The sequence below is a fragment of the Strongylocentrotus purpuratus genome, unplaced genomic scaffold (genome assembly GCF_000002235.5).
Source record: "Strongylocentrotus purpuratus isolate Spur 01 unplaced genomic scaffold, Spur_5.0 spur5_scaffold_8, whole genome shotgun sequence".
Classification (NCBI taxonomy): domain Eukaryota; kingdom Metazoa; phylum Echinodermata; class Echinoidea; order Camarodonta; family Strongylocentrotidae; genus Strongylocentrotus; species Strongylocentrotus purpuratus.
The window spans coordinates 28,696,940-28,840,746 of record NW_022145614.1 but is presented as its reverse complement, the minus strand read 5'-3'; the positions used below and the strand labels follow the sequence as shown (position 1 = coordinate 28,840,746).

At 38.2% G+C, this 143,807-nt stretch overlaps 10 protein-coding genes and 1 long non-coding RNA gene across 13 annotated transcripts in view; 8 read left to right on the top strand and 3 right to left on the bottom strand.

Moving 5' to 3' along the window:
• LOC592305 (UDP-glucuronosyltransferase 1-2-like) overlaps positions 1-4,932 on the top strand; it is a 7,025-nt gene extending 2,093 nt beyond the window's left edge. The window contains exons 2-6 of the mRNA XM_030975819.1: positions 1-209; positions 810-866; positions 1,551-1,713; positions 3,380-3,599; positions 4,557-4,932. The exon at positions 1-209 is cut by the window's left edge and continues 726 nt beyond it. Coding sequence (XP_030831679.1) covers positions 1-209; positions 810-866; positions 1,551-1,713; positions 3,380-3,599; positions 4,557-4,830 — 923 coding nt within the window. The 3' untranslated portion in view covers positions 4,831-4,932. The remainder of the gene's footprint in view (positions 210-809; positions 867-1,550; positions 1,714-3,379; positions 3,600-4,556) is intronic.
• An 8,244-nt stretch (positions 4,933-13,176) lies between these two features.
• On the top strand, positions 13,177-19,230 carry LOC105444861 (UDP-glucuronosyltransferase 1-2-like). The gene is made up of 6 exons (XM_030975098.1): positions 13,177-13,255; positions 14,574-15,508; positions 16,073-16,129; positions 16,817-16,979; positions 17,704-17,923; positions 18,856-19,230. The coding sequence occupies exons 2-6, from the start codon at positions 14,645-14,647 to the stop codon at positions 19,127-19,129; spliced, it is 1,578 nt and encodes a 525-aa protein (XP_030830958.1). The 5' UTR covers positions 13,177-13,255; positions 14,574-14,644; the 3' UTR covers positions 19,130-19,230.
• Positions 19,231-29,744: 10,514 nt separating this feature from the next.
• LOC578573 (UDP-glucuronosyltransferase 1-2) lies at positions 29,745-37,469 on the top strand. Its single transcript, XM_030976072.1, has 6 exons — positions 29,745-29,776; positions 30,857-31,760; positions 32,561-32,617; positions 34,699-34,861; positions 35,639-35,858; positions 36,349-37,469. Exons 2-6 carry the CDS (start codon positions 30,906-30,908, stop codon positions 36,620-36,622), a joined length of 1,569 nt encoding a protein of 522 aa, XP_030831932.1. The 5' UTR covers positions 29,745-29,776; positions 30,857-30,905; the 3' UTR covers positions 36,623-37,469.
• Positions 37,470-38,760: 1,291 nt separating this feature from the next.
• On the top strand, positions 38,761-48,216 carry LOC578628 (UDP-glucuronosyltransferase 1-8). Its single transcript, XM_011679572.2, has 6 exons — positions 38,761-38,989; positions 41,795-42,725; positions 43,427-43,483; positions 44,056-44,224; positions 45,202-45,421; positions 46,113-48,216. The coding sequence occupies exons 2-6, from the start codon at positions 41,865-41,867 to the stop codon at positions 46,384-46,386; spliced, it is 1,581 nt and encodes a 526-aa protein (XP_011677874.2). The 5' UTR covers positions 38,761-38,989; positions 41,795-41,864; the 3' UTR covers positions 46,387-48,216.
• A 2,099-nt stretch (positions 48,217-50,315) lies between these two features.
• Positions 50,316-63,132, top strand: LOC582989 (UDP-glucuronosyltransferase 2A1). The gene is made up of 10 exons (XM_030976145.1): positions 50,316-51,257; positions 52,896-52,952; positions 53,449-53,614; positions 54,558-54,777; positions 56,254-56,446; positions 59,273-60,160; positions 60,624-60,680; positions 61,212-61,377; positions 62,020-62,239; positions 62,811-63,132. The coding sequence occupies exons 1-10, from the start codon at positions 50,391-50,393 to the stop codon at positions 63,082-63,084; spliced, it is 3,108 nt and encodes a 1,035-aa protein (XP_030832005.1). The 5' UTR covers positions 50,316-50,390; the 3' UTR covers positions 63,085-63,132.
• A 2,302-nt stretch (positions 63,133-65,434) lies between these two features.
• Positions 65,435-72,004, top strand: LOC593427 (UDP-glucuronosyltransferase 1-6). 2 transcript variants are annotated; one of them, XM_792900.5, is made up of 6 exons: positions 65,435-65,552; positions 68,075-69,037; positions 69,716-69,772; positions 70,224-70,389; positions 70,680-70,899; positions 71,653-72,004. In XM_792900.5, the coding sequence occupies exons 2-6, from the start codon at positions 68,171-68,173 to the stop codon at positions 71,924-71,926; spliced, it is 1,584 nt and encodes a 527-aa protein (XP_797993.4). In that variant the 5' UTR covers positions 65,435-65,552; positions 68,075-68,170; the 3' UTR covers positions 71,927-72,004. The 2 variants fall into 2 exon arrangements, with proteins under 2 accessions (XP_797993.4, XP_030830997.1); XM_030975137.1 differs by having other exon boundaries at positions 65,454-65,552; positions 68,129-69,037.
• Positions 72,005-72,301: 297 nt separating this feature from the next.
• LOC589187 (UDP-glucuronosyltransferase 2C1) lies at positions 72,302-97,869 on the bottom strand. 2 transcript variants are annotated; one of them, XM_030975136.1, is made up of 5 exons: positions 95,427-97,869; positions 82,120-82,176; positions 76,252-76,417; positions 75,049-75,268; positions 72,302-74,150 (listed from the first exon to the last, which is right to left on the bottom strand). In XM_030975136.1, the coding sequence occupies exons 1-5, from the start codon at positions 96,318-96,320 to the stop codon at positions 73,871-73,873; spliced, it is 1,617 nt and encodes a 538-aa protein (XP_030830996.1). In that variant the 5' UTR covers positions 96,321-97,869; the 3' UTR covers positions 72,302-73,870. The 2 variants fall into 2 exon arrangements, with proteins under 2 accessions (XP_030830996.1, XP_030830995.1); XM_030975135.1 differs by lacking the exon at positions 95,427-97,869 and adding an exon at positions 82,525-84,243.
• LOC115920159 lies at positions 77,679-81,866 on the bottom strand. The gene is made up of 2 exons (XR_004062212.1): positions 81,420-81,866; positions 77,679-80,113 (listed from the first exon to the last, which is right to left on the bottom strand). It is a non-coding gene; the product is annotated as an uncharacterized LOC115920159 (long non-coding RNA).
• Positions 97,870-99,617: 1,748 nt separating the features above from the next.
• LOC588517 (regulator of microtubule dynamics protein 1) lies at positions 99,618-108,349 on the top strand. The gene is made up of 9 exons (XM_030975322.1): positions 99,618-99,785; positions 101,468-101,585; positions 103,043-103,329; positions 104,249-104,338; positions 105,015-105,070; positions 105,450-105,537; positions 106,114-106,144; positions 106,910-107,043; positions 107,757-108,349. Exons 1-9 carry the CDS (start codon positions 99,684-99,686, stop codon positions 107,802-107,804), a joined length of 954 nt encoding a protein of 317 aa, XP_030831182.1. The 5' UTR covers positions 99,618-99,683; the 3' UTR covers positions 107,805-108,349.
• Positions 108,350-112,110: 3,761 nt separating this feature from the next.
• LOC588540 (origin recognition complex subunit 6) lies at positions 112,111-119,267 on the bottom strand. The gene is made up of 7 exons (XM_030975321.1): positions 118,818-119,267; positions 116,985-117,108; positions 116,014-116,177; positions 115,058-115,159; positions 113,660-113,772; positions 113,178-113,246; positions 112,111-112,711 (listed from the first exon to the last, which is right to left on the bottom strand). The coding sequence occupies exons 1-7, from the start codon at positions 118,880-118,882 to the stop codon at positions 112,593-112,595; spliced, it is 756 nt and encodes a 251-aa protein (XP_030831181.1). The 5' UTR covers positions 118,883-119,267; the 3' UTR covers positions 112,111-112,592.
• A 9,739-nt stretch (positions 119,268-129,006) lies between these two features.
• LOC105444897 (regulator of microtubule dynamics protein 1-like) lies at positions 129,007-142,470 on the top strand. The gene is made up of 8 exons (XM_030975413.1): positions 129,007-129,538; positions 133,030-133,304; positions 134,516-134,605; positions 136,270-136,325; positions 139,417-139,504; positions 140,257-140,287; positions 140,464-140,597; positions 142,065-142,470. Exons 1-8 carry the CDS (start codon positions 129,436-129,438, stop codon positions 142,101-142,103), a joined length of 816 nt encoding a protein of 271 aa, XP_030831273.1. The 5' UTR covers positions 129,007-129,435; the 3' UTR covers positions 142,104-142,470.
• The last annotated feature ends 1,337 nt before the right edge of the window (positions 142,471-143,807 follow it).

Sequence of the window (143,807 nt, the reverse complement as noted above, 5' to 3'; positions counted from 1 at the left end):
GCTTTTCGCATTGGGTACACTTCGGGGCTTTGGAAAAGATAAAAGACAAGTATGGTATCGCGCCAGATCGAAGCATCGCAGATCTTATAGGTGGAGCAGAGTTGTGGCTGTGCATGACGACCTTCGCATTTGATTTCTCTCACCCTATTGCACCGAATTGGGTGGCTATCGGAAATATCGCCGATATTCCAGCGAAGCCATTGAACAAGGTAAATGAAGTAAAATTGATAATGATAACAGTAATAATGATATTAACAACAAAAACTACAACAATAATATTAATAACAATACAAAAAAAATGATATATTCAATACAAAATTGATAATTACAATTATATTGATTACAATAAAAATATAAATAATACTAATAATGAAATTATTATAATAATAATCATTATTATTATAATCATTGGGTTTTATTTGCCCAGGGTAGCCACAACGAATTGTCAATATTGCTCTTCCTGCAGCTCCTGCAATTGTAACCACAATAATGCCAGGTATACCCGCGTACACGTCTTGCATGTGGAGTGGTAGATGTGGACTAATGTCTTTCCATCAGCCGTCAGCGCTGGTTGTGATCGAACCATTTTCAAGTTCCGATATTCGAGCAACCGCCACTTCATATTCGGGTAGCAAGATGGCTGAATATCTATTTCGTGGGCTGTCGGTGTAATCCAATGTCCCCATGGTAATGATTATACTTTCTGATCAACAGAAAGCTCCCAAACCATCATTTTATAAAGATTTTCTTTTCTTTCTCTATATGCAGGATAGCTTTAGCATTACCTCATTTGTTTTCTTTTATTGAAGGAATACGAAGCCTTTGTTGAGGGGTCGGGGGAACACGGCTTCATCATATTGGCATTGGTAAGATGATGTGAATATTAAAGATAACAATATTGTGATGTTCTTGTAATATCGACGTTTCTGGTAATGCATTAATATATTTATGCATCCTCCTCTCAAAGTGCCAAATAACGAATATGCTGCCTGTTTTGTATCTCAATAATAACAATAATAATTATAGCATGTCTTTTTTTTACCCAGGGTAGCCTCAGTATTAATACAGTTCTTCCTAAGGGCTCTGCAATTATAATTTACCCCTGCTTTAGTCGAGCTACCATGAAATTGCCAGAATGCAGATTGCAGTTGGTGCTAGGTCGGACAAAGTTTTAATATTTATCTGACCTAGCAAAAACTAATTATGTAAACTGCATTTTGACAAACATCCACTTGTACAAGTGACTATAATACTTCGTCACTAAGAAAGCATAACATTTGTGTAAATTAATAATGTAAATAATAAAGTGAGCCGTTTTAAATATCAAGAGTTCCACTTTTTGTTCATTGTCAATGCCTCTCCCTTTAATTGAGCTTTGGTAATATCCAAATAGAAGTTCACACCCAAGGTCTCTCCCTCATCGCAAATCATATATGGCTAATATTCAGGTATGGAACTTGATAAAGACGGGCATTAAACAAAAATCATTTACTAGTAATCTGTTAGAAATACAAACATACCGTGATTAATTATCTGTTTTCAAAACTCAGGGTAATAATTACGGTGAGCTTCCGAAACACATGGCAGAGGCCTTTGCGAGAGTCTTCAGTGATCTTCCACAGAGAGTCATCTGGCGGCATACTGGAACACGCCCTCGTTACCTTGGTAACAACACCATGCTGGTAGACTGGATGCCACAAAATGACCTACTTGGTATGTCCGGCTAGATTCCCTTTTTATAGACTATGCATGCTACACAAAATGTTACTTGTGTGTAAGTGTGCGTAAGGTGGGTGGCTGTGTATGAGTGGGTATATGTGTTGGAGGGAGGGTTAAGGGATTTGGGGGCGGTGATCAGAATCTCAGTTGCTGCTATATTCTAACATGAATACCCTTTGCAACTTATAACACAAGCTATAAAAGAAGCATTCACATGAACTGCACGTTTAGAAAATGGTGTAGGCCTATTAACATGGACCCATGTTATTAATATCAAGAAAGATGAAAGAGTTTTTCCCTGACTGTGCTCTGTACTTGTAATTTTCCATTTAACCCATGGCAGTGCTGGTTCCTTATCTCCTTTTAGTGACTTCTTAAAGTGGACATTCAAAGAAAATCACAAATATGTCAACTAATGTATCACTAGAAACTGGTAAGCTAAAAGATGACCATCGTAGAAGTATTAGGTCAACTACATATCGGGTGATTTATAAACATACAAATAAAACCACCTCCATAGCATCTGGGATATACGCGAGATTCGTCAGAAAAATAACGATGTTTTAATGACGTCACATAATGCACCAATACAGCCCAAGCAGACGACATCCCATAAAAAATGAACATAATTACAAAGCAATTATTTTTCAAAGTATAATGAGTTTAGTGTATATAAATCTATTGGCATTTCAAACCATTCAAAAGGGGATATGGAACCGATTCTGATAACTAAAATCTTTTGTTTGTAAATACACAGGATAGGAGTTAATTAATAATCAAAGAAACCAGACTTTCAAATTGAAAAACCCCCGGAATGATATCAAGGAAGGCATTTGTTCCCTCTTGAAACGCCGAACATACGGCGGTGTGTGCAGCTGAAAATACAATGGCGTCTTATTTTGTCTACAAGCGACAGATTCCTTTTCATGTATCGCTGCAATTGTCATCAAAATAAAACCATGCACGGGGTTTAGGGTGAGGCAATAGATTTATACATTTAGCCTGACGGTAGTGAAGTAAGAGAAAGAACTCAAGAGAAGATGAAAAAACAGGCAATGAAAATGTATGAGATGTTATGGGACATCGTCTGCTTGTGCAAATCATGTCCATCCTGTGATGTCACACATCTCAACAGCGTTCGGAGAGCTCTTCAGGTGCTATGCCGGGGCTGTATTTAAGCGTTTTGTAATTTATAATAATCATTACTTCGAATGTTTCCAAGCATTGAATTTTGATCACCTTGTCGAATCAAAGTTTCAACTTTGCAATGATGAAAATAAAGTTAGTCTTTTAAAATCAATAAATATCTATATACTTTAAAGTATCTTTGGATCAAGAATTCTTGGAATTACAGATAGTACGTGAGCGGAATGAGCAAACATCACATTACCGGTGCAGTACGTGTTATTATACGTTGATTATACGTAATCATTAAAGTCTCTCATTTGGCAACGTATAGTGTAATTTTATAATCACTTTTTTTTGAATGAATTTGATTTCTTTTGGTTGAATTTAGTAATTTTCGTTAACATTGATTTATTCTATATACATTTTTATTTCGTAGGAGTTCAAAATAAGGATTACTGGTGCCAATTTAAATAGAAAAGAGTGATTTACATAGATATTTAAAATACTGTAAAATGCTATGGTTAAAAAACAGGTCACCCCAAAGCCCGACTACTGATATACCACGGCGGTCTGACAGGTATTTTCGAAGCGATCTACCATGCCGTCCCCATGGTCGTCATGCCAATATTTGGTGATCAAGATTCCAACGCCGTCAAGGTCGAGGCTAAAGGCATGGGAAGAATTCTCCAGAAAGACCCCATCTCGTACGAGACCGTGATGGAAGCGGTCATCGATGTGCTGGAAAATCCCCGGTAATATATATTATAATCATAACAATGATAATTTATCATTTACTAACCAAAGTGCTAACAGTATTATCATTATTACCCGGTTATTGGATAACGTTCCTATTCTGCGCATTACAGTGCACATTCTCCATTCCCAGGGGAGCATTCCAGCTATAGTCGCCTTTTTACGAGCGCGCACATGCTAATCCAATCACAACGTTCTCATTATACCCATTTAACACCTGGATGGAGAGAATCAGTGTAGAACAAATGCCTTGATCAAGGACACAAGTGCCGTGCCGCACCGGGGTTCGAACCCACGACCTTTGGATTTCGATACGAGTGATTATACCACTCGACTACTACACCTCGAATATGACAACTATTGTATTGCTTAACATGTTGTTGTTTAATAGTATTGTCTTGTGTCACAATTTAACACACTTTGTTTTCAGAAATTACACTTAAGAATTTTAATAGCTGGTTGGAATATGCCTAACTACATAAATGATGATGATGACGCAGATTTAATAAACTGCGACATACAAGCCGCATCCGGCCCGAGGCTAGTTGATGCTGCCACCAGGGACAATTCAAAACAGACAAACAAACATAAACAAACAAAATAACATTGTGCGTTTGTTTTTGTTTGTTACATTAAATGGTTGTAAAAAAATGGCCTGCTTGTACGATGAAAAAGAAAGCATTGGGGGTCATATAAAAATCTTCAATATGATTAACTGGTACTAAAAGTAATTCATCATAATTGCATGTACTAATTAAAAGGAACTCCTGGTTCATATGCCTTTGACTATGGAAGTGTTCCTCGCTCCTTTGATGAACCTATTTTATTACTGATATTCAGTACATATATTTTCTTAATCATGTCATATTAATTTAAAATCTCTGTTTTTAAAGGCTATCGCTGTTTGAAACTCAAGATCGTTTCCCATATCATACTTTCGACCTTTAAATTTCCAGCTACAGGGAAAACGTCCGCAGATCTTCAAGAATCTACAGAGACACCCAGGCTCACCCGGATGAAACAATTGTCTACTGGGTGGAACACATCCTCAAATTTGGAGGGTCACACCTGAGATCTAGAGCCTTGGAACTCAGCTTCATCCAGCTTCATTCGATCGACGTTCTCGCTTTCATCATCGGAATCATAGGTGCCATCGTTTTCCTTCTCTATACTTGTTTTAAGCGATGTCTATCATGTTGCTTGAAAAGTAGAAAATCCAAAGTAGAATGATTTTTTTCCGATTTAATTGTTTCTTTTACATGCCTGCTTACGACCAATCAACATAAAATAAAATTGTTTACCCGCGTGTGAAGAAGAAGAATATGAAGAAGAAGATGATGAAGAAGAAGAAGATGATGATGATGAAGAAGAATCAAGAGAAGAAGAAGAAGAAGAAGAATCAAAAGAAGAAGAAGAAGAAGAAGAAGAAGATGATGATGAAGAAGAAGATGATAAATACCCAACAAACTTATTTTAGACTGTTACGCATGCTATACGTGTCAGGCGTACGCATTTCCAGTCATGATGACAGTAATTTCTAACACATTGTGTAAGGTGCCCTCTATATAGCAAACAATACCTAAGCGGTGACCGTTGGTCCCCCATGGTCCCCTTTTTCTTATGTTCATTGAGAGCTGATTTGATGAGATAATCACCTGTCAGTGACCATGCAGCGGGGTTTAATCCCTCCTGGTCAAACTAGTGCAGATAGGCTTTAAATCTTGGGTGACATTATTATTGCAAATGTTGTGGTTCTTACTAGTTTGGCTCAATAACCTTTGATTCAGAGCCCTAAAACTATTCCAGAAGCAGGAGCTGAAAAAGGCATAAGTTTGATGCCAGGAATTGAAAAAGAAAAAGAAAAAGAAAAGCTTCAAAAAATTAAATTGGCAAAACAGTGAGACCTTCAATATCTTTGTTTTTCGATTAAAATTTGCCATTTTTAACCTTTCGACAATATTTTCGCTCATGTATACTTTTTCAGAAACATTACATCTTATTTAAACAATGTAGCAATAAAACAAAAATATCATTAATTTGAAGAACAGAATATGATCAACGCAGCCATAAAATCAAATCCTGTCCTGAAAAGGTTAATACAGCCAGAGGGGTGGAAATCAACCATAATTTCCCTAAATCATAGTGAAATCCGCATCAAAGTAGCGGTTTGAATCACAAATGTTAAAGTGGATTCCAATAAAGAGTGGACTTTCCAAAAGTGGACTTTCCAAGACTGTACAACCATTTAGAGTACCGTAGTAGTTGATAATGAATAAACTTTTGTGTGAAGTATAATTTTTGTATTCATTATTTTGGGATCGCACGAAGTCCACAGTTGCTTTGTTTTCTACAATTATCCGCCGAACTTGTCGATACGACAATTGAATTGTAAACTATAGCCCCCTAAAAGAAAAACAAAGTTATAAAGAAGAAGAAAAGAAGAATTTGGAGAAGAAAGAAAAAATGAAAGAAACGAGCTTTCTTTCCACTCATTTTTTCAAATTCTCGACTGCCAATTTTTATTAATATACTTCCAATAGTATCAATCTATCATTTCAGTACAGTGTATGCTATAATATCGGGCCTATCGCATAGATTTTTATGTGATTTATCAGGCGAGTCAGAAATATTTTTGAAATAACGTTGCCGGTCACTGAATTTGTTTGCAAAATCTAAAAACTAAATATCAAATAAGCGCTCCCTCTTGTGCGGATCTACTTTTTGTACCTGTTGGTTATAATGTTGTATCATCAACCCATGAACTGTATACTTATGTGTATTGAAAAGTACAGAGTGTCCTATACAGTTAGTATATATATGCAATTTACATAATTATACTTAAGCCTTGTTGGTCATCACTTTCATATTCCCTTGAGTGTAAGCAATGGCGTAACTACATCTACGGAAAGAGTAACATGCACATCCATCCATCGTATTGAAACCAAAAAGGTTTGAAAGATTAAAGGGACTTGGTAACTTTGTTCAGATGAGAGAAAATAGTGCTAAGGTAGTGACATCAATGCTAGATGTAAAATTAAAGACAATCTGAAAGTTTGAGTGAAAACGGACCATTATTAATGATATTAATTGGAAAAAACTGATCTGATCGTTATCTTAATTCGCCTAACTATATGATTATAATTTAATTACATTTTAGGTGAATGTAAGTCATCACAACGCAGTGAATTAGCTCTTTATACCATTCCAGACATTTAAGTGTTGACAGATTTTCTAAAGCCTGTCTTTTATATCTTATTTTCAAGAAAAAACGGTTGGGAAAATTAAAAAATGGTTGGGAGAATTTACTGTTAGAGTGTGTTGCACAGTGACGCTTTCAAAGCAAACCATAAATATCTTTGTGGTTTGAGAATTTTCTCAGGATTGTTTGCCTGTTAGAGGATAAGTACAGTACAAGGAATATAATAAGTAATATTTCATACAAAAATTATAGCTTTTTCATCAACCTTCAACAATGTTACCGAGTCACTTTAAATAGCGGATGAAAGACAGAGAGTTAGAGGGAGAGAGATAAAGAGAGAGAGAAAGAGAGAGAGACAGATAGAGAAATAGAGAGAAAGAGAGAGAGAGATCAGTAGAGAATTAGAAAGAGACAGACAGACAGACAAAAAGGAAAATGAAAAGGAGAAATGAACGATAAATATCCATATCATGCTTTAAACAAGTTCGGTTGCCCTATGATGCATGGGCCCTCGATATCATTGTTGGTCAAACAGCTTGTGAGCGTCAAGTAACGCCCGGCTGGAATGCTCCCCAGGGAGTGGAGATTGTGCACACAGTGTGTGCGGGCAAGCACTGAATCCAATGACCGGGGTAATAGTATATTTGTAAAGCGCTTAGAGACATATTAAGCGCTATATAAACAATTAAATATTATTATTATTATTATCCGAACCTAGTGCAACGCCATAGCTCATAATAACACTGACTGATATAAAAATATGAATAAATGGAATCATAGATAATTCAGTTTTCTTCATGAAATTGTGATTTGTCTATTATTCATTAGCATGGTAAGAGATGTCTACAATGAAGAATTATTCAATGATTTAATTATATATGTTTGTACATTCAGCATGTTCATAACGATTACGCCTTTTTCTTCATTTTCTCTTTTATATTCTTCTTCTTCTCTTCCTCCTCCGCCTTCTCCTCCTTCCACTAATCCTCCTACATACTACATCTATTACAATACTTAGAAAGATGGATTCTGTAGACCCATTTTTTTTTTTTTTTATAAAACTCGGTTGTTTTTGTCTCGCCCACGTTATGGAGCAAGACATAGCCGTCACCATTTCCGTGTCGTCGTAGTTGTCGTAACCCACCATGCTGTACTCGAAATAAATTTCTATAGCTTTCAGATAGGATCACTAAATTCATACCACAGGTACATCTCTTATAGCCACAGGTTAGCTTAGAAAGTGGGTCAAATTTGACCAAGGTCAAATGTCAAAGGGTCATGAACTTGAACTTTAATTTTATCGGTTTTGGATAAGAATAAGTTTAATACAGTATCAAAAGTGTTATTTTTTCCAGGGATAAAGTCTATGCAACATTAACATTATTACCGAGTGTAAACGGCCTGAACCAATATTCACACCCTGAGCTGCTGGAAGCCTGAAAAGGCACGATTCCATATATGCGTATTGTGTTCTGACCTTCATCGCAAGATGCAGGCGAGACAACGCTTGGTGTTTGACTTTACTACGTCGTATGAACGAGTTTTTATTCACACACGTTTACGTTGCTTCTGAAATACGCATATGGTTTTAAAGTATACTTATGCTTCTAAAATACGCATATGCTTTTACAGTATACATATGCTTCTACAATACGCACATGCTTTTACAGTATACATATGCTTTTAATTTATACATATAAGGTTTTAACAGACATTATGCTAGTGCAATATATAGTATGCTTTTGCAACAATCATAAACTTTCTCAACTTTTTGCATAATATGCACTTATTTGTTTCTATTAAAGGTAGTACCTTTAACAGCCAACCTCAAATTCTGTAGAACTTTGCAGGAATTATGAATATGTCATGTATGTCCTATCTGTGAAATTTAAACGTTATCAGTGTCCTCATATTCAAATTATGCAAGGAAACCTGTTTACTTGCTAGACTTCACTGTCAGACACTATTGAGTGACTGACTGGCTTTTTTTCTTCTTTGGTAATGACATACATGAAAAGAGTTGTAAAGGGTACATGAGCATTTGTCTACATCAATAACCCACTTCTTGTGATGGCCAAGATTAAACTGATTGAATCTTTGCGCAGCGTAAAACGTATGACCATTCGGTACAATTGTCTGAAAATCAAGACTATTACTTTTGGGCTCTATAGCCCTAAAGTCGATTTGTCAACTAATAGTCGTTATTTTTCCCACTTGAAGACATTTTCAAGCCCCACTTTTTTTAGGGAAGTTCTAAATTAGTATTATCTTTCAAATGCAGTTGGAATTTAACTTTTTCATTTTTTTGACCTGCAAATGGGACATAGTACCTTTAAGTTACCATAAAATAGAGAAATTTATATGGAAGATTTTGTAAATACGGATACGGTTTTTATTCAAGATAGAGAAGTACAATATCTTAACGTCAAAAAGCCATACGAAAAGGGTATTAAATTAAACCTAAACACCATTATCTAAAAAGTAAATTTATGGAAAATTGTGTCTTCGTATTTGCATATAAGAAAGGAGAAGTAGAAAAAGAAAGGGGGGATGCAATGTATTACTTATTCCTATCCTACGCAAATTAAATCAAATACAAAATATAATACTATAACTTCAATCTAGTTTTGTTTTCAAGCATCATAACAGACATCGCTTGCAACATGAAAAGAAAAATAAGGCAAGGACAACAGTACTATGATCCCGCCGATGAAGGTTAGAACGTCGATCGAATGAAGCTGGATGTAGGTGCAGCTCCAAGGCTCTAGATCTCAGGTATGAGTTTCTTACCCTCCAAATTTGAGGATGTGATTTTCCAAGAAGACAACAGTTTCATCCGGTTTAAATTCGTGTGTTTGTAGATTTTATGAAGATCTGTGGACGATTTCTCTGTAGCTGAAATTCAAGACGCCAAAGGTCATCGGTATATTTCGAGCTTTAAACAATGTGATGTGTTTAATTAGTAAAAAGTAAGGATCTATTTCCCTTTCGTTATCATCCTTTCGAGCAGGGGCGGCCGAGCGACTTCCAAAGTGGGGGGGGGGGGGGAGGGGCACCAACGAAAGGGGCACTTTCTGGGAAAAGGGCACCTTCAAAGGGAAATTTCATAGCGGAAATATACAAACAATTTTAGACCCCTACATCTTAAATTTTCAGATGATTTCAATATTCGTTTCTCTGTATACATCATACAAGATATTGCCTAAGCATCATAATTGTGCAGTTGAGTGTAATGGTCTGAAAATTCATTGTTCATTACAAGCCGATCGCCTGTCTGGTTATCAAGATATTTATGATTGGAAATCGAAATTTCATTTTTTATTTTCCTAACGGTTTTGATAACACTAAAGTCTATTGGGGGAAATGAGTATGGTAAAACCGGTCACTCAATGATTTTTGCTTTTTTGAGGCACTTCATGATCATTTTGAATCGCAATTTGTTTAGGGCTTCAATCTTCCACGATATCGCAGACACTGCTAACACGTAGGGCCATGCATCTCAGATTCAACATTGTTAAATGATGCCTTTAAGGTTTGTGAGGTCGCCGGGCGAAAAATTACATCTTATAAAGAGGGAAAACCCCAATTCTGATGGGGTTATAAGCACATTCTCATAACGGCATAACGAAAAGACCTTTGATAAGTAACATAACTTTGTCATCTATAAATGCGACCGAGCGTAGCGAGCGAGCTTTGGGGGAAATTATTCTTAGTCGCTAGTAATTGGGGGCACGTTTAATAATGAGAGAAAAAGGAGACAGTTTTCGAAAAGGATAAGACACTTATTAGAAAAGAAAAGGAGCACGTACGTGTCAAAGTACCAAGGGTAATTATCAAAGGAGAAAATGGGGCACTTCTTACACCTTGCGGGGCTCGTGCTCCACCCTTTCAAATCATATACAAACGTAAATAAAGAGTATGGGATATCATGGTGAAGTTCGGTGAAGTTCAGTGATGTTTATTCGTTATATAAATGAAAAACGGAAACCCCTACATTGCACAGAAGATAACACAAAAGCATCATAACTACAATGATCTGTATAAAATCATGCAAGTCATCAACCTTTTGATAGTAATCGGATTTTTGTAGACAAATGTAGTTTTCATTAAAGTTCAGTTTTATATATTGAAATACAATTAATAGACCAAGAAATAAATACATAGTAAATAAGAAAACCATGTATAGATTTCAAATAGTCTTGACTCTGTTTAATTGTATACATAACATAAGAAAATGCAATAAATTATCAATAACTCATTGCATTTTGCCCCGACCCCCCAAAAAATCGTCTATTTGGGCATGCATTGAACCATAATGCATGGCCCTACAAAGGATTTTTTTCCTGTTGGGGTCCGGGGGGAAAATGCAATGAATTATTGATAATTTATTGCATTTTCGTTGTTGTTTTGTATTTGTGGGGGCGGCTACGTACCCTAACCCCCGCTGCGTACAGTCATGATTCAGTGGCTAAGCAATGGCCTCGTTACTGTGATGCCCCAGAATAAAAACCGTGTCGATCAGCTATATTAGTGCCCTTTTGTGAAGCATTAATCCTCATTACTGTCAGTTATGACTTAAAGACGTAGTTCCCCTAGTTGATTAGCATAGTAGCACATACATGCTTTAGCAGTCACGCAAAACAAACACTCGCAAATTATTATTTAATAACATCTGAGAATGTATACTATTATTTAGATCTATTAGGAATAAATCATTGTCAAAATCATTCCGTAAATAATTGGGGGAAAAAATAATTATTCCGCCTTTATGACAAACAGTGTATGTTCAATTATCTCTACTTACCTGTATAAATGGTGCAACACAAACAGGCTACATTGACGGCTTCAATTAAACATGGTGCGTGGTGAAACAACCAGCTTTGCTTAGAGCACATGGACGAATGTCCGTTATATAAAATGCCCGTGAGGGCCATGCCTGACATACTCCACGTCCTGAAGGGCTACTTTTCTTGCATGAATGCAAATCCCTCTGGACAAAATATGATAATCAATATCAGTAAAAAAAAACAATAAAACATACATGAGAAAATGTCATAATTTCATTATGATACACCTAACATTACCTACGAACAATTTATGGATAGGTAATCAAGGGATTACTTTGTCCTTAGAGTAGGTACACCAAACCCACGTGACCATTAAAGATATTGGGTTTTTGGTCTGACACATATGTATAAATGAAACACACCCAAAGTGCTGTAAGCAGGGGCGGCGATTTCTTTTCATGACCGGGGGGGGGGGGGGGAGGGGAGAAAAAAATCCGAATCATCACCGCTCTTACATGTTATAGCAGGCCCCGCGGAACGTTTTTCGAAGTGGGAGGGGGTGGGGGCTAAAGTATTTACGATCAGATAGGGCAAAGCAAGTGGGGCGTAAATCGGCGTGGGGTCCTGGGGCAAAGCCCCGGCGGGGGTCAGGTTTTTAGGCATTTAATAAGGGTCAGATTAGCATATTTTGATACCTTATTTGTGACACTTGCATGCAGGTCACAAATCGGAGTGGGGTGAAGCCCCCAGAAGCTCAGCGCTTTTAGGCATTAAATTACGATCAGATGATTATCCAGGGGCCGCCTTAGAGCCCTTGGTGGGGTGTAGGGGGCGGAGTCCCCGGAAGCTCAGGGTTTTAGGCCTTTGAACATGGTTAGATGAGCTTCCAGTGGCCCGCTTAGGACCCTGGTGGGGTCCAGGGGCGGAGCCCACGGAAACTCAGGTGTTTTAGGCATTTAATTATGGTCAGCTGAGCAACCAGGGGGCCTTAGGGCCCTTGGTGGGGCTAAGAGGGCAAAGCCCCCGGAAGCTCAGAGAAAATCATGCCATTTCAGCAACATTTGTAAATTAGTCACTGGTATCGAATTAGAAATAAACCACGTTCGAATTTTATCGGAGGGGGGGGGGGGGGACTGCCCCAAGCCCGAGTGAGTGAGCATAGTGAACGAGAGGGGTGAAGGTGACGAAAGTGACTACTCCCTCACAGGTTTTGTTGTATTACAAAATTAAATTCCTTAGAAAAACTTTAGTATGAAAAGAAACAATATACTTTTTTCACACTTTACTTTCTACAATATTTACATTTTAAAGGATATTATGCGAGGGAGCATAGCTCCCTAGCCAGAAGATTTTTACATTTTTATGTCTAAACGCTGCACTCTTGGATCCTCCAAAGCCTAATAGTGTGTTGCAGTCTTTAGTCAGTATTTTGCTGTACATTATTTGTTTGCACTTTTTCAAATTTTCCGGGGGGGACGATCCCCCCTACAAAAATCGAGGGGGGGGGATATGTCCCCCCATCCCCCCGGGATCGCCGCCCCTGGCTGTAAGGTGTTCTTAAATAAAAAACTAAGTTTTGAAAAGGTCAAAACGAGTTTGGTCTCTACACAGTAAACAGTTACATATTAGCGATTCGTCCAGACATCTACTTTAGTTGGTGGACTTTGCGGTAAGTTTTAGCAATTGTATTCATCTCATTTTAACTTGATGTACATTATTATCTGAATATTGGATAGTAATAATTTGCAAATAGTCCAACAAAGAATTCAATTACACTGTGGCCATATTTAGTAAACCTCTACAACTATATGATAATTGTCTACAACCTATATACACCCGGCCTTAACTTTCCGCTCGGAAGAGGCTTCATGCAATCACAATCTGTACCACACAGTCCTATTGGTCGGAATTGTTTAAAGACCAAAGGTCAATGTTACAGCAAATACTTCATTGCCATTGCCATTGCCTTTATTTCCATTGCGGTTATTCAAAGTTATCCACACGTGCATTGAGTATAGAGTAGTGGTTTCACTTTATGTATATCTTAGAACGATTTCTGCGTGGATGCGCTTCACGAATATCTTTTATTTACCCTCTCGAGAAGAAAATTATTTTATCTGTGTTCAACAGTTATAGAATGTTCCTTCGGGTGCATAAATGAAGAACGATTACATAACTTTCATGAGCGGGCTTATCAAGTTTTCGTCCCGGTTGGTTAATTTTACATTTTTGGTACAAATAATTAATGATACTGGCTTCTTGCACATGCCATGGAGATTATTTTGTCGACAACGGCACAAAATCATGCAATCGGTGGAAGGGGGGGGGGGGGTAGGACCGTGAAGCCCTGTTTATGACGTCATACGAGATTTGCCTACATTTTAAAAATAATTCTTTCATACATCCCCCTTCTTGTATGGTAAATGATATTCGATTTGCCGCAATCCACCGGTGTCATTGAATATTCGACCCCCTCCATCAGAGCCGGCGTTCGCATGGCCCTTGAGTGGGTTGGGGAAGGATGGGGGGGGGGGGGGGTATATCAGCGGATCCAACATTGTATCTACATAAGCGGGACTGTGTAGATATATTACGCCCCCCCCCCCTTGCCACTGATTGTCGAGGATTCCAACTCCTTTCCTCATTTTGTCGATACGAAGACGTTTATATTTATAATCAAATGAGAAAAAAAGGTCACAGTTTGGATAACAATCAAGTACCAAAAATACAGAAGATTAAACAAATAGGATGAATGCAAAGTCAAAAATTTTACGAGGGAACCTTGTTCACCTCGATCAAGAACTGTTCACGTTGGAAAAATATGTCAAAATGGTGATCGTGCAGGGCAGTGTACTAACTTGTGGTGCTTGGTTAGACCAAGAATTAGCCTCCTTAATTGTTATGCCCATTGATTCGGACTACGCAAGAAAAGAAAATTCTGTTAAAATGTAAGATTAAACATTCACTTTGATTATTTCCTTTGACAGACATTTGCAGGATTTGACCCACTGTCGACAAAGGGGCATCAATACCGGAGCAGCATCAAGCCTCTGAAGTGATGAAACTCTTTCCGAGTCTCGTGCTGTTGACCCTAACGGTCATCGCCATCCAGGTCATGCCTTTGACCAATGGTGCAAATATCCTCGTAACTGTCTTAATCCAGAAGGCCAGTAGCCATGCCAAAAGTATGTCCGCCATTTCAGGAGCGTTGACCCGACGCGGTCACAATGTCACCATCCTCACCTGCTCCGCCGTAGGAACAAAAGGGTTCAAGAGGGACACCTACAACAGCGCCCTCCAGTACAAATTCGAGCATTCTCCAGAATTTCACGCCACCGAAGAAATGATAATGGAGATGTCGTTTGAGAAGAGTCATTTGAATAAAGTGATAGGTTTGGGTAAAATCTTTTATTTGTTGAGGCAAGCTTGCGAAAATCTCTTTGAAGACTCTGCGACGTTGGCTCTGCTCAAGGAATCTCACTTTGACATCCTTATCGGTGATGTCTTTGACGGATGTGATGCGATCCTCAGTAGTTACCTAGGAATACCGTACATTGCCTTGACAACATCAATGAGATATCCGTTCTTCCACGAGCACCTATACGGAATTCCATCGCCATCATCGTACGTACCCTTGGGTACCTTCCCTTTATCAGACAGGATGACGTTTCCGGAGCGTGTTGCCAGCTTCATAGAGCATAACTTTGTCCTGAGCTTTTCGCATTGGGTACACTTCGGGGCTTTGGAAAAGATAAAAGACAAGTATGGTATCGCGCCAGATCGAAGCATCGCAGATCTTATAGGTGGAGCAGAGTTGTGGCTGTGCATGACGACCTTCGCATTTGATTTCTCTCACCCTATCGCACCGAATTGGGTGGCTATCGGAAATATCGCCGATATTCCAGCGAAGCCATTGAACAAGGTAAATGAAATAAAATTGATAATGATAACAGTAATAATGATATTAACAACAAAAACTACAACAATAATAATAATAACAATACAAAAAAATGATATATTCAATACAAAATTGATAATTACAATTATATTGATTACAATAAAAATATAAATAATACTAATAATGAAATTTTTATAATATTATAATCATTGGGTTTTATTTTCCCAGGGTAGCCACATCAGTGTCAATATTGCTCTTCCTGCAGCTCCTTCAATGCCAGGTATACCCGCGTACACTTGCATGTGGAGTGGTAAATGTGGATTAATGTCTTTCCATCAGCCGTCAGCGCTGGTTGTGATTCGAACCATTTTTAAGTTCCGATATTCGAGCAACCGCCACTTCATATTCGGATAGCAAGGTGGCTGAATATCTATTTAGTGGGCTGTCGGTGTAATCTAATGTCCCCATGGTAATGAATACTTTCAGATCAACAGAAAGCCCCCAAATCATCATTTTATAAAGATTCTTTTTCTTTCTCTATATGCAGGATAGCTTTAGCATTACCTCATTTGTTTTCTTTTCTTGAAGGAATACGAAGCCTTTGTTGAGGGGTCGGGGGAACACGGCTTCATCATATTGGCATTGGTAAGATGATGTGAAGATTAAATATAACAATATTTTGATGTTCTTGTAATATCGACGTTTCTTGTAATGCATTCATATTTATGCATCCTCCTCTCAAAGTGCCCAGTAACGAATATGCTGCCTGTTTTGTATCTCAATAATAACAATAATAATTATAGTATGTCTTATTTACCCAGGGTAGCCTCAGTATTGATACAGTTCTTCCTAAGGGCTCTGCAATCATAATTTACCCCTGCTTCGAGTCGAGCTACCATGAAATTGCCAGAATGCAGATTGCAGTTGGTGCTAGTTCGGACAAACTTTAATATTTATTTTACCTAGCAAAAACTAATTATGTAAACTGCATTTTGACAAACATCCGCTTTTACAAGTGACTATAATACTTCGTCACTAAGAAAGCATAACATTAATTTGTGTAAATTAATAATGTAAAGAGTAAAGTGAGCCGTATAAAATATCAAGAGTGTCAATTTTCGTTCATTGTCAATGCCTCTCCCTTTTAATTGAGCTTGAGTAATATTTGAATTGAAGTTCAGACCCAAGGTCTCTCCCTCATCGCAAATGTATATGGCTAATATTCAGGTATGGGATTTGATAAAGATGGAAATTAAAAAAAATAAATCATTTACTAGTAACCTGTAAGAAATACAAACATACCGTGATTAATTATCTGTTTTCAAAACTCAGGGTAATAATTACGGTGAGCTTCCGAAACACATGGCAGAGGCCTTCGCGAGAGTCTTCAGTGATCTTCCACAGAGAGTCATCTGGCGGAATACTGGAACACGCCCTCGTTACCTGGGTAACAACACCATGCTGGTAGACTGGATGCCACAAAATGACCTACTTGGTATGTCCGGCTAGATTCCCTTTTTATAGACTATGCATACTACACAAAATGTTACTTGTGTTTAGAGTGAGGCAATTGATTATACATTTAGCGTGACGGTAGTGAAGTAAGAGAAAGAACTCAAGAGAAGATGAAAAAACAGGCAATGAAAATATGTGAGATGTCATGGGACATCGTCTGCTTGTGCAAATCATGTCCATCCTGTGATGTCACACATCTCAGCAGCGTTCGGGGAGCTCTTCAGCTGTTATGCCGGGGTTGTATTTAAGCGTTTTGTAATTTATATTAATCATTACTTCGAATGTTTCCAAGCATTGAATTTTGATAACCTTGTCGAATCAAAGTTTCAACTTCGCAATAATGAAAATAAAGTTAGTTTTTAAAATCAATGAAATCTTCTTTAAAGTATCTTTTGATCTAGAATTCTTGGAATTACAGATAGTACGTGAGCGGAATGAGCAAACATATTACCGGTGCAGTACACTTTGCCGTTCATGAATAATAACACGTTGATTATACGTAAACATTAAAGTCTCTCATTTGGCAACGTAGTGGAAATTTTATAATCACTTTTTGTAAATGAATTTGATTTCTTTTGGTTGAATTTAGTAATTTTCATTAACATTGATTTATTCCATATACATTTTTATTTCGTAGGAGTTGAAATAAAGGATTACTGGTGCCAATATAAAATACTGTAAAATGCTATTGTTAAAAAAAACAGGTCACCCCAAAGCCCGACTACTGATATATCACGGCGGTCTGACAGGTATTTTCGAAGCGATCTACCATGCCGTCCCCATGGTCGTCATGCCAATATTTGGTGATCAAGATTCCAACGCCGTCAAGGTCGAGGCTAAAGGCATGGGAAGAATTCTCCAGAAAGACCCCATCTCGTACGAGACCGTGATGGAAGCGGTCATCGATGTGCTGGAAAATCCCCGGTAATATATATTATAATCATAACAAAGATAATTTATCATTTACTAACCAAAGTGCTTACAGTATTATCATTATTACCCGGTTATTGGATAACGTTCCTATTCTGCGCATTACAGTGCACATTCTCCACTCCCAGGGGAGCATTCCAGCTAAAGTCGCCTGTTTAAGAGCGCGCACAACGTTCTCATCATAGCCATTTAACACCTGGATGGAGTGTAGATAAAATGCATTGATCAAGGACATAAGTGCCGTGCCGGGATTCGAATTCACGACCCTTGGATTTCCATACAAGTGATTATACCACTCGCCTACTACACCTCGAATATGACAAGGATTTTATTGCTTAAATATTGTTGTTTAGTATTATTGTCTTGTGTCACTATTTTACACCCTTTGTTTTCAAAAATTACACTTAAGAATTTTAATAGCTGGTTGGAATATGCCTAACTACATAGATGATGATGATGACGCAGATTTAATAAACTGCGACATACAGGCCGCATTCGGCCCGAGGCTAGTTGATGCTGTCACCAGGGAAACATTCAAAACAGACAAACAACATAAACAAACAAACAAACAAAATAACGTTGTGCGTTTGTTTTTGTTTGTTACATTAAATGGTTGTAAAAATTGCCTGCTCGTACGATGAAAAAGTCAGCATTGGGGGTCATATAACAATCTTCAATATGATTAACTGGTAATTAAAGTAATTCATCATAATTGCATGTACTAATTAAAAGGAACTCATGGTTCATATGCCTTTGACTATGAAAGTGTTTCGCACTCCTTGGATGAACCTATTTTATTACTGATATTCAGTACATATATTTTCAGAATCATGTCATATTAATTTAAAAACTCTGTTTTTTATAGGCTATGGCTGTTTGAAAATCAAGATCATTTCCCATATCATACTCTCGCTTTAAATTTCCAGCTACAGGGAAAACGTCCGCAGATCTTCAAGAATCTACAGAGACACCCAGGCTCACCCGGATGAAACTATGGTCTACTGGGTGGAACACATCCTCAAATTTGGAGGGTCACACCTGAGATCTAGAGCCTTGGAACTCAGCTTCATCCAGCTTCATTCGATCGACGTTCTCGCTTTAATCGTCGGGATTATAGCTGGCATCGTTTTCATTCTCTATACTTGTTCTAAGCGATGTCTATCATGTTGCTTGAAAAGTAGAAAATCCAAAGTAGAATGATTTTTTCCGATTGTTTCTTTTACATGCTTGCTTTACGACAAATCCAAATAAAATTGTTTACCGTGTGAAGAAGAAAAAGATGAAGAAGAAGAAGCAAAAGAAGTAGAAGAAGATGATGAAGAAGAATCAAGAGAAGAAGGAGAATAAGAATCAAAAGAAGAAAAAGCAAAATAAGAATAGTAATAATAATAATGAGATGATGATGATGAAGAAGATGATAAACACCCAACAAACTTATTCTAGCCTGTTACGCATGCTACGTGTCAGGCGTACGCATTTTCAGTCATGATGACAATAATTTCTAACAAATTGTGTAAGGTGCGGATATAATTCTCTTAAATCTTGGATGACAATTCGTCCCTATTTTCACGAAGTGACGGTAGTGAGAAAAAATCGTCACGCAAAGTGAATGCTATTTTTTTTCACTACCGTCACTTCGTGAAAACAGCGACGAATTATTGAAAATTTTGTAGTTTGTACTTGTTTGGCTCAATAACCTTTGATTTAGAGCCCTAAAAATATAATTCTCTTAAATCTTGGGTGACAATTATTGTCGTTTGTATTAGTTTGGCTCAATAACCTTTGATTCAGAGCCCAAAAATATGCCAGAAGCAGGAGCTGAAAAAGGCATAAGTTTTGATGCCAGGAATTTAAAGAGAAAAAGAAAAAGAAAAGCTTTAAAAAAAATTAAAACAAATTCGATTCTCGCTCATTTATATTGTTTTTAGAGACATTACATCTTATTTCAACAATGTAGCAATAACATTAAATGCCACTTTGATCAATGCAGCCCTAAAACAAAATTCTGTCCTGAAAAGGACAATACAGCTACAGGGGTGGAAATCCACTCTTTTGCGTTGGTCATATTATAGACCACTTCGGTGTTTTTTTCGTGAGTTGAATCAACCCCAAATCATAGTGAAATTCACATCAAAGTAGCGGTTGCAATCACACATTTGTAAATGGACTCCATTATTTCTAATAAAGAGTGGACTTTCAATACTGTACAATCATTTAGAGTACCGAAGTAGGAGATAATGAATAAACTTTTGTCTCAAGTATAATTTTTGTATTCATTATTTTGGGGATCAGACAAAGTCCACAGTTGCTTTGTTTTCTACAATTATTCGCCGAACTTGTCAATACTTCAATTGAAGAGTAAAGTATGGGGGAACTGTCGTACTGCTGAGAGGAAGAAAAAGAAATGGAGAAGAGATAAGGATGAAAAGAAACGAGCTTACTTTCCACTCCTTTTTTCACATTCTCAACTGCCAATTTTTACTAATACTTTCAATAGTATCAATCTATCATTTCGGTACAGTGTATGCTATACTATCGGGCCTATAGCATAGGTTTTCAAATAATTTATCAGGCGAGCCAGAAATATCTTTAAAATTACGTTGCAGGCCACTGAGTATTTTTGCGAAATATAAAAACTAAAAATCAATGTGGTCCTCCCTCTCTCTCTCTCTCTCTCTCTTTCTCTTTCTCCCTCTCTCTCTCTCTCTTTCTTTCTCCCTCTCTCTCTCTCTCTCTCTTTCTCTATAAAACAAACCCCGGACACAACCACACGCACACAAAACAATAATCCAAGAGAATCCATGCACCCTAAGGTGAAAACAGCACTTTTCTACAGATTTCTGGTGCCCGATGCGTCCCCATTGTATCATTACTTTACTTGCTCTTCCTAAATGAGCACTGCATTGGTTGTTCCCTCTTTATTTTGATTGGAAAAGTCTATACTGTTACAACGTTACGTCGCATTACAACCCTTTTCATGACCCTATTCTAAAACCAATTCATTTCAATACAATCAAGGTTTATTAAAACATGACTAGCAGTCATAAACTGAATTATGCATGCGTGTACAGTGCAAGTAAAGTACAACATAAAAATACAAGTTGCAACGATAAGAAAACATATAAAATTGAATGTAAAAGATACATAATTTTAATAGATAAATTGTATCAACACGAGCTTATAAAGGACTGTTGTTGATACAAAGTGTGACGTCCATGTGTAAATTGGCTGACCTTCGGGCTTGAGTTCTGATATGTCTGATTTGATCAGCTCCTGGAGGTTAGCAAACTTTTATGTTATACAGACATTTACTTAGGCCTATATGTCATTTTCTGAAATGAAATAGATACATGGGATAAGGACCTTTATGTACGAATCGTGGCCAAACGTACTGCACGTTTGCCGCGTGTGGACGGTGTGGGTGCGTGTGTGTGTATGTGTGTGTGTGTGTGTGACTAGTGTATGTCTAGTTAATTTTGGTATAAACATCAAAGAAGCTTATCTATCCTTCGAAATATAGAAAGGATTTAACATCTAAATAGCTTCGAATCCATTTATTTATTAAAGTGTCAATTCGCCATGACATTTTATCAATCTATTTCTTTAAAATTTTTACATCTCTATAACCGCTACTAAAGCGTGTAGAGGATTATCATAGTAGTAATAAATGATAGTAATGATACTGATTGTAATAATGACAATATGATGATGATGATGGTGATTATTACACTGATAACAATTATTAGAATGATACTGATAATACTAATATCAACAAATCAAAACAATAATATATGTGGCGCTCCTTCATGGTGTTTCAGGGCCCCATGCTTCCATTTTGTATATAATTGGTCTACTGCAAACTTAAGATATTTTCTCTATTATTTTGTATGAAAACGTTACTAGGATATTGTGCATTAATTCAGGATTACACATTATAATGCTTTTCCTTGAAAGTTCGTAATTCCTCAATTTTCATAATTCGGAATGTACCGATTAGGGCTATCTACACCAGTCAGCTCATTTCCCCCCAAATTAGCACATAGTCCAAAAGAGCCTTATCGCGTAAGTTCATTATTCCTATGGCTCGTTTCTCTAATAAATAAAAGTTCATAGGTTCCTAATCTTCGGATAATTGAACCGAGATAACAAAAATATCAAACAAGCTGTAAACTATAATGAAGCATTGTGACCTACAATTTAATGTCATTGTGTCTGTAGCCGGCAGTATGCCATTCTTTTATCGGTAAGAGCTTTATGTGTTTGACTTTTAAAATTTTCCACAAACCTTGATATAGATGGATGCTGGTAGGGAAACATTTTAAACTAAAATCAGTCTGCTTTTGGTTTCTTTTCGTTATTAGCAGCATGATAAATCTCGTTTGCAACGCTAAATGGAAATGAAGACGATACAATGGGTTTAAGAACAAGTTTTTTTTTAAAGAAAGAAATCCGGCATGTATAGCCACAGTTCTGCTCTAGCTAGAAGATCTAACGTTCCTCCGTAGAGCGATATAGGGTGTAATTACGCGATGATATTTTATTTTATTACTACTACTACTACTCCTACTACTATTACTAATACCCCCGATGGCGTAGTGTGGCCCCATGCATTAGCGGGGGGAGGGGCACACTAGTCTTTAAATATATAATATTCCACATACTAAGAATCTTGCTCTACAATTGGTCAAAAGTAAACCATGTGATGAAAGATAGTTCGCCCATCATAAGTTAATGGGAGAAGAAAAGTTCGTTACACTGTATCTACACATTATGGGAAGGGGAAGGGGCAGTTATAAGAAGGAAAATGAGCATTCATTAGAAAGTAAAAGGGGCATGTGTCCAATAAAAGTTGTAGTTTTAGAGGTGAAAGCGACACTCATCAGAAATGAAAAGAGCAATTATCAAAAGGGGGAAGGGGCACTTGTCAGAGTAAAACGGATTATCTCAGATTTGAATATTGAGGGGATTATCGCAGGTGGTGGGGGCATTTATCTGAAGTGAAAAGGAGTAACTTCTCGTACCTGAAAAGGGTCATTTACCAGAAATGAAAAGGGGCATGTCTGAGAAGGGGAAGGGGCTCTTTTTAAATGGGGGCATTTATCATTAGGAAAGTGGGCACATCTGAAAATATAAGGTGGGCTTACCTGAGTTTAAAAGGGGGTAGTTATGAAGGGGCACTTATTGTAAAAAGGATCACTTGTCATAGTAAAAGGGGCACCATTCAGATTTGAATGGGGAATTATCAAAAGTGAAAAGGGGCACTTACTAAAGATTAAAAGGGAACTTTTGAGAATGGTGAATGGACACTTATTGCAAAGGAAAATGGGAACTTGTCGAAGGAAAAGGGGCACGTGTCCAAATAAAAGGGAAACTTTTACAATGATAGGAGCACTTGTCAAAGTAAAAGAGGCCCTGTCCTATGTAAAAAGAGGCACTGCTTACAAAGTTAAAGGGGCACTTTTCCTATGTAAAAAGGGACACTTTTGGGGTACTCGAAAAAATGTGGGAGCACTGTGCCCCCCTGCACCCCGGAAAGGCCGCCTTTGGTCTGCATTCCCTCTGAGGCTAACAACATATCTCCGCCACTGGTAGTAGGTCTCAACTTCTCAGCTCACGCAATGCATCGGGTGCGAAAAGGGTAAAAGGTCGTGAGTGAACAAATACGGTGTATTTATGTTTAGTCCCACATTATCATGGATGAGAAGCGCGCCCGTTAGGAATACAACAGAAAGTTGGTTTGAACAGTACCAAGAGTTCGTGCAACATCATGAAACAAGTACACTACGGAGGCTATGTGTAAATGTAAGTTAAACCGTAGGTCTACTTTGATCATCTTCTCTGCTTGCGTCTAAACACATTACGTCATAATAGGGCGTAATGACCCCATAATGGGGCTTTCATACGCCATAATAAAAAGAAATTAATAATTGTTAGCGGAATTCAGCCACCTTAGAATTGACAATATTTCATTATGATTTAGAAATAATTCGAATTAAGATACGATTAATCTGCATGCAATATTAAGCTCGTGAGGCTTTTTTTTGGGGGGGGGGGGGTGGGGGTTGAATTAAATGATAAAACCTTCAACAAATTTGTCTTTTAAATCATTTATTTTAGGGGGAGCGTTTTTTATTCTGTTCAAAAATATTGACCCCGACGAACTAAACTAAGCTCACCATATGCAAACAAAGCTAGTTGCCAGCCGTCGCCATGTTAACAAAAACATATATTCCTAAATAAATAGAACTAACCATTTCACGCGACCGTTTTCACTAACAGTATAGAGAGTATGGTTTAATATATAGACATAATATCTCTATCACGCGAAATAGTTCTTTAGTCATATCACATCGCAAATTCGTTTTCCCGCCTTCTACGACAGCGGTACGTCACTGTAAGTTTGTGAACCCATTTATCTTATATTGGAGTTTAAAAATTATTTTACTGGACATGTTTCTTTATAACTGAGAAGAGTACCCAGAAGGAATCTACCTTCGGAGACGGGTACGCTTTTCGTTAGCATATAACCAGGGCTCAAATTAATTTTTTGTCCACGGGGGCTCTTCCCCCCAAAACAGAGCCCCCGTGAGCCTTCTCACGGGGGCTCTTTTAGTACTGACGGGGGCTCTTTTTTATACAAATATCCATTGAATTGGTACCTATGATACTCCTCAATTATTTGCTATTTCATCATTATCACTTTAATCAGCATTTTCCCTCTTAAAAATTTACAAGCTACATAGCTGTTACTGACTTTCATTCCGTGATGACATTCTCTCGATTTTTTTCCCGTTCTGCACATTATTTCCTCCTCATTATTCGGAGCAACCTTTACATTATTTCTTTACTGAGCCGCGTAGCGGCGATGCGATTTTGTGTGTGTGCTATTTTGGACAGGCGCGGATCCTGTGTATAATATATACGCATACAACACTGATCTTTATGATGTCTTTAACGTGACATAGCTTCTTCTCACCTTGCAAACGAGAAAGAAAACAAGGTCATTAAAAGGGATTAAGCGACAAATAATGATTGTGATTCAAATTGATGCGAATATTTGTTTGAATAAGCACTGCTATTCACCTGAATCTTCTTTGTAAAAACAACTTTTACAAATCTCAGCCATGCTTACTGAGTTGAGACGTTCCATTCAATGTAAAATACTCATTAAAGAATACACTTCTCCTAATCTGAAAGTGATCTCACAACACAGTGGCAGATTTGCATGGCTGAGATTTGTAAAGGTCGTTTTTACAAAGAAGATTCTGGTGAAAAGCATTGCTTATTCAAAAAAATCCTTGCACAATTTGAATCACAATGATTATAGTCGCATGATCCTTTTATTAAATAACCTTGTTTTCTTTTTTGTTTGCAGGGGGAGAAGAAGCTATGTCACGTTAAGAAATCATAAAGATCAGTTGTATTATGTGTATATACATATGATACCAGAACAAAATGTTGATTATCAGAATGACATTTTGGAATACCTCTTTACAAATACCACATTGTCTTTAGCCCGTATTAGTATTAGTATGAGCCAATATAAAGCTATTATTCTTTATTCAGTTCAGTATAATGCTTTTCCTCAAAAATAGTTTCGCTGTTTTGTTAGGGTTGAGATGCTAAGAAATGGTTTCAAATGTACATTACACAAACCCTGAACCATTGCAAAATGATGGTGGTTCTCTCTCCCTCTCTCTCTTTATTTTAATCATGCATTATCAACTACATATAAAGCAGCAACCAAAAACTTAGGGTTATCTGAGATAGGTGAAAGTAAGAGTTAAAAAGAAAGTCATGCTAAAACGGCGCTTCACCTCCCCCCCCCCCCCTGAAAAAAATATAATAGATTAGTGGTCCTCCTGTCCAGCATCCCCCTCCCGCTTTAATATTTACCGGCCGGCTGAGTCGGCGCAAATATGTTCCCATGTTCCCACCCCCCCCCCCCCCGCTCATTCGCCGATTGCCGGCTGGCTGATTCGCCACTAAATATTTTCTCAAGATTTGCCCCCCCCCCCCCCCCCGGCCTCTTGCCGCCGGCTGGTTCGCCCCTGATTTTGGACCCCCGTAAGTGATGTTTTCCTGGCATTTACTTACATGACAAGCATCGTCCACGAGCCGCATAGCGGCGAGGCGATTTTTGTTGTTGTTGCTATTTTTAACCCCCGTATTGTTTTCCTGGCATCTACGTTTTTCTATGCACATCACATTTTCACTTGGCAGCCCAAGGGGGCCGGGGGGGGGGGGGGGGGAGGAGGGGAGGAGGGGGTTATGCGTGTTACCAAAATGTCCGGTAAAGGGGTACTTTTCGTGCGACAAAGTCCGGCCCGAGAATTGTAAAAAAAAAGGGGTGTTTTAACTTTTCACCCGGAGATTTCTTTAAAAAGGGGGTGTTTTTTCTTTTTTTTCTCTCATCTCTTTGGACTCCTGAGAAATTATTCCGAATTTAGGTGGGTACATTGAGCATTTTTCATGAATAAGGGGGTTTCCAAGCAAGGCAGGAAAAGCCCGCGAAAAGCCCGCGAAAGGGGGTTCGGAAACGTTGGCAGTCCTCAGATAGGGGGTGCTTTCAAAAAGAGGGAACAAGCATAATGCGAACCCTAAATAATACTGAGTGGGGGGCCGGGTTTCTGCCCTTTCGCGATCGCCTCCAGCTCCAGCAGCTGACATGGCGCGGCAGCGTGCACACGTGCCGTTACTAAAGGCGCAGTAGGCCTATAACCACTGCTGACGGCGGCACTGCACTGCGAGCTGAATCGGTAATAATAGGCCTACTCATAGAACGGGAAATCTTGCACGCTAATCTAAGTTCTATTTCATTGGTTTAAGGTTTGAAAATTGAAACTCAATATTGTGTTAAAGTTATAACAGAAAAGATAATCTTTATTTTATAATTCTACGGGGGCGATTTTTAATTTTGCAATCGCCCCCGTGAGCAACCTGACGGGGGCGATTATGTAGCTCAACGGGGGCGAATCGCCCACCGCCCCCGTGTATTTTGAGCGCTGCATATAACATTGTAATTCGATCATGATGTGTTTCTACAAAAGCGCGAACGTGGGAAAGTCTGGAAAAGTCCTGAACTTGACTTTATTTGAAATCCTGTAGAAACCCACCGAATGATAATGATCGTGTGGATGAATAAATGATATAGTGGGGAACCAGCTCCTGTGCATATGATGGAAAACTTAGCGATAGACTAAAGCCTTTACTTACGAAGTATTATATACCATTTCTAGAACATACTTTGTTCAATAGTCCAGACTATGCCATTCTTGTTGAAGTATGTGAACGAATCTTTTGGCTAATAAATAATTGCTTCTTAATAACAATTCAAACGGAAATGTATTTTATAGTTAAAAGAAAATGGGCATCGATCAGATTTTAAAGGGGCATTTATCGGAGGTGAAGGGGCACTTATCTGAAGTGAAAAGGAGTAACTTCTCGTACCTAAAAAGGGTAATTTACCAGAGAAAGGGCACTTATGAGAAGGGGAAGGGGTTCTTTTTTAATAAGGCACTTATCATTAGGAAAAGTGGCACTTATTCGAAAGGAAAAAGGGCACATGCGAAAATATAAGGTGCGCTTATGCGAGTTAAAATAGGGTTAGTTATTCAAAGGGGAAGGGGCACTTCTTACAAAGGAAATTGGGCACTTGTCGAAGTAAAAGGGGCACGTGTTTTTGTTATTTTACAATGCCATTGATTTCATCAATTTGCTTTCTCTTATTCTTCTTCTGCCTCTTCTTCCACTTCTTTTTCGTCTTGCTCTTCTTACTCTTTCTTCCCTTCTTCACCTTCTCCTACTTATCACTATTATATTATTCTCTTTACTCTCTATTTCTATTTTTCGTTTCTTCTCAAATTCACTCTCCTTGTACGTCTCTAGAATCTCATACTATACTACTCCGTTTTCGCCTCATATAATACCTTTTAAATCCAGACCTACTATATTGTGTTACTCAATACGGAAGCCTATTCACATACAAGCTATGCTTTTTATTTAGGCTCCCCACATTTTACATTGTTCTACCCAGCCTGTTAAATATACATATTTCTAAATTTCGTACTTATTATCCGTACTTTATATTTGATTTGAAATCTCTAATTTTTTTATTTTGTTTTCTTGTGTGAAATCTATTCTTGTAATAATATACGCCTGTATAAAAAAAAAAAAAGAATATAAACTGTTTTTCTATGTAAAATGTGGAATAAATAAAACTTCAAAAAAACTTCAGAATAAAAGGGGCACTGTGCCCCCTTGCCCCCCCCCGGAGGGCCGCCTCTGAGTAAAATATACAGAACAACAACAGCAACAGCCAACAGCTTCTTCCATTTTGCAAAGCCATTTTCAGCCCATATGCTAGCTTTGACCATGATGACTTCCTTCTTTCAAGGATCCGAAAGTGCATGTGTTCCCCGCCCCCCACCCCCACTCAGGTTTCGAAAAGACCGCATGCGTGTTGCCAAAATGTCCGGTAAAGGGGTACTTTTCGTGCGACAAAATTCGGCCCGAGAATTGTAAAAAAGGGGTGTATTTGACTTTTCACCCGGAGATTTCTTTAAAAAGGGGGTGTTTTTTCTTTTTTCTCTCATCTCTTTGGACTTATTCCGAATTTAGGGGGGTACATTGAGCATTTTTCCTGAATTAGGGGGGTCTCCAAGGCAGGAAAAGCCCGCGAAAATCCCGCGAAAAGGGTGTTCGGAAATGTTGGCAGTCCTCAGATAGGGGGTGCTTTCAAAAAGAGGGAACGAGCATATGCGTACCCTAATTAACACTGAGTGGGGGGCGGGGCGGGATGTGTTCATTTAAAAATGTTTTTACCATTAAAAATTGTTAATTTTTCACGTTTTTTCCTCTTAAATATGCAAGGCCTCGGCCCTATCTGCCCCTTCAGCCACCTGGATCCGTCACGGCGACGTCCTCTATTTAAAAACAATATTAGCTAGTCCTTCCCGTAACCCCCTCGTTAAACCAGGTACACATCTCCGCCAAACCCACCAACGGACAGCGATAGCAATATCATATCATTTATAACACGCCTTTTCATAGATACAAAGCGCATAAAACAGAAACACTGGCAAAGAAAGAAAGAGAATATTATTACCCAAAGCTTACATTTATTACAAACAAAGAGGAATATTAAGAGAATTTTTTTTGAGAAAGGTTTCGTTTTCAGATCTTGAAAGCTGTGAGAGTATGTCAATTCTTTAATACAGGAGATGAGGAGATCCAGGTTTTTTTTTGGGGGGGGGGGGGGGAGGGGCAATAACAGAGTGGTTCATCGTATTTCGTTTCTCTCACTGCTCACACAATCCATTTCATAACGCTATACGAGGACTACAATAGAGTTGATATCTCAACCCCTATTCAAAGTTCAAATTTTGATTCTCAAACAAATAAGCAAATACACATGTATTGTGACCAGTCTATAATGTCTATATGACTGTATGCGAAACCGTAAAGGGTTGCATTGCAGGTAGGCCTACATGTATATACATCTAACGTCTTTTGTACACGATTGCTTCGACGATTCTTTCGTATGGTCACAATGCGCTGTGCGTTCTTTAGTTCTATCCCATCTTTATTATTGTAATGGGCTTCTCTCAACCATTCCCTCGACTCAATCGGATCGTATGCAACAGCTACAAAATTGGCAGCTCAATTGATATATCAGGTTTCTAGGGACCATCCATCTCAGCCACTATTGAGCTCATTACACTGGCTTCCTTTGAAACAAGAATAATTTTTAAATTACTCTTGTTTGTCTACAAAATACTCAATAATCAAGCTCCATTTAGATACATGTTTGTATTTATATAGGCCTACACCTACCAGGGCATAGAGGTAAGCAAGTGATTCTCTCCGTCTCACATATTCAGTTACTCGCACATTAGCTGATGATCTGCGTCAAAATACTGGAATGATCTACCACTTAGAATTAGTCTTCATCAGTATATCACCTTCAGAAAGGCCTTGAAAACACATCATTTTTGCAGTTTGTAGTTGTAAGATTGTTTTTCTTATTACATGCATTTATGTAATTGTAAGCTAATTCACTGTAAGCGCTTTGTGCCTGATGGGAAAAGCGCGGTATAAGTAATAATTATGATGATAATAATAATAATACTAATAATAGTATCGCAGACAAAGCTCTGAATTTCTTAAGCAATACATCGGATGCGAAAAGGGCGAAAAGTCACAAATACAGTGTATTTATGTTTAGACGCAGGATTATCATGGACAAGAAGTGGACTCGTTGGGTTCGATAGAAAGTCGATTTGAACAGCACAAGGGGTGCGTGCAACATCATAAACACGACAATTGACAATATTTCATTATGATTTAGAAATAATTAGATAGGATTCATCAGCGTGCAAAAGGCTCGTGAGACATTCTCTTTTTTTTTAGTTGAAGTAAATGATCATGCCCTAAACAAATTACTCTTTTAAAACATTTTTTTTAGGTGGAGCATTTTTTTTCCTGTCCATATCGATTTGGAAATTCAACAATCCCATCGCGTCTAACCCACAAAAGATTAACCTCGACGAACTGAAATAAGTTCATCATAGTTACTATGCAAACAAAGCTAGTTGCCAGCCATCGCCATGTAAACACAATATATTTCCTGTTCCTAACTCTATATAACTACCCATTTCATGCGACCGTTTCCTTTACAGTCTATAGAGAGGATGGTTTAATATAGACATGCTATCTTTATCACGCGCAATAGTTCGTTACATAGTCATATCACACATTCGTTTTCCCGGCTTCTACCACAGCGACACGTCACTGTAAGTTAGTAAACCCATACTTTATCTCATATTGAAGTTCAAATAATATTGGCTACTAAATAATTGCTTCTTAACGACAAATAAAAAGGAAATTATTATATTCAAAATTTCCATTCACATTTCCAATTTGCAGTGACTAGGGCTTCGACTCGCTTCTCAAGCGAAATTCAACCTTTGACACGATGAGACGTTTTCTGTGTTTCGTTTTGTCCTCCATGATCTTCGCCATCGATGTCATACCTTTGACTAGTGGTGCCGATATTCTTGTCTCCGTGTTAAGTCCGATGCCAAGTAGCCATGCCAAAGGTATATCGGCCATCACAGGAGCACTGACCCGTCGCGGCCACAATGTGACAATCCTCACCAGCTCTTCTGCAGGAACAAAAGGCTTCCAGAGGAACACCTACAACAGGGCTGTCCAGTACAAGTTCGTCGATACCCCAGGTGCCAAGGACCCACTTTCTGTTGAAGCTCTGTTCGATAGTAGACTGGTAAAGCAATTTACACAAGTAGTGAATGAACTCGCGGTGTTCAGACGTAGCTGCCAGTGCTTTTTCGAAGACACTGCAGCGCTCTCTCTGCTCGAGAAATCTCACTTTGATATCATCATCGCGGACGCATTTGATGGGTGTGACGCGATACTTAGTAGCTACCTCGAGATACCGTACATTGCGGTGACGACTGGAGTGAGATATCCTTTCTTCCACGAGCGTTTGTATGGAATCCCGTTCCCGTCATCTTACGTTCCCATGGGTTTGCTATCTCTGTCAGACAGGATGGCTTTTCTCGTGCGCGTTGCCAGCTTCATGGAGCATCACGTCATCATGAGCAGTCTCGAATGGATCCACTTCGGGGCTTTAAACGAGGTTAAAGACAAACATGGTATCGCTCCAGGACGAAGCATCCCGGATCTGATAGGTGGAGCAGAGTTGTGGTTGTGCATGACGAATTTTGCTTTGGATTTCCCTCGCCCTACCGCTCCTAATTGGGTGGCTATTGGAAACATCGCGGACACCCCTGCGAAGCCATTGCAGAAGGTAATTATGGCATGAATAAATGGAATGTGGAAACCGTGTCAAGTTGAAGCGTTTGAGCGTGTTGCTGTTTGTGATACTGAAATTAAAAAAATAATATTGTTAAACTCTTTAATTAATTATTGAAAGAGTGAGAGGAAGGACAAAGAGATTATGGATGAAGCTTGTCGCTATGAAAGCTCCTTATAGGTTACTCATTAATCTAAAAATGAATGTCATATGACTATTGTAGGACAATTATCTCCTGTACTGCTACCCCCGGACAACCTCGAGAATCAATAACCGTGCATGACTCCTTTGTATTAGTTTTCAAGTTTCAAGTTTATTTTATTTCACAAAAATAACATAATTGAACATAATGAACAATGGTAATTATTATAAATAAACATACAATATAGAAAGCATAATGTACATGATAATAGTTATTACAGAGAATACAATCATATAAATCAATCAATAAAGTGGGGGATCTACTACAAAAGCAAAGCTTGTATTATGTAGGTCCTGGTTCATAGGTTTGTGTATGAATAAGGGTATTTGAATTAACATATTTACAAAAGCATATATGATTACACGAGGGTTATCTTGACAGTGACCATTTACGTTTAATTGTTAACATTTACGTCAAGTACCATCACTGTTCGTGTTTTACGATGGTATTTCAATGAAATGTAGGGTCTCGTAACCCAATATTTCGTAAATCAGATAGACAAATGTTTTCATATAGCTTTTAATCAGACACGTTATTATTTTGTGAATACTCTCTATCTTATTTCGCTATATCATATTCTCTTTTATCGCAGGACTACGCAAGCTTCATTGAGGGGTCGGGTGAACATGGTTTCATCATATTTTCATTGGTTAGTAGATTTTCTTGCTACTGTACATTAGATTAGTATATGTATATATACAACATGAATTCCACATTGACTTTGTTGGTCTACGGCTGTCATACAACCTACAGCAGATTACTCTTATGATCTCCGGCGGAGAATGTCATGGGGAAATGTTTTATTCAAATTATCTTTGTTTGTAGAGGGATTTTAATTTCTGAATAATTTAGGATGTTCAGACCCGTATTCGGACACCTACCCCCTGGACGTCCACCCCGGATAACCACCCCCAGTCAACTACCCCCTAGGTCAATTACCCCCGGATATCTACCCCCTGGACAACTACCCCCGGAAAACTACCCCCTAGGATAGTTGTCCGGAGGCAACCACCCTCTAGGACGACTACCCTCCAGGACAAATCTCACCGGATAACTACCCCCAGACAACGACCCCCCAGACAATTCCCCCCGGACAACTATCCTAGGGGTAGTTGTCTGGGGGTTAGTTGTCCAGTGGATAGATTTCCGGGGTTAGTTTTCCTATTGGGTAGTTGTCCGGGGTTACTTGTCCGGGAGTACTTTTCCTAGGGGGTAGTTTGTTGAGTATAGTTGTCCGGGGGTAGTTGTCACAGGGGGTAGTCGTCCTAGTGGGTGGTTGTCCTAGGGGGTAGTTGACTGGGCGTGGTTATCCGGGGGTAGATGTCCAGGGGATAGGTTTCCTAGAAGCGTTTGGACCACCGACATGTAGATTTTCTATTGCCGAGTTGCCTATAGGACGCCTACGGAAGCGTTAAAGTGCCATTCTACTTGACGACATGACGAGATATTTCATCTTGTCAAGTCGACTTAATATCCATATCATGTCGACATGTAAAGATATTTAACCTACCATGTCGACTTATCAACTTTTATTAGTCGACATGGCGAAATAAATTATCTTGCCAAGTCGACTTCACAAAAAGTTCATGTCGTCATGGCGACATAAGTTATCTTACCAAGTCGACTTCTAAAAAAATACATGTCGTCATGGCGACATATATTATCTTACCAAGTCGACTACCCAAAAAGTAATGTCGACATGGCGAAATAAATTATCTTGCAAAGTCGACTTCACAAAAAAGTTCATCTCGTAATAGCGACATAAATTATCTCACCAAGTCGACTTCCCAAAAAGTATATGTCGTCATGGCGAGATATGTAGTGTGACGACTATTTCATGCAGCGCGCGTATATGGCAAGCCCTTTGTGTAAAAACCAGATAAACTCTGTTTTTCTCAGATAAACTCTGTTTTTCTCAGATAAACTCAGTTTATCAACAGTTAAACACAGTTTATCAGAAAATAATAATAATAATAATAATACATTACATTTATAATGCGCTTAATACAATGTTTCTAAGTTGATAAACTGAGTTTTTCTGATAAACTCAGTTTATCAACTGATAAACTCTGTTTATCTGTTGATTAACTGAGTTTATCATTGATAAACACAGTTTTTCTGATAAATTGAGTTTATCTGAGAAAAACTGAGTTTATCTGAGAAAAACAGAGTTCATCTGGTTTTTACACAAAGGGCTTGCCATATACGCGCGCTGCATGAAATAGTCGTCACACTACATATCTCGCCATGACGACATATACTTTTTGGGAAGTCGACTTGGTGAGATAATTTATGTCGCTATTACGAGATGAAATTTGTTGTGAAGTCGACTTGGCAAGATAATTTATGTCGCCATGTCGACATTACTTTTTGGGTAGTCGACTTGGTAAGATAATATATGTCGCCATGACCACATGAATTTTTTGTGAAGTCGACTTGGCAAGATAATTTATTTCGCCATGTCGACTAATAAAAGTTGATAAGTCGACATGGTAGGTTAAATATCTTTACATGTCGACATGATATGGATATTAAGTCGACTTGACAAGATGAAATATCTCGTCATGTCGTCAAGTAGAATGGCACTTTAACGCTTCCGTAGACGCCTATAATTATGTGAAAGAATATATTCACACTTTGTTATGTCACAGAACACAATCCATGTAAAACAGTAACTAACTGCATAAAGGAGAAAATAACAAAGTTATATTTGTATGAAAATATATGTAGGGCATCCAAGTTACTGAGCTACCTAAAGAGATGGCAGAGGCCTTTGCAAGAGTCTTAAGTGAGCTACCACAAAGAGTCATCTGGCGGTATACTGGGACACGCCCTCGTTACCTTGGTAACAACACAATGCTGGTAGACTGGATGCCACAAAATGATCTACTTGGTACGTCCGGCTTTATTTCATACCTTCTTTGCTGGCAGTTACGCACAAGCTGAACGGATCTAGATGTTTTAGTTAGATGCATCCTCCCGTACATGATAACAATAATAATATCGGATATTTATATAGCGCACATATCCACCATGCAAGGTGCTCAAGGCGCTCCAATATTACCCGGCTCTGCTAGGCTGCCGATTTCGATGCTCACAGCATTTTAAGGAATTCCTTCCTACCAGTATCTATTTAACACCTGGGTGGAAAGTGGTAATTTAGATTAATGTCTTGCCAAAGGACACCATAGTGCCGCGGCGGGACTCGAACCGCGGACCCATGCTCCACAGTTCGACGACGTATCCACTAGACCACATCACGTCAACGTAGGGGGACACGATTGCAAAGACTTTCGAGAAACCACCACAAGGGCGATTTGAATATCCTAGGGTATTGTCTATAGAAATGATGTTCAGATTCCGCAGTAGGTCGTTGTAATGTCCGCAAATTTCAAAGGATGACATCATGGCTCAAGCTGAAACTGCGTTAGGTTGGTTTATTGTTTTTTAAAGTCTCGCGATCGTGTTAATATGGACTTTTAGATTTGCACGACGAGAACGTGGACTGCGACGTGTGGCATCTTTTTGAGGCAATGTGGCGTCCTTTTAAGGCACTGCCGGGCATGCACTTCCAGTGCCTTAAAAGGACGTCACATTACCTCAAAAGGGTGTCACACGTGGCAGTCCACGTTCTCGTCGTGCAAATCTAAAAGTCCCTATTGTCATACAGGTCACCCGAAAGCCCGACTCTTCATAACCCATGGGGGTCTCAACGGCATCACCGAGGCAGTCTACTACGCCGTCCCCATGGTAGTCATGCCGATCTTTGCTGAGCAGCATTCAAACGCTGTTAAGGTCGAGGTCAAAGGAATGGGAAGACGGCTTCAGAAGAACTCAATATCTTATGATTCGGTCAAGATGGCGGTTATGGACGTTCTTCTCAATCAAAGGTAATGGTAATAATTATGTAAAATTAAAACCATCTGATTATATCTTATCCCTTGTTTAGGATCCCTTATTCTTTCCAATGGTCTCTTAGTGTAAAAAGTACTTCACCATTTTCGGTGATTTTACACAAACTTTGACTTTAATTATGTATATAGTCCTATTAGAAAATAAAGATGGTCAAATTTCACCGGTTATCCGGTCAAGTTGCACATTGTTTCTGAAGCATTTGGTTCTTTGGGCCTTCGGTCAACTGGCATACCCTCAGATGCAGTGATGAGTAATTTTACTATGCGAGTTTAATGTGATATGCAAAAACTTTACAGAGTGTGAGCACATCATCTAAGAGTCCTTGTATTGGAACTCCTTTAAGACGTGAATGAAACTGATATGAAAAGAACTTTCCTGCTTTCTCTATATAACACTGGTTCTGTCAGTGAAAAACTGCTTGATCTTCTCTTTTATCCACTAAATTTGTTTTCCTTTAATCTCCAGCTACAGAGAAAATGTCCAGCGAATCTCAGGAATCTACAGAGATATCCAGTCCAAACCGGATGAAACTGTGGTCTACTGGGTGGAACACATTCTCGAATTTGGTGGGTCACACCTGAGATCTAGAGCCTTGGAACTCAGCTTCATCCAGCTTCATTCGATCGACGTTCTCGCTTTCATCGTCGGGATCATAGCTGTCATCGTTTTCCTTCTCTGTGCTTGTTGTAAACGGTGTATATCATGCTGCTCGAAAAGCAAGAAAACAAAACTTGAGTGATATTATGAATTTGACCATAATTATTTCTGTGCCATTATGGCTAGCTAAACAAATTCCTCTGCGAAGTAGAAATGTAAACTTTGCTGTTGATTACGGAAGTTTGCCATATACATGCAAAGAAAATGCATATAAACAATCATTCCTTTTAAAGACTCCAATGGATAATAATAGTGTTGAGATCTGAATGTGCAAATTCGAGAATAAATTCAACATAAATGTGAACAAAGTGAAGAGAACTTGTGAAGATTAATTACGTAGTCATTTTACACTAACGAGATTTTGTAAAGGCATAGGTAAGCACTTTAGGGTGGACTGCATAACATGTATGCATTATGTTAAGTATATCGAGTTATGATAATGACCTGAGCCCCGATGCTCAAAACTTACCATTGATGGTTACTACCATGGAAACCTTGCTTTTGAGAGGCTGTTGAGCCCTGTAAACATGGTAGTTGCCAATTTGCCATTAACGACATACAAAATTACCATCAATGGTAAGTTTTGAGCAACGGGGCCCAGGTCATTAAAATAGGGAGATTCGGACACGACAACATGATTTAGCATTAGGAGATCTACCGAGAGAGAATTTACAGTTTTAAAACTTTATACTCTTTATAGAATAAGAGAAATAATCACCATCAACCCGATATTCATGCTTTCAATTTGACCTGGAAGTCAAACATTTCGGATGAAAGTTTGGGGTTGCTATAACTTTTCACTGAATAGAGAGAGATAAAAGCTCTCATTTTCACAACATATTTCCCATGTTCATAGGCAAATTCCCGGAAGCTTTCGAAAAAGGACATCTCTCCGATTTTGATACATGAAAAATGACGTTCTTTGATAATTTTTTTTTTTTTTAAATAAAAAGATCACACACCAAAAAAATATCATTTTTTTTACTTAAAATTGTTAATTAATCTTAAATCCGTTGAAGTATCTAAATGTAGATAATTTGATTTTCTTTCATATGAAAACATTTATGGTGATTCAAGGTTTTCTTATTTACAAAATACTATTTTTCGTAAAACGGGACACTTTTTGGGACGCCCCCTACGATTTAGGGGTGACAACTACAAATAAAAAAAACAACACTGAAATATTGTGTATTATGAAACAATCTCTCGACTAAACAAGGTGTCCTTAGTTTGTGTGGTAGTAGCAGGCAAACGTACCCCTCTTTTCTTACTTTGACCCTCCGCTTATTATACAGGCGGAAGTCAAACAAATCTCTGACAAACAACAATTTTAAAGAATAAAGAACAACAACAGCAGCAACAGTAAACATATCCTTCCACTTTGCAAAGCCATTTTCAGCCCCATATCCTATATGACCATAATGACTTCCTTCTTTCAACGATCCGAAAGTGCATGTGTTGACCGACTTCGTTTGTCATTTACAAATGTTTTTACCATTGAAATTCAATAAAATTCAATTGTTAATTTTCACGATTTTTCCCATAATTTGCAGGGCTGCAGCCCCTCGGCCCCCTGGATCCGTCATGGTGACGGCCTCTGTTTTTGTGATTAAATGTTATTATCTAGTCCTCCCCACAACCCCCTCGATTAACCGGATACACCTCTCCATCAAACCTACCAACGGATAGCGATAACAATATCATTTCATTAATAAAGCGCCTTTTTCAAAGTGCATAAAAACAGAAACGCTTACAAAGAAGGAAAAAAGAACATTATCATTCGAAGTTTACATTTATTACAAACAAAGAGAAAGATGAAGAGAAATTTATTAGAAAAGATGTGTATTCAGACACTCCTTGAAAACTGTGAGAGAATGGCAGTTCTTTAATACAGGGGGGTATTCATATTTTGATCCTCTCGGCTCACGCAATCCATTTGATATACCGTAACCCGACACGAGGAGTACAATAGAGTTGATATCTCAACCCCCTAAACAATTTCGTGGCCTCGTGGAGTTAAAAGTTCAAATATTGATTATTAAATAAATATGTATTGCGACCAGTTTAATGTCTATAGCTGAACAGGGTTGCTTGCACGCACATGTACATCAAACGTCTTTTGTACACGATTGTTTGGAGGGTTTTGCAATATGAATGGCAGAGCACAATTCAGCGTCAAGGGGGGGGGGGGGGGGAGGTGAGGGCAGTATTATTGTGTATCCCACGCGCCATTAATAATTGATTGGTCCCTCTCACGCAATACATCGGATTTGAAAAGTGCAAAAGGTCGATGTTGTATGAGTGGACAAAGATTGTGGTTTTAGTCCCATGTATGGACGAGAAGCGCACCCGTTAGGAGTACAAAGCAAGTTGATTTAACCCACAGCACCAAGGCCAAGGGTACATGCAACATCATGAAACAAGTACACCACGAAGGCTTCGTGTAAATGTAAGTTAAATCGTACTACTAGGTCTCCTTTGATTATCTTTGTTGCTTGGGTCTAAACCCATGTTATTCTTTACATCATACTGAAAACGATTGCAAAGATTTTAACGAGATCAACTCGACTGCAATTCCAATGTCGTATTGCAGGCATTTTGCATACAAAACTCATATTTGGACTTTGGAGTGTGTGTTACATGTAATTTGTATGTTTTACGCATTTCGAACGGTGACGTATATATATATATATATACATACATATTTATATTTATATAGCGCCATTTATACATAAACATGCTCAGAGCGCATATTGGAAGTGCTTTAGGTTGCCTTCGAAGGTCTTTTAGGCCAAATAAAAAAATAACGTGTTTCTGGTCCGGACATTTTTTTTGTAAATGAGGAGGCAGGTCATTACTATTTACTATTTTGCCTTTTTTTCCCCCCAAGATGACTGCCATGCTAATTTATAGCTGGCCGAGTCTCTTTATTCACAGATATTGCGTTAAGCGAGTATAACTGATGCAATGTATGACAAAATAAATGATTTGCATTACCTTAGAAGCTATTTAAACAAAATGTTACACACAAAGCACTAGTTTCCAGGGGCGGCGATCCCGGGGGGGGGGACGTCCCCCCTCAATTTTATTGCCCCCTTCAAAATTTGAAAAAGTGCCCCAAAAATGTATAGCAAATACTGACCAAAGACCAAGAGTGCAGCGTTTAGACAAATAAAAACGCAAAAATCTTCTCACTCGGTAGCTACGATCCCTTGCATAATATCCTTCAAAATTTACAAGTAAATACCCAGAAAATTGAAGTGTGAAAAAAGTATATTGCTTGTTGTTATACTATTATTTTGCTAAGGAATGTAATTTTCTAATACAACAAAACTTGTGAGGGGTTAGTCACTTCCGTCACCTTTACTCCTCTCATTCACTATGCTCCCTCACACTTGCGTACTGATGGGGAGGGGGGGGGGGGGGCTTTGGGAGCAGTTCCCCCAAAATGAAATTCAATCGTGGTTTATTTCTAATTCGATACCAGTGATTTACAAATGATGTTGAAATGACATGATTTTCCCTGAGCTTCCGGGGGCTCTGCCTCCTGGACCCCACCAATATTCCTTAGGTGGCCCCTGGATGCTCATCTGACCGTAATTAAATGCCTAAAACGCCTGAGCCTCCAGGGGCTCTGTCCCTGGACCCCACCAAGGGCCCTAATGCGGCCCCTGGATGCTCATCTGATCGTGATTTAATGCATGAAACCCCTGGCTTCTGGGGGCTCTGCCCCTGGACCCCACTCCCATAAGTGACCCGCATGCCAGTGTCACAAATAAGGTAAAAAGATATGCTCATCTGACCGTAATTAAAGCCTAAAACCCCTATCCTTCATGAGGCTCCGCCCCTTGACACCGCCGGGGCTTTGTCCCTGAACCCCACGCCAATGTACGCTACACTTTGCTTTGCGCTACCTGATCGCTACTAGTTTAGCCCCCCCCCCACCCCCACTTTGAAAAACGTTCCCAGGGCCAGCGTAAAATTTAAGAGTGGTGGTGATGTAGATTTTTTTTCTGCCCCCCTGTTTTTGTTCATTATGCCACTGCTCCCTCGTCCCTCGCATTTCGTCTCCCCCCCCCAGTCATGAAAAGAAATCGCCGCCCCTGCCAGTTACATACCATATTCTCTTCCAAATGGAATCACACAAATTGTTTTTTATAACAGTTTTGAGAGAAAATTAAAGAAATTCCACCTATTTTCTGATTTGTTAATCTTAAGCTGTAATTTTTGTTTCCAAAATTTGTTTATGGTTGTCTAAGCTTTCTCTTTTAAAATATTATTCTATGTGTTATTACATCTATTAATTTATTTTTTGGGGGGGGGGGGGGGGGGGGGGGGGGGGGGGGGTTACATATTCATGTAAGTAAATGTTTAAATATATTGCACTCATGATTTGCATCCGTGATGTATTTTTGATTTGTATTGAGTATATGCTTTTACTGGAAATAAATAAAATTGAAACTGATTTGATTTGAAATTGATTTAAAATTAATTTGAATTTATTTCCGTATAAAAAGAAGTACAATTACATAATATGTACACATACTTTAGGAGATAAACGGCTACATGTCCATCCGCCAGTGGCGGATCCGGAGGGGGGGGGGGGCCGGGCACGTGATTTTTACCTTTTTTGGGGGTTGAGCCCCCCCACTACCCCATCCCCCCCCCCCCCCACTGAGCGATTTTTCGACCGGCGCGATTTTCTAATTTTCGGGAGCAAAAAAGAAAAAAATAAAAATAAAAAATAGAGCTCACACCCCCCCCCCCCCCCCACCCCCGCTGAGCGACTTTTCGGCCAGCGCGATTTAAACATTTTTGGGAGCAAAAAAAAAAAAAAAGTTGGGCCCTCTCCCCTAAGAAATCCTGGATCATGCATGGTGGCGCTGTTCCCCCGAGGGGTTCCGGAAGAAATTCACTACACACAAATTATTAATTAAACGAAGAGACATATATTACAATTTAATTTAAACTACAAAAAGTAACACCCTTAGTACACCCTTAACATGAATTAAAACAACACCCTAAATTTACACAAAACACCCTAAAGTAGGCAAGCATCGGCAAAGAAAAAGAACAAGAAACCATCGGCTTTATATAAAACTTGGAATTAATTCATTTAGACTTGAACTTCAACTATGCATTGTTTATACTTATTGTAGATCAACATTACTTATGAATAGAAGTATTGGTACATTATAAATGAAAAGTACATCTTAATCACATGTTATTCACGACTGTTTTGTTTTACATACAGACTTTGGATTTGACGTAATTCCAACAAGAAGTGGTGGTGTCTTTTGAAGCGGAGATCAAGTTCTGACGTCATGGTAATTTTTAAGAGTTTTGTGTTGTCCTTGATGGTAATCACCATCGATGTCATAATTGTTACCAATGGGGCCGATATCCTTGTAGCTCTGTTCATGCCAGCGGCTTCTAGCCACACCAAAAGCATGTCCGCCATCGCAGGAGCGCTGACCAGACGCGGCCACAACGTGACAGTCCTCACCAGCTCATTCGCAGAAACAAAAGGTTTTCAGAGGAACACCTACACCAGTGCCGTTCATTACAAGTTCAACGATGTCCCACAGGCCCTGGCCACTGAAAAAGTAATACTGAAGCTCGCATTTGAGACAAGCGTAATTGATAAACTGACGGCACTCGGGAAAGCGTTTTCCTTAATGAGAAGCAGCTGTGAGAGCTTTTTTGAGGACTATGAAATGCTCGCTCTGCTTAAAAAATCGAGGTTTGATATTATCATCGGTGACTCGTTTGATGCTTGTGACGCTTTGCTCAGTAATTTTCTTGGGGTACCAAACATTGCAGTGACGACCTCGGCAAGGTATCCATTCTTTAATGAACACCTGTATGGAATTCCATCCCCGTCTTCGTACGTTCCTTTTGGCCTCTTCCCCCTATCAGACAGAATGTCCTTTTTCGAGAGAATTTCTAGCTTCCTCGAACATCATGTTGCTATTAATCTCATGGGGATGATTCATTTCAGGGCTTTAAACAAGGTTAAAGACAAGCATGGTATCGCTCCAGGTCGAAGCATCCCAGATCTTATAGGTGGAGCAGAGTTGTGGATGAGCATGTCGCACTTAGCCTTTGACTACCCTCACCCCACCGCTCCTAATTGGGTGGCTATCGGAAGTATTGCCGATGCTCCAGCGAAGCCATTGGAAAAGGTAAATATTACAGAACGGATTCAAAGTAGAGATTCATGAAAATTACAAGTATGATCAATAGAAACCAGTAGCTTGCGGATGACAATCGTTATAGGTTTTTTTTTTAAAAGTCTACTGCGTATCGGAAAAGTAAGGCACCTCTAAGGATTACACGAGCGCTCCGCCAGAAAATGTAGCGATGTTTGATGACGTCACATTAGGACAAAAGAAAATCATCAACTTCTTTGACCATGTTGAATGAAACGTTTAGATTTCTACAAAACTTTGGTGGCATTCATCCCCGCACTGCCACTGGTGAAGGTGTTGACGAAACATTGACAGTACTGAGAGTTTCTCGTATGAGATCCAACTTGTAAGGATAATTGCGGTATATTCAGTTGTTATTAAGAATGAAAGCACCAATATGGCCCTCACACATCAGCAGCAGACAGTTGATTTTCAAAGCTTCGATATTCTTATTATATCAGCAATGCAATTAATTATGATGTTATTGCAATTGGGAAAGAAACACAAAAAAAAAGTCTTTTGAACAACATTCGTCTTCAATTTCAATTAACAAAAAAATCATTTGACGTTCACATAAATGTGCATTTTCATTATGGTCATAAAATCAAGTTTCTCATTACATATGTTTTTAAATGTTTTTTAATGGCATCTATTCTGCCCTCCCTGTATCTTTTTTCTCTCTCTTTTTACTGAAGGAATTCAAAGCGTTTGTTGATGGATCGGGTGAACATGGCTTCATCGTATTCTCACTGGTAAGAACCGACGGTTGATTTGGTTGATTAGAATCTGACTGTCTGGCCATACAAAATACATTTTAAAGAGACCATTTTACTTTTGCCTTAAATTCCTGGTCTCTCACATTGTAGTTCGGTGCGAGACCATTAACAGGCACATGAGAGCCACTATACTGACTGGGTCCTCATATCTTTTTTAAAAATTATTTTAGTGGGGGTGATTTTTCAGTGCATATATTCTCTGGTAGAAAAGGTCCTCATATTTTGGGGTGCCCTTTTGATAGCTCCTGTAGCATGCACCCCCGGTACAGAACTCTGGCTCCCAGGTCCATGTCAACTAGCTCATTTGTAGAAATAATATATGCCAAAGCTGATGTATTTTCCTGAGTCTTCGAAGAGTTATGGCGAGCTTAGTCGTTGTCGAATCAAGGAGGAACGAGGTGTTCCTTGGTCGAACTTATTTAGCGTCCGTACTGACATGGCCAAGTGTGACAACTGATTAATATTTCAGAAGAAAAAAAATAATTGATATTTATAGTCGCCAAAGAAGCCGATGTGCTGATACAAGTGTATTTATATTTTAACCTCAGGGTACATACTTTACAGAGCTTCCTAAGGAAGAAATGGCAGAGGCCTTTGCGAGAGTCTTCAGTGAGCTTCCACAGAGAGTCATCTGGCGGTATACTGGGCCACATCCTCGTCACCTTGGTAACAACACCATGATTGTCGACTCCTGGTTGCCACAAAGTGACCTTGTTGGTATGTAGAGTTTTCTAGTATTCTTTTATTGTTATGTTAATGATTTATCTCACACAGTCAAGTTCAGAACCCCCAAATTGTATTCTCTTTAGTTATTCAAAGCAAGTTAATTATGAATCGGTTTTATCTCTTCCAAACGTAAAGTGAATGATATAGGCCCCCTAACACGAAGAGTTGCAGTCTATTGCCAATTTTAAGCAAGAATTGTGATTGTCTGCCTTTTGAACAACATATGCAGGCAACGATGATATTGATTGGCCATTGCAATTTTGCGGTAGATTGCAACTGTTTTTGTATCGGTGCCCTGCAAGTCCTCATTTGGGGTTTATATAATATTTTGATTAACATTCTTTTATCAGAGACATTGCCGTATCGCTCCTGCGGTCAATCAAATAAGAAATATTCTCCGTCATGGCTGTGGATATGATAATTTTTAAGTCTATTCCAGTACAACTATCCCTAGACAACCACTCTTGGACGTCAATGGGACATACCTGTAGATCCATCTACCCACGAGATCTACAATGTTGGTCACATAAACCCTCAACAGAAAAGGGCCTACATGATAGATATGTTTACCACAGCTAGACAAACCCCCCTAAGTCAATAGACGGGTTTACTAACATATTCAACTTTAACTCATAATTTTTAATCAAAGGTTGTTCTTGAAAACCTGAAATCTTGCCCGAGGCCTGTCGACATAACAACAAGTAATGTGTGCAGAATGGATTCCAAGTATTGTAGTTCATTCATTAATAACAGGTTAATGGAATAACTCGTCACTATAGGTCCCCAGAAAAGAAACATCCATATTTTTGAATATGTTAGTAAACCGGTCTAATCCAAAGATATCTTACCCCAGTCTTCAGAGGAATTCCACCAAGAGAGTTGTTTAGGAGTGACTTGCCGAAAGGGGCAGTCGTCCTAAGGTAAATGTCAAGATACACTATTATGTACTTTCATCGTGCCATTTTCAGGTCACCCGAAAGCCCGACTTCTGATCTATCATGGAGGACTTGCAGGAGTCATGGAAGCCATTTACCATGCCGTTCCCATGGTGATAATGCCGATTTTTGGCGAGCAGGAATCAAACGCCCTCAGAGTCGAGGTCAGGGGAATGGGAAAACGGCTTCAGAAGGACTCTCTATCGTACGAGATAATTAAGGCGGCGGTGACTGAAGTGATGGACAATCCAAGGTAACCCATTTAGTCCAGTTAAAAAAAGCGAATTTTAGAAGGGTAACCCAAAAATAATTTCAAAAGAATTTATTCCACTGCAGTGCTCCTCAAAATATATCCTCTAATAAACATTGAATACATATGAGAATGATTGTACTGTGTTCACTGACCTTAAAAATATTACTTTAAGTATATGTACTATTAAAGAACTTTTAACCATGGGGGAGGGGGGGGGGGCAAGTAGAGTTATCATATCATAAATGGTAGCCTGTATCCTACTGAATGTGTTAAAGGGCAAGTCCATTCCCAAAATAACTTACTTTAATTCAATAGAAGCAGAAGGAAATTAATGGCATTAAAATACATAAAGCAATTGATAAATAGTGAAGACATGACGTCACAAACTGATAACCAGATTGGCAATTTGTGTAGTGATTTCCATTGTTCCAGAGTTTTTCATACTTTTTCAAAAATTCATAACTTCCTTATTAGTTATCCGATTTTACTCAAATTTGTTTTGCTATGTTTCTCATGTTTTTATGCATCTATTAAAGCAAATTATTTTTGGAGTGGACTTAGTCTTTAAACATGGCACTTTACGTAAATCAAACTTATATGCTAAAATCCACCATCGGCAACAAGGTTAAACTTTCAATTATAATCGTCCGAAGCATGACAAATATTTATTTTTGGCGTCTTATATACCCAGTTACTCAGAAAATATCCGAAGGTCTTCGAGACTTTATGCAGACAGGCAGACTGAAACAGATGAAACCGTTGTCTTCTGGGTGGAACACATCCTCAAATTTGGAGGGTCACACTTGAGATCTAGAGCCTTGGAACTCAGCTTCATCCAGCTTCATTCGATCGACGTTCTCGCTTTCATCGTTGGGATCGCACTCGTCATCGTTTTACTTATGTATGCTTGTTGTAAACGATGTTTATCTTGCTGCTCGAAAAAAAGGAAATCAAAAGTAGAATAAATGTGTAGGTGTTATCTTTTTCTATATGCCCGTATGTGACAGACTTTAAACGGACGAAATACTTCAGCTGGCAGTATTGCAGAAAATATTGTAGCGGGTTAGCAAAAATGGTCTTTTCCCTAATTTTAGCACTGTAAACAAAACATAATGGTCTGTGGACGGGACTACTATATTTCACAGTTTCACGGAAGACACAGTTGGTGATTTAATCTTTCAAACAGTGGTAACATCACTCATGTAAATCCTAACCAATGCCCTAGAAGACAATAATTATTCTGCTAGTTTCCTCAGTAAATTACCTTTAAAATAGAAATCATTTATAATTGGGATACATCCATACTAATTATTTTCTGAGTGTTAATTCATGAAAACGTACATGTATTATGTAGTAAGATTCGAAAGTTGACTTTGTATGAATATTCATACCCGCGTAAGTTTAATAACCAATCAGCATGTTTTATATGCTTCACGTAATTAGACTACGCAGCCCCTGAGGGTATAAATGGGAGTGTCGAGCTGTCAATCTTACTCAGTTTCCACTCTCATTGGATTACCGATTTGACACCACGCCTCCGCATTGTTATCTACCCAGTTGTCTCAAATTTATAAGGTGAATTACCACAGACTTCAGTAAAAACATGAAGTTTGGGATAGAGAGGCTTTGGCCATTTGTCACGTGATGTCACCAGTGCCTTAAAATATGAGGCATTCTTTAGATTAAGATTAAGATTAAGATTTACAATGTAGGTTAAATTTAACTCTTAGTTTATTTATAGTGACACGACAATTTAAACTTGTTTAATATTTTATACCTGTACATACATGTAGATACCTAGTTAATGTATCTGTATATAGAGGACAACGGCAGTCAGTCCTTTACCTAATTTAGCAATGCCTTTGCTCCTATATGTAAATATAATTTAAGTAGTTGATCTAAAAACAATGTTGTGAATCACAAACTCTCTCTCCCCTCTCTTTCTCTCTTGACACTCAGGATTTGTACAGTTAGAAACCTTGAATAAATGATTACTTAAGAGTTTATTACAGCTAATAACAATGTGTGACAATTATCGATAGTGGACAGTCAAATGTAGGTTTAGCACTGAATTACAGACACCAAGGAACGAATTCTTAGATAAACCGGTTGTCTTTGGATTGAAGTGCGTTTAAAACTGATTAAATAATTCTGGAAGTTAGCGATAAGTATAGGAATTGAGAATTCGTAGATCTCATCGTAGAGACCTTGGTATTAAAATTCACATGGGTAGCCGACAAAGTGAGCTAGCATTTTAGACTATGGGTGGATAGACCCTTTAGTAAAAGAACCGTTGAGCAATGACTACGAAGGTATAGGTTATGCTGTTGACAATAAGAAGATAGGCATTTGAATATTTGGACTCAAACTTTGAATGGAGTGATTATTGGATGGCTGCTGGTCAGCCTGGATTGATCGTAAGTTGAAGAGGCTATGTGGTGTTTTGCCCGGAATAGAATCAATTTCTTATGTTTTTCGTAGAAAAGAAATGGTACAATTTGGAGTAGAATTCAGTTGCTAGAGATCTAATATTGTTACATCTTAAACCTGTCCCTAGAACTGTTTACATAATACAGCATACAATCCATACTTAAGCTAGCATCACTTAGGTAAATTATTTGTTGTTGGGAAAAAGTGACACTGCATCTGTCTGTAATGTACATTTAAACTCTTGTACTATTTGCATTGTATACATACTTGAATGTAATAACGTTGACATGAATTAGGCACGAAAGCCTCACTGTTAGTTGAAATCTATTAATAAAGTGTTACTTGTTGTTATTTGTTCACCTGAACAATTTAGGCCGACAGATTCGTTCTTACAGTAATACATGTCTGGTTACATATTAGTTACAGTAGTTAAGTGTGAATGGTGATTGGTACGTTTACATCTTCTTTAGATAGCGCAATTGAGAACTTCGAGAACGAAATCATTGTCTGGTTCTATTCAGACACTTATCCATGTCATTGTGCCTTTAGATTGCTCGCTACCCTATAGGAGGAATATGACAGAGGACATGAGAGAAAGCGCCCCAAGTTAAAAGTGGAAATAATGTGTTTGATTGACTGCGTGTACAGGACACGAAAGTGCTCTGTCACATGTTTTCAGTATGTCGTGCAGATCGTTAGAGAATTTGAACTGTACAAGTCCAGTACGAATCTTAGGATTAAATCATGTTTACAGAGTACTGATAGAGAATAATTCAGATCTTAAGATGATGATTTAACTCACCTCAATGGAGAAATACTAGCTATTTGAAGTGATGAACGGAGTGGAGATGAGCCAGGCTGCTCGTGGCATTGATTGAATCGAGCGCAAATGTATACGAGAGCCCAGGGTTCAGGTCAAAGTTTGACCATCGAGTGCGTTGTGTTGTGTTGAATTTAAAGAGGTGCGTATGAGCCAATGAGAAGGCTGTGATTTGTGAATAATTACGTCATTTAATTATCGTTTATTGTGTGATCTAGCAGGTCTGGTACGGTATTTTATCCCTTTACACCGTTCAGTTGTAAAGAGAAGAGAATCTAGCGCTCTTAATTAAGACTAGATGGTAGCAGCTTACCGTGTTGAGAATATTTACTTGATTTTGGTGGCAAAGTGATATGCGACCCCCTTTCTCTCTCTGAAATTACACCCCCTCTTCCTCTCGTACCCCCTTCCATCCACATCTCCTCCCTCTTATATTTATTCTTCCTCTTCGGTTATCAACCACCCTTAATCCCCCTATTCTGCCACAATATCTAGAAAGCGCGATTGGGAGAATGGTAAAAAATATGGCGTAATTATTGTATCTGCTTTGGGTGCGTTGATATCAGATAAGGAAGAATAAATATAAGAGGGAGGAGATGTGGATGGAAGGGGTACGAGAGGAAGAGGGGGTGTAATTTCAGCGATAGAAAGGGGGTCGCATATCATTATGAGTTTGATTGTGATTTTGTTTTTAACGAAATCTACATTTTATTTCCTTCGTCTTACCTTTAAAAAAATGATTTACATCGGTTTATTCATTTCTAGCTATATTTTAATGCTCATATCAAATACAAAAATTACTGGAATAAGATTGCTAATACTTTCAAGCAGTCAACTAGGGGCAATTACAACAGCTCAGCGCATTATGCATTGAAATATGCAAACATCTGCATATGATTGCTAAAAGCTATACAGTGGGTCACTACAATTGCCCTCGAGTTGATTTCCTGAATGGTTGTTGTTATTTATCGTGTTTATGTTATTATCATCCCCAATCAGGGCCGACAGGAAGAGCAGTTTTCATATTGATGTGGGTACCGTGGGTAATTGATTTACAAGAGTTAACGTGGCTCTATCTGTTGTAATACTAATTAGAATAAGAAGAATAAAAATAATAATATTCTGGGTTTATATACTGCTTAATACGAAGACGATGTCTCTGAGCGCTTTTACAAGTATTATTACCCGAGTCATTGGATTCGGGTTGCCCGCACACAATGTATGCACATTCTCCACTCCCTAGGCAGCATTTAAGCCAGCCGCCATGTTACTGTTATTTGTAATATTGACCATTTCGTAGTTAGCACATGGGTCAAATGACCCCAAATATCCACAGATCTTTTACTCAATCATGGAGAAGTCCCACTTTGTGTATTTTGGAATAATCAATGCCAATGTGATGTATGTGCTTCATGAAAAGCTTTTGTTTGCCCTCTTGTATCATAAGAATGTACCATAGGTGCACACATGAATACTAATTACATACCATGAGCAGGTATTCCTGTCGGTGGGTCTTACAATTTTATCAGAAATGACCTTTATCTGCTCATGCGCAGATAGTATTTACGAAAAGGCTTAGAGAGACAGAGACAAAGAGAGAGGGGGGGGGGGCGGACGCTTGGTACAGGCAATATCAATGTTGTGGAGGATGAGTAAGGTTACAGTGTTCAGTTTATCATAGGAGTTTGACTGGGAGGCACCGATGGCAACATTGTCATCATGATGAAGCTTTGGGAGAGTTTAACGGTTATACTTGTCGTCATCGACGTCCTATCTACGGCAAGGGGTGCTAACATTGTCGTAACACTACTCATACCGGCGCCAAGTAGCCATGTAAATGGTTTATCAGCCATAGCAGGAGCCCTAACTAGACGCGGCCACAATGTCACCATCGTCACAAGTTCCTCTGAAGGAACAAAAGGGTTCCAGGCAGACACCTACAACAGGTCCATCCAGTACAAGTTCGAGTATCCTCAAGAACTGCCACCGATGGAGGAACTTGACAGAGAGTTTCTTGATCTTGCGTTTGAGTCAAGCCTGACGAAACAAGCTGAAGTGATTGGGATGATTTTCACTGTGCTGCGGCATGGTTGTCGGTGTCTCTTTGAAGACTCTGCGACGTTGGCTCTGCTCAAGGAATCTAACTTCGACATCCTCATCGGGGATGCCTTTGACGGATGTGATGCGATGCTAAGTAGTTACCTAGGAATACCCAACATTGCGGTGACGACCGCAGAGAGATATCCTTTATTCAACGAACGCGTGTATGGTATCCCCTTCCCGTCATCATACGTGCCCTTTGGTATTCTTCCTCTGTCAAACAGGATGTCCTTTGCCGAGCGCATAGCCAGCTTCTTTGAACACCACATTGTTGTAAATGTAATAGGATGGACCCATTTCAGAGCTTTGGACCCGGTTAAAATCAAACATGGTATCGCTCCGGGACAAAGCATTCCTGATCTTCAAGCTCGGGCGGAGTTGTGGCTGTGCATGACGAATCCTGCCTTTGATTTTGCTCACCCTATCGCCCCCAACTGGGTGGCCATTGGGAATATTGGAGACACCCCTGCCAAGCCACTACACGAGGTAATTCATGTTATATTGAAATTCATATTTTGTATATACATGTAAGTTTGGCTTGTTTAGATAGCACTACCAGTAACCCGATCAAGTCCCCCATTCAACTACCCCCTTGGAAAACTACCCCGGAAAACTACCTAGAAAAACTGTACCCCCTAGGATAAACATTCCCGAGGACTATTACCCCTGGTTAACTCTCCCTGTGTAATTATTGGGGGTAATTGTCGTGGAAGTGGAGTGGACATTTTCCTAAGGGGTTCAGTTTAATTATTTATTTTATTTTTGCACGGCACCACTTCAGCAAATGTTTGTTCTTCCGCAGGTCCTTTTTATTTCGTGGGGGTTTGTGACGAGCAAAAATAATAACGTGCCTTTTTATATGATTACTACGATACATCCAAAGTAAACCAGTAGTTGCTATTAAAACTATGACACTATTGTTCGAAAATAGACATATTAAATATTGTCATTCTCTATTCACATTCTCTTCCAACGTTAATGTTACAAGAGGCTTGACTAGAAACAAGATTCAGAAGATATAACCACTCCCCCTGCCACTTATTTATATGAATATAATAATCCATGGTTTAAAGAAATACTCCGTAATTCGGGTCTGAGAACCCCCCCCCCCCCCTATTATCAAACTCGTATTAAAATAAGTGTCATGTTTAGCAATGTCTACTTTTTAAATGCCTGAATATCATTTGAAGCAGAGTTTTATGAAAAATAATTTTTTTTCACTCGGTCTACACACATCCCCTGATATATTATACTTACTAAGTCTGCCCCCACTTGCCTTTTTGTTCTATCTCTGACACACACACACACTCTCTCTCTCTCTCTCTCTCTCTCTCTTTCTCTCTATCTGACTCTCTATATTTTTCTCCGTAATAATCCTCTTTCCTCATCCTGTTTTTCTCTTTCTTGAACGCTAATAAACCAAATTTATTCCCAAAAATTCACATAGTGATACTTTTGCTATCATCAGAGGGCGTCCCTGTAAGCTTTTGGTCATAGCCGTCGATGCCACAGCTAGCACATACACCGTATAACTAATCCCGAGTTTGCCTGGCTATATGTGTATAATCGGGTCTATTGATAGTTATTCTTGATTTTGGGGTATTTTAAACACCTAATTCCACCATTTGGATTCCTTGGATTCTTTTTACATGACTGTTATTAAGTGCATTTCCACGATACTAAAACAGTTAAAATATTATCTGTTGCGATTGATGGGAGGCCATTTTCTGTAAAATGACTGTACTTAAAGGCCATTTCTATCATGTAATCAAATTTAATTCAAAAATCTGTGTAAAGGGCCTCGTTACAAATTATTTTATTCACCTGTTACAAGTTAGGTAGGACAATTTATATTATCTGTCCTACCCAGCAACATTTAATGTATGCAATTAGTATTCTGACTAGGGGAATGAAGTAATTTGCAACGATGCTCGGCGAACTTTTTCTTATGACGGTCTCCAATGTGCACTAACGTATATAACCGAATTTAATTAGTCTGAGGCCCTAGCTCTAACAGCCCTAAGAAGATAGTGGCGAATACTTTCAGATCAAACCTCTTATAAAACAATCACTTAATTTTCTTTGTGATAACATCCTCCTTTTCCATCCCATCTTCCCCTTTAGGATTATGAAAACTTCATTCAGGGATCAGGTGAACATGGTTTCATTGTTTTCTCACTGGTAAGTAGTTTGTCTTTCTAATTTCATTATATTTAAAATATTTATCAGTTGCTTATATGCGCCATTAAGTGGGAAATATGGTGCTACATTCTTGGAATATCGTTTCACATTTATAGTAGGGAATATTTGCATTTGCATGGTACAAAAGTATGTAGTATGATTTTCACTTTTAATTTGAATGCCATTTCCTTCGACATGTTAAAGTTTGTGAATAAGCATTGGACAGTCAGACCCTATCGTATGGATTTCTTCTTTTCTTTGGTGGGTGTATAGGAATGGTTCAATTAAATTTACATTTAAAAAAAAATCAAGAATGTGCCCGAATGTGGATAAGTCGACAGAAACAAAGGTTAACAAAAAAAAAAAAAAAAAAACGTGTATCGCACACACATCTTTCCATCGTCATCCGCAAATGCACTAAAAGAATACTTTGTTTTTTTATGAAACATTAAGGAACATTATTTTCTACGGCTTTCTCTTTCCGATTGAATGCTAGGGTTCTCATTTTTCGGAGTTTCCTAAACCAGAGATGGCCGAAGCCTTTGCGAGAGTATTCAGTGAGCTCCCACAGAGAGTCATCTGGCGGTATACAGGGACACGCCCTCGTTACCTTGGTAACAACACCATGCTGGTAAACTGGATGCCACAAAATGACCTTGTCGGTATGTGTTTACATTAATTGTCTAATCTGTTTGTTTTAAGTCATTGTTTAATTTAACTCTTCGACCTTTACGCTCCAACTTCCAAGTAGGAATATAAGATAACGAGGCCTATGCTCCGGTGACAATTGTTCGGTTGTCCATTTCTTAACCGAATCATGAAATTCATCAACTGGTTTCCATTGAGGCCGTGTGAAACATTGAAAACTCATACAGCTAATACAGCCCACCAAACAGTGACAACTGGTTTCCATTGAGGCCGTGTGAAACATTGAAAACTCATACACAAACCAGTTGTCACTGTTTGGTGGGCTGTATTTTTTAACAGTATGTAAAAAAGCATAAGTAAAAATTAATCATCAAAAGTGATCTATCCAATGTCTACAATAAAATAATGACCGTCCAAGTGATTTGATCTTGAGCTAACAGCTTCTCTGTACCTATATACTACTCTGCATTCTGCAACGCTATCATCTAAAAAACTCTTCTTCCTTTCGACTTGTTTCCATTCATACGACCTTTCATGACTCTGATCAGCATCGTCTAGTCGGTAACCTAACCTAGAACCCAATCGCAATCCAAGAATGTCGGGTTTCCTTTAGTCAATCCTTACGGTATATACATTTTTCAATATCGTGCAATAATGATTGTATACAACATAATTATTATTATAGGCATTTCTATGGCGCCGTCTATCTAGAAATTCTATTCCGAGGCGCACTCATTATTACCCGTCTTTAGCCTAGCAGCCATTACAGCGCTCCAGCATTTCAAAGAATTAATTCCTGCCAGGTCCCCATTTACCTCAACTATGTCGAGTGTGGCAAATGAAGATAAATGTCTTGCCAAAGGAGTTCATTAGTGCCGTGTCGGGGATCGAACCACGACCTTTAAATTTCAAGTCAAGTGCTTTAAACCACTCGACTACGACACTTCTAAATTACAGGTCACTCTAAAGCCCGATTGCTTATATACCATGGTGGTGTTAAGGGGGTCCTGGAAGCCATCTACCATGCCGTCCCCATGGTCGTCATGCCGATCTTTGCTGAGCAGGAATCGAACGCTGTCAAGGTCGAGGTCAGAGGGATGGGAAGACGGCTTCAGAAGGACTCAATATCTTATCAGACAGTCAAAATGGCGGTGACTGAAGTGCTAATAAATCCAAGGTAATTTATGCCATTGCTTATTACGATGTCCCGTATCTCTATCGTCTTTGTACATCCCATTCTCTAAGGTGTTATTTCATTAATCTGAGCGCTGACTGCGGTATACTGTACATCACAGCGATTTTTGCCGAGGACCTGGCCATTTCGCTGATTCTTAATATACTTTCGATGGGACGGAATTTCGTATGTGCACGAACTATTTTACAACATCAGCAAACAGATATTTTTCTCCATTGCAACCGCCGCGTAAGTGCCTTTAAGATTGTTGACTCTCTTACGAGACGCCCCGGGTTCGATCGTTCCTCGGTGCTTTCTTCCTTTGACATATTGTTTTCTTGTGTCCCTCAATCCCTAGGTGTATTAAATGCGTCCATGACAATTAATGTTGGTGTTATAATCGTGATAATAATTGCCGGGCCTATGGAAGAACAGTATTGATACCGTTAAGACTATCATTGGTAAATAAGACCCAACTTTTCATAACCCTTTATTGAGATTTAATATATTTCATTCGTCATATAAAAACATACATGATTATAACATTGATATTTACAGATAATCAAAGAACATACAAATAACATAAGAAAAGATAAACATAATATATATATATATATATATATATATATATATATATATATATATACGAATGAGGAACCAGCAAGAAAGAACAATTAAGTCTTGTGTGGTAATAAAATACTATTTACAAAAAAGAAATTGTTTGTATCTCTTTTAAATGTATTCAGAGTTGGGCTTGCTTTAACATTAGGAGGTAACTCATTCCATAAAATTGGTCCTTTAAAGAAAATTGAATTTTTAGAGACAGACGTTTTGATAAGTGGTATATGAAAATAAGATGATTGTCTAGTTATAAATGAATATATTTCAGAATTCAAAATAAATTTGTTTGATAGACTAGGAGGAATAATACCTTTATGACATAAAAACATAAAAATATTATAGTCATTCAATTCAAATACATTAAAACATTTAAAACGGACAAAAATAGGTTTTGTATGGGCAAGATAATGGGATCCTGAGATAATACGTATTGCCTTCTTTTGTAATTTATATAATCTATTCATACAATAATCATTTGAATTTGCCCAAACAATATTGCAATCATTTAATTGTGATAAAAACAATGCATTGTATATCATTAATAAAATCTTATAAGGGAAATGTTCTAATTTGTATAAAATACCAACTACTTTCGACAGTTTATTACAAATTGCTTCAATATGAACGTGCCATGACATTTTATAATCAATTTGAATTCCTAAAAATGTCAATGAATTACAACGCTGTACAACAGTTCCATTAATCTCTACTTCAATATCATCAGTTCCAATGTTTTTGTTTATAGTAATGATTACAGCACAACATAGATATGGATTTAATGAATCCTTCATCGACTCAATAGCTCTGCTAATAAGCTATTTTTCATAACCTCGATATTTCTGTGTCTTTAATTTCCAGCTACAGAGCAAATGTCACGCGAATATCAAGAATCTACAGAGATATCCAGTTCAAACCGGATGATGTTGTTGTCTACTGGGTCGAACACATCCTCAAATTTGGAGGGTCACACTTGAGATCTAAAGCCTTGGAGCTCAGCTTCATCCAGCTTCATTCGATCGACGTTCTCGCTTTCATCGTCGGGATCTTAGCTGTGATTGTTTTCCTTCTCTATTCATGTTGTAAACGTTGTCTGTCCTGGGGCTTCAAAAGTAGAAAAAATCAAAAGTAGAATGATTTTTCCGATTGTATCTTTTTCATGTCTGCTTATACGACCAATCCAAAAATATTAGTTTACACGTGAAGAAGAAGAAGAAGAAGAAGAAGTGGAAAATGCTGCGTGAAAAAAAATAGCAAAAGCTGAACATTTTTTAGATGATATATTTTTATGAACGTGTGTGTGAGAGAGAGAGAGAGAGAGAGAGAGAGAGGGGGGGGGGGAATGAGCAGACGGTTGTCATCAAATTTTCGAATACCCCGTCAAGGGTACAATAATGATACTTGTCTGAAGTGGTTATATAATTTATCTTCGTATTTTTTAAATTCATTTTTAACTAGACCACTTTGGAATAGCGCTCAAAACGTCATAAATGTTTGATTTTTTCGCGACAAGGCTTTAACGAAATAAAGATTTTTTTTTTAATTCCTATTTTGCTGACATAAAATTGTGACTAGGGTTTTCACCCCCCCCCCCCCTCCTTCCTCCCTGTCGGTTCGTTCTGTGCTCTTATCAAAAGTTCGTCTGTTCAATGTGCAACCAAATGTCTATGGTCCAACAATTGATAGTGAACATAAACAAAATGATAATGAGGTCAAAAGGTCAATGCTGAGATATTGTAAAGCTCCGGAACTAAAATGTTTCCGGTGACGATTAAATTATGATTAAGGGTTGCCATGAATTCAATGTGAATTAATAATCATGTAAAGATATATAGACATCCCAAACCATTTGTAAAGAATAAAAAATGACAATCCTTAAAGATAGTTTGTGAATATGATATGCTTCTTTTGAGTTGTTATATAATTTTTAAATTGTTATCTCAAGTGCCTTTTGCCGGGGGCGGGGGGGGGGGGTACTCACATATTAAGTCATACGGGGATGTGCCGCTCAGGCCCGCTCTAATGATTCGCTTTTTCACACAAAAATCCCTGACCTGGGTCCCATTTTTTACCATAATATCACTAAACATGAGTACTTTTTTCCCAAATTTCCCATATTTTATCAAGGCTTGAGCGACAAACCCCTGTCCAAACCAAATCTGAGTACCCCCCCCCCCCAGGGGCCTTCTGAAAACTTAAAAATTACACTATTAAGCAAAATATATCAGTAAACTTTTACCCGATCACTTTCAATGATATATTTTCATACATAATAATGCAAAAGTAATCGAAATCGTTGGATACTAATCATGCGCTTATATAGGTTTTCGTTTTTTTAAAGTAAAGGATTATTGTATATTTTCTGATTATTTGCTCCCAGCTGACAAGAGGTTATGTGTTCTCAATATAATATGCTGCTCTGTTTAAAAAAATTGACAACTTTTTTATTTTTAGCAACAAGGTCTCGTCGTGAACCTGTGTCGAGTAGTTACTATCGTTTGCAAATTGGATATAACCAGACTCTTTTGAGCTAGAACTACCTTATTAAATGCATGCAAAGCATTAAAGGCCCAAAGTGATTATGGTGAGATGATCAAAAATGTATTTATTCTCAATTTTTCGGCAAATATGAATGGTACAGGATGCATGTATAATCATTCATTTTCCCAAACTTCCATCACATTAGAAAATAATAATAATTACGAGACAAAGCTTCTACATAATGTAATCAATCATTATGTCTTTTCAGTTTGATATCAATGACGTGTCGGCTCAGATCATTGGCCCTAAACCAACAAAAAAAATATGGGATTTTGACATCAGATGTCATATCTCTTGTTAGAGTTAATAGTCGCATGAGAGCAGGCAGTTACAATCGGCCGAAACACCCTCCGTACCCCCATTGAAAAATAAAGGAAAAAGAAGAGAGAGAAGAGGAAACAAAAGAAAAAGTATACAAGCTCCTGGCATTCACCCAACAGAGGTGGGTCAACATTTGATTGTTTGCTAATGGCACAGACTCATGATATCATAATTATTTTCGAACGTTGTAGTTCGATCTCGATCTGTGTAGACCTCGCGTATAGCTCGTTTTTGCACGTGCACTTCTACGCGAACTCTTCGACAAGTTGGATCACTGTTACTGTTGGCATTCGTCCAATGAGTAAGTATATGATCTACCGTACGTTGGTATCAATCATTCTTTCGTATAACAAAAAAGTGGATGTATTTATTAATGAATTAAAAGTAGTTATTGTCTGTGCTGTTAAGTGTAGTAATATATAAATGATATGTATAAGTTCTAAAATGTATAGTGCAAGCTAGAATACCTAGTTAGAGGCGGCTTAGAGGTTGGATAGGGAGGTTTAATTCGCATCATTAGTAGGCCTATGGTGTACAAAAGTTAATAGAGGACACCAGGGCACTGGGAGCGATTTCTGTGTCTCCGGGGGTGCCGGGGGTTAACGTTTTACATCGCCGCGCCGGTGGCGGATCCAGGTTTCTCTATCCCTGTAAGGGGGAGGGGTCTATCCGAAATTCTCTCAAGGAAAGATGAACCCTTAGTACTTTTCACTGTAGGTAATCGCGATATTCTTCCTTGGACGACACATTACGATAAATACATAAACATTCAAATCGCTTCTTATATTTCAGGTTAGGTCACAAACGTAGAGAAGTCCTATCTCTCTTCGAACAAAGACACCCTGGTACAAAAAAGATGTGGGCACATTGGTTTTACTTCATGTAAAACATTGATGGAGATAATTTTATATCTGTGGATCAAACGTCAACTGAATGTTTCCTAGCTTTGAATACCGCTCTCAGAGAGAATAGCATCAGTAGATAAATTAAGAGGCGAAATTCCTTCATCGTACCGGAGAAACTCGACAACTTTCTCATGATGAAGCTCTTCTTGGTTTCACTTTCTCTATTTATCATCATCGGTGCCGTTCCTGCGGCTATGGGAGCTAAGATCCTCGTAACCGTTACCATGCCCATGGCCGGTAGCCATGCCAAAGCTTTGAGCGCCATTGCAGGGGCGCTGCAACGACGTGGCCATGACATCACCATCCTCACCAGTAATTTTGTCGGAACGAAAGGGTTCCAGAAGGATGAATACAGCAGGTCCGTCCAGTACAACTACGAGTTACCTCCTGACTTAATGCTACCAACGGAGGAACCTGAAAAATATTTCTCAGATCTTGCGTTTGAAGCTGATTTGAAACAGAAACTGAAAGTCTTTGGGATAATTTTCCATTTGATGCGATCTGGCTGTGTGAGTCTTTTCGAGGACTCTGCGACGCTCGCTAAGCTGAAGGAAGCCGACTTTGATATCCTCATCGGGGATGCCTTTGACGGATGTGAAGCGATGCTCAGTAGTTACCTGGGGATACCGCACATTGCGGTAACGACTGGGACGAAATATCCGCTATTTCACGAACACACCTTTGGTATCCCAGCCCCGTCATCATACGTTCCCTTCGATTTGTTTCCATTTACTGACAAGATGTCCTTCCTCGAGCGTGTTGCAAGCTTCTTCGAGCATCACTTCATCGGGAAATTATTTGCATGGCCCCACTTTAGTGCCTTGAACAAGGTGAAAGACAAGCATGGTATCGCACCGGGTAAAAGCATTCCGGAGCTACAGGCTGCAGCAAAGCTGTGGTTTGGCATGACGAGCTCCGCCTTTAATTTTCCTCGACCTACAGTTCCTAATTATGTAGGACTAGGAGGTCTGACAGACGCCCCCGCAAAGAATCTACCAAAAGTAAGTCGGACCCTCTCACACCATCACTCACACACACACACACACACACACACACACACCGCCCCACACATTCATGCACACGCACCCTTACCTTATCACAGGCCATGAAACTTTTCTTTGTTCATAATCTCGGTCCTCCTTTTCTTGATTAGACGAATCGCGACAATAGTTGATGATTGATTGACGATGATAACATTTTCAATTACAATTAATGATGGGAGGGGGGGGGGGGAATTAGTTATTCAACAACAATAGAAATTTGCCAGTAAATATTTGGTTATGTTGTTTTGATAATCATTATCTGTCAAGCAATAATTAAATATTCATGATCAAAGTACGGAGTCGGAGTGTCCCATCAATATATGATATCATTATTATGTCGTTTGGTGATAGCTTCAAGTATTCCCTTTATCTCATCTTCTTCAATATTCCACTTTCTCTTTCTCTTCTCATTTAATCACAGGAATACGCAGAATTCGTTGAAGGATCGGGAGAACACGGTTTCATCTTGTTTTCATTGGTGAGTGGTAACAGAGCTGTCAAAACTAGTAAAATGTTGCATGTACCAATATCAGTAAATTTCCTTATGTTTGAAATGGAAGCATTCGTAAGGACTTGATGGCTGATTTAAATCAACTACACATAATTGACACTTTTCATTTACCTATAGTAGGCCTCAGACTGGTGCACACCATTGGCACCCCTCCCCCATCTCCCCCCCCCCCCTCCTCCACGACTGGACCCACACTGAGCCACTGGGGTAAGAACGTATTAAACATGACCAACTTATAGTCTGCAAGAAGAGACTCTAATTTGACACTTTACCACAACTTCTAAAGCCTTGATCAGATCCTAGCACTGTCAGTATCTGGATGTGAAAAATAAGACAGAGCATAATTATGCAGTATGCTATTAGCCTAGTCTCAAAGTGCAGACAGCTTTACGCAAAAAGATGGACTTGGGTTTGTGTCTGCAAACTAAGCAAACTATTGGGTATGGAATTTGGTGAAATTTTATCATTTATTTACATGTATTTTCAACAATCATGCAGGGTACACATTTCAGTGAGTTTCCTAACCCAGAAACGGCAGAGGCCTTTGCGAGAGTCTTCAGTGAGCTTCCACAGAGAGTCATCTGGCGGTATACCGGGCCACGCCCTCGTTCCCTTGGTAACAACACCATGTTGGTAGACTGGATGCCACAAAATGACCTACTAGGTATGTTATTGGACTAAAATTGTGGTGTAGTGACTTGCTCATCTCTTCTTCTTACATGTGTTTGAACGATAACATGAACGTTTTCTATGAAATATCTTAAATGTTGCTAAATCAGCCCATCGTTTGATAAGAAAAGCAAGTTTACATGGGTTGTCACATTCATAATTAATGTATTTTAAAAGGAACTCTCCTGTGATGGCAGCTATGATCTTTGAGTTAATCTATCACTGCTAGAATGGTATTGACATTATCATTAACTTAAATCGACACTTTTCCCTTTCTAAAAGTAACTCAAGGATTTTTTATGTTTTTGTTTTTGTTTTGTTGCATAAGTTTTAAATCTGTCCACTATAGTTCAATGAAATAGTTGTCATTCAACAAAATCGTTTTAATACATAATGTCACGTTCTCTTTTTGAAATTTAGTTGTTATCAAACTTTAATATGTCAAATTACATATTCATAGGATTGTTTCATGTTTATTGTATTTTAAAATACTGTAAACACTTGACAATGTTAGTTTTCGGACTTTTGCAATGCCTTTTTTGGTACTAAAACCAAAAACTGAATTGAATTGAAAAACACAAACGATTTCACCATGTGAAAATATCTGATAACACTTTGAATATTTGATATTTAACAGGTCACCCAAAAGCCCGACTGCTCATCTACCACGGCGGTCTAGCTGGCGTCTACGAAGCCATCAACCACGCCGTCCCTATGGTCATCATGCCAATCTTCGCCGAACAACCGAACAACGGCGCCAGGGTCAAGGCTAAAGGCATGGGCACACTTCTCGAGAAGGACTCCATCACGTACGAGACCGTGAAGGAAGCGGTCGTCGATGTCCTCGAAAATCCGAGGTAACGATGATGTCATTGCTGTTTATTATTAATTTGTTGTAGTGTATCGATTTTGGGGAATACCCTAAATCAAATTTCATGTAATTAAGAGAGAAAGAAAGAAAAGGAAAAGAAACACCGGCGGTGCTGCGCTACCTCTGCGCTCACCTGGTTTGAAAATTTGGGTGTGTATATGTGCGTGTGTGTTTTACTGTGATGTGAATTCTAAATTACTCTTTTCGAATATCAACATGAAATTCCAATATATAGATTTCGAAGTTTAAAAAAGTACTTATAAAAGGCCCTCGTCTTTCCCGAATGCGTTAATTGAAGGGCAGAAGATTGGAGGAGGTGGAGGAGGAGGAGGAGGGGGAGGGGCGGGTGGATGACATCCCATTCCGAATCTCTGAGGAACACGAGGTGAATTTCTTTCCTTTTTTATTTTCGAAATCGTCGACGTTATTTTTCATACGAAGATATAATCGGGATTACGTTTTTTTCTCGTAATATTGATGTAAGCGAACGTATTGAGATGTCTCTATAATTATGGTGCACACTCTTTTTTCTAAATTTGATCCTTTTTCTTTTTCAGCTGCTTAGAGAATGTCAAACGGTATTCGGCTATCTATAAGGATAGACAGAGTGAGCCGGAAGAAACGGTGGTCTTCTGGGTGGAACACATCCTCAAATTTGGAGGGTCACACCTTAGAACTAGAGCCTTGGAACTCAGCTTCATCCAGCTTCATTCGATCGACGTTCTCGCTTTCATCCTCGGGATCGCACTCGTCATCGTTTTACTTCTCTATTCATGTTGTAAGCGATGTTTCCAATGTTGTCTAAAAAGCAAGAAAACCAAAGTAGAATAAATTTTTTTCTTCTTCATTTTACAAGTCTAAATAACCACTGAAATATGTAGTTTTTTTTTTTAACGTCCTTTTCCCTCTGAATCAGAATATGTGCCCCTTAGATGCATAGAATACAAAATTGCAAGGGAAAAATAGAATAAATCTGGATTCAAGTAAGACTCGAGTGTATGCATTGCTCTCTACGGCATGCCCCCGTTCTCAATATATAAGCTAAGCTTTAGGTCATTTTCTGTACGTTGACTGTTCTTAATTGATTATCTTGTATTAATATGTAAATCATGGAAATCATATGTACTGTATCATGTTTATATTGAAACAGAGTATCAAATGAAATAAAATGAAATAATAAAGAATACATAATACATAGTGTGGAACTGATTAAAGAGGAGAAATTTGTTCATATTTGAGGACGCCTTTAATTTCGTAATATGTTAACAGAATGATGTAGAAAATGTACTGTTCAATTAAGTTCAATTAGAACAATGTATATAACGCTGCTACAATATAAATATAATCTACTGCGTTGTGATGAAAACAAAACTACTAACAGTGCTACTTTACACACACAGTAAAACATTATTCAAAAGCTCCTGAAAACAACCGCGTCTTTAACAAAACTTTGAAGACAGCAACAGATGAGTCTTTTCTTATGTATCGTGGTAGGTTATTCCAAAGCTTTGGAGCAGCTCCCACTATGAATATGACGGACAAAGAAAGAGGACAAAATAAACAGTTCCTCAGGTAGACAAAGGAACATCCCTTCACTGCTATTATGTAAAAAATGTGTAGAACAGGTGAATATGCATGATGTGACACCTGTTCTACACATTTTTACATAATAGCAGTGAAGGGATGTTCCTTTGTCTACATGAGGAACTGTATATTTTGTCCGCTTTCTTTGTCCGTCATGTTCATAGTGTCCAAGCGTTACTTTTGTTTTTAGGAGAGATAGCTTTAGAAGTAGCTTGTCTTGTGTACTTGTGTGTAATGTGCATATGGATGGATGTAAAATATAATAATTCCGACAAATAATTTGGGGCTTAACCAATTATGCAGGTTTTACAAGGCACATGCAATCGAAACAAAATGGCCCGAATTCACAAAGGAGGTTTGTCAACAAACCTACGTCTAGGTGTATGTGCGTCATATGACGCGTTTCGATGCGTTTCAGACCAAGGTTCACCTAGGTTTATGTGCATCACAAGGCGCGTTTCGATGCGTTTCAGACCAAGTTTCAGACAAACCTTGGTTTGAAACGCATCGAAACGCGACATACAGGGTGTATGACGCACAGTAACCTAGGTTTGTCGACAATCCTCCTTTGTGAATTCGGGCCAATAAGTTTGATACATTAATCACTGACTATTCTAAATTATATAGTAATTAGCGGTTCGATTCTTTGAGCGTGAATTTGTTGCTGTCGTTGTCTCAGCCGATGGATTTACCTTGAATGTAAAAATTACAAAAGAGAACTATGGATATGATAAATGTTCCCCTGGTCATTCACCCCTCGGCCAATTCCCCCCCCCCCCCCCCCTCCGGAAAATTACCCCCTTAGACAATGAGGCAATTACCCCCCCCCCCCCTCCCGAAAAAAATGTGCTTTTATTAAAACCATCTTATTACCAGGGTAGACTTCCTTATTAATGAATAGGGGGTAATTTCCCGGGGGGTAAATGTCATAGGGGTAGTTTTCAGGGGGGGGGGTATTCTCCTCGAGGGGGTAATTGTCCACGAGGGTGTAGTTTTGCAGGGGGGGGGGGGGGCTTGTCGTTGGGGGTTAATTTTCTAGGAGTAATTTTCCGGGGGATGATTGTCCAGGGGGTAATTGTCCTGATACGTTAGTTAAACTTGCTTAGGGGAACCCTAAACTTTGAGAAAAGGCGAGAAAAAGCGCGGAAAACGCGAATAGAGTGTGATTTTGACCTATGGATAAAACTTGTTGAGAGCCTGGGTTTTGGAAACGTGTGGTCACGCGTGTATACAGTAATATACTCTGACTGGCACCTATGGGAACCTGAATGCCACCAATGCGAAGAAAACAGGGATATGCCAAAATGATTTGAGTAGGCCTAAGGATTGGGATAACTTCTGTTCAAATGACCCTTTTTTTAGAAAATAATGCCATAGTTATAACAATATTTTTTTTCTCCTAGTTGTCAGGAAAATTGTCAGGAGACCCGCATCATCTCTGTTTCGAATAATCCTGGATCCACCTCGGTATTTCACCGAACTTATACCCCGCCCCCTTCGGTGCCTTTGCGTGAAAAGTTCGTTTGCTCGTCTCGTTGACTGCATCCATTCATATCAGGTATGCATGAATAAGCGAGATCAAAGTGCCATTGTCATATTTATTGATCGGCACCGAAGTTCCAATAAGTGATTCCATAGTACAGTTCGGTCAACGCGTGTACGGTATTCACGTTTATCAAGAAATAACACAGGTTTACGTGTGGACAAAAACGGAGGTAATGTCTGAGCAAATAATTATGCATTTTGTGCTTTGAATTCTCACTTCCAGTGTAGACGTAAGTTTGATAAATCATAGATATCTTACTATTTAGGTATCATCTTCTTATCCCGTATAAAACGACCATTAATCCGAGCTATCTCTCTCTTTACCGCAATTATGTTTAATTATGCCTCCGAGTCGATCACACCTCTAAACCAACTTCATACCAATACCAAACAAACCGATTCGTTCCGGGGGGGGGTCGATTTATATATATATATTTTTCTGTTAGATCTGTTGCTGGTCTGTTGTCGGTCTCGTTCGTACGTGTGACGAAGTGGTGAATACGTAATTCTAACTGCGATCGGGTCATAGGATCCAACACGTTTATTATTAGAGTTAATAGTCTGAATAAGGACTGGGGGGGGGGGGGGTTGCAATGGAGGGGGTGTGAATCTCCTGCGCTTCTTCTGTAGCCACCAGTTTCAGAAATGAGTCAAAGATGAGACAATCATAGGTTGTAGATACAAAATTGAGATAAAGTATATTGGATTTGTACAGGTATTTCTTGATGAGTTAAAGGGGGTGTAGCATGGCAAATACTGGTTATCGCCATCTATGATTTCTTTTGGACAACTCTGCACATGAACGGATACACATGTATGTAACGGCCAGCGCGCTAGCGTTCGCGAAACAGACCGAAGTTCCCCTTACGCTTCGGTTTCGCGTATGTTGCACGCACATAAATACTGCGGTCGCGTCGTCCGTGTAGGCCACGGATGGCCAACCTTTTAAAGCTCGCGGGCCACAGCTAACGATTGGCATAACTTGGCGGGCCGTAGCTAGTCCCCCCCCCCTCCCTCACACACACACTCATGCAATACGTGTACACACCTGAAATTCTGCAAAAACAAACAAGCAAACAACAAGATCAGTGAGAAAAACAAATCAGGCTTATATTTAGTGTGATTTCTGTGGCTTGCACTTTTCTACTATGTTGTTAACCTCCATTACATACTCTGGTGAAAATGAGGTAAAGTGGTCCACCTTTCTCTTCTATGAAGAAATACTTTAGAGACCAATCTGATTTAAAGTTTCTGCCTTCATCAGAAACTCTCCTTTTCTTCGCAGGTCTCGAGGTCGTTGCCATGTTGGTTGTTATTTCAATCAAAATCAAGGACACAGCAGAAAGAATATCCTAAATGTATTACTTGTACACTGTACATCTTGAACGCGGTGTAGAGGGAAGGGGACTGACTATAAAGTTTACGATTAAGATTCATGAGAAAATTGTACGGCGGGAGAAAAGAGTTGTATGTCATATTAAACGGAAATTACAAACTGAAATTTACACGGCGAGTGATATTAATGCGGGTATTAATGTCATTAATACAATACAGGCGCGTACGCAGGATTTTTTCAAGGGGGGGGTTTTAACATTTATAAATCGGTCCGAAAATTTCGCAACGACTCAGCCAGCCGCTGAATAAGCGGGGGGGGGGGGGGGGGGGGGGGGTAAGAGGACACATTTTTTTTTTTTTTGGTCCCAAAAAAATCGCAACGACTCAGCCGACCGCTGAATAAGCGGGGGGGGGGGGGGGGGGGGGGGGGGGGGTAAGAGGACACTTTTTTTTTTTTTTTTGGTCTCGAAATTTGGAAATTTGACATTTTGCTCCGTTGGGGGGGGGTAAGGTCACCTTTTTTAGGTCGGCCATGGGAATAATTTTTTTTTTTTTTTTTTTTTTTTAATAATTAAAAAAAAAAAAAAAAAAAAAAAAAAAAAAATCCAAAAGGGGGGGGTTTTAGGTTTTTTTTAGGGGGGTTTACACACAAAAAATTTCCAAAGGGGGGGGGTTTAACCCCCCAAACCCCCCCCCCCCCCCCTGCGTACGCGCCTGATACAATATAATGAGAGGGAATTTGAGGAGTCAGTGTATCACAACAGTTGTTACTGCGTGCAGGAATTAGAAACTGAAATTTACACGGCGAGTGATATTAATGCGGGTATTAATGTCGTTAATATAATGTAATGAGAGGGAATTTGAGGAGTCAATGTATCACCAAGTAACGAGTCAATGCGTTGTGAAAGATGAAATCAAATTATGGAAATATTAGAGATAGCTGCGTGTAAATGTTTTACCCTACTTCATCGCTGCTATATGTGGCTGCATTTCATTTATGAAGTATTTTTTCACTGCTCCACGGGCCGCACCAGAAGAGCTCGCGGGCCGCGGGTTGGCCACCCGTGGTGTAGGCTGAGTCAGGCAACGCGAAAGACACGTAGTCTCGCCATGCTACACCCCTTTTCATGTAAAGACGTTCCCATGCAGTTGCGTAAATGAATTCAATATTATCTATTTCATGATCAACCGTTCTTTTAAACCCCTTTGTACTTTCTGGTTACATTATATCATAGGACAGCTCTAAACCTCGCCGAAATGAACCCAGTCACGGGTCAGATATGAACATGATTGGTGTTACTTCATGCAAAACGTTGTTGGAGGCTAAATTCCAAGAATGACATTTTTTCACTTTCAGGTCTAAACGTACACTTTGAGTATTTCCCGACTCTGAATACTACTCTCGGCTAAGATTTAGAGCGGTCCGCCATCACCGTGGTAGGAGATCTTTGGCATGATGAAGATGTTCGGGAGTTTCCTAGCCTTCGTCATCGTCGTCGATGCTATTTCTTCGGCCAATGGTGCCAACATCATCATATCCCTGCTCGTACCCGGAGAGAGTAGCCATGCCAAAGGAATGTCCGCCATAGGAGGAGCGTTAACCAGACGCGGTCACAACGTGACAATCCTGACCAGCTCCACGGTAGGGACAAAGGGATTCCAGAAGGACGATTACAACAAGGCAGTCCAGTACAAATTCCAGTTACCACCGGACATGCCTGACATGGAAACACTTGAAAAAGATTTTATTAATCTTGCTTTCGAGTCTGATCTGAAGAAGAAAGTAAAGGTCATGGGGATGATTTTTTCCGTGATGCGGATCGGGTGCCAGAGTCTGTTAGATGACTCTGCGACGCTCACCCTTCTCAAAGAATCCACCTTTGACATCCTCATCGGGGACTCATTTGATGGATGTGATGCACTGCTTAGTAGTTACCTCGGTATCCCTTTCATTGCCGTCACCACTGGGACGCGGTACCCCTTGTTCAACGAACATACCTACGGTGTACCAACCCCGTCGTCCTACGTGCCTTTCGGTTTCTTTCCTTTCTCTGACAAGATGTCCTTTTGCGAGCGAGTTGGAAGCTTCCTTGAACACCACCTGATCGCGAAATTACTAGGATGGTCCCACTTTGGCGCTTTGAATGAGGTGAAGGATAAGCATGGTATCGCTCCAGGTCGAAGCATTCCAGATCTCTTAGGAGAAGCAGAGTTGTGGATGTGCATGACGAGTTTCGCATTTGATTTTCCCCGACCTACCACACCGAATTGGATTGAGCTGAAGGGTCTCACAGACATTCCCGTGAAGCCTCTTCCGCAGGTAAAAGTAATTCCACGTCCACGTGCACATAATTATACTTTCTCTCTTTTTGTTGTTTTGTTTACTTCTTCTCTCTCTCTCTCTTACTATCTCTTTCTCCCTTTCTCTCTCTCTCTCTCTCTCTTTCTCTCTGTCTCTCTTTCTCTCTCACACACAAACACCATCTAACACATTCCTTACTTTCTTGGTGCTAGTGAGAGTTTGTTCATTATCGTGATTACACTTTTAATTATGATTTTGAAAGTAATCATATCGATGGTAAAGATCTTGACCAAGTGGCCTATACCCAGATAAACGGAGGTGGGATGGTTAGCAATGGGCAATATGTATTTTCTTGAAGATCTTCCACCCATGGCAAGTCTCGCGACAATTAAAACAATATTATTTTGTTCTGGGCTTTGAAACGGAGGTGTCTGAGGATATGCTAGCTCTACCATAAGCTTGATACACCTTGTATAATGATGATTATAGGTATTGACGATCAACATACCCTTTTCTTAATAGAGTGAATCCAGAAATTGTTTATCCATGGACGTTATAGTAATACCATACTTTCAGATACAACCTTTTAAAAGTCAATGTTAGAGATTATGGTGAAAACTCTTTAGTATGTTTTCTGCCATATTCGTTTATCTGCTTCCCCCCCTCACATTTTTGTGCCCCCTTTTCTTGCCACAGGACTATGCAGACTTCGTTGATGGATCGGGCGATCATGGTTTCATCGTATTTTCATTGGTAAGCAGCTGTCTTTGAAATGTTTTTGTCTTTGTCAAGATGTTAGGAATTATAAGTCAATTATCATGATCTTTCAGTACTAACTATATATTTTGGGTGACTTTTTCATGAAAATACACCCCGGTAAATAGCACATATAGGCCAATAGTTTACCGCAGCTATATTCATTTGGCCGATGGTAATGCTGTCGTCTTCAATGTGAGCCTTCCATTTCAAAGAACGTACCAGTAAGGCTAAAAAGTGTTTGATCGACCTTAAGCACAATGTGTAATTTCGAAAGTGGAGTACAATCACCGGAAACTGTAGGTTCCTAGATATAAGTCAATTTTAAAGAACATACTATGGCAATTAAATAACAAACTATAACAAATCGTTTTATTTAAAAGAGGATGTAAATCACTTTATATCACATTTTATAGTGATTACTGATGACTTTTTTCTTCAAACTCAGGGTACACACTTTAGCGAGCTTCCAAAACCAGGGATGGCAGAGGCCTTTGCAAGAGTCTTCAGTGAGCTTCCACAGAGAGTCATCTGGCGCTATACTGGGCCACGCCCTCGTTACCTTGGTAACAACACCATGCTGGTAAAATGGATGCCACAAAATGACCTACTAGGTAAGTACGTTTGTCTTTGTAGAACTTTAGTTATAATCAGTCATTCAAACACCCTGTCCCGATACCTGTAGTAGCTCTTTGGTTCTGGTAGCACTGTACTATTGTTATGGTTGTGTGAAGAAGAACAGAACATTTTGAATAAATCCTGTATTCTAAAATGCATGACATTCTACAAATCTGGACTCGGGGTGATGAATAAGGCATAGAGTCTGTATTATATCTTTGTTTTGTAACAAGATCTGTACGTATAGCTTTAATCAATCTTAATCAATAACTATGAATTTCAACAGGTCACCCGAAAGCCCGGCTCCTCATCTACCACGGCGGCCTCGCGGGCATTTACGAAGCCATCAGCCACGCCGTCCCTATGGTCATCATGCCAATCTTCGCCGATCAACCCTCAAACGCGGTCAGGGTCGAGGCTAAAGGAATGGGGAGAGTGATTGAGAAAGACTCCATCACGTACGAGACCGTGAAGGAAGCTGTGGTCGATGTCCTTGAAAATCCCAGGTAAAAATAAGTTGCGTGACTAAAATATGGTCCGTGAGACTGTATCGTATCCATGATCGTATCCTACTATCTGTCATGTTTTGAATTGCGCAGATCCTTGAAATACTTTGGTCTCTTTGCCAATCCGCCGGGATTGAGAGGTCCACCCTTCCCAGGGGCCCCACTCGCAAGCATAGCTTTTTGGGGTCTTAATTGGGATCATGTTTTTTGTCATGATTGCTATGTCTGGTGTTTTGTTTTATAAGCTGAACTGAACGATTATAATTGCACATAATTATAGATCTGTTGAATTTGAATGATTTCCGCCATTCTTCAAGCAGAACGCACAGATTTTTGAGATATTAAAGGCTCGTTTTGAAGTCGACAGACTGATTGAATAGACAGATTGATGAGTCTGTTCACTTGATTAAAAAAATAATGACAAGAATTGTATGTTCAGTGATTTCATCCCATCCAGTCCCCCCCCCCCCCCTAGGAGCACAAAACTAAAGAAGAGACGCCTTGTTATGACCACCTGAAACCACGTTGACCAAAATGTGTGTACAGATGGCCCTAGGCAACCTGTGATTTGAACGCCATCTTGGTTCATTATTACGCAATGTTTTCTGTTGAACTGCAATGAGCATTTATAATTATGTTCTACGATGTATTTTATTGTAATTTCAGCGAAGGTGGTGTCATTTTTGTTTATACAGTCCCGCTCGATGGGTCTCATCCGATATAATTTGGGCTTTTCGCGATCTATTTTTTCAGCTACTTAGAAAATATCCGACGATATTCAGGAATCTACAGGGATTCCATAACCAAACCGGATGATGTTGTTGGCTTCTGGGTGGAACACATCCTCAAATTTGGAGGGTCACACTTGAGATCTAGAGCCTTGGAACTCAGCTTCATCCAGCTTCATTCGATCGACGTTCTCGCTTTCATCGTCGGGATCATAGCTGTCATCGTTTTCCTTCTCTATACGTGTTGTAAGCGATGTCTATCATGTTGCTTAAAAAGCAAGAAAACGAAAATAGAATAATTATCGATCTTATTTACTGGGTGTAAAGCCACACATATGTTTAAATTATTGAAATTTCTCCCAGGAAGCATTACATTTATAAAAAGAAAATAGAATAGTTACATAATTTTGTATATTTTCTATTCCTGAATGACTGTTGAAATGTATTTTTTTAAAATCTATCGTTCAGTATATCCAGATTCGTTTAATGTAAAATAATTGCATCGAGATAAAAACAAGGTAGATCTTAATTTAATTTTTTAGGAGAGATTAAAAGTAATATCCTTGGAATTCAAAACGTACGAAAGATGGTACAAGGTACAACCTGTACATTTTTTGAACAGTAATATGAGGGAAATATGGAGAAAAAAAAACAAGAGACATGACGATCAAATATACTATATTTTCATATGAATTTATTCATTTTTACAATTATAAGAAATTATTCATGCACATTTGTGAAGAAAAGCGAAAAAATGTAAGAAAACCACAGGAGTCAATCACATTTAATTTGAAACCCCAATTTTCAGCTTTCCATTTTCTCTTAGTCTAAATGTAATTGAATATTTGGGGGGCAAAATAAGATTTTATATATATTCAAACAAAATATGTTCAATAATGTTGTGTATTTAAAATAATTTACTTATAACACTGCACAGTAATTGCGTTCATAAAATGATAGATTGAAACTGAAATATAAAAACATCATTATTACTTCACCTTGTACTTTCATTTTGTCTGTATTTAAAAAAAAGGTCTTTAATGACATCAAGAAAGCAGTAACGATTCTCGACGTATAGTCATTATGCTTCCGATAAAATGTACAAAAAGTTGTAAAAACTATTGCTGAATCTTACATGATTTTAAATTGTACTTGGCAATTAAAATGGAGTTTTAATCAGTGCATTTATGGGAACTACGTGGTATTTCAAAATGCAAAGCATCTACACAGAAACGTCTTGTTATATACAGTACTTCACTCAAATACATGGATTCGCATTGCACAAATAATGGCAAAGGAATTAAATTGTTCATGGTTTATGTCTGATAAGATTTACCTAATGAATGCTCTTTCGAATGCGGATAATTGCAAACAATTACAAATGATTTAAATAATTTTTTATATATTCCAAAATTTGAATTGTTTGAAGGACGTTTGGAAGAACAGAAAGCTCATAAAAAGGACATAACTTTCTTCAGTATTATTGTCATGATTGCAGTTATTTCAAGGATTAATCGTTCTGAGAGGTTTCTAGCTGTACATGCATTATGGTTTGACACTTCAAGGAAATGGTAATATTTCTTTAAATGATTGTTCCTGAATATTTGAAGTGGTCCCAATGTTTCTATTTGCTTTTCTTGTAGTAGGGTCACTGAGAAGAAAATACAAACTTGCCAGAAATCCACGTTGAAATTCATTTAAAAAGAGGAGGTACTTTGAACCTCTGTTGGTGAATTCAAAGAAGAATTACTTCACGAGATGTTCATAACATTGACATTATATATAATTCAGCAATCATAATTTTACTTTTATGAACATTTGTATTTTAAAAAAAAATCATCAAGTTCATTGAATGTAAATCCAATGAATGCAACATGTGCTCCTGTTATATTTTGTATGGAAAAGTTAATAAAGGCACATGTATAAAAATATGACTACACTATCCGTGAAAATTACCATTGCACCTGATATTTTGTTTCAATTGATCAACCAATATCAATAATTTACGAGGACGTGGAGACTTTACAGATACACTGCACCTAAATTCTTCCCTACTATTATAACTCAACCCATGTCAACATCGAATTAAATATTTACAATCTCATGTTCCATATTCTGCCAAAATATTGATTAATTAAATTTCTTTTTAATACTGAACCGTGTTCAGTAATTTTTTAAAAATAAATCAACATTTAAGACGAATATATTCTTGGGAGTGGGGTCCACTGGTTACACAAATAATTTTAATCTGACTTTGGTTTCCTAGTTCCCCTTCCACAACAGCACCGATAGCAAGTTCGAAGTATGAGGTAATTGACGTATAGGATGACGAGGCATATTACGATGAAGAAGGCTAGAACATCGAATGAATTTAGGACGAAGAAATTTAGATCGCGACCTCGTAATCGTAGATGGTCGCCTCCGAATTTGAGCACGTGCTCGATCCAGAAGACTGCGGTGTCTAGCGGGCTAGCGATGGTGTCATGGTGGATAGAGCCGTAGTGTTCGACGTTGGTTTTATACCTAGGACGAAAATGGAAATATGTAGAGATTACTTTTTCTTTTGGAGAAATAAAGATCTTATTTGCTTAACTCTGTTTCGTTACATTTTCTTTAACATTTCCTTCTACGAATGATAACAGAGCAAGGTTCGAAAATGAGATGATCCTTATACAAAAACAAAAAAACAAAGGAATTACTGTTTGAGCCAAAAGAAGGGAAAATAAGAAAATTTGCAGAGAGAGAGAGACAGGGGGGGGGGGGGTGGATCCGCCCCTGGTCTTCCTGTATTCAAACTAAAGGAGTAAATGGGTATGTGGAACTATACAAGTGCAGAATGGATAAAAGCTAGAATAGTGAAGGTGACAATTTGGGCAATGAAGAGGAATGGAATAGCGCCAGCTCGATATGTTTGAATGGAATTTCAATAATATATTCATTTCGGATGTGACTGGTGGTAGGTATAATCTCAATGTTTCATAATGCACAGTGTTCAGGGGCCCGTACAATTTCTTGAAGGGGACGTTGATTGACGTTTTACAACAATCTTTTTTGGCAGAGCAAGAATAATTGTCAAAACAACCCCTACCCCTAACAAAATGGGGAAAAAAACCCAACTTGCATCACATTTAAAGAAAGTAGAATACTCATAGATTGAAATCATTCGGGTCATTTTTTTATATTTTAAGTTCTATATCCGAGGGGGACACACTTCTATTCTGTCCCATGGTCTTAACCTTACGATTTCCTGCAATGGGGTATGAACCTTTATCCTTTCCTACTTCGTCATAGGTTTCTTTCACCTCAAGAGGTGGAAATAGAGACATTGTAGAGAAATACAGTGTAGACCGATTTGTTTTTAAATTTCTGTACGAAATATAGAACCTCGTAATTTGTGTTTCTCGTAGAAACCAGTCCTTACTTAGGATTGTTGATGACTTCTTCTATGGCATTCTTGATAGTCTCGTGGGTCAACTTGGCCCTGTCCAAGACCACGCCCATGCCTTTCTTGGTGACACGAGCCCCCATTGCAGGCTGGTCAGCGAAGATTGGTAGCAGGACCATGGGGACCTTGTGGTAGAGAGCCTCGTAGACTCCGTTGATACCGCCGTGGTAGATCAGGAGTCGTGTCTGCGGATGACCTGGTCGTGATATGTGAAAATAACCATTATTAACCACCATACTATGCACAGTTGTAAAATAATAAAAAGTTCAACCAGTGGCGGATCCATTGAGGGGGGGGGGGGGTGGCATGCCCCAACAAAGCCCATTCCGAAATGTCCTAAGCACACAATAAGCAACAACAAAAAAACACAACACATGTGCCTCCTAATATTATTGTGCCCTTCCTGCAGGAACTATAGACCCCCAAAAGGCACCCCCAAAAAAATAAACCGTTGTTCTGAAGAAAACACGTTTGCATAATTCATGACGATTCATACATGATCAGGCTAATGACATCTTGGTTAAATAATGCCTGGATTTAGAAGGAAACGGTGATTACTTTCATAAGCCCACTGAGTGATTATCACATCTGCATGAATCGTTTTTTCCCGTTGAAGTATCACAAGCTTTTAAACCAATACATCATTTTCAAGACAAAGGTACAATATTATTTTCACGACCATTATTGATTATTAATTTTTAGTTTTGCATCTTGCTTGAAACACTCTTTCTATTTTATAACCATACAGTGAATGGCAAGTAATAGTCTATCTCCAATTATACTGAAACGAGAATGTTACAAGCCTCATCAACTCCATCATAACTGCCTTTTCCAGAATTCACCATAGCTCAGTCGGTAGAGCAGTGGTCTCGTAATCCGGTGACCCGGGTTCGAAACCAAGGCGATGCGCCAGTGCCCTTTGGTAAGGCATTAATCTTCATTACCTGGTCCCTCGGAGAGGACCTAAATCCGTCGGCCGTCTAGTTGCTTACTTACAAGCATTTATGCTTTCTTAGCAGTCAGGTAAAATAACAACCACCACCACCAATTCAATCATAAATGGGAGTGGTCGGTCTTCTATTTGAACAGAAACAATATCTATGAATTCGATCATAATGAAGCCCTGTACATACAATGCGACTCCATGTCAATCGTCGATTTTTTGTGTGTAAATATTACCTAATAGATCATTTTGCGGCAACCATTCCATGACACGTGTGTTGTCTCCAAGGTTACGAGGCTTCGGTCCAACATATCGCCAAAGAACCCGTTGTGGAAGCTCGCTGAAAACCTTGGCAAAAAGTTCGTTGAGTTCATCATCCATCAGTGACGTCACCATGGAGCCCTGAAAGACAAAGTACAGGGAAGGCAAATAATTTCTTGGTGTTTGTTATCTTCGATTTGGGAGTGCTAAATGGATTGCAATGAACGTTGAATTAATATTTGTAAGACATTGTAGAGCAAGTGCGATGAGGGCCCAACCGAGGTGAAGAGCGGTGCTATACAAGATTCATGCAAAACATAATACAATGAAATTGCAATGTTATTTATAATTTAATATAAGTATATTACAGAAAATATACAATAAAACAAGACAAATATAATAGTAATAGCAGGAGAAAAGAGGAAACTAGCTAACTACAAGAAGCTATCATCATCATCATCATCATTAAATTAAAATGGCTTAATAAAAAGGTAGATGCTGATGATAGTATAATACAAACTACACTAAGCCATGCGAGAGTCACGAAGACACCAAAAATGATTATTTGATTTACAAAATTACGTCTTCAAAAATTCAGTTTCAGGCTGCAACATCTTAAACGGTTGATTGACATATTGTATTTCCATTTTCCAGATACCTACACTGTTAAAAATTTCACTGTAGAAATTACAGTAAATTACTGGCAACTTTGTTGCACAGTAAATTACTGTAACTTTGACATTACAGTAACTTCCTGTAAGTTTTTCAACAGTAACTTGCTGTAAGACATTAAAATACTGTAAGCTTACTGTAAAGAAATTTTCATGTATAAGGTTACAGTATTTATTGTAAGTTCTTCTTACAGTTAATTAATGTAATTTTATTCACAGTAATTTAAATGTATTTACAGTTATGTACTGTAAGTTTTTCTCTACAGTAAATTAATGTTATTTCTCTCATTTACATTAAGTTAATGTAATAAGTACAGCTTTTCTACTGTGACTTTAGCAGTATCATCCTGTTAATTTTGTATCTATTTCTCTCATTTACATTAAGTTAATGTTATAAGTACAGCTTTTCTACTGTGACTTTAGCAGTATCATCCTGTTAATTTTGTATCTATTTCTCTCATTTACATTAAGTTAATGTAATAAGTACAGTATTCTACTGTGACATTAGCAGTATCATCCTGTTATTTTGTTATCTATTTCTCTCATTTACATTAAGTTAATGTATTAAGTACAGTATTCTACTGTGACATTAGCAGTATCATCCTGTTATTTTTTTTAATCTATTTCTCTCATTTACATTAAGTTAATGTAATAAGTACAGTATTCTAACTTGACATTAGCAGCATCATCCTGTTAATTTGAGGAAAAAACAAGCTTTCTGAACACAAAAATCATTATTAAAGTCTTTATTGGGTAATCAACGCTCCATAAAACAAGTTTCTCAAATAGTGTAACATTATGAAAATGCTTGCAAAGAAACTATCAAGTAAAACATTAAAACAAGTAAAACCACTAAAAACTGCAAAAGTTCAAGTACTCAAGAATCTACAGACCCATAGTCATCCTTCCAGTATCTCAAAAATTCTTGAAAAAATTGTTTAGATTATACCAATTCTGAAATACACATAACTTGCTTAATCCCAACCAATATGGCTTTAAAAAAAATCATTCACCCGACCTAGCATTAATTTAATTATACGACAGAATAACACATGCAATTGTGCAGACATAGCGGCTTTAAGGCATTGATATGCTAAATCACAACGTATGGCTTAGGGGCACTGCACTTTCTTGGGTCAAAAATTATTTGTCGAACAGACAACAATATGTTCACTTTAAAATTCTGAATTGTAAAAAACTATTGTAAAGAATTATCTTCAATTGTAAACAAGACATATTTTATACACTTTTATCTTCCTTTAAAGCCACTATTAAACGACAACTACTATCAGAATACAATCAATGAAAAGTCTCCATATACCTGGCAGAATCAAGGAAAACTCTCTATACCTGGTAGAATCTCTCCAAAAGACATTACTCACTTTATTTTTGTTTAATTTATCTTTTGAACTAATACCCCATTTAATTTGAGTTGCTCTGTTATATTAAACTTGTAATCTTTAATACGTGTTTCATATTCTTCTGTATTCTTGTCTCATTTACATGCCAATTCTGCACAGAAACTTGTTTCAACTTCATGAGCTGTCATTCAATTGATTGATTGATTGATTTATTGACGGTAAAAGCCCTATTCAGCTACTCGGCTGGTTTACAAAGGGGCTGTGCAAAATAACAAAAACCGTAAAACATACTTGACAATAAGAAAATATACATGATATACAGAAATTAATGAAATAGAATTACCAATGTGCACAATGAACAAAGAAAATAGAAAATATGATCAATTTGTGTACATGTAAAATGAAAACATAAAATTATGAAATTCGTTTAGCTACAATATTGCTACGTATTAAATATGATAAAAAAACATATTACCATATAACGTAACATATATCGTAATAAAATATAAGTTACTTAAAAAAAATATATTATTATATAACTTGAAATATGTCGAAATAAAATATAGGTTACTTAAATATAGGCCTAATATTTGGCAAATTCATTTATTTCATGACTTATTAAATTTATTAAAATAAAGGTGTATTGCATGTACAGACTAAAATATATGAAAATTCACTAAGGTAAAATAATGCTAAATTGCAAGTAATGTAAAACATATTTTGGAAAACAGTAAGTAAACAATCAAGCAATGCTTATGATGACAAGGCTGCACACATGCCAGGCTCACAGAATACACGTACTAATGCTTTGTCTAGGAAGTTCAATGACCGCTAGACACAATTTATTAAAAAAGTTTGGGCTCCCTGTAGTTGGTCTCTTTGCATCAAGGCTAAACACACGGCTTCCTTAATACCACGAAGTCACGTGACTTTTTTAACCTCCCTCACTAACAAAATATTTGATTTCAAATTTCAATTTTCACTTGTGATGTTTCATATTAAGTTCAATTGAAATGCATATTAAAGGTACATGATCCCTTTTGCAAGCATAACATTTGCAAATGTCTAAAAAGGGCAAAAAGACACAAATAAAATTTTAAGAAAGTGTGTGAAAGTAAAGGGTTCAGATACTCAATGTAAGTGGGATTTTTTTTAATTGATAATTTTGAAATTGATGTAGTATGTAGGCGCCCCTGTAATTTGTTCTGAATGTTAGTCTGTACTAAGATACACTTCTTATAATTATACAGAACATGTTATAAATTTTGCAAGAAATGACATTTCCAGTATATATATCTTAAGGCGTATTCAGACTGACTGGAAGTTCGAGAATACCAGGTACTCTTGATATATGTGACGCAAAAGACGACCTCACTGAAAAACGTTTTTTGCAATTGGCAAAAGGACAGCGTATTTCAACTCCGTGTTTGATATGAACTCTAAGATGAGAAAGTATGTCATGGATTTCCTCACATTTTACAGCACAGAGTGGACAATTCCAGGTAGAAACGCAGAAAAACTGGGCATCTTTTTTTCTTGAAAATGGTTGATGATCCCTATGCACATGGGTTTTGAAGGATGAATAATTTCTGAATGTTCGATTGCAGCCAGGAACACCACACGGGAAATCGAAATTCACCACATTTCTATGGACTGAAAAGTGTTCAGAAAACCGCTTCAATGATCCAGAAGAATGATTACATAGCTTACAAACGTACATGGGTATATGATGTCCATGTAGAGCATCCGTCTGATTAGTGTTTCAGCATGCACACTGTGTGACTTCAGCAGTAATCCATGGCATACTGCAAGAAAGAAGAGCGGAAAACAATACCTTTAATATGCATACGTACACATAACTTTTTATGTACAGCATTGACAGATTAAAAGTTATTTAAATGATAAATGAATAATAAAAAAAAAGATAAAGGACAAAAAATACAAAAGAAAATCGAAAGAAAAACATAAATTCATCAAATATAACCAGTTGTCACGAGCCTCCTGATGATGACTGTATGCGAAACCTTCAGCAAAAAAACATTTGATTTCACGGCTATGAATGTTACTACATAAGTGAAATTAACATTCATTTGCGGTAAATGAAACTACAATAGATTTCTGTAAAACAAATTTACAATCCTTAAAGACAAAAATTACTGTAATTTACTGTTAGTATTTGAAGAACCTACGGTAACAGCAATTTACTCTAAGAAATGCAGTGATTTACTGTAGGAAAGTTTACAGGCAGATACTTTGAGTAAAAATTGATGGTAACTTACTGTAGATATAACCTACAGTTACTGTAAATTAAAATTACAGTGAATTACAGTAGACAAGTACTCAAAATTAATATGAAATAAAATTACTGTACTTTACTGTAAACTAGCAGTAAGTTACTGTAAATTACAGTAATTTTACAGTAATTACTCAGTAATTTTACAGTAACTTACTGCCAGTTACGGAATGGCCTATTTGGTTGCTATGACAACGCTGCGACCTTCAAAAAAGTAAATTACAGTAATTTTACAGTAAATTACAGTAATTTTAAAGTAACTTACTGTAAATTACTAAGTAACAGTAAAATACTAAGTAATTTTACAGTAACTTACTGTAATTTTATTTCATATTTTAACTTTTAAGTAAAATTACACTATGCAGCAGGATTGCCAGTACTTTGCTGTAATTTCTTCAGTAACGTGCTGTAGACTACACTACATGAGCTTAGACTTGTGCGTATTCAACTGATCACGCAGTGTGCTCATGATGGACTGATGCTGTAGTCGATCGTAGTGTGTGCGGTGTCCTATAAGTTATAAGTCTTGATGGTCTTGACGTTAGACATTTCCAATTTAACGTGAGCATGCATATCCATGTGCAATGGCATCGCATTGACAGTGACACTGTACGCTGGTACTGCAGTACAGTGTCATGTGCTGCACTAACACTACCGACTCTGTCCCACACACCACAGCACAGCACGTACAGTACACATATACCGTAGACGGAACAATTACAAACACAATCCCTATACTTTCCACAGTCTGACAATTCTTCACTTCAGCGGGATACAAATCAAATCATGACTCTGATAATTGGCAATCTGTAACTTACCTCGGATCCCCTTGGAATTGACTTATTGGTCATCAATATCCCAGCTCGAGGATCAGGACCAGGAACAGAACAGATTCAGATTCGTTGCTCAGGATCAGGCCGGCCAGCTCAGCTATATATCTCAGCTCAAATCTTTGCAGAAAATTAAAAATGGCGGCGCGGCGTGGCGGGCTAGCGCGGGAGCCAATCACGTGCAACGCATACGCGCATATGCAGCCGATCCGCCTAATGCGCATGTGCGCTGTATCCCACAATGCTTTTTGCACGCTCCTTTACACTAGCTTACTGTAGATATTTGTTCCCATGCTCTACGACACTGATGTTTACAGCAATATACTGTACAGCAACGTACTTATACAGTTAATTATCGTAAAATCGTTATTACAACATATTACTGTTGTAAATCACAGTATTTTACTGCATGAGTTACAGCAAATTTTTACAGTGTAGAATTCATCAATTTACAAAAACAAAAGGGATTATGAAATTATAATGTTCGCCTAGATATGACTTGGTGAAGGTGCGTTTGTGCGTGAGTATGTATGTGTGTATGTGTGTGTGTGTGTAGGCAGGGTGGGTGTACGCCTATGATGATATACAAAAAACACTCTTTAGCCATTTCCCATGACTGTTCGACGATTGATTAAACAGTGACTAAGGTATCCCTTGCCATATACCAAAAACGGCTGACAGAACTTACCAAACTGAAGATGATGACTCCATGTTTTCCAGCACCTTGGACAAAGTTCTCCAAGTCCTGTGAGGAGAAAAACAAAGTTGAAAAGGTATATTAATCAACGAATGAAATTAATAGGAAGTTACAGATGTGTAGGACACTTTATTTTTGTATCGTACCTGTTGCAACGGCAATAAATTCACTTTCAGGCAATGGTATACTGTGCTTATCTCTTTGGAGAGGCCTGCACTTATTAATGGGTAAGATATAATAATATTGTACCATTTTACTGTGGATCATCATTATCCTAAACTCATTTTACTCTTGGACGGCAATAATCAAGGTGTGAGTGAGCATGCGCATCTGGAATGGAACAAACTTTGAGATGAATGTTGCAGATGTGTAGGACAATTTATCTCTGTATCGTACCTGAGGAATGGGTTTAGGCTCGTACCGCAGCAATCCTCCGACAGGTATCCAACCAGGGCCAGTTGGTCTGGGAAAGTCCAGACTGAAATCAATATGAGCCAGCCACAATTCGGACCCACTCGTCAATTCATCAAAAGCCTTATCTACAGAAATGTTATACTTCATCTGGATGTCCCTAAACATCGAGTGCGCGTACAGCTTTAGACAAGGTCCAATCACATGGCGAAATAAAAGATTTGAAGTTCTTTGCAGAAAGGACATATCATCTGTGAATGACTTTGAGAGGGAGAAGGGCACATACGAGGAAGGTATTGGGATGGAGACGGTGTCCTCGTCAAAGAGCGTCTGCCGAATTGATGACGTCATAGTGACGTAAGGTATGTTCAGGCTCTCGGCCACCAAGAAGTCACAGGGGTTCATGGCGATGTGGATCATAAGATCAAACTTAGAATGTTGCAGTTGCTCGACGATGCTTTGATTTCCGAAGAAACCAGTGCAACTTGTCGTGAAGAACTTCAAATAACCATTGACGATCGACAACGGTCTTAGGGGATTCCATCCTGATTCATCATCGGGTACGCCTACTCCAAGGGCAGTCCGCATCATCTCCGCTTTCAACTCGTCAACGTCGGACTGTTCGAAAGCGACATCGTAAACGACAGCGTGGTCGAATGCTCCCTCAAAACCTTTGATACCTTTGTTTGACGGAACCAGGATGGTGATAGAATGTCCTCTCTCAAGAAGACCCTTGGATACGACGGCCATTTGACTCGTCCGACTGTGCATGCTAGTCGGGTCGGTCATGCTCACCAGTATGTTATGGCGTCTCCCATTTTGCTTATTGTCATGCCGCGAAGAAAGCACTACTGTCAAGATCATACAAATGACAATAAGTATCAATGTTATTCGACGCTGTAAAGACAAGCACGCCATCGTGCAAAAACAAAATGATGTTACCAGGCACAAACGCATGTGGGCAATGCCATAGACGAACGTGCATACGGATCAGCCTAGTGCTGGCTATTATCCAGTAAACATGCTAAGTTACTCCATTCTCGTTCAAAACACATAATACTTTGCTCACGTGTATTTGTGTAGCTTATCTGATACATATTCCAGCTATTGAATTGTGCCTCTGATGATCCGATATAAACTTCTTTGCTATTTACATGTCTACGAGCTTAGGTCAACAATTTTTAAACCGACACTTCTACACGAATTTTTCCGCTTCATTTCCTTCCTGCATGATCAGATACTAGACAAACAATATCTAATTGATGACCCCGTGAACTTTACTCAGTCGGTGCACTATACTGTCTGAGTAAACAACAAGCGGTACAACGTTCATATTTGTCTGCCCCAAAATATTAATACTTCTGTGTAATATCGTTTTGCGTATTTGTGTTCTTCAATATAATTATGTGATACACGGTTTTGATATTTTCTTTGAGTAACAGGCTAATGTGAAATTGAATATTAACAACCGACTACCTGTTAAAATTATGATGTGTATATTTTAAACGAAGAGGAGCGATGGCTCAGTGGTAGAGTGGTGATCTCGAACCGGGTTCGAAATCAAGTCGAAACGCTAGTGCATTTGGTAAGGCATTAATCATAATTACCAAGTCCCCTGGAGATGACTTAAAGGACTCACTTACAAACATATAGATGCTTTCTTAGCAGTCAGGTAAAAAAAAAAAAAAAAAAAACAGATTTGAAGCAAACATTATCATTGATGTAAAACAAAAAGTTGATTGGGAAATCATTGAATGAATAAGACGTGAACCAAAGGAAATAACATACTGTTACGGTAAAGTAACCAGAACATACAAACACAGTAAGTATGTCAAAGCTTTGCCATATTATTACAATATCAAAATGAAATTAAAAAGAAAATTAACAATCGAAAATAAAAGTACAAATTCAACGCAAAGGGGTTACGAATTCTCCTGCATGACGAAACTAAGACTTTTCCCAATGTCTACAATAATGACATTAAAAAAAAGAAAGAATAACGATATACATTTATCATAGTATAGGGCTTTTATACATGTTTCAAACACATGGCTGCCAGGCAACCCAAACCCATTGGCTTAGCATGAGATTTATTTATCCTACTGTACAGTGTAGTAATCCTTTTACCCTTGTTGAGGTAATCAAAAGCATCAGAAAAATGACAAATAAATATTTTTTTTTTTTCCTGTTCATTTATTTAAAGATAAACTTTAGTACTGGTAATACGATTGCATTGTGAAAGAAAAGGTGTGGAAAGGATCAGAAACAGTTGATCATGTAGCATGTAAGTATTGGTGTGCACTGCAAAGTTCTGGAGTCATCAAAATCATAATAAATTTGACCGAGTCTTGGTAAAGTAACAAGCACTCACATAGAAAGCTATATATGGGACAACACACATGGTGTCGGGGCTAGTACTACCTTGATTTCCTTGTCTTTCTATGCTCATTACTCAGCCAGTATACATTTTCTTCCAAAATTGTTTGGCACATGTCATTTATTTGTAATCTTGAACATTCAGTGTAAGTTTCGTTTGATTCTGTGAGAATTAATTTTTTTTTTTTTTACCAGTACTGGAGTTTATCTTTAATTTCATATTTATTCAAGCATATACATATTTACATTCAAACAAACAAAATTCGAGTTAATCATCAATTACCCCGTATTGTATTGTAAGAGAATGAAATACACGATAAAATAATGTAAATAATGATATGAATAAATAAAATATTAAAAGAATAGAGGAACATTAGAAGAAATATTTGAGGACTATCAACCAATTATTGAATGTACAGTTTTGAATGATACATGTGTATGAGGCCACTGCAACATCGCTATTTATAGCAGCCAGGGAGGGGGGGCGTTTTCCGCATTTGCTATTGTCATTAAAGATAAAGACCAGTATTGGAAACGCCCCAATTTCAAAAAATGAAATGGAAGCTCTCATTTCCAATCATGTGAAAGAATATGTTTTGACTAATACATGATGATAAAAAATTTGCCGGGAAACCGCCTACTAATTCATATATTTGGTAAATTTGTTTCTCTCATGGTCTGTGAGAGATATAGGGTAGTCCCATATACATCTTTCTGTGTATAGTGCTTGTAACTTTACGAAGAATGGGCCAAATTTCTTATCATTTTGTTGATTCCAGAACCTTGCAGATGCTAGATGCTAGATGATCAACCTTTTCTGATCGATTCCACAACGTTTCTTCCACAATGCAATCGCATGACCATAACTGGTCTTTACCTTTAAACTACCCTCGATTCCTGGAAATTATTGAAATAAAAAATGAGTCGCTGTCCTGGCAGTCTCGTTGAACTTGTGGCGACCCAGGCAACAAAGAAAATAATGTGGGAACTGAGAAAGTGTTTAGAGTGGTGCTACACAGTATGGACCAACTCTTTTTTTTCTTGAACCTCTTAAATGGGGACGGTGGGAATATTTTATGAAGGGGATACGACAGAACAGAGAAGGGTACCTTTAAACGGTTTGGATATGCAATGACAACGTCACATCTCCTCTCCCATAATTTTGATACATTCTATCCAAATTGCATCTTTATATAAATACAACAGAATGTTAAGTACCGTTCATTTGAAACTTGTTTGCAGGCCTTTACAATAAAGAAATGTGAAAAAGGCCCTAATTAAAAAAAAAAAAAAAATCAGTTATTGCGATTGTAAGTGAACTGATTTATCGATTAAAAACACACATTCATACAGTAGCCTCATAAGGCTGAAACGAATTGAATTTACTATTTTGTGTTTTAGTTCATTAAAATACAATAGAATGAAAATGTAAATGAATTAATGCCAACGTGGTATTTCTTTTTAAAGCATTAATGTAACTCTATCTGATTCACCTATTCAAATAAGGGCCTGCAATTCATATGATGGAATACATGATAATTCCGTCAAGCCAACATGATAAGAGAGATAGCCCGATCTCGAAAATTCAATTACTTAACCCAGTTGGAGCGGAAATAGTAAACTGTCTCTGACCTACATTGATGCAAACCAATTCTATTCACTGATAAAAGTTCCTTTTCCAAAATGTCGTGTTTCAATAGGATGCAATCTGAAATCCAGTTCGACAGAGCATTTCCTAAACCTACTTTAATGTGACCTACTTTTTGTCTCTGTCGCCAGCAGGCCCTTTCACTATGAACATGACCTACAAATAAAGAGGACAAAATATACAGTTCCTCATTCTACCCTCAACAATTGCTGTGGTAGACAAAGGGACATCCCTTCATTGCTATTATGTAAACATGTGTAGAACAGGTGAATATGCATGTGACACCTGTGCTACACATTTTTACATAATAGCAGTGAAGGGATGTTCCTTTGTCTACCACAGCAATTCAGTGTTGAGGGTAGAACGAGGAACTGTATATTTGTCCTCTTTTTTTGTCCGTCATGTTCATAGTGTTTTCGTCCTTATTTTCCCTCAAGGTATTTCTTGTTCACCTCATACACCTAATAAGATACAATGGCGTCCATTGTTCATTTGTTTAAAAAAAGACCTGAAAGAATACAACAACTTAACCCATTTAGCGCAGAAATCCATGTCATCACAACTTTTCCATGACCTTTATTGATATCACACTGCTTAATTCACATATCAAAAAAACCTTTCCCTCCTTTCCCTCACAGTTTTGCACCCGCTTCAGCTAATCCCCCGCCTCCACGCACTCACCCCCTCTCGGCTGTATTTCACATTCAACTCGATGTAAGTAATGAAAAACATCTACACTTCCTTGTGTTGACAGCTCTCATGTGAAAAAACACAAAGACCTGACCCAGTTAACATAATAGGAATCTATTTCCATGACCCACATTCAAATAACCCTAGGATCCCTTTTCTGATGTTCTTATGTTCACTGAAGGACGCTCCCCCGAATTTCCACGGAGTTATTTCTCACTCACATTTACAAAATAATGAAACAGACATTTTACTCAGTTAAAGGAGAAATTCATGTCCAAGAATTTTCCCCCGACCCACATTAAAGGGACTTGGTAACATTGTTCAGAGGAGAGATAGTGGTGCTAAGGTAGTGACTTCAATGCTAGATGTACAATTAAAGATAATCTGAAAATTTTAGTGAAAACATTCGTCAACTTTCAACACCAAGTCACTTTAACGAAACCCTCCACAAAAAACGACAAAGCCATTCACCATGTTTGCCACCAAGTTATTATGTCTCGTTTTTTTTTATCTTGTTCAACATAATGAAACATCATTTGTGTGAAAAGCTCACATGGGGAAAGGCAAAATTATAGTAAGTGAGCAGCTTTTTTGGTGTTCCGTTTTAGGTACATAATATTGTTCTCTTGCAAGAAAAATAGATACCATTCGTCAGGCGCGTACGCAGGATTTTTTCAAGGGGGGGGGGGGGGGGTTTAACATTTTTAAATCGGGCCAAAAATTTCGCATCGACACAGCTAGCCGCTGAATAAGCGGGGGGGGGGGGGGGGGGGGGGGGGGGTAAGAGGACACTTTTTTTTTTTTTTTGGTCTCGAAAATTTGACATTTTGCTCCGTTGGGGGGGGGGGGTAAGGTCACCTTTTTTAGGTCAGCCATGACAATATTTTTTTTTTTTTTTTTTTATTATTATTAAAAAAAAAATTAAAAAAAGAGACAAAAAAAACCCAAGGGGGGGGGGGGGGGTTTAGGGGGGTTTATACACATAAAAATACCAAAGGGGGGGTTAACCCCAAACACCCCCCCCCCCTGCGTACGCGCCTGCCATTCGTTTGTGTTCATTAAGCTCATGTGATAACACAATGATTCACCTTACAGATGTAAAGGACTGATTAGTTGGAACAAAATCCTCTGCCAGCAACATAATATTTCCCTGACCTATATTTATTGTAACCATATTCAAGCTGTAACATTAATTTAATGACCTTTTTTAAGCACACCTACCACCCTTCCCGCCCCGCTCCCTCTCCTTGAAGTCATGTCCAGATCATCTTCTACAAGTAAAAAATAATGAAACACAATGAGAAATACCTCTGTGTTATCACCTCATATATCAATTTTGTAAAGTTTTTACAGAATGCCAAGTCAACAGAGAATTTCCCTGACCCAATTTGATGTAACCCTTCAAAGTAATCCCTCTTCTTGTTTTTGTCTCGCTCACGATTCTAAAAACGAATGACAAATCAGACCGTTCATGTGTCTTTAGGCAAACTTCCAGGTAGTCATATAAACGGATCAGGTTACCCTGTAACCCAGAAACATTTGTAGGTTACGCAACTTAAGATATGTCTCGCAATAAATTATTATTTCAACGAGGCTGCATCATTCCACTAGCATCACAATAAAAACTGACTCGCTTACTTCTTCCATATCATTATTAGCAGTGGCGTACACTGTTCGTCCATCCATTGAAGGGGGTACATTTTACCGATGGGCGGGGGAGGGGGGGCGCACCAGTCTTACTCGGAAAAAGAAATGCAAATTAACAATTAAGGCTCCTGATTAGGGGGAGGGTGCGGGAGTTGGTCTATGCGTTTTCTTTTCAAGACCATTTCCCCTTTTCATTCCTCTTTCTCTCTTTCTCTCTTTTTCTTAGTTTTTTTTTTTTTTTTTTTCATCACTCGATTGGGAGGGGGTGCGAGGCTATAGCTACGTCACTGTAAATTGGCATTAATGTAATGCTCATACTGGAGAATCACTATTATATCGTATTTTTGTCCTAATCTGGCAATATTGTAGCTAAACATGATGGTGGCATGACGATTTGCCCCGCTCACATTCTATACTTTACTTTTCTTATTACCTGCCTTTCTTCAAAACTTCACAATGTTCATATTGATAAAAAGGAGAAAGGCGTTTATGAATAACAAAGAAATGGAGGAATTTTCATCTCCAATGTTTTTAATAGCTACTGGATAAATAGATTATTCCTATTAAATCACGTTGGGAATTTTTTTAATTTTTTTTAAAATACAATGTTCGTTTTCTGTATTGAATGTAATAGGATAATTTCTACATATTATTTTGCCTCTTCCAGTCATTTCCTATTTATTTTTCTTCTTAGCATCTTACAAGAGCATCCTCATTTTAATCAGTGGCGTATTCACCATTGTTTAGAGACGGGCCCATCATAGATAAAAACACTAGTTTAAAGTAACCTGTCTAAATATCGGGAAGCTGCCCATGGGGCTGGGGTACTCCGCCTACTACCTTTTCAAAGGGGATTCCACTGCCGTTTACTCAATCTCATGGTACGCCATACTGATAACCACCTGTGTGCTGCATAAGTAATTTTGAAAAATTAGCAGAGGAAAACATATGACATTTTCAAAGTCATTATCTTACTTTCTGTTCTATGCGTTCTTGTCCAATTACATGCCCTACAAAATGAAGTTGTTTTTATTATTATAAGGGATCTTTGGTACAAAGTCTTGTCAACTCGTCCCAATTTGATATTCGGTCAGTTTTCCTCTCAAGAGATATATTTCGGCAGTTTTAATTCGGCTGTCCATGGATTTATTCAATGTTCAGTTCTTGCAGCCATATATTACATCAGGCAATACAGCATTCTCAATACCTGAATTTTAGTAGCTAATTCTTGAGTTTCTGATTATGGACACATTTATTTTCCTTTGGGGGGGGGGTGTTATGGTGGGTAGCAAACTAAAATCATCACACTTTAAATCATTGTCAACACACATTCTCGCATATCGCAAAATGAGAGGCAAGAGGGAAAAACGGAGAGAAAAAAAGAAAACACTCTCGGAACCTTTCGCACCTAACACGCACCTTTTTTGATGAACTTATGTATTCTTAAGAAAAAATGTTTCTCTTTTGCGATCAGCAGGAGACAGAGGCGTATCCAGACACTTCTTTTTCATACAAACAGGGGAGGTGATGGTGGGGTAGAATATACCCGATCAGAAGTAGCCCTGTGTAGTGTAGAGACAGGCGGTATCTTTTAGTATTGATTTTTCGTTATGGAGGCCTTCAAACAGGGGGCAGTCCCCCACTCCATCTTATTTTTATTTTTTTCCTAGAGGAGTCTTGTCGGATCCTTGATTTCAAAAGTAAGCTGTCCTTGTGGAAACTCTACCTCGTCCAATACACAGTGGAATTATTAAAAGGGGTAGGGCTTCCTTGGGTCATACATGCGGTAACAAAGAGGGTACCAACAAAAATCTATGACTGACTGACTAGACGGAATTTTCCTTTCTCCGCAATCACTGCTGCTCGTGGCACTAAATGACAAACTAGGGGTACCTTTCTCGAGGTTATTGCTATTTTCGAAGACGTGCTGCGGAAATACTAAAATTAGTTTTTCAGTCTCAGATTCTGAATTTGAGTCGTGAAATTTAATTTCAAAATGCCATGTTGGGGTTTATACCCGAGTCACACCGACGAGACCGTCACCAGACCGACAAGAGACCGAATAAAAATACTGCATTACCCCTATGTATGCCCCCCAAAAAGAAACACCAGTCGGTTTGGAGTTTGTCTTGAGTTGGTTTGGCGGTGTGGCTGAGGTATGAAGGGTTATTTTCAATTCTCAATTCACCATAGGCCTATGATCATAATTTGACGGCATATAGGTGAAAAAAAGAAATCGATGGAGAGTCAAGTTTGAGGGGACGAAGGTGTATTGGTTTACCTGTGTCGTACCCATGTTGTAAAGAATCAGGAGAAGGAAAGATAATTCTATATAAAAAATTAAAAAACATCAGGTAAAGGTTACCCCCTTCACCATGTTCACCGGCTAGTCTAAGTGGGAATTTTGCTTAATTGGTGAATCCTTCATTGTGCAATGAGGAAATTATGAGGAGACGAGCCGGGTATGCAATTTTCACTAAATTTCTAGTATACCAAACACGAGTGTATGGGCCTGGTGTAGGATTACGTTTTCTCTCACTTTGCCTACTTTGGGGCAAGAACTGAACGTTAGATTTTAAAATGGTTACGGTAACATCCATGTTGATAATATACAAAGATTGTCGATCACTTGTTGCACTATAGCTTCGCAAAATGAACCAAACTAAATATTGAGGACTTTCGATATAGGGCTACCGTGCCCGGCCCCCCCACTCAGAGGTCGGAATGACCGCATGCGTGTTGCCAAAATGTCCGGTAAAGGGGTACTTTTCGTGCGACAAAGTCCGGCCCGAGAATTGTAAAAAAAAGGGGTGTATTTGACTTTTCACCCGGAGATTTCTTTAAAAAGGGGGTGTTTTTCTTTTTTTCTCTCATCTCTTTGGACTCCTGAGAAATTATTCTGAATTTAGGGGGGTACATTGAGCATTTTTCCTGATTTAGGGGGGTCTCCAAGGCAGGAAAAGCACGCGAAAAGCCCGCGAAAGGGGGGTTCGGAAATGTTGGCAGTCCTCAGATAGGGGGTGCTTTCTAAAAAAGGGTACGAGCATATGCGTACCCTAAATAACACTGAGTGGGGGGCCGGGCTACCGTGCTGACGTCTTTATCTATAGCGGCAAACCCCCACAAACCCAAACAAAAAACGCCTATGAAATTATTTTTAGTGATTCACTGTCCCAGTGCACTTTCGTTAACTGGGTAAAAACATCGTCATATATTTTCAGTCGCCCTTCTCCTCCCCTTTTCCCTCGTTCGATTTTTTTGTTTTACTTTTTACCATTCGATGCACCAAAAAACATGTGCGCTTCTACTTGACTTCGAACCCTACACGTTTTGGGTCTGGAAAAATGTTAAAACATGGGACTTTCCGAGAAAATATCTAACCCAATTATTAACCCCCTTGTCCCGGTTCCTCTTTCTGCAACTCAAGCAATAAGCACATGAACTTCTATTTTAAGAAGCTCCAAAATTTGGCTAAGTAGGGTTGAGCATCATCAACACGATTGTTACACGGGTTTAGCCGGCTACTTCGGCAGACTACCTGGAAACTTAAAGCCATCAATATTCGGACAGCGGCTAGATGTAATCATCGTAATATTTTCATATCATGTCTTTTATACAGATGCTTAAAAACAAGATATATAGACTGATAAAAACTACATAAAGAGTATAGATCACCATCACTCGCAAAAAAAAAATATACATTTACTTGCTCACTAAAACTTAATGTTTGGAAAGTTGTTACCCGGGTAATTTTTAATTCGTTGCTGAACTGTGTTCTTCTTTTTAAATACTACACTGTATCAATGTTTACATGGGCTACCTAATTCCCCACAGGTCTCTAGGCAGACTAGGCCTGTTTAGGTGAGCCTCGCAAAACATTTAATTGTAGAACAAAACTTGATTTACCCCTCAATACTATACGTATTATTAATAGTTTTATGTAATTATGCACTTTCTATGCCATCAGATTTATATATGTACATGTATATATATTCTTAATATATTTTTAAATCATGATTTGTGAAATAAAGACGACATAAAACGAAACATGTAAGGAAATCAATTGCTTTTCCACAGGCGATTAACAGAAATAGCATCCCCTGGGACTCAGGGTACTTCGTGCTTTTTTAAAACGCATTCCTTCCCAAATAGGAATATAATGTCCATGCTGAGACTCTCTCCGAACAGTTATGAATGTAATATATTTCTAATTATATTCAATAATACATCCCATGGCGAGGACTTACAGCAAATGCCAAAGTCTGTTATTAGTATATAAGAATCATCTCATCTCCTTGAGGTTTTATCAAAGAATTCATATCGCTGAAATGTCAATATTTTCCAGCCTCTCACCTCTTAAATGAAGAAGTCACAAAAGTCGACAACCGAAATTGGTCGCCATATTGCATACTGCATGCTTTTCTTGAATTCCTTGTTGCTGTTGGTGTATAGTTTTTAATGTTATGATATTGTTATGTTAACAGCGTTTTCGTGTCTTGCTCGCTTTTTTCTCCCATCGCTTAATTTGTTTTATTATCTATACTATTTATTACCTTTTTACGTCTTTTCTTATTCTGTTTCTGTAACCCTTTTTTCTATATTCCACTCGGTGTTGTAATTTCTTATATTCACCAAGTCATTTGGTCAATGGAATATTTCTAGGTGAAGGGAACGGAAACAAAATGGCGACAAATTCACTGATAGAAAAACACAATTTGTTAACAATCAACAAATAACAAAGAGTCTCAGGACAAAAAAAATACAGGACAAAAAAAGGGCAAATTAAAAAAAATTGACCTAATAACATTTTAGTGTGCCACCTCTGCTCCCAAGTGTATAAATTTGTTAAAATAAATTTTTTCCTGTCATTCGGGTGCCAGTTTCATGATGGTGTCTGGAGATATAACTAGTAATAGAACATGAAGTACATTCAAAATCAAGCGGTTCATATTGAAATACCATATGAGATGTTTTTCCTATGTGGTTATTACCCAACCGGCTTGTACCAATACAAATTTTAATGATACAAAACAGATGATTGAATATGATTTATTCATATCCTCTGGAAAACAGATGGAATAATATGCATGGGAGGAATATTTCACATACATTTTGTTTTTGGTATGCCGATTGTACTGAGATCTAGAAATAAATCATGACTATTCGGGTCAAAAGTTTGAACATGTGCAAACTATACAGTTTATGGAGAAGAATATTTGGTTAGACATTTGACATGCTTAAGATAGTATACTTCATGACAGATGCATCGATAGGGGAGGGGTTGGGTGCACCCCTAAAAAACATTTTAAAATTTAGAAGAAGAACAAATAAGGTTTTTCGGCAGATTGAAAAAATTGATGACCTTTCGGCAAAATAATCTGACGAACAGTTTAATTTTGCTTTTATTTCTCTTTTGATTTTTTGAAGGGGGAGGATTAGGCTAAAATGTTGGCAATTTTGTTTATTCATCCCTTCACCCTCCCATTCAAAGTTCTCTAGTAATGCCCCTGCACGGAGGAATGAATTAAAACGCATTTCTCCTGTGCTTGTGTGGTAAATATGGACTTAACTCCAAACTAAATAAATCATCAATTGTTGTAAAAAGTGCAAATACTAAATTATATTATTTTTTGTTATATACCAGGGATGATGTATTTTAACTTAAGGAATGAATGAAATGTTATGGTATGTTGTTATTATGAGACTGAGTGCATATGAAAAGAAAATACAAAAGGAGCACTGACGGGAATTGTAGAACATAATGGTACACGATGTTGCTTTCCGTGTTATCCTCATAACAAAATATTTAGAAGAAAAAAGCATATTCATATATTTGTGATATTGTATTACAATTTTGAAGATGCTCTAGATTGAAAAATTTAGCTTAAATGTATTATTCGATATTTTTGCATGGTCTTGAAAAAGCAGTTGAGTTAACAATTAAAAAATTGTGAGAACCCCTTCCCCCTAACGCCAAACCATGTTTTTCCAATGTTTAGAAAATTGAAACATTATGCTGATTTCCAGTAAGAATAAGACATTTAATTAAATTAACAACATGTACGAGCAACGCTATAGAAATCAATAAATTAATAATGGGAGTTATTTGAATAGTTCCATCTCGTCTTACAAACCAATACTCACAAACTATAACCTTACCTGCCAAAAAAACATTTTTGATTGATATTTCAATAACTGTTTTTCACAAAGTTTAGTAGTAGGATGACCTGTGGCAGAATTCAAGTTTTATGCATCGATGATTTTAGGTAATTTCTCTCTTTCACTAATGAGACAGATTTCGATTAGACCCACCAATGCTATGCGTTCTAGAGGGGGCTTGAGGGCCCAAGTCCCCCAAATAAATAAAATTTAAGACCCCTTTAATTTTTATGATAAATTTAAACGAGGCACATTATAGAAAATGAAAGCAAGTACCCCCACTGAATTAAAGCTCCCCCAAAATTTTCTTATATAACACCACTTGAAACTGAAATGTATTTCTTAAAAATTAAAAATGTTTATTTACCTGTGGCAGTGGTGATGCTTGTTTTGCTAGGAGGCCACCTACTGGTATCCAGGCAGGGGCTGTTGGCCGCGGGAAATCCAGCGCGAAATTGGTATGCGCCAACCAAAGCTTGGCCTTGCTAGAGATACGATCAATGGACAAATGTGTGGAGATGCCGTGTTCCTTCTGAATCGCTACGAAGGGTTTGGACCAGACATAGAGGACATACTTGACAAAGACGAAGCGATAAAAAGCGTTGTAGGTGCGCTGAAAGAAAGTCATCTCATCCGTTAAGGCTTCCATGAGAGGGAAAGGGACGTAGGAATTTGGGGCCGGTATCCCAAGGGTGAATTCATTGAAGGCTTCGTAACGGAACGTGGCCGTGAACGCGATGAAGCTGATGTTCAGGTATTCTGCCAAGAGAGCATCGCAAGGGCAGAAGGGAATACCGACAATTGCATCATAGGATTGGTCCTTGAGACGTTGCAGATGCGACGGATCATCAAAGAGACTCCTGCAACCGGTGGAGATGACGCTGAAGTACTCTCCCGCAACAGGAAGCACCTCAGCGTAGTCCAGAACGGATCTTTTCTTGAAGGACACCCTGGTGAATTTATCCTGTAGAGAATCCGTATCGTCTATGGTGTAGGGAATCTTGTAGATCAAGGTATCATTAAAGGCAGACTCTTTGAATCCATAGGTGCCTTTGTTCGAACTTGATAGAACCGTTATATGGTGACCCTGGTTTACCAGACCCTGAGAGATTGTTGCGAGACTGAAGCTATGACTCTTCGTGCTCATGGCATTCGTCAAGGAAATGATAATCCTGGCACCTGAACAAATGCCATTACTTTGAAGAAAGAGACATAAACCAAGGACACAGCTGAACGATGATATCCACAATTTAGTCTGCATGATGTTAGATTATGTGCAGATGGACGAGTAAAATAAATTGGAAAATTAAACTTCTTCTCTCAAAACGTAGCTTGAATTTTGTTCGCGATGAATATAACTGTTCTGTACAGAATACTAGGGCCTGCAATTGGGATATTTGATCAAGAAATACAATGCGACATAATGTTCCTCCACAGTATGACAGGCCCTGTATATAAGCTCGAGCTTGGGGGTGTATGGATCGACAGCCTCCAAAATACTCCTGGTTGAATTTTAACTAGGACTCGCTCATCCGAAGTAGAAGAGATCGGTAAGTTGTCGAAAGTTTTAAAAGCCTTGGTATTAAACACTCCAAAATAAAATAATATTCTTAAAAATCTAGTAAACGACTATGTAAACTAGTCTGAAGATTCTAGATTGCCTTTCGTACGAATATAGGTCTCGTATACGCTATACGCTGTCGTTATCTATTCCAATGACTATTCAGTTCTATTCAATTCAGATCAACTCGGTTCACAAAGAAAACAGTTTACAAAGCCAAGGAAGAAGAAGACATATAACCACCGAGCAAACATCACATCATGAAAATGAAATACATCGACAAGAGTCGCGTTCTTGATGGGAGCAAACCTCGAAGACGTTTATCACGGTAGAAGTGGCGACGGCGAATCAATTTCATCCAATCAGAAAGATCCTCTTCTCTTTTGCTCTGGCCATCTAAACAGACACTGTACTAATGGTTCGAATTGAAAACAGGGTATATCAATTGTACAGCATCGCTGACGTTTGTACCATTAATGTGATTTTGTGTTCAGGAGACCGGATTCTTCTGATTTAATCAAACCCGACGCCCCGGATCTCAACTTGTTTTTGACAAAAGAAATTGGCCTCGTGAAATAAGCCACTGGTCATTATTCTTATGGGCAGGTGAAATCCCCCATAGGCTTTACACGCAATGGACCGCTACGTGTAAAGAATATTAGCAGTGACTATAATAATACCGAAAAGGCAAACGAGACCTCGGATAAAATCGCTTTTGTTAAAATCGACCTATATAGTACAAAAGAACTTAGACTGGCCGAGGTTTACAGTATAATTCGGGTCCATGAGTTTAATATGATCACATATATTCCAAGCTAGTCACCGCATAATAACATACTATGCGGCTTACATTATAGAAGTTGCACCTCTGAAGAAAAAAAGCAGCTCAGATGAGATTTACACACTGCTCCGAGCGAAATATTCCGGGATACGTTTTCTCTGTGATAAAGGCATGCAATCCTGCTTGATCCAATCCAACCCGCGGTTATAACAAATATCATGAAATGTCGAGGGGCGTTGCGAATCAGTGGCGTCGCACATGTAGCTACGAATATGATTACCACGTACAACCTAATATCACTCACTGCTAATCAAGAACTCGTAGGGCAAACACGTTCAGAGCACTCCATTTGTCATCACATGAAATTATAATGATAGATGTTCACCCAAAATAGACACAATCATACTGAGCATTATAGTGGGGCAAACATTAACCACTGTTAACTATTCAGAGAAAAGGGACACTCTTGTATGCGTGCTCAGTGTTCTGTATCTTGTTTGAATGACATATAATTTTTTTCTCCTTTTCTTTTCTTTTTTCATTGACTAAAGTTCGTGTGAGGTAATCCTTGGGGAGGTATGGAACACAGCTAGGGCCAACCTTTGTATGGAAGTAGCGACGAGGCATGCCGCTAAGTGGGAGTTTCCCGTTAAAAATACGAGGTTTGTTACGATTATTTACTAAATTCTTTCAGGTGACGTTGCCATTGTGTCTATGCAAATAGATGGAAATCTGAAGCCAAGGTCTAGTAGATTGCTGAGGACAACGTCCAGGAAATATAGGTTAAAAAACAGGCACAGACAGATTTATTTCTGCATTTATTAACATAATAAAAATGAAATATATATATATATACAAAGAACATTTTTTCAATAAAATTTGAATAAGAAAACAATGAGTTATTAAGTTATATAATCATAATATATATATAGAGGTGAAAATAATTTAACTATATTATTATAACAACAATAAATAAATGCAGAGTTCAACCATCATAATCGGGGAGCTTGAGTTGATGGTGGTCTGGGAGGGGGAGTGGGGAAGCTACATGGTGCCAAAAAGGCGTTGTCTATAAAATATTCAGATCTTCACCTAAATGCGTAATTTTAATTGTAAAAGGAAATATAAAACAATAATAATAATTGAAGCCGTGTTATGAGGGTCAACTAGGTGTGCAGTTATTATAGGAAGGAGAATGGATGCTTCTTAAAAGTAATACAAGGGGAGACTTATTAGAAAAAGGGAAATAATTTATAAGAAGGGGAAAGGAGTCCACTTATCCAGAAGCGGGTCCAGGATTTCTTAGGGGGAGTGAGGCCCATATTTGAAATCAATTTGAAAATCGTGCTGGCCGATATTTCGCTCAGTGTGTGTGTGTGTGGGGGGGGGGGGTGGGGGAAGTAGTGAGCACTAACATTTTTTACTTTTTTTAAAGTTTTTTTTTTGGCCAAAGAAAGGGGGGGGGGTAAAGGCCCGCTCGGCCCCCTAGATCCGGGCCTACACTTATCAGAAAGGAAAACGGGTATGTCTCAATAAAACAAAGGGTCATCAGAGGTGAATATTAGGGGGATTAATAAGAAGGGGAAAGTGTCACAGGAATTAAAAGGGGCACTTGTCAGAGTACAAGGGGCGCCTATCAGATATATAGGGGCATAGAAAGAGGAATGAGTACCTATCTGAAAGAAAAAGGGCAATTATGTGAAGTCAAAGAGGACGTTTTTCCTACGTAGAAAGGGGCACTTTGGGCGAACTTGAAAAAGTGCCATAAGTGGGGGCGCCCGGGCCGCCTCGATGTGGGATTCACTAAAAAATGATGCATATGATTCACAAATAAAATAAGTGAATGATACAAGTAAATTAAATATTTTCACGTGAAAAATAGACTTACAATGTCTCGTTGAGTGTAATCAAAACTACATAAAATTAAACAAACAAATTTATATTATAGCGTCTTCTTGATGGGCAAGAGATTAAAACTGAGGCTGAGACGCATCTCTAGTTTTTTCTTTTCTTTCCTATATTTTGTGAGCGAGAATGTTGAATATAAGATGATAGGCGCGTTTCGAAGCCTCCTCCACAGTACCCAACCCCCAAAATAGCTTCCATGCAACAACAAAAAAACAACAAATAGACCTACCCCAAAAATCTTTTAAAAACATTGAAAATTATAACATGTGTAATTACGTGCGACCTCTAGCGCAATCTAGCTGCTATACGATCCCGTCGATACTTACACCGTGTATTATCGTCCAGCTATCTGCAGTCTGCTAGCCCGAATTGCCATGGCTGCAAGATTAGGATTACGAAGATATTTTTTGCTTTTTGGACAAAGTCAGATACTCAGGTACCAAGGTAGAGTGAGACAACTGCAAAACTCGTGGAAGGTAATATACGAGAAAGAATGGGTTGCTGTATTTTGACAAACAAATAGTTTGGTTTTACAGACAGACAGTGTGACTGTGACAGTGTGAGTCAATTGGATTGTATGTGTGTGATATGGGAATGACGCACCGCTCGTGTTGGTGATCGGTGTTTACTTGTCTTGTCATTGCACTGTAACATTTGGAGATACAGCTGCCAAGATGGTATATAAGAGTCAAATTAAGAAGAAGATAGGAACAAACTGGGCAGGCTGCAATTTAATGTCACTTTATGATATTTCAAGAAGAGAAGAGGAAAAGGTATTTGCTCAACCAAGGATGCACATACAGTAGACTAGAACTTTCTGCAGTTATTATTATGAGACCACTGCTCAAATTAGTATTGAGCTATCGCTCACATTTCAAAGGTAGAATTTGTTAATACAGTCAAAATTGATTAGTAACTTTTATCATGAAAATTCCTTACGTTGTAATAGAAGTAAGTTATGGAATGACCTAGACAATGATATGAAACTAAGTAAAACTGTTGATAAATATTAAAAAACTTTTGAAAAATGAAATGTTCATGCATTATAAAAAACACGCCCAATTAAATAATGAATAATTTGCTCCACATGTTTTGTAATGTTTTGTAATACTGTAAAGCACCAGCTAGGGGCGCCTAAGGACGCAGTGTCGCTTGACGCCATGTTCTATGTGCGTTCATGGCTGGTGCTTTATAATCTTTTTCTTGTATTTATATTTGTTCTCCCTTTAATAAGATTGTTTTTGTTAATTTCTCTAATTTTTCAGTATATTTGTCATCAGTAGTGTACTAGTGTATGTCAAAGTTGGTGCCCAAACCACAAGTCTGTATTCAAACTTCTTTAGGGGCTCCTAACCCCATATTTGTTTAAATATTTCATAGAATTATTGTTTATGTCAGTTATGGTTGAAATAAATTGAATTGAATTGAATTGAACCTGTATACAATAACTGCCTGCTGATAAAAACCACATTTATTTTTGAAAAGTGTTTCTCATTACATTAAAGGTAACTCAACATAAAGGCCCCTTTTCTTTGTATGGGTTTGACCATAAGTCAATACTAATGGGGCGTTGCAATCAATTGCAAATCCCCTAAGCCAAGCGTAAGTCTTGCGATTAATTGCAAATTTGCAATTGATCGCAACTCAACTTTCTTGTAAATACACAACATTTATTAGGCGCTTAATACGGGTGTCTCTAAGCCAACCATTGTCTGACTAAAAAATTATTTACCAAAACTTATAATAAACACACAAACTATAAATATGTTCTTTATTCAATAAATCATGCATATATATGAATAAAAATAAGAATGAGATCAAACATACATAAGGTCAAACATAGGATCGAACAAACAAGAAATAAGATGGTAACACCCCATTAGTAAGAGAGAGAGAGAGAGAGAGAGAGAGGGGGGAAATAAAAGCTAGATCTAGTTAACTTAATTTTATTGTCAAAACTTTAATCCTAACTAAATCCTAGAAAATTTAGGAGACTAGTGGGGCGTTGCAAGAAAGTTGAGTCGCAGTCGATTGCAAATATCAGTTGCAAATTTTGCTCTTGCAACGCCCCATTAGTCTTTCAGTTTAATGGCAAATATTTGATTCATAGTCAAGTTTACTAATTGCCTAAATCACATTGTGCTATCATTGTTACCAGGTATCAAGATTGTGGCAGGTGTGTGCCAGCCATTCTTCCAAGCTGAAACTAGGATCGTTTTTCTCAACGTCTCTGGCTGCATCTCGAGGATTCAGTCTCTGGTCTAGTGAACCAAAAGGTAGGAATTTAAGTAAGGTAGTTGGTGACGATCATCAGGGCTATTGCACTATTGTACAACACTTGCTCCTTCATTGATTGCCTTGTCAGTTGTGCTGATTTTCCTACACTGGGTTATTTCCAAACTTCCAGCTTGGACACAAATCCAACATTATAATTAACCCAAACCCTCACTCTAAATCTTAATGTAACATCAAAATGCAACCCTAAACCTAATCGTCTATTTTCAGACGAACTTAGCCTGAATCAATTTTCACCAGATAGAGCAAGTATGGGATTACCCTTCCCCTTCTGATGAACTGACATCACATCAAAGGAGTGACATTATTGGCTCACAGATATCATAGAGGCTTGTCTGAAGAAAATCACTCACTGAGTCCAAATAGATGGTAGCATAATGGTTGAGGTGTGACCTATAACTATTTCAATGCATTTCCCTCGAAATGAAATGAATGAATTTTTATTGTTCTGGTGGGACCAGCCTTTGAAAAGGGAGATCACACAACATTAGCTTTAAAAAATGGGTAATGAAAGCTTGAGACAAATGGGTCAAATATTGAGGTTAAAAACATTTGAAATTTGAGAGCTTTAACCCTAATAAGGCCGGGGGGGGGGGGGGGGGGGGGGCCCATTAAGGCCCCCCCTCCACAATTTTTCTGATTGCTTGGAAACGCATATGGATGGCGCCCCATCGCTCGCTGACTTTTTTCTTTCGAGTCTTGCCCATCTTTTAAAATAATTTTTTTGAAAATCGGACCTACGGTTACAAAGTCTCGTGACCTTTTGTCTTCGCATGTCAGCCCGAAAATCGCTCATTTTTGTGATTTGTGTACAAAACATATATGGAAAAGTCATTTTTCCTAAAAACAGATCATACATGGGTTATTGGGTCTTGTTTACAGTTTAGGTGGTTGTTTTGGGAGTCAAAATAGTTTAATTGTAGTAAGAAATGAAATACATAAGTTAAAAAAACAATGAAATACATAAGTTAAAAAAACAATGAAATACATAAGAAATTATCAAAACAAGGGATAACATAAGAAATAAGCTGGCTTTTCCAATTTTTCTTTGTCGTATTATTATTTAGAATGGTCTAATGAATGTATGTAGTGAAAAAGAATGCTTAAATATGAATAATATATGATTTATGGGTAAAAATGTGATTTGAATGACTTTATTTGCATAAATTACCATAAATATGCAAATGAGTGAATCTTTCAAAAAATTGAAATTATCATATTATTCTGTACACTTCACTTGACATGCGTGCAAATTTTCGCGGCAATCGGCCGCTAAGATTTTGAGATTTTGAGCATTATGAATATTTCCAGCAACTTGTATTAGAAGTATGTATTAGAAGCAACATCAAGTCCCTCAGTGCAATCTGTACCTTATACTGACTCAACATGAACATGGGTCATCATAATCAGATGCTCAAATTGTTCACACTATTATTAGAGTCGGTGCCAGCTGTCAAGCAAGTCCCTGTCTCTCCCGACGTCGCAGCAATGGATGAAGCGGATCGACTGTACGATGCCAACAAGTCTACTGAGCTGTACGACCATCTAGTACGCTTCAAGGACACTACCAACGATGAGCTTCTTTGGCGCCTTGCCCGGGCCTGCCGCTGTGTGGCTCAGCTATCCTGCACCAGCAAGGAGGACAAGAAGAGACTGACCTACGAATCGCTGGACTTCGCTCAGAGGGCCTTGAAGGCAAACGACAAGAACTTTGCTAGCCATAAGGTGACAAATAGAATGATGATGATGATGATGATGATGATGATGATGATGATGATGATGATGATGATGGCGATGATGATGATGATGGCGATGATGATGATGATGATGATGATGAAGATGATGGTGATGATGATGATGATGATGATGATGATGGTGGTGGTGGTGGTGATGATGATGATGATGATGAGGATGATGATGATGGCGATGATGATGATGATGATGATGATGGTGGTGATGATGATGATGATGATGATGATGATGAGGATGATGATGATGATGATGGCGATGATGATGAAGATGATGATGATGATGGCGATGATGATGGCGATGATGATGATGATGATGAGGATGATGATGATGACTAGAACTGCAATGGCATTGGAACGATTTGCATGCATTGATGTCCATGTGATGTACCTATGATGAAATTGCATCTCTTGGACTATCTAGAGCAATGCTTCTCAAAGCCTGGACCATGGTCCGCATCCTGACAGCAGGGCATGCCACTCTGGGCCGCCCTGGACAGAGCTTTCAGTTCCCTTATTTTAACGAAAATCCAGAATTTGAGAATTAAAGATTATAAAGGAATGGTAAGAAATACTGAAAAAGTGAAAATTTTCTCTCTCTTTTGTCATTTATTTAGCTTTAAAAACTGGGGGTCCAGGTGGGGCCAAATCAGTCCCCACCCCCCCCCCCCCCCTTGGCAGCCTTTAAACAAATTGAGAAAGGGTGAGAGAAAAATAATAATTGTCACCAGAGCATGTGTATGTCGGAGCACCCAAAGAGGCAAACGCTGATTGTACAAGGGTTGAAAGCAGAGATTCCATGCCATATAACAACGTGGTTGGTGTTCAGTGATACATACATAAAGACTTGTAAACCCTTATATCCTCCATCTAATGATCTCTTCACTCTTCCACAGTGGACTGCTATTTGCTTGAGTGAAGTGGGCGACTATGAGGGAATGAAGCAGAAGATTCTAAATGCATTCGTCATCAAGGAGCACTTCTTGGTAAGATACAGTTTTCTGACCTGCCTACATCTCGATGCCTTCAATCAAATTTGATATCCTATTTTGCTATTGTACATTTTTATACATGACTGCCCAACATACAATTTAATAAAATTAAAGTTATCATATGAGGTACATTCCAATTTCATATGTGCCTGTAATTCTGATAATCACCTACATTTGTTAAACCACTTCTTGATTTTACAGGTTCTTAAGCTAAGCCCTTATAGTAAAATAATTCTTGATGTGAAACTCTGATTTTTAACTACCAGGTAATGATATTATGATAATAACCTTGAGAGGCTAGTGAATGTATTGACACTTCCTAGTCCTACAAGTATGTAGTATTTGGTAGTGTCCAAGCTATGTCATCCCGTACGTTAAAGACCACATATACGATTTTAGTATATCTAGAAATTGAGCCCTTCCAAAGTTTTGATCAGACCAAACTAGAGTGAAGTAAATTTACATGTACCGGTATATATTTTGATCAATTTATATTTGTAACTCTAGAGTACCTGTATGCTTGCTAAGAATGGGACATCAACTGACCAAATACCTAGGACTTTCTTGGGTTACCAAGTATGCTTTTGTTGTGAATGTTGGTGTATTGGAATATACAGGAAGAGGTTACACAACATGCTAATACAGGTTTTCTCTTTGTGATCTTTTACAGCAAGCCATTGAATTGAACCCCAAGGATGCAACATCTGTACATTTGCTTGGTCTGTGGTAAGTATTGTAATCCTAAAGGTGACCCAACATTTGCACTTGGGATAGTGGCTCCATGATGAATTTCATCAAAGATGTAGGTTTAGGGGTAGAGACAAGTTGCAACAGGATTTTAGGTCAGGTTTAGGGTTAGGGTTGTAACAGGCTTTTAGATCATGTTGAGGGTCAGGGTAAAGGCTTGGGATAATGTTGGGTTCAGGGTTGGAGTTAAGAATAGGGCAGAAAATCGACGAGGAGCAATTCAAATAAATTGATATAAATGTGTCTAAAGATGTTGTAATTCCGTGCAAGATTGGATTGCAGTCAGTGAGTAAGATCCTATAATGTACAGAGGGCTCAACTTTACTAGATTAATGATATTTATTTACTTTTTTTTAAGGTATTTCACATTTGCTGATATGGCATGGTACCAGAGGAAAATAGCTGCCACCATCTTTGCCTCACCTCCTTCGGGAACATATGAAGAGGTATTTCAATTATTTTATTTCATTTAGCATGATTTTGATGTATTTATATATTTTACGTAACTGCTAGTAAAGAAAGCAAGGATAAAGTTTGGAGGTTTGCAACCAGAGGCTGAATGGCTTTGACCCTATTCCGCCCTATTTGACCCTTGACATGTTGACCCAAACCCCCTTCTCTACGGAGCAATAGCCCACTTTACACACTGCCCCTAGAGTCACCATTTAACATCCTACCCGAGAGGCGGGATGTCTTCCACTGCAACCTGCCCAAAACTATGGGATAGGGAATGGCCACATTGACACACAACTAAGGCTTTAGTTGTCTGCCTGGTTGGATTTGAACCCACGATCTTTGGTTTCAAAGGCAGACACTTTTAGCGACTGAGCCAACATGTCTTGTCATCGTTAATTGTTGAGGGGTGAGGGGAAATTGTCTAGGTGTATGTTTGTATATTTTTATGGGTAAATATCCTAGTGGGCAGTTACGTTGGGGATTATACTTCCAGTATCAGAAAAAATAAAAATAAAAAAAATATAAAAAAATAAAAATCATACATTTTTGTTTGTCTCTCTTTGTAGGCTCTGAGAATGTTTCTTTCTGCAGAGAAAGGTAAGAACAAAATATTTTTGACCTGACAATGCTAGGCAATACAGACTAAATGATTTATTTTTTTTTTGTTGGGGGGGGGGGGAGGCATAAAACAATACTTGATGATGAGGATTATCAGCAGTAACACCATCTTTCTGTTCAAACACATTCAAAGGTGTGAATTCCTCTAATACATAGTTATGTAGTTGTTGAAATGTATGACTTGTGAGGTAAGACTTTAAATGCTTTATGTATTCTATTTCACAGAGATATTTGCACTGATGTCTTAATTGTGCAAGATGAATAACAAATAGCATGTACATGTATTTGGCAAAATTTCTAAACAATGAAAGCAAATTTTTAATACACAGTGAAGCTTTATTTCATGAAAATGTAAATAAAAGATCATTTTGTGTTATTGTCATGTATTAAATTATATGTTGGAACAAAGTGATCTGACAAAACTATGTATTCCATTTTGGGGCGTCTTTTAGGTTTCAAGCATTGTTCATAGTTTTGCATATAATTTATACGCTTTTATCTGACAAGGTTTCCAGTTCCAACTTTTATGGTCCACTTTTCATGGAATGCTTTTATTTATTTTTTTTAGTTAGGAGTTACAAATTTGTATCAGAAATATTGGACAGGTGTTACTTATTCAATATACTTGTGAATAATATAGAGAGAATTTGAGTTGATTCTGTTCGAATTTATTCTCGATTATTACTGGAAAGATTACCTTTAGAACACATATTGACAAAGTTTTTCTGCTTTTTCAAATACTAGTTTCGCCCAACTTCTACAGCAAGAATCTGTTGATGCTGGGCAAGACATATCAAAAGCTGGGTGACAACAAGTCGGCTCTACTTTATCTGACCAAAACTCGAGATTACCCTCCCAAAACGGAAGAAGATAACCAGGTAGGTTCTATGTAGTAGGTGGTTAAGTAAATCCTCAAAAAACATTTATGTACATTTTTAGGAAAGCTTATGTCTACTGTATGATAAACTTTTCAGAATTAGTTTCTTTGTTACTCTCTTGCTTTTATATTTATTTATTTTTACTTAAATTGAGGGATGCAACTCAGTTTTACTGACTGAATCGCTATATAAATGATCAATATCTTAATGGAATGCTTGAAGATTATTTAAAACGATATGTCTGTTGAGAACCAGAAGGGTGCAACAGATCTGTGTTTATGATGTAATGCTCTCCAAATCTACTATAACTTTTTACTAGCGATCTATGTTATTTTTCTATATTGTGCTTTGTTTATTCTTCGTTCCATGATCAGTTCCCTTTTGATAATAAATTTAATTCTTTGTATTTTGCTTGAATTGAAGCGGGACTACACTACTTGTAGCTACTTGCGCCCTCTATACAGCCAACAATGCCTAAGTGGTACATGTTGATCCCCCATGATCCCCTTTTTCTTATGTTAATTGAGAGCTGATTTGATGAGATAACTAAACCACCTGCCAGTGACCACACCGGGAGGTCTAATCCCTCCTAGCCAAACTAGTGCAGATATGCTTCAAATAATACCTAACTTACCTATTTTTTAATTTTTTTTTTGCAAAATATTATATTGCACTCATAAGGTGGTATACTCTTTCTCCCCTTAATACTCCAGGTACTTGAGGAGGCTGTAGCAATTCTAGCATCAATGGGACACAAGTAACCATGACAACCATAGCACATCATAGGACCAACATGCCATCGTACTTCAAAAGTGTTCAAATAGATGCATATACACCTCAGTAAATTAGTGCAGTACAGTTGAACTGTTATGTAACAGAAATATTCTTGGTTTTTGTTTTTATATCTGGTTAGTGTATTAAAGACTAAGCTTGATGATGGAATAATAGTTTATGGATATTGCTCTTATTGTTGGATGTATATATTTTTGTCCTTCTAAATTCATGATTATTGTGATCTTGTACTATCTTTTAACCAGGGTAAGAGTGTAGGCATTGAATGCATACATACATTGTATCTCATGATGATCATGCTGATCATTCAAGCTTCCCGTGGTATATTTATTTTCATTATGTGTGTGCAATGAAAACGGTATCTACCGGTATTCCATTTTAACAGTCATCTATGTTTTTCCACTATCCTACATCATTTTGGATGAATTGTTCAGAGTTTATGATTAAAGATAAACTTGAGTTCTGGTAATGCGATTGCATTGTGAAAGAAAAGGTGTGGAATGGATCAGAAAAGTTGATCATATAGCATGTAAGTAATGGTGTGCAATGCAAGGTTCTGGAGTCATCAAAATCATCATAAATGTGGCAGAGTCTTGGTAAAATAACAATCACTTACACAGAAAGATGTATATTGGACAACACACATGGTGTCGGGGCTAGTACTACCCTGATTTCCTTATCTTTCTATGCTCATTACTCAGCCAGTATACATTTTCTTCCAAAATTGTTTGGCACATGACATTTATTTGTAATCTTGAGCATTCAGTGTAAGTTTCGTTAGATTCTGTGAGAATTCATTTTCTTTTTTTACCAGAACTCAAGTTTATCTTTAACAAAATATAATCTTATCATTAGATTTTCATGATAAGGTCTCTGGGTGGAAGTTTGTGCTATTGCTTGCAAATTACCAAGCCCTTTTTATTCCCAGTAATGATTTCATGATTTTTTTTCAGGTTTATTGTCATCTTGAATTAATCATCATCATCATCACCATCATCGCCTTCCTACATCAATTGTTAGAATGTCTGTTTCATATCATAGGAAGAAAATTCAATACTGAAGTTCTTTGCCCCCCTCCCCCAACCAGCTAGAAAGGGGCTTAAAATGACCTCATTGTCATGTACATCAGTTGTATTCAAGATAAGACCCTAGGTGTCCATTATTACATAGTTTGTGATCTAGAATTATTACCTGAAATATAAATGATATTGCTTGCAATGAAGGTTTATGGCAGTGAATAGTAATACCGGTAATCTACATTTACATATATGTACATTTGTTCCTGTTCTAGTGACCAGGGCTTGATAGCTTGATATTTAATGTGCATACTTTAAATTAGATTTCAATTCAGTTGTATGTGTAAATGATTCATGTATTATTTCAATCCTCAAAATTTCAGATTACTTCATGATATTAGACAATATTTCCAAAATTAATTGAACAGAATACGAGAGCTGTGTGTCTTTATCAAAGATTTTTTTTCCATTTGTTTTGGATGTTGAAAAGTTCAGTTTTCTTCTGCCAGGGTAATATTTCTTCCAATTTCGATTAGCATATTGAAGAAAAAATATACATATTTTCCCCCTCTATTACAGGAGAAAAAAGTAATTACCTTATGAATGATTCTAGCAGAGGCTTAGAATTCATTTTTTTTTTTAGTTGCAAATTTGTAAAATTCACAAGATAAAATGTACATCATGATTAGATGTCGTGTTGAATTGTCAATTTCCAAGAATTTGATTAAATTCTGAAATTTTATCCTGTATCATTGTGGTAAAATGTGTTGTTTGTCTGAAAATAATGTTGTGAATGTTACATACAGTGTTGTACTTGGAAGAGTCGAAAACAATATCTCCAATTGACATGTGCAACAAAACAAACACCTGCTACCAAAGCAAAATTCCAGGTAATTTTACCCTTTTATTTTGTAATAACATCATGAATACAGAAAGCAATGCTAAAGAATAATTAAAGGAATTGTCATATAAAGTAAACACATTGATTAGGCAATTTTTAACATTAGATTTAAACTATATACATTGATACGACACATGTAGTAATACAAACAAGCAATGGACTTATTATATCAGCAGGAAGTAATGGACACTAACGATGAAATCACAGAAGTTTTATCCTGATGATTGTTTAAGCAATGATGCTGGTGCTTTGGTAAGAATGATACAAAAACAATGAAATCACAGAAGTTTTATCCTGATGATTGTTTAAGCAATGATGCTGGTGCTTTGGTAAGATTGAAACACAAACAATGAAATCACAGAAGTTTTATCCTGATGATTGTTTAAGCAATGATGTTGGTGCTTTGGTAAGAGTGATACAAAAACAATGAAATCACAGGAGTTTTATCCTGATGATTGTTTAAGCAATGATGCTTGTGCTTTGGTAAGAATGATACAAAAACAATGAAATCACAGAAGTTTTATCCTGATGATTGTTTAAGTAATGATGTTGGTGCTTTGGTAAGAATGATACAAAACAATGAAATCACAGAAGTTTTATCCTGATGATTGTTTAAGCAATGATGCTGGTGCTTTGGTAAGAATGATACAAAAACAATGAAATCACAGGAGTTTTATCCTGATGATTGTTTAAGTAATGATGCTGGTGCTTTGGTAAGAATGATGCAGTTCAAGATATCATTTTCCACTTTTGTTAAATGCAACAAGATTTTCGGCTAAAGTGTGCCTTTAAACAATGTTGGCGACTTTTCATCTGTTCTTTTATTCTGTTTATCTAGATTTTTTTTGGGGGGAGCCTAAATTCTTGACAAAATGTTCATGTCTTACAGAAAATCTTATCACTTTACAATAGTGCCCTCGTCTCACATTCCTTTTAACACGATCTATACAGATTTTCATTATCTTGTTCCCAGATGATATAGATGACAGTGATAGTGTTCATGAGGATGTTTGCATACAGATCAGACAGGCAGATAAGCAGGTCTATCGAAAATTGAAATAATCTTTCAATGGGTTAGAATCGTCGTAATTTGACATGATTGAGTCTTTCTTGTACAAGTAATGCTCATACCAATGGTCTGAAACTCATGAAAGTGAGGAATGATGCTATATCAATTTGGAGTAATACATATAATGCAATTTAAACAACCAAACTTCCATATCGTAAACTATGAAATCGAGCATTTGAGGGACACTGTACAGATTCTGATAATAAACTAATAAAACGGCTTTATATCATTACCTAGTAGACACATTACATAACATGTATATAAAAGTAATAAACTAACATAGACTAGAATATACAAAATAAAGCTATGGTATTTGGCATAACAAAAAAGAAAAGAAAAACACTAGTTGCTGAGCTTACAAACGGGAGTCCATCAACAGATAGATACGGTTGAGTTCTGGGGAGAGGTGAAAAATAATTTGTAAGCGTTTTCGTTGTTATTATGCAAGTGTGGAAGAACATCAGAGAAAAAATGTTTCCTGAAAAGCATGGCTCTTCAAATGCCTTCTTATTCTAAATATGACAAGTAACAGTTTAAAAATGAGGCCCGATTTTTATGCCACATGTTCTTGTAGCCCATATACATCTTTCTGTGTACAGTGCATGTTACTTTACCAAGACTGGGCCAAAATTTATATCATTTTGATGACTCAAGAACCTTGCCGTACACACCAATACTTATATGCTACATGATCAACTTTTTTTCTGATCGATTCCACACTAATTCTTTCACAATGCAATCGCATGACCATGCAGAACTCAACTTTATCTTACTGGCAAATAAATCTTGACTTAAATTTCGCCTAAAAGTGAAGTCTTTCTGACATGCCCATGGCAAGTTTTAGGTTATGTACAGTACAAAATATGCGACAACAGCAAAATTTTGAAGTCCCACATGTAGAGAATCAGTTTATCATAATCGGGCTTGATCTATCATCTAGCTTTTTGGAAAAATATCTGTCATGCCTACCTATAAGCATATAGTACAGTCAGACCTGTATATAAAGATAGCTCAAGGGAGACAAGAAAAGCAGGTGGTCTTTACGTATATTGTCCATTCAGTTTTACAGAATACAGATGTGGGAAAATTTGAAAGATAAAAATAAAAACACCCAGATGTTGTTATCCTTCTGGTCACAGAAAAGACATGATTAGTTGTGAATCATTGTGACGTCGGACCAGTCAAAAGACCAAAAAAATCTGAATTTCAGTGTGAATTTCTTTTCCATAATTACCACAACTCCAAATTAGCTTAAAAAACAACATCATCATCCTATCTATTCCTCTTTATTTTGTTATATCACTGTTGTTTTGATATTCTTTGTATGAAAAATCTGCAATGTAGCCCACCGGCCACAAGGATATTTCATTTTAGATAATGAATGAACAAAGAGAACTATTTCCTTATTTTTATATAGAAACAAGTATCTAGGGTTGACAATCGCTGTGGGCTTGCTTCATCAAAAATATTGCAACTGGAGATTTAGGTCAGGTTTAGGGTTAGAGTTTGGTAGATTGTTGGTCAAAGACTGCTTTTCAGAATTCACTTGTGCAGGAAATTGACCGCGGAGCAATTGTCTTGAGAGCAATGTCTCAGAGAATCTTGAAACCTGGGACTTGTTTCACAAAACCCTTTTTCAATGACAAATGACTAACTGCTGATAACCAATCAGAAGCAAGGATATCAGTAGCGTATAACAAAATCTGTCACTTGTCACTGATGACAAGTTTTGTGAAACACCCCCCTGATCCTCTTCATTGCGAGGAGCGTTTCACTTGTCTGTGTCAGGGGCACCTTCTAGAATCCTCCTCTTCCACTCTTCGTAATCATCCTGCTTGGAACTGTTGCTATCCTGGCTGCTTTTAGATTGCTTCGGTGGACTTACACCATCTGTGTCAAAACCAAAGCCAGAGATTTGATTTTTACAATTGTCTGTTATATTAAGTTCCCGCTTAGTCTGAATACAGCACACGAAAAAGACATCCAAGTAATCACCATTTTCCTATTTCACTGTTTTGTGTATTTTCTGAAAACAGATATCAGTTTTCTATGATGTACAAGAATAACACTTGTGGTTGACTCCAGTAAATCTATATTCCTCCATATTCCTCCTAAAAGTTTTCAATGATGAACATGTACATATAACACTGTGACTTTTAATACCCAGTATATTCTTCTCGATTGCTACAGTACTAACATTTTTTATTGAATGGCCCTGAGTAAGAAAGTAAGAGAGTGTCAATCAAAATTTGGCAGGAGTGCAAATTCACATGATACTATATTTTATAATTATCAATTTTAAAACTTAGTTTAGTGGGCTTGAGTCAAAGTATGAAAGATAAAATGTCATTCTCACCTTCAAAAGATCTCTCTAAGTCATCCATCCATGAATTATGTCTTTTAGATTGTTTAGACTTCTTTTCACCTGCAAAACAATAAAACAAATTATACACAATATTGACATAACACTACAAAAAGATACGCCCCCCCCCCCCACCCCATCTTGGCTTATTTTGCAATCTAGACAAGGGTTTCACAATATTTATTTTAAACAAATATTTCAAGGCTTGGATCTATCATGGGTCCAGAATAAATGTACACAAAACAACAACAAGAACAATGTGCACTACTATTCTTGAAAACAAAATTAAAAAATCATAGAATATATTTATGTGTTCATTTCATGTATGCTTTTCCTGACAAAAATAACCCCATCTCTTTAATAAACACTTATGTGAACAATTCAATGGGAGACATCAGAAATGACATCAGAAATGACATCAGACATCAGAAATGACTACCGGTAAACTTTAATAACTCAAATTCCACCACACTTACCGAATATCTGAGTGGCGTGCTTTTCCATCTCTGCACACAGCTTGTCAAAAGTACCTCTTCTCACACCCGTCATTTCAACAAGCTTTGTCTTGTCCACTTTAATCTTTTGGCGCCTTAAAGGAAAGGAAGAAACATTAGGGGGAAATGTACATATGTAATCATAATAAAATAACATAAAGTGGAAAGGGAAAAGACCACATACAAGATCTTCTTCTTATCGAGTCACTACACAAGTCCTGTCCAGTGGTCCACACAGGCTTTGGCACAGCAATTCACGGCTTCCAGGTCATCTCTGGTGCATGGCTCTGGCAGGAGTGGGCAGACTAGCAGGTGTTCCATTGTTTTTCCTGGCCGCATTCATAGTAATAGTAGTTGTTGTTGTAGGAGTAGTAGTAGTAGTAGTTGTAGTACTTAGTAATAGTAGGAACAACAACAATATTTAATAGGTACATGTAGTAGTAGTAATAGTAGTTGTAGTAGAAGTAGTAGTAGTAGTAATAGTAGGAACAACAACAATGTTTAATAGGCACAGTGACCTTTCTTTTTCATGTAGTAGTAGTAGTAGTAGTTGTAGTAGAAGTAGTAGTAGTAGTAATAGTAGGAACAATATTTAATAGGCATAGTGACATTTCTTTTCCATTAAGTCACTTCTTTTATATCTCATTTGAGCTATAGACACACTTGGTCATATCATAATATGAAATACACATAAGTTTTTGCATTTGCAGTTAAGTAATCCAGTTGATTTTGATAGAAGCAGAAAAAAAAAACAGATTAGAGTCAGCAGTGGATTACAGAAAGAAAAATAGATCTGTAAGGTTAAACTTTAAAGGTACTATGTCCCATTTGCAGTCAACATCTAAATTGTAGAACTTTGCAGGAATTATGAATATGTCACGTATGTCCTATCTGTGAAATTCAAACGTTAGCAGTGTCCTAATATTCAAATTAAGCAAGGAAACTCGTTTACATTCTAGACTACACTGTCAGACACTATTGAGTGACTGACTGATTTCTTTTTTTCTTTGGTAATAATATACAGAAAATTAGCTGAAAAGGATACTTGAGCATTTTTGACTACATCAACAACCAACTTCTTGTAATGGCTAAAATTAGACGGATTGAATCTTTTCACAGCACAAAACGTACGACCATTCGGTACAAGGGTCTGTAAATTGGACCATTACTTAAATGATTGCAATCACTACAGTAGATTTGACAACTATTGCTTGTTATCTGCCACTAAAAGCCATTTTCAAGCCCTTTCATTATAAGGGATGTTCTAAATTAAGTATTATCTTTAAAATTAATTGGAATTTAACCTTTTTCATTTGTTTGGCCTGCAAATGGGACATAGTGCCTTTAAGAGTTTTGATAGTGAATAAGGACGAAGCTTACTTGCATATGGTGTATAGAGCAGCCCCACTGAATAGAGGTTTGCTGAAATCAACACCATCTATTGAAGCTTCTGATGCCTTCTCTTCAAACTCCTTGCGATAGCTGTCAAAAAGAGAGGCAAATTTGATCTTTAATTCACTTTTTGCAACTAGAATGCTAGCCATGTGCAAGTGAAGTACCTGTGAGTAATTGACAACCCTGCATGTTGTAAATAAATATAGTACAAGAACCAACATGGACTTTTGCAAATTGTGTTAGATGTGATTGAAACCATTATTTGCAAGCAACTTGACCTTGCTGTATGTTTTTTGATTCATCCAGACCATCCACAAATGCAGGTAAATTTGTGGGTCGTCATTCAAGTACATAATTAACACAACCTTCGTTTTTAATTTCAAGAATGCATGAGAATTAGAACTCATTCATAGACATTAGGATCCATATTTCCATTTAGCACGAGTCTGAAGGCACCTACAAAAAAGGACTCCTAATACAGTAGTTGGTAACTTTGTACAACATATATATGCTCATATAAAAATCAGCTCCTTAGTCAATTTTTTATACAAACGTAATTACATGTATTATGAATGGGGGCTATCTAATGGTGAGCCGATGTCATTGCAAAATTTATCTTGATCATTTGGTTTCTTAAGCATTCATTGTACCTGTTAATGGTATTAAAGTGTTTTATAAGAAATATTTATTATCAGTAGTAGTGGTAGCAGTTTTTGTTATTATTGTCATTATTATTACTATTATTATCATTTTTACTCTTATTCTTGTTATTATCAATGATAATATTATTGTTATTATCATTATCAATCTTAGTGTTAGGTTTTATAGTAATAATAACAATTCATAGTTACTTAGTATGAAATGTTGCGATAAACAATCATATATTTGGGATGTCTTTTTTCATGCCACTAGGTTTTGCTCAACTACCTAGCGAAACCTACCTCTGAAGGACCAGGTTTGCATGTTCCACTACTCCTACACATCCAAACTGAACGGCTAGATCTCTGATTGTCACGGTGGGGTTCAGGCCCAGGAGGGTCTGTAATGTCTTGAAGGAATTTGCGTAGACTTTCTTGTTAACGCCAGACAGCTGGACGGCCGATTCCTGGATGAAATGGTCAAATATTGTAGCAGATTCTAAGATACTGATTTACATTTAATTGAAACAATGAATTCTATTTGTTGGCTGAATCAGTGTGAATATATAGCACAATATGTATATTGATCCTGTCAGACAGAACATGTAGCACATAGCCAGATAGTCTTTTCTTGTTCATTTAAAGACCGTCAACACTACTGGGCCAGAAGGGATTAGACCACACAGCAAGGTCACTGACAGGTGACCATCTCATTAACTCAGCTCTCAACTAACATAATAAAAAGAGGATCATGGGGGACCAACAGGCACCGATTGGGGAAGTTTTCTATATAGAGGGAGCAAGTAGCTACAAACTTAGACAGTGGGGCTTTAACATAAGAAGAATAACGTTTATCACATGCATTCTATTCCAAAGTAAAATGGTTGCAACCGGTAGTTAACAGCTTGGTTTGTATGGCACTCTTAATACTAACTGCAGTACAAGACTTGTAAACATGACTTTGTAAACACCAATTACACGATACGAATTGAGCCAAACAAGCAAATAAAGAAGAAGAAGAAAAAACTACAACAAAAGAACAGGAGAAAGACATAATTCCTATTTTCTTTCATCTTAACAATGATCAAATAGATGAAAGAAAAAGGATAGGGTCTAAACCTACAGGCGTATTGCCAGTTGTAACTGACCAAAACAAGGGTATTAATTAATTTAAGTCAATGATGATCGCAGATCTCCGTAATAGCGGAGGGAGAATAAGGTGATGATGATGATGATGAGGGATGACTTAATCCCCTTCAATCAACACTCTTTACCTTGTTGATGGGATGTTTATGTTCGGCAGCTGCCAATTCAAAGCACATGACTGCCTGACAAGAACCACTCAGTGTGAAGGACGTGCAGCGTAATTGAATCAGTCTGTTCAGTTCCTGGGCTCTCCTTTTTGTTGAAAGAAAGGCAGAGACATTATACAAACATTAAATGCTGAATACTTTTTGATGACCAAACTTAAATTTATATTTTTAAACTCATATAAAAACAAATGAAACTTTCAGGTCAGGATTGAAAAATCATGACTTTAATCCTGTTAATGAAATTGAAAAGCTAAGGCTTGACTTGGAACATGTTGAAGTCAATGAATAATTCTATTTTATTTATCCTTTGAATCTACCCCCAAAACCCTAGATCTGGTCTATATATATAGTACTCTTAACATTTTACATTTTAGAGTACCTACTCTAGTGGAGTCTAGACGTCTTCAGCCTCAGCATCAGTATACGGAAGTGTGAGGTGATCCTGTTGAAACTTTCGGTCATTTCATTGAGTGTAGACCGAATTTTCCGTCTCTTTCGTTCGTTAGCCTCTTATTGGGGTAGGGTTGGCTCTCTCTTTAGAGACGGAAACCGTCTATACACATTCCCTTGATAACGCCACGGCCATTTCAGGTCGTAGCGTTTTGCCCCCAAAATGTCATTTTACCTCATGCATTGATTATTTAAAATTAGGAGAAGGTTATACTACATCGGTTCCACTTACCAACTTGACTGAAATAATCCGTTTAATGGTCCCTTTTAAGGAAATTATGGGTCAAAATCAACATCCATGTTGAAATCTTGCAAGCCGTGTTAAACTCTCGCTGCGCACGGAGTCATCTAAATCAATCTCATCCCTTCTAGTCTACACCGAAGGCAAAACGATTATGAAGGAAAAACTGTGCGCCATCTACACGTTCGTAATGGCGTTATCACAGTTTTATATAGTATAATATATATATATATATTATAATAGTATATTATGTAGTATAACCTTCTCCTAATTTTAAATAATCAATGCATGAGGTAAAATGACATTTTGGGGGATTTTGGGGGCAAAACGCTACGGCCTGAAATGGCCGTGGCGTTATCAAGGGAATGTGTATAGACGGTTTCCGTCTCTAAAGAGACAGCCGGCCGACCCTACCCCAATAAGAGGCTAACGAACGAAAGAGACGGAAAATTCGGTCTACATTGAGTGGTGCTTCGTTCTATTAAACCTTAGTATTCTTTACCTTTACCTTTACCGCAAATACTGGAAGAATGCTGAGACAGCAGTCGAGCTTCCAGGTCTATCTTCTTTTACTCATACTCTTTAATAATAATTCTCATTATATGCAAGGGAGGCAGAGGGGCAAGAGGTTGCATCTTGACTGGACAATGTACCATGTACAATGTCCCAGGAGCAAAGAAATTGAAAAAATCAGTTCGAGTATTGAGAGATATGACACTGTTCCTTCCAGCAACGATCAAGCCTGGTTTTGAAGGCGTCTATGGTGGGAGCCTGAACTACTACTTCAGGCAGAGAGTTCCAGTCGTCAATCACCTATTCTATTTGAAAATCATAATGCTAAACGTAATCAGTTTCAGGACTACACACCAATTGCACCTTCAAGAAAGATTACCGAGAGTCCTTTTCATTTTCAGGACTCCTCAATCCTCCCTCTCTCTCTCTCACACATGGTGCATCCGCAAGCCTAAGGCTAAGCCGACTGTATAATCAGTTTGTATACTGTAACTATTACTATTACAAATTGGTATCATTTGCTAGCCTAGACTATAGGCCTAGGGCTAGGCCTATATCAAAGTTTTAGCACAGCAGCTCAGCTGACTCACCTCAATATTTTTGCAGAGGATATTCCTATTTTTAACCCAAGATTTTTCACGGCCTGATTATCCATCGTGGTTGAGTTTTACGTAGCTGTGCAGTGACGGGAATTGCGTCTAATCGATTTGTCCTCGATCTGCATGTACTATGTAGCAGCCACATGCACAGCAGCCAATATACGGGACTGTACCCTGCTGTATAGTTCTGCAGTGTGCAGTGTACTGTCGTCCAGCAATGTCTATGTTAAGAAACAGATCAGACTAGAATCTCAATCCAAGCTAATAATAAGGTCTGATACGAAGTCCATGCACATCATGCAAGACATCGTGACTGATGCCAGACGGCTCGGGTCAGATCCAAATGTAATAGAGACGGAGTTTAAAGGCCTCTCTCATTAACTAAAGAGAACAAATATTGTGAACTTCCAAATCCGCGCGGTACACTTCCGGGAATTTCCCTAAAACTAGAGTGCGGAATCAAGACCAATGGTGAGTCTTCTATCAAACGAGGTTAGACATCTATAGCCAATCAAAATTGTCAATTAATATATTTTCGCAGTGGCTCCGCCTACTTTGTACGCCATGTCATGGGTCAATGATGCACTTTGAGAGTGATTCGTGAAACAACTTTACTTGTCGGAGATATTTTTATTACATGTACCATCGAAAAATCACGATGGTAAGTCCACTCCAAAAATAATTTGCTTTTAATAGATGCAGGAAAACAAGAAAACCAGAGCAAAACAAAAATGAGTAGACGGATAACCTTACTAAATAAGGAAGATATGAATCTTTTTAAAGGTATGAAAACCTATGGAACTTAGAAAATATCACTACACAAATTGCCAATTTGGTTATCAGTTTTTGACGTCATGTCTCTATTTATCGATTGCTTTATATATTTTTATCCATTAATTTCCCTTTTTATCCCCCCAAAAGGTGATTTTCCATGCCTTTGCCCAGGTTATATGATTTGTATAGCGTGCATGACATTTCATAAAATCTTTTATGAACTTTGAAGAATTGGTACTATTTTCTGAATATTGTATTGTCATCATCATTGATTTTTATATAAACAAATTATCAAAATTCACATTTTTCATGATTTCACTGGAAAATAATTACTCTTTATTAGTGCATCCACAAAAAAACATATTATTTTCAATATAACTCGGATGCTGGTGTGAGGAAATCAGATTTTTTAGGGCGAAAATTGGGAATTTGTATTATCAATATATAAAGAAAATAATAAGTGGATAGTAAGACAATGACGTCATAAATGTTATGTAACTGTTCTGATGGACATCAATATTAATGAGTTTATTGAACGTTTAATGATGGAGGCGAGATACATCATTCAAGTAGTTCCCTTCCCATCGTTACCAGGCACGTAGCCACGGGGGGGGGGGGGGGGGGGGGGACGCCCCCCAAAAATTCCAAAATCGGTTGAATTTTTTTAGTGTTCTAGTCACCAAATGCGGAATCTTAGGTAAAATTTCATGCTGAAACAGAAAGGCATTAAAAATAGAAAAAAATATGCCAAAAGTGCCCAGATTTTATGTTTGAGGGGCCACCAGTATTTTGTATGCATAAATATAATATACGAGCTCAGTGTTATATACTCTGAGTTCCTATGGGATTATATTGATTTAGATGGTCATATCTCAGCCTATACTTAACATATTCAATTGGTTTTCGACATTATTTTGGACATTATTTTTGATGCTCTTCATTACAACAAGTTAATACGCGTCAGGGGACAAAACCTAATGAGGTATGACGTATTTGTTTTCATTTACATACAGCCAATCAGAGCCCATTGGGGGTACTGATTAATGAATATTCATATAACTATCACGAGTTGACCTTATTCGCATACGCGCAATGTAAAACAGATTAAACCAATTAGCGCGTAGTGTGCACATTGCATACGCGCGCGCGCGCCGCGAATTTTTTTTCCGTACTCGAGAGAGCAAAAATCCCATGTGCGCATGCGCGTGGACTTATGATTTCTCTGCTACTTCCCATACGAAATGTACATGTATTCGCATGTACTGTGCACGATTCGCGTTCTACGAGTAAACGATGGCATAGTAGTCTTCAAACACAGACTCTGATTTGCCAGTTTGACAAATCAATATGCGTATGTGTCGCGATGTGCTTATTCAAGTCTGTGTAGTTGTATGATTCAGACCCAGTAGTGCATATGGAAATACATTGCAACTTGTATAGAATGGTATAGTAGTCTGCAAGCACAGACGCTAATCTGACAGTTTAACAACATACTAGTAGTGTGCTGAGAAGTACTTTATTCAAGTCGCCAACTTGTATAGAATGGTATAGTAGTCTGCAAGCACAGACGCTAATCTGACAGTTTGACAACATACTAGTAGTGTGCTGAGAAGTACTTTATTCAAGTCTGCGTAGATGTATGATTCAGACCCTACTGGTGCGTGCGTTAGAAATGCATCTCAATGTGTAGAGTGTAGTATAGTAGTCTGCAAGGACATAATAATATATTGTGTATTGATGAGTAGTGATTTTATGCAAGTTTGTGTAGTTTAATGATTCCAGACCCCATGGTAGGCCTATGTATTGTGCCACTGCTCTCTCACACTCTTTCTCTCTCTCTCTCTCTCTCCATATCTCTCTCTCTTTCTCTCTCTCTCTCTCTCTCTCTCTAGCCCTCCCTCCAGTATGCTCGCACTCTCTGTATTACTTTTATTTATAATCATGGTCTGCTGAGAGCCAGAAGGATGTTAACTCTTAACACAACGAATGCCCTTCTGGCTCTGAACAAACCCACACACCATGAGGTCATTTATTGGCCTTCTCAAAACCGTCATTCTGTAATAATATTTCTAACTTTGGTCTAATAACTCCTTTGTCAGTATAATCCATGGTCAAATTAATAATAAAATCGTGATAGAACAAACACACATGATGAAATAAATGATTCAATCATCTTGATTGTGGGCACGAACGGAAAGACAAAGCAAGACAAATATTCAGTTGTAAAATTGATTCGACACATTCCGCACTTAGGCCTAGCTATTCAATTTGGGATGCATTTCTGTAAGCACTAAAATGTCTGAATCATACAACTACTCAGACTTGAATACTAGTACTATTGCTACGCACGATATATGCGTAATTGTTTTGTCAAACTGGCAAATCAGAGTCTGTGTTTGAAGACTACTATGCCATCGTTTACTCGTAGAACGCGAATCGTGCACAGTACATGCGAATACATGTACATTTCGTATGGGAAGTAGCAGAGAAATCACAAGTCCACGCGCATGCGCACATGGGGTATTTGCCCTCTCGAGTACGGAAAAAAAATTCGCGCGCGCGCCAGCCGTTGAGAGCCGTTGGGAGGTCATAAGGAATGAATATTTATGAAGTGATCACGCGCTAACCTTATGCGACATCATACTCTAACGATAGTTATCCAATCAGCATCACGTATTACAATTGTTGCACGCGCATGCTATTGTGTGTACACCTATGGCATGGGCAAAATGGCCTTGCTAGCTAGTCGGATTGACAAGGTTTATGAATATTGACAAGGTACCTATGGCGAATTTTTGCAAATTGCCACGAAATTTCTCATGAATATGCATAAGGATCTGTTGCAACTACCTATGTAGGTTTTTTTGTGAATGAACAACGTGTCGACAGTGAAACGCCCCGCCAAAGTTGGAAATCCGGTTGGAAATATTCCACCTCGCGTCAATGTGAAAACGCGTGTTGTGGCAGGCTAATTGCCCTAGAAAGTGCCCTGTAAGCTATTTTTCAACTCGAAAGGTACCTATGTAAAACTTTCACAAAAGTAGACAAATTTGGCATCTACAGCAAGTCTTATACCTGAATTTTCATTAAAATCGGGTTCTTTTGTACATCAAGATATATTCGGGGAGATATGAGCTCGTAAAATGGACAGTGTGTGTAAAAGCCCATACCTGATTGTGCGCCCTTTTGTGGTGCGTTTTGAATACGCTTGGCCTCTATGGAGATGTCCCTCAACTTATTGTAATTGTTACAGAAATTGGATGCTCGAACGATTAAAAAGGAGGTCTGAATTGGAGACTAGCTTTAATTTGGGCGAGGTTTTTGGGAGTGTGTAAAAGTTTGGAGCTGAGGCCGAGGTAGTTTGGAGACAGACAGATTTTGTGAGAACTTAGGCTGCGTTCATGCTTAAATTTTGAAGGCAGAATGAGCGATCTGAAACGCTCATCGTAAACGCTCATCGTGATCGCAGTTCCACGATGTAGTGTTCATGCTTACTTCTCTGGCTCCCCCAGGCAATTCTCAGTGTGTGGCCTTAATTGGTCTTCCAGCTGGATTCGCAAACCTTCACTGTGCATGCTACGTAGACCCACTAGAGGTCAGTGCGTTGACCCCATTTAAACGCGTTTACAAATTGTAAACGCATCTTTTTGTGAGTTTACGATCGGCGATCGTGATCGCCGTTTTTCGGTGATTCTACAAAAGTGAGCTAAGACGCAACCGTGTTTTAAACTAAACGCGTAACAGATGCCTGATTCTGGCCGTCAAAATCAAGCATGAACGCGCCCTTAGAGTTAGGAGCTGGGAGGATGTTGCTCGGGAGCATCATCAATTAGCCAAAGGGCAAGAACTAGTATAAATGTGAGTTAAGTGTAACTGTTATTAGGTTGTGGCAAGTAAATATATTGGATATCACCACCATGTTTCTTGTGAATAAACATCAGTTACTTAAAAATCATTGTTCGATAACTCCTTTCTCTCAGAGACTGTAATTGTATGTGTGTATGACTTGGCCCTGGCCTTGCGTGAGCATTAATTTAGGCTAGACTAAACATCTACCCCTGCAGTCTTTAAATTCCCCATTTTCTTATAAAAGAATTCCCCAAAGTTATTACATAATGTTCGGAAAATGAAGAAAAAATTGAGAAATTCTAAAAATATATTTGTATGACCTCACAGCTTCGGTACTCAGGCCGTCTTGCAGCGGTTGGCCGGGTATTTCTAAAGGTTTATTAGTTTATTACAGACTGATATGATAATGGGGGAAATGTTAAATTGTTGAATTTGCATGTCTCACCTGCCTAAATTTCGAGCGCTATCTTTAATGAAGGGGGTCGCAATTGTTAATTTTAGTTCCTCCTCGTGAAGCAAATTGCCTATGAGCACACTGAATAATTTTGTTTAGATCTCATAAACTTTAATTTGGGTATTTTTCTGATTGTTTTGTTAGGTCAGGTGTAATGAGCGCTCATTTTTTTCCTCCTCCAATTCGTGAGAAAATATTTAGCGCCAGCCGGCGATTAAGCGCGGGGGGGGGGGGGGTAGTTTGGAGCACTAATTTTTTTTTTTTTTATAAATTTTTTAAGGGAGGCTCAACGAAGGGAAGTAAGGCACTTTTTTTACACACCCTCCCTCCCCTGGAGCCCGGTGGAGGGAGCCCATCTTCTTTGTTCTTTAAAAAAAAAATCAATGTACCTTTTTGTTGGCCAGGAGAGGGGGCCCGGGCGCGCACATTTCTTTTACACAACTGTTTAGCCACTTCAGTCAAATATACTGTGCAAACGACATAATGATGTGTATTTTATCAACCACACGCAGCCGAAACTCGGCCCATATAAAATATTGCTTGCTGCATATTATTTTCATGTGCGGCCTCGCGGGCCTTCATTCTCGCGGAACCTTTTTCATATCCGGTCTCGCAGACCTACGCTCTCGCTGGTCTTCGGTCAAGTGGGAAGAGGGAAGAGGGATCCGGTAACTTTGTCTTAGATCCGTTAAACAAAATCCTTGATTAACTTCATGCTGCAATGATAATTATAAACCTTTAGGTCAGTCAGGAACCCCATGACTTTTACAAGCCGATCACCTGTCTGATTATCAAGATATTTATAATTGAAAATCGAAATCAAATTTTGCGTTTGCCAAACGGTTTTCATAACTACAGTCTATTGGGGAACTCAAAAGGTTTTGACTTTTTTGAGGCACTTCTTGATCACTTTGTAGGGCTTCATAACACCATATCACAGACACTGATAACACGTAGGGCCGTGCATATCAGATTTAACATTGTTAAACGATTCCTTTGAAAAGAAGAAAGAAAAACATCGACTTACCAGAAAACTGGAAATTTGAAGTGCGAAGAATTGGTCACACTTTCGAATTCTACACTGTTTTCTTCGTAGGCCCTCTACAGAAGTTTAATTTTGATTCATAAGGGCTATATCTACAAAAAAAATGAAATAATAAAAAAAACATGACACTTGATCGGAAGTCGAAGACAGTGCGCCCTGTACGCTAAAGCTAGAGCCCGAGTGTTGAACTAATACGGTGAAGCTTGAAATTTAACATAAACCCCAGTGGGAGGATCGTTCCTGAGAATCATTCTACCGCATTATGGTACGGTAGAATGATTCTCAGGTAATAACAAAACGAAACGAGTGGCTGACTGGCTTCTTTTCATCTTTGGTAATAATATACATAAAATGAGCTGTAAAGGGTACATGAGCATTTTGTCTACATCAATAACCCACCTCTTTAATGGCCAAAGTCAAACTGATTGAATCTTTGCGCAGCATAAAACATACGACCATTCGGTCTGAAAACTATTACTTACTGGCTATATGGCTCTTAAGTCGATTCGACAACTCATAGTCGTTATTTTCCCACTTAAAGACATTTTCAAGCCCCCCCCCTTTTTTTTTGTTAGGGAAGTTCTAAATTAGTATTTACTTTCAGATGTTGTGATTTAACCTTTTCATTCTTTTGGCCTGCAAATGGGATATAGTACCATTATGTAACAAACAGAGTTATGATATTTTATTTACCAAACTGTTAACGATCAGTTAGAAACGGGCACCTTTTACGGTGTTCTTTGGCAAGGGGGATACTGTTTTAATACGTCAGCAGTACTTTGTAGCGAAGAGGGCGGCGCTTGTTTGGAGGAGCGAGTGGGGGGGGGGGGGGGGCGTGGGGATAGGGGATAGGGGCGTGGGACACCATACTCCTAATCATGATGTCGTGTCTGTCGGTAGGTTAAAACAAAATCAATGGACCAAATTAGAGTCTTGTATGCAATATCTCATTTCTTCCTATTCTGTTATTTCTTCGCATTCAGTTAAATCAATACTTTTTACAAACATGAAGAAAAAAAGGAATTATGTACAAGGTCTATAAACACATTTTTTCCAAAACAATTCCCAAGTTCAGTTATCTTCATCATAACTTACCACTATATACTGGATGCATGAAAGAACGACATAAAAGTTACACATCATAATTAAAGGTAACTTGAAACCTGAGCTTACTTGAATTATATATTGTATAACTGAAAGTACTGCTTCAATGTAACTTTCTCTTTTCCATTTGTTGTTAAAGGGGGGCATAGCATGGAAAATACTGGTTAACGCCATCTACGACTTCTTTTGGACAACTGCAAGTAAACGAGTAGACTTCACTGATCTCTAGGGATTTTTCCGTAGAGATCAGTGGTAGACTTGATTAACTTGGTCAGCTAGCTAGCGTTCGCGTAACAGCTAGACCGAAGTTCTGGCGTTATCAACAAACTCATTCGCCGTCGGGCGTCCTAATTTAATGATCACGCCATCATCGGCTGGTAGCATGTAAGTAGGGAGAGGTAGCGTTTTCTTTTTTTCTCTCTTTTTTTTTTTCTTCTTCTTTTTCTTCTCTTAAATGTCTTTTTATGTTCATGCCTTCTTCATGCATGCATGTTTCATGCTGTATTTGATGTAAATAGAAAAAAGTTCATTTGTATTATTTAGATGTGAATGTAAACTCATATTCTATATAATAATATTAACATGCAGATTATTTTATGTATTGATTTTGTTATTTTTGTTATTGTTTGTTAAAAGGCAATGGAGAAAATAAAATATCATTGAAGAAAAAAAAAGCGTTGGTGTGGTCGAGATCAAAATTGAATAGGCCAGATTCTGGACTAAGTCTCGTCATGCTACATCCCCATTTAGCTTGTCTAATACTGCCCCTTCTCCATTCGAACGGTCATAGCTACGCCCCTGATGGGGATATAATGCAGCACTGAAATTAACAATATACAACATGCCATACTGGGTTGCAGGAGACAGAAGTGTTATACCTAAGTTAGAATCTAATCTTCAGCGCACTTTACACGATCCTTCTGCGATCTGATTTTGGCAATTATGTTAGATATAGATATGAAGAAAGAAAAAAAAAGCTTCTTTTAAGTTTGACAAGTGCCCCTATTACTTTGTAAAAGTGCCCCTTCCTCTTTTCAACTCTGATAGGTGCCCCTTTTATTTTGACTCGTGCCCCTTTTCCTTCTAAAAGTTCCCATTTTGCTTTGCAATAAGTGCCCTTTTTAATCTCTAGGAAGTGCCCCTTTTCAACTATATACAAGAAGTTCCTTTTTCACTTTTTACAAGTGCCCCCTTCACCTTTGATAATTGCCCTGTTCAAATCTGAGAGGTGCCCCTTTTTCTTTGTAAGAAGTGCCCCTTCCGCTTTAAATAACTACCCCCTTTTTAACTCGGATAAGCGCTCCTTTTTAATAAGTGCCCCTTTTCCTAATGATAAGTGCCAATATTTATAAAAAAAGAGCCCCTTCCCATTCTCATAAATTCCCTTTTTCAGGTACGAGAGGTTACTCCTTTTTTCTTAGTTAGTTAAATTATGTTATTATAATTTAAAAAAAGGATTGTTATTTGAAGAATTATTTGTATTGTTTTGATGTTGAATGAAATCAAAATATCAAACACTACGGAAAAAAACAAAAAAGTGAGGGATAGAGAGAGATGATTGACTTTCCAACAGTTTCCCCTTGCATCAGATATAAAACAAGCCCCATTTTTCTTCAGTATAAAAGGGTCATTGAGTAATGTTTGAGCCGTGTCCGGCTGTCCAGCATGCCAATCTATTGTAAATGCATATATATATATATATATATATATATATATATATATTTCTTTGTCCATTCCATTCGATCGAAACCTTGACCCGAGACAAAAGCACTGCCGAGTTAGGCCCTATCAAACATCCTCAGTAGTTTAAATACAGGGTAGAATTCTTACGTATCTGAATGATAATCGACTGTATTAGAATATGGGGTGGGGCAGCAATTCACACTACACTGACCACTATCTTGCGCGCAGTACACAGTCATAATCAATGATTATACTGTTTAAAGAGCTGAAATCTCTCTATTTGACTGAACATTTTACTTTGTCTTCAGTATACAACTTCCCACCCCCCCCCCACCCCCACTCCGGGGTTGGAGGGACCGCATGCGTGTTCCCAAAATGTCCGGTAAAGGTGTACTTTTCACGCACCAAAGTCCGGCTCGTAGTACACAAAAATCCGGCCCGTATTGACTTTACACACTGGACTTAGGGGGTGTTTTCAAAAGGAGGGAACATGCATACGCGTACCCCAAATAACACTGAGTGGGGGGGGGGGGGCTGGGGGCCGGGACAACTTCATCTCGTTCTCATTCGATCGACAAGTACATCAAACATTCAAGATATGGCTGATAAGTTGAATAACTATTTAATCTACTAATATTTTCACTACTGGCCACATATAAATCTCAGCTCTCGTCCAACCCCGCGTCCAACACAACTACGATGAGGGGAGGGTGGGGGGGGGGGGGGGGGTTGGTCGACCGACTTTCACTTAACAAATATGAGAAAGCCGTCTGTCCTATAATTTCACATATTTTCTTCTACCATTCTTGACCAGAAGTGCGTTTCAAAGTCGATAGTGTGGCATTGACTCACAATACAAACAAATAACACAATAATACACTTCACTTATTGTGGGATAGCCTGATAACGACTAGGATAACCTGAAACGACAACTGGGAGCCGGCCGTTTATTCAGTATGAGTGTTTAACAAACATTTTTTTTCTCGTTTCCTTCAGGAAACTGGACAGGTAAATCTCAATGAGAATAAAAACTCTGGAAAACATTAAGACCCAGGTTGTAACATAACATAACACATCGCACTTTCATTGTAAATAAAAGTTGTCTTGTTGAAAGTTCAAGCTAGAATGATTCAATTGCACACTGATGCCACGCCCTGGTCTCCGTGGCGGGAGCTCGCACACCTGTACCAGCTGCCTATGCAAATTATATTCTACCGGGGTAACGGCCCCAAACCCAACAAACAACATTTGCCTGCTATACAATTGTACCGCGGACAAGATATAATCTCTTTTGCCTTCAGATTGAACGAAAAATATTCGTCAAATAGCACTTAGGCATTTCATCTCATTCAGTATAGTAGCAGAACACGCCTGGATACAAGATTTAATGGGATGATGCCCACAGTATATCGACTTTGAAACGCACTTCTGGTCAAGGATGTTAGAAGAATCCATAAAAAGGATTAATCCTTCTGAATAGGGACTTCTGCTATACACTGTTACTTTATTCGCTCCAGTGATCTCGAGGCAGCAGACAGCAAGAAATTGTGTACAAGTAATAAAAAGTCCACGGGGTTGGTTGTTAAACCTTACACTACATAAAACTCAGACTCTCTCCAGTTGTATACATCAAAAGGTTGTTTTGGGAACCACTTCTATCTTTACGGTTTGATAGTTGAATCATACTGAGGAAAGTAATCATGCCTTCGTCTATTTCGTGGAGTTTTTGCATGGGTTTCTTTCAAAGCAGTCGAGCTTTTTCGACCGCCCTTGTAATCATTGTGCTCATCGCTACTGCTGTGGGTGAGTTCAACTTTTAATCGCTGTAGTTCGTTATAAACCGAATGTATAATTTGTAAAATAATGATTAATACTGCATACCAATTTCAATATTAATTGATGATTCTATTATCAAATCCTTTGTTCGAATGCCGGGAGAGCGCTGTTATCCCTTGCAACCATGTTGTTGCCCCAGGGGCGGCGGAGTGTCTTTCAAAGTGGGGGGGGGGGCACCAACATAAAGGGCATTTTCTGGAGAGAACAAAGGAGCACCTACAAAGGGACACCTCAAAGCGAAAATATATATATTTTATATTGGTTTATAACATAACATTACATTGTGATTACATTATCAGGGATGATTTCAATGTTTGTTTCTCTCTTTACATGGTCCAAGATACTGCTTAAGCATCATACTTCGCAGTTGGCTGTGATGATCTGAATATTTTTTTGCGAGCAAGGGAAGCGAGCGAGCAAACATTTTAAGATTCGGGGGTCGCATCTATAAAGAAAAAAACAACCTTGATGGGGTCTTTAAGCACAATCTAATCATGAACGATTGAAGAAAAAATCTTTAACCAGAAACATCATTATATCATCTTTAAATGCGAACAAGTTTGGGTGAAGTAAAAGAAAAAAGTTACTCTTATTTGTTTTAAATTAGGGGTACATTTTATGGTAAAAAGAAAAAGGACACTTATTAGAAAAGAAAAGGACTACGTGTAAAAATAAAAAGGGGCACACATTGCAAAGTTAAATAGGGCACCTTTCAAATTTGTATAAGGCCACTCACCAGAGATGAAAAGGGGCACTAATAAAAATGAAAAGAGATCATACAAAGTAAAAGAGGTACTTGACAAAAATATAAGGAACACCTCTCAGATTTGAAAAGGGGCAATTATCAGGAGACGAAAGACTTGATGCATGGCTGATCGTCAAGGAAACGGAGTTAAGTATTTTGTCAACTTTGTTTTATTGATACGGCAGGCAGCCAGTGAAAACGAATTCGTTCAGTCAAATTAAGGAAATGCAAGCATTACTTTAAGCAAGCAGAACTTTGTTATTCCTGGCTCATTTTTCCTGATTGAGGGGTCATATGAAAGGGCAGAAAATGAACTTTTTATAAATATGATTTTTTCCTCTTTGAAATTCACTCATCGGTTTCGTTTTTTCTGGAACGCACTGTATATAAATATAGTTCATGTCGAATTTAGTGTAAAACTAAGAGTTCAGGAAAGAAACAATTTCCTTTGTTAGTTATTTAGCATAGGAACTGACAGTAACGGACCGCGTCTGAACGTTGCCCTACCCACACTTATAAGTTTGCTCGTGTGTATTGTTTAATAGTTCACTGCATAATTTCAATGCAGGGTGTCTTCACATAGAGATTTAATCCAGTTTAACTTTAAACATTTGTCATATCATAAATAATCTGTATTAACGTGTATAGTAATCGATATCTTACTAATTTAGCTATAGAGATTTTACATGCTTATGCTGAAACATTTGTTTGTTTGTTAATTATCATTACAAATTGTTATCTGAAGGTCTTAAGAAAGATATTGAGGTGAAGTATACGAGTTGCTGAATACAACAGAAGTTTGTTGGACTTTTACTTGTTAGAAAAATGTTTCTAGTGTTAATTTTCATCGGTGTGCCTACTGAATAATCACAGTTGGACATTTATTGTTGGACGAAACTCCTTCATATAAAGATTTTATGAAAGCAGCGACAAATGTCATGAATTGACCTTTGGGGAATGTTTGATTTTTTTGTTGTTGAATTTATTTGAATTTATTAACAACAAAACAACAACATAACACAATGTTACAAAAGTATTCAAGTGGGTAACAAAATAACAAAAATATCCATGTACATGAGTTACAAAGAAAAAGAAAATATCCATAGTTGAACTATGTGTACAAATTAAATTAATCATATACCATGTCATATAAAAACCTGTGAATTAGCTATAACTTAACAATACGTAGAGATTTGTGGCTGGAATTGAAATTCACAGAGTTCCAATAGCGTATAAGTGATTCAAATAAAGGATATTTTAAAACTTAAAAACTTAAAATGTTGTTAAAGGGAGATCCAAAAGTTAGCACGAGTGCTAGTCGGGATTGGTTCTCCTAGTTTAAAAAACTGTATGCAAATTCATATTGATATTTATTTTGACTTAATATCATATTATTGATCCTCATGATTCATCTTTGCTTAGGAGTTTAATTGTGAGATTTTGACGAAATGATGATCTTGTTCTTTCTTCTCTTATATTTATGGGCAAATTATTCCACAGCTTTGTTCCAATAAAAGAAATTGAAAAAGTGCCATGTGTCGTACTACATTTAGGTAATCGTAGCATTAAATGTTCTCTCCCTCTTGTTCTATACATGTGATTCATTAAAACAAAGTAATCCATTAACGAATGTGGTAAATGTCCTTTCTGCAGGTCATATACAAAGGTCGATACTGAATGCTTGAACAGATTATGCACATCTAATACCTGTAGACGTACGAACAGTGCCTTTGAACTTGTTCTAAATGGGGAAAATGTTATCACACGCATGGCCATTTTCTGTGCCAACAGTATGCAATGTATGTGTCTTTTCTCGTGGAAATGGTCTTGAACAGTTGAAGTTATGAAAGTAATTTTTTGGTTGTTGCTACAAATAGAATTTTTTTTAATTTGATTTAAAATGAATAAGACATTCGATTTTGATCGAGTATATCCATGGACATTATTGAAGGCTAAAATGACCCTTCCTTTGTAATGCATCCGATTTAATACATGACAGTAAGTGGTAAGTTAATGATATGATTTGTATTTACCATCATAGACATACGTGTACCTGTTTAAAATTCATCAATATCACCTTTCAATAGAGAGTAGAGATCATTGGAGAGACCTGTGTGTATTGCAAATGTCATCTGCTAAAATTGCATACAAGTCATATATCATATAGCCTCATATTGCATGAAGGATATCTATGTATATATTTAAATGTTTATTGACTTGAAATTCATTTTAGGTAAAACAAAGCTCTCCGACCACATCGCAAGACAGGATATATGGAGAAAAACAATAAAGTGCCGCAAGGCAAAAATACTTTTCCCCCTAAAAATATGTTTTTGAACTTCAATAATACTTTTTTGAAAGATAGTTTGGCAACTCTGCGTAGTATGATTCGATTCGAATGTTCGCTACCAAGTGATGCACATTAGCGCCTGTATAATCCGGTTGATCTCGGCGTAGTTGACAATTCTCACAGCTATATTTCAGTCATGATATTATTTTGATGTCAAATTTGGTATACTTCTCCATCTGTTTTGTACATGACACTCCGTTTATAAAAGAGTTTCCAGACTAACAAAAATCAGATAAGGACATTTTTTTTTTAAACAAGAGAAGAATTTGTAAGAATGAAAATAAATGTAGTTTTAATGAATGAATTCACTATTTCTGAAGTACGATTTGAAATCGTTATCACTATCATTATATTCGGTGCCAGTTGCTGAGCCAGTGCCTGTCTCTCCCAACGTCGCGGCAGTGGAGGAAGCGGATCGACTTTACGATGCCACCAAGTTTACAGAGATGTACGATCTTCTGATACGCTTCAAGGACACTACCGACGATGAGCTTCTGTGGCGCCTTGCCAGGGCCTGTCGCTGTGTGGGTATGCTACTCAGCACCAGCAAGGATGACAAGAAGAGACTGACCTTCGAATCGTTCGACTTTGCTCAGAGGGCCTTGGAGGCAAACGACCAGAACTCTGCTGCCAATAAGGTGACAACTAGAATAAACTTTACGATGATGATGGTGATGATGATGTTGATAATGGTGATAATAATATCAACTAGAACTGCAATCGCATTAGAACGATATGCATGCATTGATGCCCGTAAATGATGTACGATGCAGAATCTGATAAATGGGCATTTCTTGGACTATCTAGGGGTGCCGTCAGAGAAATGAATTCATCTATTTTTTGATCCATTATCTATTTTCATGCAGAAATAACTTTTTATAGACAATTAGTTATTAAGTGTCCTTTTTTCCTCCCTCACTCGCTTTACTCGCTCAGAACATTTAGATAGCAGGATGATTCTGGACAACGAGATGCCTGCATATTTTTATATGCCTACATCGAGGTGACTGAATAAATGACTTTTTGTATACCGGTACATGTATTTGGTATCAACATGCCCGCATACTTGATATCAAATTTTTTCTAGTGTTTTTAGTATACAAAATGACATTCTTATCAGATTAAAAATGTTATTTTTTAAGAAGAAAATATGTGTTCGTATGTGTGTACATGCCACTTGACGTGTACCAGAGTGATGGAAGATTAATCTTCTGTGATGAATTTGGGAGGGTGACACGAAACTTTTTATTTCTCAAACGGGTGCCGTGACTTTAAAAAGGTTGAAAAACACTGATCTAGAGCAGAATGTGGACCACGGTCCGCATCCTGACCGCAGGGCATGCCAATCCGGATTGCCCGCGACAGAGCTGCTAATTTCGTTATTTTAAGGAAAATGCGGCATTTCGAAAAATAATGTAAGTTATCTTTAAAGGGAATTTAAAAAAATTCAAAAGGAATGGTAAGAAATGCTGAAAAAGATGACATTTTCTCTCCGTTATCGTTTTAGCTTTAGAAACAGTGTCAGATCCAGTTGGGGGCCATACTGGCCGCGCCCCTTTCTGGCAGTCTTAAAAAAGGGGGAAGGGGTAAGAAAGGGCAATGGAAGAAAAGGGAGAAAAAGGCAAATGAGGAGAAGAGAGTGATAAGGGAAAGGAAAACAATAATTGTCACCAGAGCATACGTATGTCGGACCACCCAAAAAAGGCAAAGGCTAATTTTTTTGTTAAGGGTTGAAAGCTAGGTAATTCAAGCAGGGATTTCATGCCTTGTAATAACGTGGTTGGTGTTCAGTGATACATAAATACTGTAAACTGTTTTTTCTTCATCTGATCTCTTAACTTTTCTACAGTGGTATGCTATTTGCTTGAGTGACACGTGTGACTATTTGGGAACGAAGCGGAAGATTGAAAATGGCAATGTCATCAAGGAGCACCTCTTGGTAAGATTTCTTCTTTGTAACAGTTTTCTGACCTGCCTACATTTCGATGTCCTATTTGATATCCTATTTTGCTATCTTTGCCTCAGATTCTAAACAAAATCCTGGATTTAGCTCATGATGCAATCATAATTATAAACCTTTAGGTCAGTCAGGAATCCCATGACTTTTACACGCCGATCGACTTTCTGATTATCAAGATATTTATAATTGGAAATCGAAATTTAAAAAACCGTTTTCCCAACGGTTTTTATAACACTACAGTCTGCCGGGGGGAAATGAGTATGGTAAAACCGGTCACTCAAATATTCTTACTTTTTTTGAGGCATTTCATGATCATGTTGAAGCGCAATTTTTGTAGGGCTTAAATATTACACCATATCACAGACACTGATAACACGTGAGGCCATGCATCTCAGATTTGTAAAACTGGAAACATTTTTAAACCCTTTAATGAAAATATGACAATTACCTTAAAATGCTATTGAATGTATCGGGTATAGTATTGGGTAGTGCGAGCCCGAGAGTGCTGTATTGCAAGCATGCTGACTGTGCTATTTTAAGTGCGCTTACCTTTCTCCAAGCTACGTCATCCCATACGTTATAATGACCACATATAAGATTTTAGAATGTCTAGAGATTGTATCTCTAATTAGCTCTACCAAAGAGTGAAGTAAATTTAGATGTATATACTTTTGATCAATTTATATTTGTAACTCTATATTATGCTTCCTAACAATGGGACATCAATTGACTGACCAAATACCTAGGACTTTATACCAAGTATGCATTTGTCGTGAATGTTGGTGTATTGGAATATACACTAAAAACATGACGGACAAAGAAAGAGGACAAAATATACAGTTCCTCATTCTACCCTCAACAATTGCTGTGGTAGACAAAGGAACATCCCTTCACTGATATTATGCAAAAAATGTGTAGAACAGGTGTCACATGCATATTCACCTGTTCTACACATTTTTGCATAATAGCAGTGAAGTCAGTGGCGTACGCAGGATTTTTTTGAAGGGGGGGTTTTAAAATCGGGTCCAAAATTTCGCAACGACTCAGGAAAATTTGAAAATCGCGCCGGCCAAAAAGTCGCTCAGTTGGGGGGGGGGGGGGGGGGGGGGGGGGGGGGGGGTAAGCAGACACTTTTTTTTGTTTTGTTGGGAGTCCAAAAAAAAAAATCGCAACGACTCAGCCAGCCGAAAAGTCGCTCAGTGGGGGGGGGGGGGGGGGGGGGGGGGGGGGGGGGGGGGGGGGGGTAAGAGGACACTTTTTTTTTTTTTTGGTCTCGAAATTTGAAAATTTGACATTTTGCTCCGTTGGTGGGGGGGGGGTAAGGTCACCTTTCTTAGGTCTTTTTTTTTTTTTTTTTTTTAATAATTAAAAAAAAAAAAAAAAAATCCAAAGGGGGGGGGGGGGGGTTTACGTTTTTTTTAGGGGGGGTTTACACACATAAAAATACCAAAGGGGGGTTTAACCCCCCAAACACCCCCCCCCCCCTGCGTACGCGCCTGAGTGAAGTGATGTTCCTTTGTCTACCACAGCAATTGTTGAGGGGTAGAATGTGGAACTGTAGATTTTGTCCGTCATGTTCATAGTGATACAGGTAGAGGTACACGACATGCTAATAAAGGTTCCCTCATTGTGTTCTTTTACAGCAAGCCATCGAGTTGAATCCAGAGGATGCACTGTCGTATTATTGGCTAGGTCTGTGGTGAGTATTGTAATCATATCGGGACCTTTGCACTTTGGACAGCTAGTCGCTCCAGAATTTATCTCATCAAATATATAGGATTACGGGGGCGGATCTAGGGGGGGGGGTGGGGTTTCAGCGGTTTACCCCCCCCCCCCCCTTGGGCAGCCAAGTTAAGAAAGAAAAAAGTAAAACAGTTAAAACGGCGCGATTTTGGAAAATCCTGGATTCGCCACTGGGTCAACCCTCCCCCCCCCCCCCCCCTTGGCATAAAGCTAGATCCGCCCTGGATTAGGGTTTTAAGATTTTAGGTTAGGTTAAAGGTTATAGGGCTAGGGATAATGTTGGGTCCAGAGTTAAAGGTAAGCATAGTGCAGGAAATCAATGTAGAGCAACAGGATAAAATGTCGGGTCACCTCTAAATTAGATCGGCTATTTGTGTGAGTCGATCAGTAGACTTCAACAATGATCACGGTCTGTAAACAAATAAGATAAAAGGACGATACCCTTAATTAAGATCAAACTATAACATGATCCTCTATCTCCCCCAAAGTCTTTGGTGCAAAACGAAACGAAAGGCTAAAAGTGCGACAAAGACTTAAAATACGAACCAATGACAAGTAAAATGAAAGAACAATAAACGTGAACGCGGACCAGGCTAAAACGAAACCTAACACGACCGTGACGGAATATCATCAAAATCTAGCAAAACGAGAAATGCGATAGCCAAAAATCAGTTAAAGAATTAAAGACATAAGGCAAACTATTTTCGAGTGTCAATGTCACCTGTCATAGTCTGAGTGCCAGACAGGTTTGGCTGGGCGACGGGTAGATCGCCTAGGAGGAGCACTGGCCCGTCCGACGGGTGTGAGCGACGGCAACTGCGTGTCGACAGACGAAGGGACAGGAACGACCACAAAGGGCGAAGAGGACGACGGGGCGGGCCATATATGGGACGTTCCAGAAGAAGCGACATGGGTCATTGGAGCTGCCCGGGCAGGGGGCATGACAGGTCCCGGCTGGCTGGTGGCAGGGGTGTCATGGCACGTCAATGGTGGCACCAGGGGTAGGGCTGTTTCAGGGCCTGAAGCGGGATCCCCAGGCTGTTCAGTAGGACGCGGCAGGGCCCCTAGGTCTGGCCGCAGGACGGGCTGTCGAGTACTCGGACGAGTTGTGCCAAAGTCACCGGCCATCACTAAAGGAGTGGGCGCGGGTACACTGGAACATACTGTCTCAGGAACTTCCTGCTCCGTATTGTAACTCTCCCGGAGCCGTCGATGCGGATCACGGACTGGTCGAACTGGCGGACCTCGACCACGACCCCAGTCTTGTCCCATTTAAGGGGGTGGGGTCCCATCTGGTTCTGTACGCGAACATGGTTACCAACTGTAAGGGGCGGAAGTTGCTTGGTGTGCTCTGACCAGCGTTCAGCACTTCTCATGTGGCGATTGCGCAGTGCATCTTCCCGAGCCGCAAAGGTCTCACGCCAAGTGCGGTGAGGCTCGTATTTGCCGGGCGCCACCGGAATGAAGTCCCGAATGGGATGGTCGAATACGCACATGGCGGGCGAAAGCTTGGTGTCCCTGTCAGGCGTGTTCCTGTACTGAAGCATTGGAATGCGTTAGTGTCAAGGGCACGGTAGGGCTGGTGTTGTCCAGGAGAAGGCGCTTGATGGTCTGTACACCCACTTCATCGCGACAGTTGCTATGGGGGTATGCCACGGAGGGAAGGCGATGATGGATACCCCAGTCCTGTAGGAATCGACGTGTGACTGCTGCTGTAAATTCGGGGCCACCATCTGAGGCCAGCTCGTCAGGGATGCCGAATGTGACAAAGATGCGTCGCAGGCAAGCGGTGAGGCCATCTACGCCGTGGGTAGATCTCTCAACTATTGGCCAGTTGGAGTATCGGTCGACGACAACCAGGTAATTGCAGCCTTTGTAATGGAAGAAGTCAGCACAAATACATTGGAATGGGTAGACGGGGAAGTCAGCGGAGTTGGCGGCGAACTAGGGTTGGACGGCGCAATCCGATTGCAATGGTCGCATCTAGCACGGAGGGTGGAGATGACAGGGGGGTGATGCCGGGCCAGAAGACAGATGCCTCTGCCCTGGCGGTCATGGAGGTGACCCCTTGGTGGGCAGCATGGAGGTGGGTCAGCACTTCCTCCCTGAGAGAAGGGGGGGGGGGGGATAACGATGCGGTCCTTGTAAAGCACAACTCCATCAACTGTATAAAGATCGTCCCGAAACTGGAAGTAATCACGGAGGGGACTCGGGAGTTCATGGCGGAAGGCTGGTAGGCCGACTCAATTAAGCCAACGAGGGAATGCATGTTCCGCCGTTGGCAGTACGCACCCTGTCCCACGGCACGTGACATATTTGAGGTGAAGGGAGTCCAGAGAGGACACAGAAGACGAGAGGATTCCGGCGTCAGCATCCGTGTCAGCGCGAAATATTGTCCATATTGTCCATTGCTAGAACCATATTGTCCATTGCTAGAACCATATTGCCCATTGCTAGAACCATATTGTTCATTGCTAGAACCATATTACCCATTGCTAGAACCATATTGTCCATTTCTAGAACCATATTGCCCATTGCTAGAACCATATTACCCATCGCTAGAACCATATTGCCCATTGCTAGAACCATATTGTCCATTGCTAGAACCATATTGCCCATTGCTAGAACCATATTGTCCATTGCTAGAACCATATTGTCCATTGCTAGAACCATATTGCCCATTGCTAGAACCATATTGTCCACTGCCAGAACCATATTGCCCATTGCTAGAACCATATTGCCCATTGCTAGAACCATATTGTCCTCATACTTGACTCGGGGCATTATGATTCTATCACATGCTAAATATTTGCAGATATCGCTCCCTCCGGCCAAGGACATCCAATATGTCATGCATCTATGTTATTACAAGTTTACTATTTATTTGACTTTTAGAAACTCAGTCGGTGATATCTTCCATACTTTAAATGAATTGATATAAGTGTCTCTAATGATGTAGTAATTCTCGCGAAATTGGATGGCAGTCAGTGAGTCAGTGCAGAGGGCTCAACATGGCTAGATGAATCTTGTTTATTTACTTTTTCCAGGTATTACACATATGCAGATATGGCATGGTACGAGAGGAAAATTGCTGCCGTTGTCTTTGGTTCACCTCCTTCTGTAACATATGAAAAGGTATTTCATTTTTTTAAAGCATGACTTGATGTCTTTATATATTTCATGTAGCTGCTATTAAAGACAGCAAGGATGACCAGAGAATGAATGACTTTGACCCTATTCCAACTTTGTGGCAGGAACTCATTCTGACATAACCCCCACCACACCTCATCCACGAACAATAGCCCACTGTACACACTGCCCAGCTAGAGTCACACCATTATTTTGTAAATTATTAATTTAGCATCACGTGTGTCTGGAAATGGAAAAGGGAACTAACAGTAATCAATATAATCCGTCGACTCTACATCCTGTAAGAATGATTCATGATAAGCAAGTGTGCCTCTACAGTGGAGAACCCTCTACCCTAAAAGAAAGAATGGTCAGTGACTCTTTTTACAGTGGGCCTCCGTTTAACATACTATCCGAGGGACGGGATGTCGTCCACCATAACCTAGCCCGAGTCTATGGAATAGGGAAGGGCCACGTTAACAAACAACAAAGGCTTTAGTCATCTGCCTGGGTTTGGTTTTGAACCCACAATCTTTGGTTTCGAAGGCAGACACTTTTATACCGACGGAGCCAATATGTCTTGTCATATTTTATTTAACAGTTACTGTTGAGTGGGAGGGGGAGTTGTCTAGGTGTATGTTTGTAGATGTTAGTGTACAAGTCCTAGTGGGCGGCTACGTTGGGGATTGTGTTTCAAGGAGCAAGTTGTATCAGCAAAAAATAAAAATCATATGCTTTTTTATTGTCTCTCTTTGTAGGCTCTGACAATGTTTCTTGCTGCAGAGATGAGTGAGTAAAAATATTTTTGATCCAAGTTGAATTTATATTATAAAATCTTATACATTTTGCTAATCCTAGGCAATATAGACAACAGTATTATTATTTTGTTTTGTTGGGGGGGGGGCATAAAACAATACTTAATGATGATTCAAAACATTTAATTTGTTCTGCTTTGTCAATTCTAGTTTCGCCCAACTTCTACAGCATGAATCAGTATATGATAGGCAAGACATATGAAAAAATGGGTGACAAGGTGTCGGAAGCTGTTTATCTGAAAAAGCTTCTTAATTATGATGTCAAAACGGAGGAAGATAAAGAGGTAAGTTAAATGTAGATCGGTTGGTAAGTCCTTAAGAAATGATTATGTAATTTTTTTGAAGAGCTTATTTTAAATTTATATGTTTAATGTACACATAAGAGCATAATTATACAACTTTTTCTATACAGTCAGTCTTTACAAAATTGTTGAAAACAAATATGGGGGTTTAATTCCACATGAATAATATCATTTACATTCCCTATCCACTTTTGATCTTTGTCTCTCCTCATTTTATTATCTAATTTCTTTTTTCTCTTTATGTTTGAGGATATCTCCTTCTCTCTCTCAAGTTATTGACATATCAAATATACTCATATATTCCTTTATTTTCCTTCTCTTTTATAATCTAGAGCGTTATCTCTCCTTCTTTCTATTACTGTTGGTTGGAACTTCTTTTCCTTCCTTTCTCTCTTCCTTTCCTGTCATTCTCTTCTGTTTTTTAATTATCTGCCAAATTATAAGGTAGACAAAAGTTAGAGCGATGAGTATAGAAAAGAAACAAGGAAAGAGAGGTAGATATCCCGTGGATATGGTCTAAAATGTGCGAATAGGAGTAAAGTTTTACTGTGAATGTTATTTCCTGATTGTTTTAGGTTGTTTAAATGTTACCACTCTAAACAACCTATGTCTCTTGTATGACAAACAATTCAGAGTTACTCTCTTAATATAGCAAGTCGCTCCCTCCCTTTTATACATATTTTTGAGTTAAACTGAGGGCTGCAACTCGGCTTTAGTGAACAAGTTTTTATATAAATGATCGATACCGTATAGAGTGCTTGCAGAGTATTTAACAAGATTGGATGTCTGTTGAAAGTCAGAAGGATGTATTAGGTGTGTGAGAAGTACATGCGGTAATGCTCTCCAAATCAATCTTTGCCATGTTTCTGACCTGTGCTTTCTTTATTCCATTGATCTATCATCATTTCCCTTTAATAATAAATTAATTGTATTTTGCTTAAGTAATGTCTCCCTTACCTATTTTTTTATGTTTTGTGCAATATTATACCCCAAAGCTGTCATCTAGGTCTAGCATAAAATGTATTTGATAATGTGTAATCTTTTGATTGTAGCCACTTTGTTTACTCTATATAAGTTCATTGTGTAAATAATTTCTACCATCGTCTGATTATTAAGTATCGCTCCGTGTTTCTAATTTGTATTTGGGATCCAACCTTTTGGTTGCAAAATATAATACAAAATTAATAAAAAGCACATCATCACCCTTCGTGCTTATGATGTAGCCTTCCTAAATCATGTGTATCTAAGACTGATCTACATTATTCATATAACTCAATTTCTTACCTTTTCTACTGGTTTATGAAAAAATATATTAATGTCTCATTAGTACACATGACTATGTATGTCTTAAAAGCTGATATAGAAATATATAAAATCAATCAAATAAAATCAATTCAAACCAAAATTACAATGTTTTACTCCTACTATTTCTCTCCCACAATACTCCAGGCGGTTAAAAAGGCCGAGGAATCGCTAAAATCGATGTAACCCGAGTAACCATGACAACTCTAGTACATCGTAGGACCAAACATGCTATCCTACTTCACATCTTAGTAAATTGATACAGTACAGTTGAACTGTAATGTAACAGACCTAGTCCTGGTTTTTGTTTTATATCTGGTTGTGCATTAAAGAAGCTTTGATTATGATGGGATAATTATAGTTTATGGTTATTGCTCATATTGTTGGATGTATATATATTTTCTTCTAAATTCATGATTATTGTGATCTTGTAATAACTTCTAACAAGGATAAGAGTGGGGGCAATGCATGAATACATTCATAGCATTGGTTTTTATTTTATATCTGGTTTGTGTAAGAAGCTTTGATTATGGGATAATAGCTTTTGGACATTACTCATGTAACCCCCATAAAAATGGCAGTTACTAAAATCATATTTTGTTATTTATTCTTTTCCTATCTCTATCTCTCTCTCTCTCTCTTTCTCTCTCTCTTGTCTCTCTCTCTCTCTATCTCTCTCTCTTTGTATCCATTCATTTCATCTCATACTTCTAAGAAACAAACTCTGCTTTGTGCTCCTTATGCAGTTTAGTGCAATATAGGTTTGTTCTCACCCAGATTATTTTCTTCTCCCAGTTTAAGAACTATTGCTGGTAGATAGCTTATTTGCTAGAGCTTTGACCATCAATAACACTGGACACAGTGTTTGGGATTATATTGTCTCCCACAGAATTCGGTGCCCTTTCCCCTTTGTCTATTCCCTTTAATAGGACCCTCTTTACTTAAGTGGTGTTTGCAGGTAGATTGTGTCCCTTCAGGATGTTGCTACTGTTAATCTCTGTATTCAGGAGAAGTATAGTTTTAAAGTGGTTGTACTAAGAAAAGACAAGCTTTAAGACCATGCTGTAGAGAGCTGGCTTGGAGTATTGGGTTTGAGACAAAGGATGAGTCGTTTTAGTTAAGGATGCAAGCTTGGTCCTATCACATGATGTTAGGTAACCAATAAGAAGTCTAGTTGGAAGGAAGGGTAATGTGGGTCTGGACAGTTTAATAAAACTTTGAAACTTTAAGTTTCCAGCTCATTCTCTGCCCAGCTGCCATTGCTTCGAACACTGCCCTGTATATATTCAATCTCCATGTTGGAGCATGTGCTACTAAATATATCTGTAGCCTCTATCTGATTTTCTTCTTCAAAATATATATATATATACAAAAACGTATATATATCAACTTTACCTTCTTCAAGTTTCTCTAAGTTTTGAGAGAGTTTCCTGTGTTATATTTGATTGGGCATTTCATCCAACTTCAACCTTTATGAGTTGCATGTTTATCATCCCAGTTCCTGATTTTATATTGCAAGCAAGTGTTGGCTCTTTTACTAGGTAAGAACACTATATTTGCTATGTATGTTTTCATTACTCTGTTGTATGAAGTGTGTGTATATCATGATGATATCTATATTTTGCTTGTATGGCTCTGAGCGTAGTTTGAGACTGTAGCATACATTCTATAACTTTTTAATTCAGATGTGTGTTATACAAGATTGATTCTTTCTGCTGATCAAACAATTCAGTTAAATGAGAAGAAAAGATTATTATGGGAGATTATTTTGCAGTTATTATACTGCATAGCATGCGAGCCCTAAAATAGCCCATGCTGAAAGATAATTGGCTTTTATTTAGGGTAATGGCAACTCGTGCTAGAGGTCATTGAACTCTCACTAAATTTGGT

What these genes read in the sequence shown, in the direction of transcription:
- LOC578573 (XM_030976072.1), top strand. Translation starts at nt 30,906, where the DNA reads ATGAGACGTTTTCTGTGTTTCGTTTTGTCCTCCATGATCTTCGCCATC. An exon ending in GTTTCATCATATTTTCATTG is followed by an intron (nt 32,618 to 34,698) that starts GTTAGTAGATTT and finishes AAATATATGTAG; the next exon opens with GGCATCCAAGTTACTGAGCT. An exon ending in GCCACAAAATGATCTACTTG is followed by an intron (nt 34,862 to 35,638) that starts GTACGTCCGGCT and finishes ATTGTCATACAG; the next exon opens with GTCACCCGAAAGCCCGACTC.
- LOC588517 (XM_030975322.1), top strand. Translation starts at nt 99,684, where the DNA reads ATGGCTGCAAGATTAGGATTACGAAGATATTTTTTGCTTTTTGGACAA. An exon ending in TCATCAAGGAGCACTTCTTG is followed by an intron (nt 104,339 to 105,014) that starts GTAAGATACAGT and finishes GATCTTTTACAG; the next exon opens with CAAGCCATTGAATTGAACCC. An exon ending in CTTCGGGAACATATGAAGAG is followed by an intron (nt 105,538 to 106,113) that starts GTATTTCAATTA and finishes CTCTCTTTGTAG; the next exon opens with GCTCTGAGAATGTTTCTTTC.
- LOC105444897 (XM_030975413.1), top strand. Translation starts at nt 129,436, where the DNA reads ATGCCTTCGTCTATTTCGTGGAGTTTTTGCATGGGTTTCTTTCAAAGC. An exon ending in GCTCATCGCTACTGCTGTGG is followed by an intron (nt 129,539 to 133,029) that starts GTGAGTTCAACT and finishes ATTCGGTGCCAG; the next exon opens with TTGCTGAGCCAGTGCCTGTC. An exon ending in CTTCTGTAACATATGAAAAG is followed by an intron (nt 139,505 to 140,256) that starts GTATTTCATTTT and finishes CTCTCTTTGTAG; the next exon opens with GCTCTGACAATGTTTCTTGC.
- LOC105444861 (XM_030975098.1), top strand. Translation starts at nt 14,645, where the DNA reads ATGAAACTCTTTCCGAGTCTCGTGCTGTTGACCCTAACGGTCATCGCC. An exon ending in GCCACAAAATGACCTACTTG is followed by an intron (nt 16,980 to 17,703) that starts GTATGTCCGGCT and finishes TAAAAAAAACAG; the next exon opens with GTCACCCCAAAGCCCGACTA. An exon ending in GATGTGCTGGAAAATCCCCG is followed by an intron (nt 17,924 to 18,855) that starts GTAATATATATT and finishes TTAAATTTCCAG; the next exon opens with CTACAGGGAAAACGTCCGCA.
- LOC589187 (XM_030975135.1), bottom strand. Translation starts at nt 83,496, where the DNA reads ATGCGTTTGTGCCTGGTAACATCATTTTGTTTTTGCACGATGGCGTGC. An exon ending in AGCCTAAACCCATTCCTCAG is followed by an intron (nt 82,177 to 82,524) that starts GTACGATACAGA and finishes TTCTCCTCACAG; the next exon opens with GACTTGGAGAACTTTGTCCA. An exon ending in GAGTCATCATCTTCAGTTTG is followed by an intron (nt 76,418 to 82,119) that starts GTAAGTTCTGTC and finishes TTTGTCTTTCAG; the next exon opens with GGCTCCATGGTGACGTCACT.
- LOC578628 (XM_011679572.2), top strand. Translation starts at nt 41,865, where the DNA reads ATGGTAATTTTTAAGAGTTTTGTGTTGTCCTTGATGGTAATCACCATC. An exon ending in GCTTCATCGTATTCTCACTG is followed by an intron (nt 43,484 to 44,055) that starts GTAAGAACCGAC and finishes TTTTAACCTCAG; the next exon opens with GGTACATACTTTACAGAGCT. An exon ending in GCCACAAAGTGACCTTGTTG is followed by an intron (nt 44,225 to 45,201) that starts GTATGTAGAGTT and finishes TGCCATTTTCAG; the next exon opens with GTCACCCGAAAGCCCGACTT.
- LOC582989 (XM_030976145.1), top strand. Translation starts at nt 50,391, where the DNA reads ATGATGAAGCTTTGGGAGAGTTTAACGGTTATACTTGTCGTCATCGAC. An exon ending in CTGCCAAGCCACTACACGAG is followed by an intron (nt 51,258 to 52,895) that starts GTAATTCATGTT and finishes CTTCCCCTTTAG; the next exon opens with GATTATGAAAACTTCATTCA. An exon ending in GATGTCCTCGAAAATCCGAG is followed by an intron (nt 62,240 to 62,810) that starts GTAACGATGATG and finishes TTTCTTTTTCAG; the next exon opens with CTGCTTAGAGAATGTCAAAC.
- LOC588540 (XM_030975321.1), bottom strand. Translation starts at nt 118,882, where the DNA reads ATGGATAATCAGGCCGTGAAAAATCTTGGGTTAAAAATAGGAATATCC. An exon ending in ATAAACATCCCATCAACAAG is followed by an intron (nt 116,178 to 116,984) that starts GTAAAGAGTGTT and finishes CATTTCATCCAG; the next exon opens with GAATCGGCCGTCCAGCTGTC. An exon ending in GCACGCCACTCAGATATTCG is followed by an intron (nt 113,247 to 113,659) that starts GTAAGTGTGGTG and finishes ATTGTTTTGCAG; the next exon opens with GTGAAAAGAAGTCTAAACAA.
- LOC593427 (XM_792900.5), top strand. Translation starts at nt 68,171, where the DNA reads ATGATGAAGATGTTCGGGAGTTTCCTAGCCTTCGTCATCGTCGTCGAT. An exon ending in CCGTGAAGCCTCTTCCGCAG is followed by an intron (nt 69,038 to 69,715) that starts GTAAAAGTAATT and finishes TTCTTGCCACAG; the next exon opens with GACTATGCAGACTTCGTTGA. An exon ending in GATGTCCTTGAAAATCCCAG is followed by an intron (nt 70,900 to 71,652) that starts GTAAAAATAAGT and finishes CTATTTTTTCAG; the next exon opens with CTACTTAGAAAATATCCGAC.